Source organism: Phoca vitulina, unplaced genomic scaffold (genome assembly GCF_004348235.1).
Source record: "Phoca vitulina isolate PV1807 unplaced genomic scaffold, GSC_HSeal_1.0 scaffold2, whole genome shotgun sequence".
Classification (NCBI taxonomy): Eukaryota; Metazoa; Chordata; class Mammalia; order Carnivora; family Phocidae; genus Phoca; species Phoca vitulina.
Genome location: NW_022589705.1, coordinates 60,929,237 through 61,073,415, shown reverse-complemented (window position 1 = coordinate 61,073,415; position 144,179 = coordinate 60,929,237). Strand labels below are relative to the sequence as shown.

Below are 144,179 nucleotides of genomic sequence, written 5' to 3'. Positions count from 1 at the left end.
TTCAGACCGATATCCCTGATGAATATGGATTCCAAAATCCTCAACAAAATCCTAGCTAATAGGATCCAACAATACATTAAAAGGATCATCCACCACGACCAAGTGAGATTTATCCCCGGAATGCAAGGGTGGTTCAACATTCGCAAATCAATCAATGTGATAGAACACATTAATAAGAGGAGGGAGAAGAACCATATGGGTCCTCTCAATTGATGCAGAAAAAGCATTTGACAAAATACAACATCCTTTCCTGATTAAAACTCTTCAGAGTATAGGGATAGAGGGATCATTCCTCAAGTTCATAAAATCCATCTATGAAAAACCCACAGAGACTATCATCCTCGATGGGGAAAAGCTGAGAGCCTTTCCCTTAAGATCAGGAACACGTCAAGGATGCCCACTCTTGCCACTATTGTTCAACATAGTACTAGAAGTCCTAGCAACAGCAATCAGACAACAAAAAGAAATAATAGGTATTCAAATTGGCAAAGAAGAAGTCAAACTCTCTCTTTTCGCAGATGACATGATACTTTACGTGGAAATCCCAAAAGACTCCACCCCCAAATTACTAGAACTCATACAGCAGTTCAGTAATGTGGCAGGATACAAAATCAATGCACAGAAATCAGTTGCTTTCTTATACACTAACAATGCAACTGTAGAAAGAGAAATTAGCAAAATGATTCCATTTACAATAGCACCAAAAACCATAAGATACCTCGGAATAAACCTAAGCAAAGAGGTAAAGGATCTATACTCTAGGAACTACAGAACACTCATGAAAGAAATTGAAGAAGACACAAAAAGATGGAAAAGCATTCCATGCTCATGGATCGGAAGAATAAATATTGTTAAAATGTCTATGCTGCCCAGAGCAATCTATACCTTCAATGCCATCCCAATCAAAATTCCAATGACATTTTTCAAAGTGCTGGAACAAACAATCCTAAAATTTGTATGGAATCAGAAAAGACCCCAAATCACCAAGGAAATGTTGAAAAAGAAAAACAAAGCTGGGGGCATCATGTTGCCCGATTTCAAGCTATATTACAAAGCTGTGATCGCCAAGACAGCATGGTACTGGCACAAAAACAGACATAAAGACCAATGGAACAGAATAGAGAGCCCAGATATGGACCCTCAACTCGATGGTCAAATAATCTTTGACAAAGCAGGAAAAAACATGCAGTGGAAAAAAGACAGTCTCTTCAATAAATGGTGCTGGGAAAATTGGACAGCCACATGCAGAAGAATGAAACTCGACCATTCTCTAACACCATTCACAAAGATAAACTCAAAATGGATGAAATACCTCAATGTGAGACAGGAATCCATCAAAATCCTAGAGGAGAACATAGGCAGTAACCTCTTTGACATCGCCCACAGCAACTTCTTTCAAGATACATCTCCAAAAGCTAGTGAAACAAAAGCAAAAATGAACTTTTGGGACTTCGTCAAGATAAAAATCTTCTGCACAGCAAAGGAAACAGTCAACAAAACAAAGAGGCAACCCACAGAATGGGAGAAGATATTTGCAAATGACACTACAGATAAAGGACTGGTATCCAAGATCTATAAAGAACTTCTCAAACTCAACACCCAAAAAACAAATAATCAAGTCAAAAAGTGGGCAGAAGATATGAAAAGACACTTCTCTGAAGAAGACATACAAATGGCTAACAGACACATGAAAAAATGTTCATCATTAGCCATCAGGGAAATCCAAATCAAAACCACATTGAGATACCACCTTACACCAGTTAGAATGGCAAAAATTGACAAGGCAAGAAACAACAAATGTTGGAGAGGTTGTGGAGAAAGGGGAACCCTCTTACACTATTGGTGGGAATGCAAGTTGGTACAGCCACTTTGGAAAACAGTTTGGAGGTTCCTCAAAAATTTAAAAATAGAGCTACCCTATGACCCAGCAATTGCACTACTGGGTATTTACCCCAAAGACACAGATGTAGTCAAAAGAAGGGCCATATGCACCCCAATGTTCATAGCAGCAATGTCTGCAATAGCCAAACTGTGGAAAGAGCCGAGATGCCCTTCAACAGATGAATGGATAAAGAAGATGTGGTCCATATATACAATGGAATATTATTCAGCCATCAGAAAGGATGAATACCCAACTTTTACATCAATATGGATGGGACTGGAGGAGATTATGCTAAGTGAAATAAGTCAAGCAGAGAAAGTCAATTATCATATGGTTTCACTTATTTGTGGAACATAAGGAAGAGCATGGAGGACATTAGGAGAAGGAAGGGGAAAATGGGGTGGGGGGGAATTGGAGGGAGAGATGAACCATAAGAGACTATAGACTCTGAGAAACAAACAGGGTTTTAGAGGGGAATGGGGGAGGGGGGATTGGTTAGCCCGGTGATGGGTATTAAGGAGGGCACGTACTGCATGGAGCACTGGGTGTTATATGAAAACAATGGATCGTGATCACCACATCAAAAACCAATGATGTATTGTATGGTGACTAACATAATAAAATTAAAAAAAAAAAAAAGACACCTACTTTCAGTTTTTTGATATTTTTTTCAATTACTTTAATTTTCTGGATATAAATAACCAGGCTTTAGCACTCTCATAAAATTGGCTAAGGAATCCTATTTCTAACCTCAAGAACATCAGGATAATCTGTTTCTCTAGAAGGTTTCATAAAATTCACCTGATACATTTAAGTGAGTAGACTTTTAAAACTACTGATTCAATTTCTTTAATGGTTATAATACTATCCAGGTTTCCTATTTCTTCTTGAGTTAATTCTTATGACTTATACTTTTCTAAGAAATTTCCCATTTTCATGTAAGCTTTGATATTTACTGGCACAAAGTTATTTGTAGTTGCTCACTAACAATATTTTCATCTTTGCTATATACATAGTTTCTTCTCCTTTATTATTATTTATCTGTCCCTTTGCTTCCCCCCACACCCAAGCAATTTTACCAGCATTTATTTTATTACTTTTTTTCATAAAGCCAGCTTTCAGTTTGATGATACTTATAGGTGTTTTTTTTTTCCCATTTTATTAATGTATGTTCTTTGTTTGTTTTTTCTTTCTACTTTCTTTAGGGTTACTCTTTTCTTTCTCTAATTTTTAAATAGTTCTTTAGAACATTAATTTTCAATCTCTGTTTTATAATGTATTCATTTAAGATTATAGGTCATACAAATGATCTTCAACAAGGTGTCAAGACCACTCAAGGGGGAAAGAACAGTATCTTAGACAAATGTTGCCGGGAAAGCTGGATACTTAGATGCAAAAAAATGAAAAATGAAGTTGGATCCTTCCCTTACACCATATACAAAAGTTAAATAAAAATGGATGGAGACCCAAATACAAGACCTAAAACTATAAAACTCCTAGCAGAAAACATTGGGAGAAATCTTCATGACATTGGCTTTGACAATAATTTTTTTGGACATGATACCAAAAGGACAGGCGACAAAAGTAAGAATAAACAAATAGGACTACATAAAACTTAACATTTTCTTTGCATTAAAGGACACAATCAACAGAGGTAAAAGGCTACATACAGAATGGGAACAAATAGTTACAAATCATATATCTGATAAGAGATTAATATCAAGCCCATATAAAGAACTTCTACAACTCAACAACAACAAAACAAATAAGCCAACTTAAAAACGGACAAAGGAACTTGAATAGACATTTCTCCAAAGATGATATATAAATGACCAACAAGCATGAACTGATGCTCAACATCACTAATCATTAGAGAAATACAAATAAAACTACAATGAAATATCACTCCACACTCATTAGCATGGCTACTATAAAGAAACACACAGCAAATAACATGTTGGTTATATAGCATCTTAGTTATATATAAAAATAACATGTTGGTGAGGTTGTGGAGAAATTGGAACACTTGTGCACTGTTGGAGTGAAAAATGGTGCAGCTACTATGGAAAACAACATGGAGGTTCCTCAAAAAATCAGGTAGGCCTGTATTGCTCTAAACTTCCCTCTTAGAACTGCTTTTGCTGCATCCCAGAGATCTTGTACAGTTTTAGTTTTCATTTTTCTCCATGTAACTTTTGATTTCTTGGTTGAACCATTCATTGTTTAGTAACATGTTATTTAGCCTTTATGTATTTGTGCTCTTTCCAGATTTTTTTTTTGTGGTCGATTTCTAGATACATAGTATTGTGGTCAGAAAAGATTCGGTATGACTTTGATCTTTTTGAATTTGTTGAGACTTGTTTTATGTCTTAACATGTGATCTGTTCTGGAGAATGTTCCATATGCACTTGAAAAGAATGTGTATTCTCCTGCTTTAGGATGAAATGTTCTGAAAATAACTGTTAAATCCATCTGATCTAGTGTGTCAAAGTCACTGTTTCCTTGTTGATTTTCCATTTGGATGAATCTGTCCATTGATGTAAGTGGGGTGTTAAAGTCCCCTACTATTATATCAATTAGTTCCTTTATGCTTGTTATTAACTGTTTTTGTATTTGGGTGCTCCCATGTTGGGTGCGTAAGTATTTACAATTGTTATGTCTTCTTGTTGGATTGTCCCCTTTATTATTATATAGTGTCCTTCTTTGTCTCTTGTTACAGTCTTTGTCTTAAAGTCTATTTTGTCCAATATAAGTATTGCTATCCTGGCTTTCTTTTGACATCCATCTGCATGATAAATGTTTCTCCATCCCCTCACTTTCAGCCTGCATGTGTCTTTAGGTGTGAAATGAGTCTCTTGTAGGCAGCCTATAGATGGGTCTTGTTTTATTTTTTTTTAATCCTCTCTTTTACCCTATGTCATTTGATTGGAGCATTTAGTTCAAAAATATTTATATTCAAAGTAATTATTGATAAACATTTTATTGTCATTTTGTTACTTGTTTTGTGGTTGCTTTTTAGTTCTTCACTGATCCTTTCTTCTCTTGCTTTCTTTCACAGTTTACTGGTTTTCTTTCTTTTTTTTTTTTTTTTTAAATTCTTATTTATTTGACACAGAGAGAGAGAGAGACAGCGAGAGAGGGAACACAAGCAGGGGGAGTGGGAGAGGGAGAAGCAGGCTCCTGGCTGAGCAGAGAGCCCGATGTGGGGCTCAATCCCAGGACCCTGGGATCATGACCTGAGCCGAAGGCAGACACTTAATGACTGAGCCACCCAGGCACCCCAGTTTACTGGTTTTCTTTAGTGAAAAATTTGGATTCCTTTCTCTTTATTTTTTGCATATCTATTACTGGTTTTTGATTTCTGGTTGCCATTAGGTTTGTATATAACATCTTTTGCATATAGCAGTCTACATTAAGTTGATGGTCATGATCACTTAAGTTTGAGCCCATTCTTTACCCCTCTCCTCATCACATTTTAGGTATATGGGTCATACTTTACATACTTTTCTTTTGTGAGTCCCTTGACTGGTTTTTACAAATATATTTATTTTTACCACTTTTGTGTTTCCTACTTTTTTACTCTTCCTTATGGTCTTTCCTTTCCACTCAAAGAGTTCCCTTGAACATTTCTTGTGGGGCTGGTTTAGTGGTCACGAACTCCTTTAACTTTTGTTTGTCTGGGGAACTTTTTATCTCTCCTTCTATTCTGAATGACAGCCTTTCTGGATAGAGTATTCTAGGCTGCATATTTTTTTCCCCTTCAGCACTTAATATATCATGCCCCTCCCTTTTGGCCTGCAAAGTTTCTACTGAAAAATCTGCTGATAGCCATGTGGGGTTTCCCTCGTATGTAACTGTCTTCTTTTCTCTTGCTGCTCTCTTCATCACTACTTTCTGCCATTTTAATTACTATGGGTCTTGGTGTGGACCTCCTTGGGTTGATTTTGCTGGGGGCTCTCTGTGCCTCCTGGATCTGGTTATCTGTTTTCTTCCCCAGATTAGAGAAATTTTCAACTATTATTTCTTCAAATAAATTTTCTGCCCCCTTTTCTCTCGTCTTTCCTTCTGGGATTCCTGCAATACTAATGTTATTATGCTTGATGGAGTCACTGAGTTCCCCAGGTCTATTCTCATTTTGCATAATTTTTTTTTTCCCTCTCGTGCTCAGCTTGATTACTTTCCATTACTCTGTCCTCCAGGTCACTAATTCATTCTTCTGCTTTTTCTAGCCTGCTATTTTTTCCATATATTTTTAATTTCATTTATTCTGTTCTTCATCTCTGATTGTTTCTTTTTTATGTTTTTCTCTTTGTTAAGGGTCTCACTGATGTCTTCACTCTTTTTTCAAGTCCAATGAGTATCTTTATTTATTTTATTTTATTTTTTTAAGTAGGCTCCACACTGTGTGGAGCCCAATATGAGCCTTGAACTCAAGTCCAGTGAGTATCTTTATGACCATTACTTTAAATTCTTTATCAGGCATATTACTTACATCCATTTCACTTAGGTCTCTTGCTGTGGTTTGGTCCTCTTGTTTCATTTGGCACATACTCCTCTGTCTCCTCATTTTGTCTAACTCTCTGTGTCTATTTCTGTGTTTTAGGAAAGTCAGGTACATCTCTCACTGTTGAAAGTAATGGCCTTACGAAGAAGAGGTCCTGTAGTGCCCTGCAGTGCAGTGTCCCCTGTTCACCAGGACCTGGTTCTTCAGGTAATTCCTCTGTGTATTGCATTTGCCCTGCTGTTGAGTCCTGGCTACTTTTTCCTTCAGTCCAGTCATCTGTAGAGGCTGTTTTTGCTTAGTGGGGGCAGTGTTTGGTCCACAGGTAGGGTGGGGTGTGCCATTTTAACAAGGAGCACTCAGGTCTACTTTTGAAATGAGACTTGCTGCAGCCCCTGGGACCAGGGCTAGGAGGATGGGGCACACAATTTTAACAAGGTGGGCCTCAGTCTTCCCCAGGGCCGACTGACCTGGGAACTGCAGCCTTAGCAAGGTTTACTCTGGTCTTCTGAGGGAGGGGAACTGCAGCACCTGGACTGAAGCAAATGTGACTGGAAGGGATAGATCTGCTATAGCATGGGGTGCGGGGAGGTGTTGGGGAGGGGAGGAGTTTGCTGTAAGAAAGTTAGGTAGTGAATATTGGCACTTTGCTGGTCCCTGCAGGTGGTTGTGTGTTTATGCTGGGGGGTAGGGGAGGAAAATGGTGCCTGTTCCTGGGGAAATCCCTCTGGGAACCCTGCCCCTCAGGCTGAGCTCTGAAGTGTGTGAATAACTCTACATCCCCCCATGTGCCCCAGGTGGTTTTCAAACTGCTACTTCTATGCTGTATCTCTGAGGGCTGTTTGTCATACTATTTCTTTAAGGGCAGGGACTCAGCTTCCTATCACCCTCTGGGCTCTCCTGGAGATGAGCCCTCTGATTTTTAAAATTCCAGGCTTTAAATCTCCCTGTTGTAAGCACTCATGGAATTTGACCCCTCTAATATTCTTTTTCATTTTTTTATTTTTATTTTTATTTTTTTTTATTTTATTTATTTTTTTTTTTAAAGATTTTATTTATTTGACAGAGAAAGACAGAGCGAGAGAGGGAACACAAGCAGGGGGAGTGGGAGAGGGAGAAGCAGGCTTCCCGCAGAGCAGGGAGCCCAATGTGGGGCTCGATCCCAGGACCCTGGGACCATGACCTGAGCCGAAGGCAGACGCTTAACGACTGAGCCACCCAGGCGCCCCATTCTTTTTCATTTTTTTAAAGATTTATTTATTCTTCTGAGAGAGGGAGAGAGAGAGAGTAGCAGGAGGGACAGAGAGAGAGAATCTCAAGCAGAATCCCCACTGAGTGCAGAGCCCCATGTAGGGTTCGATCTCACAACCCATGAGATCATGACCTGAGCCAAAACCAAGAGTTGGACACTTAACCAACTGAGCCACCCAGGTGCCCCCACCCCTCTAATTTTCAAAGCCAAATGTTTTGGGGATTTGTCTTCCTCTCTTCTCAGTGTGATAATCTGTTTCTCTTCCTTCTCCACATTACAGCTACCTCCCACCTACGGGTCCATTTTGCTCCCCATCCATTTCACTCCCTACTGAGTCTTTGCCCTTCTTACCCTCTTTGATGTGGCTTCTTCACTACCTTTAGTTGTGGGGTTTGTTCTGTCAGTCTTTAGGTTATTTTCTGGGTTATTTACACTGATGTGAGTGTTATCCAGTTGTATCCAGGGGATGGGTGAGTTTAAGGTCCTCTTATTCAGCCATCTTGGCCCCCTCCTCTCTGATTTGACATTTTAAAGGGTAATTTTGAGTACCATCAACTTTTGGCGTTAAGCCTACATTTATTTACTTATTTTTGAAGAAGGTGAAGCAACAGTAATTTATTGAATGAAATTAAAATATTTTGTCACATTTCTGTGAAATTATTTAAGAAATTCAACGATAAGCCTACCTTTAAATACAACTTTCCCCTCTCCCCATCTGCCATTAAAATAGAATTCAATTGTATCTTTACCTCTTCCTTCCTAAAAAGTTTCATTTAATTTGTTAATTTTGGGACGCCTGGGTGGCTCAGTCGGTTAAGCGGCTGCCTTCGGCCTGGGTCATGATCCCAGCGTCCTGGGATCGAGTCCCGCATCGGGCTCCTTGCTCAGCGGGGAGCCTGCTTCTCTCTCTCTCTCCCTCTGCTTGTGCTCTCTCTGTCAAATAAATAGAATCTTAAAAAAAAAAAAAAAAATTTGTTAATTTTTTTTTTGGTGAAACATTTATTTCCTGAGACATTATTTTCTAAAGAGAAATCATAGTATTCATTTATTAAAGTAATAGTAGTATTGTTTAAAGTGCTTACCAGTTGGAACTGGAAATGTGTATTATTTTTTAGATGCTCATTGGGTTGACTTTTGGCGTGATTCTGGTGGGATGTAGATATTATCTTCACTCAGGTAAATATGAATAATAATGAACAAATGAATGTTTGTTAAAATAATAGTCATTTTAATTAATACACATCAAATAATACACATCAAAATGCTTCCAGATGAAAGAGTATGAGACATGATTGTAATACGTAGGAGACATAGAAATACTATTTATAATGATTATGCACAAGCAAATAAGTTCCTGCAAAAGAAAGCACTATTTTTTTGCTGTTGTCATTAAGGAGCCAAAGTACAGCACAACATTTTCTATTCTCCAGGATTATCCTTATACAAACACAGCATATAAAGACTTAAAGGGAATAGGAAGAAAAGGAAAATACTTTTTGAGTTAGGGTTTAGGGAATGTTTTTTTTTTAATAACATTTTAGAGTTTAATTAGAAGTAAACATTATTAAATTCTATTTATAAGACAAGTCAAAAATCAATCTTTATTTTGCCATATTAAAGAAAGGAAGACTTTAAGACTTTTAAGAATATTGAAAATAACAGAAAACAAAATCTTGGGGCACTTGGGTGGCTCAGTTGGTTAAGCATCTGCCTTCAGCTCAGGTCATGATCCCAAAGTCCTGGGATCCAGCCCCACATCAGGCTTCCTGCTCAGTGGGGAGCCTGCTTCTCCATTCCTGCAGCTTGTACTTTCTTTCTTGCTCTCTCTCTCAAATAAATAAATAAAATCTTTAAAAAAAACCCCCAAACCTTAAAAATATTCTTTAAAAAACACTTCAGAGTGCCTGGGTGGCTCAGCTGGTATAGTGTCTGCCTTCAGCTTAGGTCATGATCCTACGGTCCTGGGATCGAGTCCCACATTGGGCTCCCTGCTCAGCAGAGAGTCTGCTTCTCCCTCTCCCTCTGCCCCTCCCTCCTGTTTGTGCTCTCTCTCTCTCTCTCTCAAATAAATGAATAAAATATTTAAAAAATAAGAAAATAAAAAAAAACACTTCAAACTGTTATTTTAATCAAAGAAATTGTCAGTCTTCCTTAAGGGTGGGAAGAAAACAAGGGATTTAGATGAAAGTACTCTGATTTGTCCAAAAAGCATTTAGCTATTTAAAAATTCCATATGCTTTTATAGCCTTTTGATTTATTTAGTCTTATGTTTCTTGGCATCATTGAAACTTCCATAGCTAGTCTTTATAGGAAGGAACATGTGTCAGAGAACTGTCACATTAATTTTCTACTTTAAAAAAAACTATTTATTTATTTATTTTTAGAGAAAGAGTGCATGAGCATAGGGAAGGGCAGAGGGAGAGAGAGAGAATCCCAAGCAGACTCCCCACTGAGTGCAGAGCCCAACTTGGGGCCTGATCCTACAACCCTCAGATCATGATGCGAGTCAAAACCAAGAGTCAGATGGTTAACCAACTGAGTCACTCAAGCACCCCTTAATTTTCTATTTTGAATACTTTTCAAAAACACTAATAATCCTTTTTTCTTTATTCAACAACTTTTGAGAGAAATTTTGCAATTTTTCATTTTTCAGAAGGTTAAAATAGTGTCTTGGAACTGGGGAAGTTTGAATTATGTAACAATGTCAGGTTTTCAGAATCTTATGCAAAAACCTGATGCTGGGACCCAGGGAAGAAAGGGACAACAGTGACAACCTCAAACACAGAGAAGAATCAGCTACTGTTGAATCTCCTAAGATCTTTATTGACCCAGTAAGTCAGTCACTGTCCTCAGTCACAAAGACTGAAGGAGATGCCCCTTTCATTTTGGCATTCTCCTTTGCCTCAGTTGAGAACTTCCAGGACTATCCCTGCTGTGCATTTGGGGAGGTGAGGAGGGCAGAAGTTTGGCAGGGGTTGGGAGATGGAGACTTGGATTATACTGTTCTAGTTTCTCCTGGTATGATGCTGCAGTGAGGACCTGGAAAGGGAGGTAAAAAACTACCCTGCTCAAATGAGGAGGAATACAGATATAGTAAATGTGTTTCTCTGTGACTGCTGAGCCCTTTGCCCTTTGTTTGAAATCACTGTCCTCCAGCTTCAACCCTTGCTGTAGGGATTAGGTGACCATGACTATACTAGGTGACCCCACCCTCAGCATCTTTTGACTACAGCAGAATGGATCACACCTGGTCCAAGTTGAGTCAAATTCTTTTTCTCTTAGAAATTTCTAATGATGTACTATATGTTGGCTAACTGAACATAATAATAAAAGAAATAAACAAAGGTAATTCAAAAAAGGATCGCCAATGAGATTCCTTTAAATAAAACATTTTGCTGCTGCCCTTAAAAAAAAAAAAAAAGAAATTTCAAATCGGTATTCAAAGGTGATAGGATTCAACTGGGGAAGCCAGGAGTTGTCTGAATGTACTCCAGAATTGGAGATTCGCTGGGCTTTTTCAGGATGTTTGTATGAGGGTGAGGGCAGAGAAGGGCCATTTAAGGCCAGGCATTCTGAGTTTGAATTCCATCTCTGCCACTTACTTAATGTGTTACATTGAGCACATTAATCTTCCCCAAGGTTGTGTTTCCAAATAAGAAATATTCAGTTAAGAGTGCTTACATTGCAGTACTGATGTGAAGGTTAAAAGAGATAAATGATGTGAAATCAATACGGTTGGTTGTGGGCAATGTTTTTGTAATGAAATTAAATAAAATAGAAAATATCAGGCTATGATATGACACATAGGTGGGACACATAGTAAGGGTCAGTATTACTTTATGAAAGTTTTCTTTTAGATATATATGTATATAAATGTGTGTGTGAACTGGATCATGCTGTAAAAGGTATTTCTTACCATAGGTATGTGTTAATTTTTTTTATGTTTAAAACTAGTGTTGCTCAGCATATGGTCCAGAGACACCTACATTAGAATCATCTGAATACCTGTTAAAAATACAAATTCTTGAGTTCCACTGCCCAGAATCGGAATTTCTGAGGACAGAGTCCAAGAATCTTCATTTCAGCTACTTTCCCAGGTATGCCTTAGACACACTGAAATTTGAGAACCAGTGCTTTAAATCTACAGAAAGTATTCAAATGTTAGGGATTATGATATAGTCTCATTCCTTCATTCAAACACTATTTATGAAACACAACTGTTGCATCTGTTAACATAGGATTCTGGTATTTTGGTTGGTCAGACATATATTGTTGCATTTGACTTCTTGTTTACAAAAGACAACTAACTCAAAGGCAGGAACTCCCAACCACTACACCTCAGAAAGGTGAATTATGAGACATTTCCTATATTTCCCCAGTGTGTCATTTGGGGAAGCACTACCAAAGGCACAGTATGGTTGAAAAAGTTGTAATTGATAGTCAAACATGAATTAGAACTCATATACACTAAAGCCCACTACCCAAAATGTGGTCCAGGGACCAGAAGCACTGGCATCACCTGGAAGTTTGTTAGAAATGCAGAATCAGACCCAACCCAGACCTACATTAATATTTGAGAAGCACTGTTAAAGGAAACATGTAATCAGTTAGCTAATGTTTGTTAACAACTTCATGCAAAGGGAACAATTTCCTGAAAAATAATTATTTCAACGACACCCACTGCCACAAACATTGGTGTTTTGTAGGTATTGTTAACTGACTATAAAATCATATGATCAATGTAGAAATTTTTGAAAATTCAGAAAGTGGGAGAATTTATTAATAAAAAATGTATTCATAATTCCATCCTCTTTTCTTCAATAAAACATAAAAATATACACATTTTACAAAATTGGAATTATACCATATATACAAGATTTATATTCTACTTTTCATTTGATTTCTCATGAGTATTTTCAGCAGTACTTTTTAAAAAAATTTAAGGGGTGAAGGGGAGTGGGAGATATAGGCTTTCAGTTAAGGAATGAGTAAGTCAGAGGGATGAAAAGTGCAGTGTAGGGAATATAGTCAATGGTATTGTAATAGCATTGTATGGTGACAGAAGGTAGCTATGTTTGTGGAGAACATAGAATAACATATAGAGTTGTCAAATCACCATGTTGGTCACCTGAAACTAATGTAACATTGTGTATCAGCTGTACATCAATTAAAAAAATCTTTTTGGGGCACCTGGGTGGCACAGTTGTTGAGCTTCTGACTCTTGGTTTCAGCTCAGGTTGTGATCTCGGGGTCCTGAAACTGAGCTTTGTGAGGAATCTGTGCTTAATGTGAAGTCTGCTTGAGATTCTCTCTTCCTTTCCCTCTGCCCCTCCCACTCATGTTTTCACTTTCTCTCTAAAATAAATAAATTTTTAAAAAATGTTTTTAATTTAAAAAATTAGGGTGTTAATACAGTTAAAGTTCCCTTGGTATAGATAAGATAAAATGATGAATGTAGGCAGAATAAATGTAACATCCAATTCTAAAATATCAGAGTTTAAAAGGGGCTTAGGGGGCACCTGGGTGGCTCAGTCATTAAACATCTGCCTTCAGCTCAGGTCATGATCCCAGGGTCCTGGGATTGAGCCCCACATCGGGCTCCCTGCTTGGCGGGAAGCCTGCTTCTCCCTCTCCCACTCCCCCTGCTTGTGTTCCCTCTCTCGCTCTGTCTCTCTCTGTCAAATGAAATAAAGTCTTTAAAAAAAATTTTTTTTAAATTTAAAAAAGGGGCTTAGGTATTATTTTGTTTAAAATTTTTAGTTATAATTGGAGAAATTTAAACCCATGAAGCAAAATGAGTCACCAAAGATAATTTGCCTAGGAAAACAAATTTATTGATTGAACTATTATTATGTATCAGGATCTTTGGGAGGGTGGCCAACTATCTGGTTTGCCTGGAACTGTGGGGTTCCAGAGACATGGAACTTTTAGTGCTAACACTCCCAGGCAAACCTGGGTGGTTGGTCACCTGATTGCTAGGCATTAGAGACAGAACAATTTATGGGATCTGGCCTCTGCTCTCAAGTTGGAGAGACACGTTTTTTGAACATATCATTACAGAAGAGCATGCAGACTGTGAATGAAGCAAAACTTCTGGGATCCTGAAGCCTCTAGTACAAGAAAGGAGCTGACCAGATGAGGGTAGTAGGAATGGGGCAGTTTGGAAAGCATTCTACTCTGAAGGATTACGACAATAAAAGACACAGTAGTGAAAAGTAATACTAAGAACTTACTGACAATTTACTGTGCCAGGCACTATGCTATTGATTATCTCCTTTAACACCACTCCATAAGGTTGGATTTGTCATATGAGTGATGAAGATGCCACAGGAGGGTTTTAAACAGGAGAGTAATATAACTGTATACTTTAAAAATAAAGGATCACCCTGGCGGTATGTAAAATGATTTAAAAACAAGTCCCCTACGTGTATGCTATTTTGAAATACCTTTAACTTACCATCATCCCTCTTAAACTCAGTTTCGTGAGAGGGATTCCAGTTTCCCAGTACAGTTTAAAACCAAAATTGTCCAGTACCTTAACTGTTCTATTCTACTTCTTCCATTCCTTTCTATTTCTTCTATTGGCTTTCTAGCAATATACAAAATTCAGTAAGGAAATTACATAAGGTTTTGTAACATGGCCTCCCTCTGTTGACTGTGTAGCAATAAAGCAGCAACCATTTGACATCCAGCAGAAACAAACGCTTTGGATCTTTACAGTAGTTCTTTTTTGTTTTTAGGAAAACCAGAGGTCTTTGCCCCTAAGTTATAATAATTTATAAAATATTTAAGTGCATATGTGACCCGGCATTTGAGTTGTTTAAGTTTTAACCAAAGAAATATTTTTACACTTGCAGTCACCATTTTCATTGGTATGTTCCATTTCTTCATCAAAGAGCCACTTACATTCATTAAGCTGGACAGCTGTTTGAATTTCATAATACAATTATCCAGACTTTCATTTCCTATCATGCCCACAGTCATACAAAAGAACTTTATTATTATCACTTATCAGTAATAATCACTCATTAGGAATGTCATTTCTGTATGACTCCCAGATCACCTAAGTCCATGACAGGTTGGCTCCCATCCACTCCAAATGAATGCCTGGCAGAGCCTACTGTGAGAACTGCACCATGTGGTCTTGCCCTTTTAGGACTGTAGACAGAGTCATTCGCTCATTCAACGAATACGTAGTGGCACTTGTTCTGAACCAGGTTGGTGCTGGGGAGGCAGATTAGCAGCATAGACTGTGATCCCAAGAACCCTTTGGTCTAGTGAAGGAGACCTCTAAAGCAATACCTCTAACTTGAAGCAGATCATAATTTTATTTTATTTTTTTTTACAGGAGTGTCAAATTTATTTTATTTTATTTTAAAGGTTTTATTTATTTATTTGACAGAGAGACAGTGAGAGAGGGAACACAAGCAGGGGGAGTGGGAGAGGGAGAAGCAGGCTTCCTGCGGAGCAGGGAGCCCGATGCAGGGCTCGATCCCAGGATCCTGGGATCATGACCTGAGCCGAAGGCAGATGCTTAACGACTGAGCCACCCAGGCACCCCAAAGCAGATCATAATTTTAATTACAATGGTACAACATGCCATAAAGCAGAAGGATATATTAAATATGATTGAGAAAGGGGTGCCTAGGTGACTTAGTCGGTTAAGTGTCCGACTCTTGATTTCAGCTCAGGTCATGATGTCAGGGCCATGAGATCAAGCCCCACATGGGCTCCGCACTCAGTGTGGAGTCTGCTTGAGATTCACTCTCTCCCTCTCCCTCTGCCTCTCTCCCCCACTCTCTCTAAATAAATAAATAAAATCTTAAAAAATAATAAATATGATTGAGAGAATTCAGGCAGACATACTGGAGAGGATATTGTTTGGCCTGAAAAAGACCTAAGCTCCTTGATGGCAGGAATTTTTCCTGGTTTGTTCACTGCTATATCCTAAGTTCCTACAACTATGACTGGCACATAGTAAATGCTTAATAAATAGCTATTGAATACATCGGTAGATTCTGAACTCAATAAGAATTTTACTGAAAGAAAAAGGCAGAGAAAAAGAATTTCTTTTTTGAAAAGGCTTATCCTCAAAACCATGGAAATTGTTACCTTTTGTTTTTTTAGCCTGCCTAACTCCTCCCCCTGGCTCTCCATTATCTTTAAGATAAAATACTGTCCCCCGTCCACTTCTCCTAAGTTTTATCTATGTATCCCATCCCAAGCCATTAGAGTAGACAGATGTCTGGTGTGGAACCAGGCATTCTGTATGTCATCTATGTGTCCAAGAAATTAAAGATACAAAACATTATGTTATGTATGAATTGCTCATATATACCAGCTAATATAAAATATAATGTAGGTTACTAATGAACATACTGATCTTCTGTATATGTGTTTCAAATTGGGACCATTCAGTTTCAAGTAATAGAAAATCCAATTCAAATGGGCTTAACGAATGAAAGGATTTATTAGCAATTGTAACTGAAAATCAAGTAATTGGGCAGACTTCAGTGCAGTTCAGTCAGGGCTTCTCAATTGCTCTCCTCAGTTGTCTCATTTCTGACCTCCTATTTATGTAGCTTGTAATCCTTGGACTGGCATCCCCCATGGACACAAATCAGCATCTAGCAGAAAGATTATATGCTTTGTTGTTTACGTGCAGTGAGAGAGAGCATCGTTTCTCAAAACCAGTGAGTAAAAGTCCCAAACTAGACTACACTACCCTTGAACTATCTTCTGTAGCCACAGGACTGCCAAATTCGATTGATTTGTACCTCATTTACCAGAACAAATCACCATGTCAAGGGGCATAAGATTACTCTGCTTGGTTTCTGTCAGTCAGAGGCTACCTCTAGAACTGGGGTTGGAATCAATCACACAGGGAGGGAGGAGTAGCTCCCAAAGGAAAAAATGGATATGGGTAGGAAGGGAGAGAGGAAAGGTAAATGCTGGATAGGCAACCAATGAACCTCTGACATATGTGACTTTTTTGATTGGCAAATATATATCAAGTGTTAGTATTTTTGTTGAGGTCATCTAGAATTCCTAGCTAGCTGTAAAACTACTAAGTTTTGAGGGGTTTTTTTTGTTGTTGTTGTTTTTTAATGTTGCCCCATCACATATTCAGTTCTCTCTCCCCAGGAACCCCCTTTTGCCTTCCAAATTCTTATTGACCTTTAAGGACTACTCCCACCTGGGAAGGCTTCCCTGACTCTCAATCTAGGCACCTACACAAGGATCTCACCGCCCCCTGGTTTTCCAGCATGTGACATACTGAGATGTGTTTGTCTGTTTCCATCTTGGCTTTCCCACAGGCAAGGGGCTCCTCAAGGACAGGTTATCAGATGCTTTGGCTGTGAATATCAGAAACCTAATGCAAACTGACTTAAACAATAAGATAACTTATTATTTCTCAAAATAGAAATATTGCTCTATGAGTAGGGCAATCTCCAAGATTGGTTGATACAGTGGTTCAACAATGTCATCAATAGCCCATGCTCTGTCCATCTCTCTGACATCTTCAATGTTAACTTTATCCTTAGGGTGCTAAAAGAGTGGCTACATAAGTTTCAGGCATCACATAATCCAGAGGAAGAAGAGGAACCAGCCCATTCTTTGGAATAAGAAAACATTTTCCATAAGCTTCCCTGTAGACTTTCCCTTATCTACTTGGCCATCTCAAAATCAGTCAGTGGCAAGAGGAATAAATAATATTACCACAAAGAGTTTTAGGATAATCATCCCAGGTAGGGTAGAAATTGCTAATTGTTTATGTTAGTTACTACAATAAGGTTTTATTGTCCCTCCTCATCCTCTGGACTCTGATGTTCTGTGGCTTTGTGCATCTCTTTGGTTCTATGCATCTGTCTTTGTGACTCCATTTCTCACCCTACCCTGAAACTCACTACTGTGGTCATACCCTAGATCCTATCCTTACCCTGACCCCCTATATTTCCATCTCATTCACTGTCTTTAGTACTTCACTCCAACAATCCTTCAGTCCCACAGGGATCTATATTCCACTGATGATGCTACCACCTTTTTACTGTCCCTTTTCCCCCTTCATGTCCTTGCTTCCCTTCCTACCCAGCTTAAATGTTATGGTCAATCATTATAATCACTCCCTTGCTCATATTCAACTCCCTGGCCACCCTTCATTTCATGATATTCTTTGGTAAGAATGCAACCCTGCCTATATCCAACTCTGAGTTTATTCTGTGCACCAAGAGCCCTGAGTATGACTGGAAAAAAAAACACATAACAATGTTAATTAGTCTTACTCTACTCTTAATGGATCTTTACTTCTGAATAGTAAAGCTGCTCAGCAATTACAATACATTTCACTAGTCCAACTTGCCTTTCATTCTCCTAGATGATCTCCCATCAGATCTCCCAACTCCTAAAACCTCCAGCACCTCCTTTTGTGTGCTTGCTTTTGGCTGCTTACTCTGCTTCTTATTTTACTGAGAAAACAAAGGCAACTAGAAAAGAACTTCCTTAGGTTCCTACCATCACAACTAGCCACCTAGCTGCATCTGTGCCCATATCCTCAGTTTTCTCTGTTAATGTAGATTCACAGTCCATGAAACTAGCAGACCAATCCCTCTTCTTGGACAGTGGATCCCATCCCTTTTCACTAACTCAAGGATATTGCCTCAGAAATTCTCCCATTCTCTGTCCTGCATCACCAATATTTTTCTTTTCCACTAAATCAGTGGTTCTCAATCACAGGTGATTTTGCCAACTCCCCTCCCTCTACCTTCCAGGGAACATTTAGCAATATCTAGAGACCCTTATGGTTACCACAACTGAGGAGGTGAGGGGAGGGCACTGTCATCTACTATGCCTGGGATGTTTCTAAACATCTTACAATGCGAAGGACGGCCCTCCACAACAAAACATTATTTTGCCCAAAATATCAATAGTGCCAAAGTTGAGAAACACTGAACTAGATCATTCCTATCAGCACACACACAAATGCTAGTATTGCTCCCATCTTAAAAATTATCCTCTCCTGACTTCATATTCCCTTCCAACTTCAACCCTATTTCCTGCTCCCCTTTACTGCAAATGTTTCCAGAAACACTTCCTTCATTTGATTCCTAGAAACTATGTTCTTCTGGTTTTCTTTCTAATTTTAATAATTCCTTCTAGTCTCCTTTTCTAGTTTCTCATGTCCTGACCTCTAAATGTTGGGAATGCCCAGATCTCAGTCCTTGGACTTTTTTCTTTTGTATACTCACTTCCTTAGTTGCCTCATGTGGCTTCAAATATCTATATGTTGATGAATCCCAAATTTTTATCTCTAGCCTGGACCTCTCCCCTGAACTCCAGATTCATATATCCAATTATCTATTCATCATCTCCACCTGAATATTTAATATGTATATAAAGCTTGGCGTGTCTGAACTGAGCTCCAGATCTCTTCCCTAAAATCTGCTTCTTACTCAGTCTTATTCATCAAAATATACTAAAATTCCATTCTTCCATTTCCTTAGAGTAGAACCTTGGTGTCATCTTTGACTCCACTCTTTCACACTCCTACTTGATCCATCATCAAACTTACCAAGTATACCTTTAAAACATAGTATATCCAGAAGCAGACCACTTATTACCTCTACTGCTATCTTCCTGATCCTAGCCACCATCATCTCTCCTCTGGATTATTGCAATAACCTGGTGAAGTTGGTCTCCCTATTTCCACCCTTATCCTCTTTCAGTTTATTATCAACACTGCAACCACAATGAAAGTTTGAAATCAAAAAGTAGATCATTATCACTCCTTGGTTCAAAAACCCTCCAATGGCTAACCATCTTTCTCAGAATAAAAGTCAAAATTCTTATAATCCTTACTCTGCCCCAGTTACACTGGCCTCTTTGCTGTTCCTGGTCACATCAAGCAATATTCCAGCCTCACAGCCTTTGCACTTGCTCTACTCTCCACCTGGAATGCTCTCCTTTTTGTGAAAATGCAAGGTCTTTGCTCAAAATCATCTTCCTAGAGGGGCCTTTCCTGACTTCTCCATCTCACCGATACATCCTGTCCCCCTTCCCAGCTTTATTTTTCTTCCTGGCTCTTATCACCATCTAAAATATTATATATTTTACATATTTATTTGCTTGTCTCCCCCTAGTAGAATGTAAGCTCCAAAACAGAAGACATGTCTGTTTTGTTTACTGTTGTATCTTTAATGCCTAGAACAATGAACATAGTAGGTTCTCCATACTTAATTGTAGAAAGAATGAGCCAACCACAGTGACCAGCAATAGACTATGTCTGACTCTTATCTGAATCCTTGGTGCACAAAAGAGGCACAGAATATGAACTAGTAAAATAAATGAATTTTTATTGTTGTCTTGAATAGTTGTGACTGTCATGTGTCTCAGTGCTTTCTTGATTCGGATGGATAACAGTTTCTCCTCTTTCTTCATCCCTCAAGTTTTCCTGTGAGGAGACAATGATCTCCCTGGGCACTCTTCCTAAGTTACTTAGTACCTAGGATCTCTCTATTCCCTTTCTCCTTTTCCTGGAAATTTTACCCTGAGACCCTATACCCCAGCCAAGCCCTGGGGAAATATGACGCCATCACTCCTGTGGGCTCCATTTCTGAATGCCAGCACTTTCCAACTAATTTTAGGTGCCTGACACCCTTATCAGACTGATTTCTCCTTCAGGGCAAGGATCATATGTGACTTCCCTCTGTGTCTAGTACTTGGGATGGGACCCAGAACATTGTAGGCACTTTACAAATAGTAATTGGGCTAAACCTCTGCCTATCTATTTTCGGTCATTTTATAATCCTTATTCTCTCCATACTTCTACATAGCCACCATAATACCTTAGTAAATTTATTAGTAGACCTGTCTCTATGGTGTTGTGATTAAGAGCACAGGCTTTGGAATTTAATAGACTGAGTCCTGGCTCTGTATCTTACAAGTTATATAACTTTGGGCAAGATGCTTAATCTCTCTAGCTTCTCTTTCACTCTTGGTAAAATGAAAATAATAATGCTACAAAAGTTATGGTGAAGATTAAATTCAATAGTTTACACTAAGCCCTATCACTATGGCTCATAATAGCTCAATGATTAACACTAATATTCTCTAGTCAACAACAACAACAATAATAATAATACCACTATGACTGTCTTGAGAATCAGGGACTGTATTTCCAGCATCTAGAGAATATGAACCTTGTGAGGGAGGGAAATGATGAGAGGTGGGGCTGGTGATGCAGTTGGAGCCACATTAGGAAGGGTTAAGGAGGTTAGCCTTTATTCTTTAGAAAATGAAGAATAATCAAAGAGTCATGTAACACCTAAAACAAAGAGCAAGCTAATGATGATATTTATGAGTACCAAATGAGGAAGGCCAAAAGAGTTGCATGGGACTGTGTTAACAACTCATTGAACTTTATGGTGACTGACAGCAGTAATACACTCAGGCTATAGTTATGTGATGTCAGCTTTTCAGATGAAAATGGAAAACTTCAGTCAAACATCTGGTTGTTTAGTCTACCCAACATCAAAGACCTGGCGGTTCTGAAACTTTCAGATGTTTGGCTGAATGGTTTAGTTTTCCTCTTCATCTAAGGGGTCTGGTAGACACAATCACTATGATTTTTGTCAGCTTTAGGCTTGAGGTTGTTTTTTTTTAATTATAAAAACATTTTTATAACAACATAAAAGGAATTTTTTAAAAAGAAAAACAAAACCTCCCTAATTCTACCTCTCTAAAACAACTGGCTTTATTTTTGCATATTCTCTTTATAACATATAAAGTTTACATTGCTTACCCACAGTGAACATATGTTTGTGTCCTTTTCTTTGCACTTAGTGTTATAATATTTAAATTTTAACATAAGTCATATTTGAAAATAATTACTATATAATATTATCAACTGTGTGTTAGATGTGTAAGACATGTACTAAATTTTAGCATCCTAAGATTGTTGGAAATTTTTGTTGCCTCTAATTTTTCATTAAAATGAATAACATTTTGTTTATTGATTTTTCACCTCTAAATAATTTCAGTGGAGAGCCAGTTACAGGTCAAAGCATTTTATTGTTTCAATATAGATTCTATATTCTAAAGGAATTATATGAATTCATATTGATAACAATAAATGAGTTCCCTATTTCAACACAATCTTATCAACATTGATGTTATGATTTCAGTGTTTTTGTTTTGGTCAATTGAATCAGTTCTAGTATAATAACATATAATAATATATAACATGTTATATATATTATATGTAATATATGTTTTATACATAATATGTATATATTATAATCTGTATGTGTGCTTATCTTCCCTCTTCTCCAAAACTATCAATAAAATGAGAACAAATGTTTGTTTTAATGCTATCAACTCATGAGGAAAGAATGCAGAGAAAGTTGCCAATAGACAAATTTTTAGAAGACGGCAAAGTCAGTAGAGTTGAGAAAGCTGAAGTATATGCTGAGGGGAGATTCCAGTTGGAAGCTATAGACACGAATAAGGATAAGAATAATATTATATTACTATACATCTTAGTAGATATCAGGCATTATTCTAAGCATTTTTCATATATAAACTCATTTAATCTTCACAACATCCTTCAAGGTAGGTACTATTATTTTCACCATTTTACAACTGAGAAAACTGAAGCATGAGGTCAAATAATTTGTCCAAGGACACATAGCCAAATTTCAAGCCCAGGCTATCTGGGCTCAAGGTCCATTCTCTTAATGACTACGTTGTACTGCCATTTGAGAAAGGCTCAGTAATTTGAGGCACAGGTTATTGTGGAAGGCAGGGATGAGGTGTGGATATTGGTTGAATGTCTGTGTAGAGAGAACTTAGAGTTGCAGGTCCCTTCCCCCAGCTCATCCAACCAGGCTAGTGTATCTCCCTATCCTGGCAGAAGACCAGAGATTTGACCTATGGAAAAATTACACCCATGACGCCAAAGCCCAGAGAAATTAGGCACTTATAGGGGGAGAGAAGTGCCAACAGAAAACAGGGGAATTAAGTGAATATACACTCACTAAATGGTGAGACTTCTCGCCCCTAGTCCTACACAGTTTAGAGTACTTAGATAGCCAGGCAGCCATACCTGCCTCTACTACTCAAGGGGAGAATCTGGAGAAACTGACCAGCTTCAGAAAAAAGAACTACAGATACTGATATTTTGAGGTACCCAGCAAAATTATCAGGTAACCTCCCTATTACCCTACAGCGAAGCCACCAGTTGAAAATCCCATCTACTCACACGGAGCTTCCAACTGATGTTTTAGTACCTCACTACTAAATATAAAGGGCTGCAAAAATTCACCAAATATTTGAAGGAAGCCTCCAAAATGGGAGAAGCCAAAAGAAATCAAGAAATGGAACTCAAAAAAAAGCAGACAAACTAGGGAACAGAAGAAAAATTTTAGATGATCATCAATGTACTTAGAGAGTAAGAATAGATATTGCATTCATGAAACAAGAGTAGGATGCTTTCTTAAGAAAAAAAGGAATAAAAAGAAAACAAGAACTCATGAAAATTAAAAACATGAAAGCAGAAAACTTAAAAAATCAATAGAAGAGTTGGAAATTAAAATGGAAGAAATCTTCCCCCAAGAACAGAACAGGAAGACAAACAGCTCGACAAAGAAGACAGAAGAAAACTGGAAGATCAATTCAGGAGATCCACAATCCAGCTATGTACGTTTCAAAAAGAGAAAGTAAAGAGATAGAGAAAAAGAAATTATTAAAGAAAGAGCACAAGAAAAAATTTTCAGAATTTGAAGAACACATGTTTTCCATTTGAAAGATGTATTAAAAGCTGAGCACAATAAATTTTTTTTAAAAAGTGTCAGGGTACATCCTTAAGAAATTTCAGGATACTGGGAGATAAAGTATCCTTAAGCTACAAAGGGAAAATAATGGTATCCTACAAGGTATAGAGAGAGAACTCAAAGGACATGAAATGTCTCAAGAACAAAAAATAGAAACTAGAAAAGAAAGTAACAGTGCCTTAAAAGTTCTGTGTTGAAATTATTTCCAAGCTAGAATTCTATATGCAGAGAACTGCCAGTCAAGCTGGAAGGTAAAATTAAGGCATATTGAGACTTCCAAAGTCTCCAAAAAAAATTACTTCCCATACCTCTTTTTCAGGAAGCTACTGATAGCATATGTGCCACCAAAATGAGGGAGAAAAAGAGAGAGAAACATGGGCTTGGTAAAAAGGACATCTACCACAGGAGAGTGGCAAAGAAAATTCTCTGTTATGATGGTAAAGGAGAATGCTGGGGTGGCAACTGTTTAGCATGTTTGAAGATTGGAATAGGAGAATGGAGGGCTCCAGAATGTGTATCTTCAGGAAAATAAATGGAACAGATGAATTATCTGATATATTTGATAATGTAGAAAATAGTGACATAGAGAACAAAGCACAGGAAAAGAGAAAATGATTAATATCTCCAGTAAGAAAAATGTACAAGAAAGGAAATAGAATTATAGTACAGTGCTTAGCTTGGCAGTAAATAATACAATAATTCAAACAGTGAATTTTGATTTAGTAAAAAATTATATTTTATATATGTTAGAGAGAAGAAATAGGGGCCTAGAGTGATGGGAGAGGGCTGACCCCTCACTTTTCACAATAGGAATCAAAAGATAATATCTAAAGTTGATAAATCAAAAAGAATCAGTGTAAGCATGTTATCTTTTAATGGAGGTAAATATCAGAAGAAATAGCCAAAAGAGTTTGGGGAGGAGGCTTGAGGTTAAGGATGGGAGGAGCTGGAGATCACAGTTTTTCACCATAACTCTGATAGAATTTTTTGATTTTATAAACAACGTGAATGCATTATTTTGATTATTTTTTAAGTTTTAAAATAATTTTGACAGTATTTCATTTGCATTTGCATTTCTTTAACTGAAGATTTTTATCATATGTTTATGTGCTGACTGCCAGTTACTTAACAAGCATTTATGTGTTAGGTGTCTTGCCTGACACTGGAGATAAATAAATGAACAAAATTAAATCTGTACCCTTAAACAGTTCACAGTACAGGTGAAAGAGAAAGATAAGAAATCACATAGTTATTAAACAGATGACAAGTGCTATAATAGAGAAATATGGAGGGTGCTAGAGGAGCAGAGAGAAGTGCATATCTGGCTTTGCCTTGGGAGAGGTGGGTCTGAGCCCATCATAGAGGAGGATAATGGAAGTGAGGGCTTTCCAGGCAAATGGAATTGATATGAAAAGTGTTGGAGGTGTCAGCAAGTTTCCTTTGTCATGTTAAGGCAGGATGTGCAGAATGCAGGATTTGCCTCAGCCTTTGTTCAGTTTTATTTGGGTCGGGTAAAGTTTTGTGGCCTCGGTGGACATTTTAAAATCCAGGAATATGCCTGTTAAAATGCAGCTGGGGTCTTGTCTTTGAGGTAGAAATAATGCAAATAGCTGTAGATGGGAAGGCCAGGAAAACACCCAAGTATTCAAACTCTTCTTATATGTGTGTCCTTTAATGGCCTTAGTTTGATTTGCCAGCCCTGTGTGGACCACTGAATTGTAGGCAGAGTTCCTGACTTTTCAAATGAGGAAAAGAAGCTTTTTATCCAAGCCTCTCCAAGCAAAACAGGCTACATTTAATCAACTTTCAAAATTATGCCCAGTAGGAACTATTAGCTATGAAAACAAGCACTAGCCCACATATTGCTCATTTCCCTTTCCCCCATCCCCACTACCACCATCCTAGCTCAGGCCTCGATGGCAGACATTACAGCTGAGTCCTGACTACTTTCTGTATGCCTCCAGTCTCTTCTATTCCATCCATTTTCCCTTTCAACCAGATTGTTCTTTCTAAAATATAGACCTAATTGTGGTACTCCTTTGATTAAAAAATTAAAAAAATTTTTTTAAAAAGAAAAGGAAAGAAAGAAAAACTTCAACGCTTCCCCATAGCCTAGATGATCAAGTCCTTTGTCTAGCATCCCAGGCCTTCCATTACCTGGCCCCAGACTATATTTCTAGCACCCTCACCTACCGTTCTTCTCTCATTCTCCCTCCACTTCCTACTATACACACATATACACAATGTTCTTTCTCTAAATTTCAGCTTCCCTGAAATGTTATTCTTCGAACACAGGGAACTTTCATGCCAACAAACATTTGCATCAAGTATTTGCATTCACTTTTCTCTCTTAAATGCCCTTTGGCCCACAAATCTTCTCCCTATCTTAAAACCCAGTTTAAATGTTCCTGCTGATGATTAAAAGCATGATTCCAGTCCACCAGGATCCAATCCAGGCTTACAAAATGTGAGACTTGAGCAAGTTACCTAAATTCTCTTTGCTTTAAAAATAATAGTAGAAAGTAGTAGTACCTACTTCACAGGGTTGTGGTGAGACATAAATAAGATAATACATGGAAAACACTTAGAACAATGCCAGGCATATAGTTAGAGCTCAAATAATGTTAGCTCTGCTTTAAAGTAACAATAAATGATAAGTAAGTAACTAATAAATAAATAAATAAGAGACGCCTGGGTGGTTCAGTTGGTTAAGCGACCAACTCTTGATTTTGCCTCAGGTCATGATCTCACCAGCATGAGATGGAGCCCCGAGTTTGGCCTTGTGCTCAGCATGGGGCCTGCTTGAGATTCTTTCCCTCTGCACCCCCCCACTCTCTCTCTCTCTCAAAATAAATAAATAAAATCTTTAAAAAAAAAGGAAAATAAATAAATACATACATAAATACATAAATAAGATGTCCTCTTTTCTGAGAGGCTTTACTCATTTCTCCAAGGAAAATTAATCATTTCTTCTATTTCCCCCAAGGAAAATTAATCATAAGCAATTCAGATTGCTTATGACATTTACTTTCACATCTCTCCTACTTTATGCAATTTCAAAGAATATGTTCAATGTGATTTTTTAAAAAATAAAGTTATATTCCTTTCTGAAGTCTTTGAAAATGTAGTTTCAGAGCTATTAGACATGGATTCCAATCCTGGATCAGCCACCTACTAATTATGTAATCTTGGACAGGTAACAAAACCTTAGTTTCTATATCTATGAAAAGAGGGATAATACATTTATCTTGCTGAGGATTCAGTGATAATTTTCCTTTCAAGGTCTTCCAGGGTCTGCAGATAAAGCCTAAAATGCGTGGCCAGGCACATAAGTCTCTCTATAATCTGGTCCTGTCTATCTTTGCAGCTTCATCTCCCCTGTTCTCCCTTGTACTTGCTACTTCAACAATTCTGAAATGCTTGCAATTTCCTAAGCTGTCCAGGTTTTTGAGTTTTTGCACATGCTGTTCATTCTGTCTGGTGTCCTTCCTTCACTTCTACTTAGTTCTTTTTCATCCTTCAAAACTCATTAAAATACTTATTGAGTACATAATTATATGTAGTCTATATTCCTCTGATCATTTAACAAATGTCTAAATGCCATCTGGAATAATCCAACCACCTTTAACTGCTTTGGAACTGAAAATCAGAACCATTAAGGCCTTTTGAGTTCACCTAACTGAGCCCAACACTGAAGAAATAGTTCTAGAGAGAAAAGATTGACCCAAAGTCATGGAGATCTCAGTTATCTACTATTGTGTAACAAACTATCCCAAAGTTTGGTGGCTTATCTTTTTTTTTTTTTTAAAGATTTTATTTATTTGACAGAGAGAGCACAAGCAGAGGGAGAGAGAGGGAGAAGCAGGCTCCCTGCTGAGCAAGGAGCCCCATGTGGGACTCGATCCCAGGACCCTGGGATCAGACCTGGGCTGAAGGCAGCTGCTTAACCGACTGAGCCACCCAGGCAGCCCAGTTTGGTGGCTTAGATCAATAACCATTTCATCATTTCCTACAATTGTGAATCAGGAATCCAGTCAGGACTCGGTTAGTTGCTTGTTTTGCTCCATATGGAGTCAACTGAGGTCACTCAAAGGTATTCATTTGGCTTCACTTACATGCCTCAAGGCTTGACAGGAATGGCTAGAAAGCTGGCTTCATTTGGGCCCCTCTTACCCTACAGACAGTCTCAATGTGATCTCTCCAGCGGGGTACATGGTGGCTCATGGCTCAAAGAGACAATGTTCCCTAGAGACAGGAAGTGGAAGTTAACAGTCTGTTAAGACTTGGGCTTGGAAACTAGCACAGTGTCATTTCTAGTATTCTATTGCTCAAAACAATCTAAAGCCCACCTAGACTCTGGAGGAGGAGACATAAAACTTGACAACGGTAAAAGGATCAAAGAATTTACAGCCATCTTTAATCTGTCACCATCTGCCCTCTGACCACAAATTATTTATATTCTTCCCACATGCAAAATTCATTCACCTCCTCAAAGGACCCACCCCTCAAAACAGCCCATTATAGCATCAGACTCAGGATTAAGGTCCATGAGCACATTATCTGAATAAGTTCCCGGTGTGGATGAAGCGCCTCAGCTGTCATTCCTCAGCTGTAGCTTCTTGAGCATTGTTCCTTTCAACCTGAAGATCTCTGAACTAAAGAGATAAGTTATCTTCCCCTTACACACCCAACTATAATGGTGACAGGCATAAAATAACTGTAATGGATACTCCGGTTCAATGGTGGTGGTGGGTGGGGGAATGGGAGCACTACTGTATTCTGAAATCTAGCCAGGCACATGTTGCCAGTTCCTTCATTAAGGCCTGGTTCTGCTCCCTGGGAATAAGAGTGTCTGTGACTTTTGGTTTTGCCCTCTGAGTCATCCCTCTTTTTTCTATAACAACTAACCCATTTTTGTAGTTGAGTAGTTTTCTCAGCCTGCTCTCTGCCCACAGCTGACTGGGAGTCCAAAGACCTCTTTTCATTTTGTGTTGTCTCTGTCAGTTTCAAGCCAAGCTAATGTAATCCTTTTAAAATTCAGGGAGTTTCCTGTGTATCAAAGTATACTCTACCCCATTATGCAGAAAACACACCCACAAATCTCTTTCAGAGAGCCTTTCTTGACCTTGGGTGCTCTGTGAAGCTGCTGTGGAATGACACACTTAAGACTCTTAGAAAACCTGTTGTTTAACATTGAGGGGCAATGAGGCACAGCATTAAGATTCTTAGAAATAATTTTTTTTTTTAAAGATTTTATTTATTTGAGAGAGAGAATGAGATAGAGAGAGAGAACATGAGAGGGGGGAGGGTCAGAGGGAGAAGCAGACTCCCTGCTTAGCAGGGAGCCTGATGCAGGACTCAATCCCGGGACTCCAGGATCATGACCCGAGCCGAAGGCAGTAGCTTAACCAACTGAGCCACCCAGGTGCCCAGAAATAATTTTTTTTTACCCCTAAGAACAATTTATAAAGGATCTATAAGATAGAGCCTCAAATCTTTCTGAGGTCTTAAAAGATTTTACAGGGACCCGTGGATGGCTCAGTCAGTTAAAGTCTGCCTTCAGCTCAGGTCATGATCCCAGGGTCCTGGGATCAAGTGCTGCATCAGGGTCTCTGCTCAGTGGAGAGGCTGCTTCTCCCTCTCCCTCTGCCTCCTCCCGCCCAAGCTTGTGCTCTTTCTCTCTGTCAAATAAATAAATAAAATCTTTAAAAAAACAAAAAGATTTTACAGTTGCACCCTTGATTTGTTTTTACCCTGTGACCTTATTTTGCTGGCAGCACCTTGGATTTGACCTGTAACAAGAGGCCATTTATTCCTTTGAGATCCTTGTGCTGGAAATAGGCTAGAAATACTATCCTGGGCCCTTCTTTAGTTTACCTCTCTCTTCTCATATTTTATCATGGATAGCTAGAAAAAGCTAGTTAATGCTTTGTACTTTCTGCCTGGCAAATCCCCAGTCAGATCCTCAAGTTCATTAGGTATCTATTTTCCATGTTACCCTAAATGACCATTTGCCAAATCTTCCTCCAGCTTCCAAACACAATTTCTTGACTGTTCTGTAAGTCTTCACCAACAGTCTTCTCCATCCCATTCCAAATTTCATTAACAGATTCCTCAAGGCCCTTCAAGTCTCTACCCATTGCCTGGTCTCAAAGTCAATATCCAATGTCTTGGGTTTTGTGTTATAGAAGTACCCCATTTCCAGGTATCAGCTTCTGTTCTGGTTATCAGTTGTTGGACTTAATAGCTTTTAAAAAAAAATCATTATGTATCTTAATTTTGTGAGTTAATATTTGGCATAAGCTTGGATAACCAATTGATTCTTCTTCTCCACATGGAGTTAAATGGAGTCAGTGGATGTTATTCAGCTGGAAGTTTGGCTAGTCTGGAGGATCCTAGATAGCTTCACTCACATGACTGATGCATTGGCAGGGACAACTGGAAGACTGGGTTTAGCGAAGTCCATCTCCTTCACACAGAAGCTAGGCTCAGTCAGGCCCTTCTCTCTACATGTGGTCTCAAAGCCTGTCCATGAGGTCCCTCCAGAAGGATGTCAAACATCTTACCTGATACCCAAGAACTCCAAGGGGCAATGTTCCAAGGGATAGGAAATGAACACTTCCAGTTTTTTAAGTCCCAGGCTTTGAAACCGGCACTGTTATTTCTGCCATATTTCATTAGTTAAAACAGTACCAGAGTCTCTACTCAGATACAGGTAGAAAGGACATAGACACCATCTCTTAATAGGAGGAGCATCAAAGAATTTGCTGAGGAGAATTTGCTGAGGAGACAATGAAAGACTTTCTAGGCATGGGCCAAGGGGAGGCAGGGTGAGAGAGCACGGTATGTTTGGGAAACATTGAGTTCACATGGTTGTTGTAGAGGATGTGAGAAATACAAACCACTCAGAAATTATTTAATGTCTTTTCCTAAGGCAGTCAGAGAGATATAAGGAGAAAGTGATTGGAGACTTCAACTTAATGTTTTTCTGATTGATGAATCCAAGAGTTGTAATTCCAAAGCTTTTCTTTCTATGTTCCCATATGCAAGCCTTCCACCCCCATTTCTTCATTAAATCATGGCAGTAGGCTTAGAAGAAAGTAGGCCATTTAGTGTTCTATATTTACATCCAGCATATAAACTTATTTCAGCATGTGTGCAAGTCTGGGTAACAGACTGTATGTGATGAATACTAATCACATGCTTTTCATGGGTTATTTGAAAACTACACATTGAGCCTGACCCTACTACTTACTTAGAGTAGAGATTGATGTGGTACAACTAAGAGGTTATTTTACTTGGCATCAGACTCCAGCACACTAAGTCAGTGGCCCATTCCACTACCTATCTTCTGTGACGCCTTTGTGAAAATTAGAAAAAAGTACATCTTCTGGGCAGATACAGTCCTACACCAGGTTTCAGTGGCTCAGAAAGTAGAGTAAGGTCTGAATTTTAGTTGTCACTTGTTTCCTGGCTTGAGCATCTTTGTGACATGTATAAGATGTGAAACTCTATGTTCTGGCCTTGCCTGATTATTGGTGTTCCATTGTTAAGTTCAGAACAGAGCCTGTAGACACAGACCCAGAAGCTAGTTCTTATTTCCTTCTCCCCACATCCCTTGATTCTAATGTATCATGTGACTTACTATTCAAACACTAAGCAATCATCCTCCTTCTCGGTGCTTATTATCCTCTCTGAAAGCTCCAAGGACTATTCTTTCCCACTCTGGAATATATAGCTCCATTTGTCAGGAATAAGGGTGGCAAGTATAATATTCTATCCATACTTTTGCCTGCCTCAGGAAAAGAATTTTTAAAGTTTTTTTTTCATAGCACAAACCATTTTGAAACACTAATACTAGGAATAAAGGGAAAGAGAGAGAGGAAACATTGCCTACAACCTTGTCTCCTATCAGAATATCATTTCCATTTCTCCACATTACCTTGGTGACCATTGTCTCCAAGTTCCTAAATTCCAAACTCTGTCTTGTCATTTTTGTCATTTTTTCATTGTTTTAATGAGAGAAAACATTTCATTTTCTGTATTTTTTACTAAATCGTATTTCCCAAGAACTTTTCATGCTTCATTTATGCATATATTCAAAAAATATTTACATAGTTCCTATAATTTGCCAGGCTCTATTTTAGATGCTGAGGATTCAGTAGTGAAAATGACAAAGAGTTTACCCTATGGTCTTAATTCTAGTGACAGATACATAAAATGAACAATACATACATAGTAAAATACCAGGTGCTATAAAGAAAAACAAAGTAAGGCAAGGGACTAGAGAATAATGTTGTAGAGAATGACAATTTTAGAGAATACATCTTAAAGTGAGTATATGATTATTTAATCATTTTCCTATGATCAAATATTTAGATCATTGTTTCCAAGATTGTCTTCAGTTAATATATATATATTAGCTCCTGGTTTTTAATGTAAAGATATTGTAATCACCATAATTTATTTTTTAGAGGGCAAAATGTTACCAAGAGAGTATTCTGGAAAGGTGGCAAAGTAAGAAGTGCCAAGATTCTGTCTCCCCACCTAGACAACAACTGCAGAGCAGAATCTGCCTCATATAACTATGTATTTGGAACTCTAGAGTTTATTGATGCCTTGCTTATAACTTCTAGGGGAAGATTTGGAAGATAAATTGTGGTGAATTTCAGTCAATTTCAACTCAGCACAGTAGCAGCTGTCCATCCTCCACCCCCAGTGGCAGGCTGCTGTGCACAAGTTTCTGGAGCAGCTTGACCACAGCTTGTACAAGCCAGGGTGAGCAAAAGGACTCTGTCCTCCAAATATTGGGGATCTGTGCTCTGATTGCTGTTTGCTGCTTCTGATCACAGAGGTACAAAGAGGTGGGCAGCCATTATTGTTGCACCTTCCAGTTGTTGCAAGCCCCTCCCCCTCTAACTAGTGACTTCCAGGGAATTTAAAGTGTTGGTGCCCCTTTTTTGCCGCTCCTTCATTTTTCTCTTTTCCCCCTGACAGAATTGAAGGGAAAAATAGACAATTCTATATAGTTGAAGACTTCAATACCCTACTCACGATAATGACTAGGACTACCATTCCAGAAGATGATAAGGAAGGAAATAACAGACAGAAGATAAGTAAGAAAATAGAAGACTTAACACAATAAACCAACTCCATCTAACAAACATATACAGAACACTCTACTCAACAACAACAGCATACATATTCTTCTTAAGTGCATATGGGACATTTTTTAGGGTAGACCATATATTAGGCCACAAATTAAGTCTCAATAGATTTAAAAATATAAATATTATGCAAAGTATCTTCTATGGGATGAAATTAGAAATAAATAACAGAAGGAAAATTGGAAAGTTCACAAAATTGTGCTTATTAAACAACATACTTTTAAACAAACAATAGTTTAAAGAAGAAATCACAAAGGAAATTAGGAAATACTTTGAGATGAATGACAAACGAAAACATAATATACCAAGACTTATGGAACTCAGCAAAAGCAGTGTTAAGGGGGAAATTTATAGCTATAAACACATTAAAAAACAAGAAAGATCTCAAATCAACAAACTAACCTTGCAATTTAAGGAACTAGAAAAAGAAGAACAAACTAAGCCCAAAGCTAACAGAAAAAAGGAAATAATATAGATCACAGATAAATGAAATAGAGAATACAAAAACAATAAAAAAAAAGTCAATGAAACCAGAAGTTTCAATGAAACTAGAAGATCAACAAAATTGACAAAACTCTCATTAGATGACTAAGGAAAAAGAGAGAAGACTCAAATTACTAAAATCAGAAATGAAAGTGGCAACATAACTACTGATTCTACAGACATAACAAGGATTATGAGAGTTTTATTAGCAAGCGCATATCAACAAATTGAATAATCTAGATGAAATGGACAAATTACTAGAAAAAAAAAACCTACCAAGACTAAATTGTGAAGAAACAGAAAATCTGAATAGACCTATAACTAGTAAGGAGATTGAACTCACAATAAAAAATCTTCCTAAAAAGAAAGCCCTGGGCCTGCCTGATGGCTTCACTAGTGAATTCTACCAAACATTAAAGAACTAATGCCAATCCTTCTCAAAGTTTTACAAAAAATTGAAGAGGAGATAACAATTCCTAACTCATTTTGTAAGGCCAGCATTACCCTGATACCAAAGCCAGAAAAAGACATTACGAGAAAACTATAGACCAATGCCTTATGAACATTGATGCAAAAATCCTCTACAAAATACCAGCAAACCAAAGTCAGCAGCACATAAAAGGATTATGCACCACAATCAAGTGTAATTTATCCCTAGAATGTAAGGATTTTTCAATATGAAAAAGCAATCAATGTAATATGTCACATTAATGGAATGAAGGAAAAAAACCCACATGATCATCTCAACTGATACAGAAAAAGCATTTGACAAAATTCAACAAACTTTCATGATAAAAACATTCTGAAAACTAGGAATAGTAGGAAATGACCTCAACATAATAAAAGCCATGTATGAAAAACCCACAGCGAATATCATATTCCATGGTAAAAGACTGAAAGCTTTTCCTCGGAAAAGGTAAGGATGCCCACTTTTACCACTTCTATTCAGCATAGTACTGGAAGATCTAGCCAGAGCAAGTAGGCAGAAAAAAGAAAGACATCGGGAAATTGGAAAGGATGAAGTAGAATTATTTCTATTTGCAGATGATATAATCTTATACATAGAAAACCCTAAAGAACCCATGCACCAAAGAAAACATATTAGAACTAATTAATAAACTCAGCAAAGTAGCAGGAAACAAAGTCAACACAAAAATCAGTTGCATTTTTTATATACATTTGACCCTTGAACAACATGGGTTTGAACTGAATGGGTCCATTTATACATGGATTTTTTACAGTACAGTACTATCAGTATTTATTTTTTCTTCCTTATGCTTTTCTTAATAATATTTTGCTTTCTCTAGCTTACTTTATTGTAAAAATACAGTATAAAATACATATAACATACAAAAATATGTGTTGACTGTTTATTTTATTGGTAAGCCTTCTGGTCAGTAGGCTATTAGTAGTTAAATTTGGGGGGAGTCAAAGTTATATATGCATTTTCAACCGCATGGGTCAGCAGTCCTAACCCCTGTGCTCTTCAGGGGTCACCTGCATTAACAATGAACAATTTGAAAAGGAAATTACAAAAACAATTTTTTTGTAATAGCATCAAAAAGAATAAAATACTTAGGAATTAACCAGGGAGATGAAAGACTAGTACATGAACCTTACAAAACATTGCTAAGAGAAATTAAAGAAGACATAAATAAATGGAAACATATCATGGAATGGAATGGAAGATTTAGTATTGTTAAATGTCCATATTACCCAAAGCAATCTACAGAGTCAAAGCAAACCCTATCAAAATGCCAACTACAGTTCTATATAAAAATAGAAAAAAACATTTTAAAATTCATATGGAATCACAAGGGACCCCAAATAGCCAAAAAAATCTTGAAAAAGGAGGACTGGGGAACTCACACTTCCTGATTTCAAAACTTACAAAACAAAAATTAAAACAGTGTGGTACTGGCGTAAAGACAGACATATAGACCATGGAGTAGAATAGAGATCCCAGAAATAAAGCCTCACATAATATGATCAAATGATTTTTGAAAAGGGTGCCTAGACCATTCAATGGGGAAGGACAGTCTTTTCAAGAAATGATGTTGGGAAAAATGGTATACATAAGCAAAATAATGAATTTGGACCTTTAGCTAACACCATATTAAAAAAAAAGCTAACTCAAAATGGATCAGACCTAAATTTAAAAAATTCTTGAAAGAAAACATGTGCTAAAACTTCACAACATTGGACTCAGCAATGATATCTTAGCTATGACACTAATTACAGGTAACAAAAGAAAAAATAAACAAATTGGACTTCATGAAAATTAAAATTTTTTGCATCAGAAGACACTATCAACAGCATAAAAGGAAACCTACAGAATGGGAGAAAATATTTGCAAATCATATAGCTGATAAGGGATTAATAATCAGAATATATAGAGAACTCCTGAAAGTCAACAACAAAAACAAAACAATATGATTGAAAGTAGGCAAAAGACTTGAATACATTTCTCCAAAGAAAAGGAATGGCCATTAAGCACATGAAAAGATACTCAGCATCACTTATCACTCAGGAAATGCAAATCAAAGCTACAATGAGATATCACCTAACAGTTATTAGGATGGCTATTATCAGGAAAACAGAAAACGAGTGTTGGCAATGATAAGGAGAAACTGGAACCCTTGTGCACAGCAATAACTGGGGAGTTACAGTTTAATAGGTATAGAGTTTTGATTTTACAAGATGAAAAGAGTTATGGGGATGGATTGTGGTGATGGCTGCAAAACAATGTGAATGTATTTAATACCACTAAAGTGTACACTTAAAAATGGTTACGATGGTAAACTTTATGTTACATGTATTTTAACATAATTCTAAAAAGAATAGAAGCGTTATGGAGATGAATTGTGGTGATGATTGCACAGCATTATTAATGTATTTAATAACCACTGAACTGTATACTTAAAAATGATTAAGATGGTAAATTTTATGTGTATTTTACCACAATAAAAAAAATTGGAAAAAAAATTACAAAAATCTAGATATGTTCTATTTGCAGTTTTCCTATTTCTGTCCACTATGCCTTCATCTAAGCTCTCCCTTCTGCTTGAGTCCTTGTCTTCAGTCCTCCCCAGCTGCTCCTAGCCATCCTACAAAGCTCAAGTGTCAAGAAGACCTTTTAACCTTCCTGGGTCAAGTTTTCCTTAAACTTTAATGTGCATATAAATCTGAGGATTGTGGTAAAATGTACATTCTCATTTACTCAGTCTTAGGTAGGGTCTGAGACTTTGCATTTCTAATAAGCTCCTAGGTAAATCAGGTAGTGGTGATCTATGGATCACATTTGAGTGGGAAGGCTTTAGACTAGCAATTCTCAAACTTTTTGTTTTAGGACCCCTATATGCTCTTAAAAATTATTGAGGACTCCAATGAGCTTTGGTTTATATAAATTATATCTATCAGTATATATCATCTTAGGAAATAAAACTGAGGGGTGTCTGGGTGGCTTGGTGAGTAAAGCGTCTGCCTTTGGCTCAGGTCATGATCCTGGGGTCCTGGAATGGAGCCCTGTGTCAGATTCCCTGCTCAGCTTCTCCTCTCCCTCTGCCCCTCCCCACTGCTCATGCTCTCTCTTTCTCTTGCTCTCTCTTTCTCTCCAATAAATAAATAAAATCTTTAAAACAAAGAAAAGAAAACTGAGAAATATAAAAAAATATTTAATTCATTTAAAAATAACAATATCAAGCCCCTTATATGTTAGCATAAATAACATTTTATTTTTGCAATATCTCTTTATTTTTTCTTTTTCTTTTTTTTTTTTTTTAAGATTTTACTTATTTATTTGAAGAGAGAGACACAGCGAGAGAGGGAACACAAGCAGGGGGAGTGGCAGAGGGAGAAGCAGGCTTCCCGCCGAGCAGGGAGCCCGATGCGGGGCTCGATCCCAGGACCCTGGGATCACGACCTGAGCCGAAGGCAGACGCTTAACGACTGAGCCACCCAGGCGCCCCTCTTTATTTTTTCTTAAAGATTTTACCTATTTATTTGAAAGACAGAGAGAGAGCACGAGAGGGGGGAAGGTCAGAGGGAGAAGCTGAGCAGGGTGCCTGATGTGGGACTCGATCCTGGAACTCAATCTGGGACTTAATACCGGGACTCCAGGATCAACACCTGAGCTGAAGGCAGACCCTTAACTGACTGAGCCACCTAGGCACCCCTGCAATATCTCTTTAATATCTAGTTCCACTCTATCATAAATGGGCAAATCCAACAGGTTTAAAGTCTGTAAGGATATAATTGAACTCAATGGCAACATCGATCAACTGGGTATAATGGATATCTATAGACTACTTTATCCAAGAACACCAGAATATACATTCTTCTCAGGTCACATGAAACATTTAGCAAGATAGACCACATTCTGGGCTATAAAACATGCCTTACAAAATTTAAAAGAATAGAAATCATACAATGTCTGCTCTAGACCATAATAGAAGTAAACTAGAAATCAGTAATAGAAAGATAGCTAGAAAATCCCAAAATACTTAGTGATTAAACAACACACTTCTAACTAACACATGGGTCAAAAAAGAAATCTCAAGAGAAATTAAACAATATTTTGAACTAAATGAAAATGAAAAGAGAACTTAACAAAATTTGTAGGATGGAGCAAAAGCAGTGCTTAGAGGGAAATTTATAGCATTGAATGCCTATATTAGAAAAAAAGAGAAGAAAGATCTAAAATCAGTCACCTAAGCTTCCATTTTAGGAAACTAGAAAAAGAAGAGCAAATTAAATTCAAAGTAAATAGAAGAAAAGGGATAATAAAAATTAGAGCAGAAATTTATGAAATTGAAAACAGGAAATCAATAGAGAAAATCAAACCAAAAGCTGGTTCTTTGAAAAGATCAATAAAATCAACAAGCCTCTAGCCAGGCTAACTAAGTTAAAAAGGGAGAGGACACAAATTCCTAACATCAGAAATGAAAGAAAGGCCATCACTACAGGTCCCATGGACATTAACAGAATAGTAAAGTAATACCACGAACAATTCTATGCCCATGAATTTGATGGTATAGGTGAAATTGACCAATTCCTTGAAATACTCAATCTGCCAAAACTCACACTAGAAGAATTAAAAATATGAATAAACCTAATTAAAGAAATTGAATCAACAATTAATAATGTTCCAAAACAGAAAGCATCAGGCCCAGGTAGGTACACTGGTGCAATCTTTCAAACATTTAAGGAAGAAATTATGCCAATTCTCTACAATTTCTTTCAGAACATAGAGCAGAGAGAATACTTCCTAACCCATTTTATGAGGCAAGCATTACCCTAATACCAAAACCAGACAAAGAGATTATAAGAAAATAAAACTACTGACCAATATTTCTCATGAACATAGATGCAAAAAATCCTCAAAAGTTAGCAAAAAAAAATTTAGCAAATAGAATCTAACAATATGAAAAGAATTATATACCAAGTGAGATTTACCGCAGGTATGCAAGGCTGGTTCAACAACTGAGAATCAGTTAATGTAATTCAGCACATCAACAGGCTAATGAAGAAAAATCCCATGATCATATCAATAGGCACAGAAAAAGCATTTGACAAAATCCAACACTCATACATGATACTCTCAGTAAACTAGGAATAGAGGGGAATTTCCTCAGATTGATAAAAACTATCTACAAAAAAACCTACAGCTAGCATCATACTAAATGGTAAGAAATTCAAAGCTTTTCACTAAAATAAGGAATAAGGTAAGTACCCTCTCACCACTGCTTTTTAATATCATACTGGAAGTCCTAGATAATGCAATAAAACAAGAGAAGGAATCAAAGATATACAGACTGAGAAGGAAGAAATAAGTCTGACTTTGTTCATAGATGACATGATCATTTATGTAAAAAAATCCAAAAGAATGAACCAGAGAACTCTTGAAACTAATAAGTCATTATAGCAAGATGGCAGGATACAAGACTAACATACAAAAGTCAGTTGCTTTCCTGTATATACCAGCAATAAACAGGGGGAATTTGAAAGTCAAATTGAAATACCATTTACATTAGCCACTCCCCAAAATGAAATACTTATGTATAAAGTTAACAAAATATGTAGAACACCTATTTGAGGAAAACTACAAAATTCTGATGAATGAAATCAAATAAGAACTAAATAAATGGAAAGGGGCGCCTGGGTGGCTCAATCATTGAGTGTCTGCCTTTGGTTCAGGTCATGATCCCAGGGTCCTGGGATAGAGCCCCACATTGGGCTCCCTGTTCCGCGGGAAGCCTACTTCTCCCTCTTCCACTCCCCCTGCTTGTGTTCCCTCTCTCACGGTGTCTCTCTGCGTAATAAATAAATAAAATCTTAAAAAAAATTTTTTTAATAAATGGAGAGATAGTCTATGTACATGAATAGGAAGACTCAATATTGTTAAGATGTCAGTTCTTTCCAACTTGATCTATAGATTCAAGGCAATCTCAAACAAAATCCCAGCAAGTTATTTTATGGATATCAACACCCGATTCTCCATTTTTATGGAGAGGCAAAAGATTCAGAATAACCAACAGATTATTGAAGAAGAACAAAGTTGGAGGACTGATGCTACCCTACTTCAAGGCTTACTATAAGGCTATAGTAATCAAGACAGTATGGTGTTGGTAAAAGAATGGACAAATAGATCAGTAGAACAGCATAGACAGTCCAGATAGTCCCACACAAATACAGTCAATTGATCTTTAACAAAGGAGCAAAGGCAAGTAATACAATGGAGAAAAGATAGTCTTTTCAACAAATGTACTAGAATGGCTACACACCCATGTGCAAAAAAATGAATCTAGATGCAGACCTTACACCCTTCACAAAAATTAACTCAAAATGGATCACATCTAAATGTAAAATGCAAATATATAAAACCCCTAGAAGACAGCATAGAAGAAAATCTACATGACATTAGGTTTTGCAATGACTTTTTAGATATAAAGCATGGCACAATACATGAAAGAAAATAGATAAGCTGAGTTTAGTTAAATTTAAAAATTTCTGCTGTATGAAAGACAGGGTCAAAAGGACGAAAAGACAAGCCATAGACTTGAAGGAAATGTTATAAAAGACATATCTGATAAAGGACAGTTCTGTAAGATATATAAAGAACTCTTAAAACTCAACAACAATATAAACAACCCTCTTTAAAAAAAAAAACAGAAACCTCACCAATTAAAATATACAGATGACAAATAAGCATGTGAAAGGAAAATTTCAGATAAATGGAAATTAAATGAGTTTACCACTATACACCTGTTAGTATGGCCAAAACCCAGAATACTGACACCAAATTCTGGGGAAGATACGGAGAAACTGGAACTCTCATTCATTGCTGGAGGAGATGCAAAATGGTACGGCCACTTTGGAAGACAACTTGGTGGTTTCTTACAAAACTGAACATATTCTTGGCTCCTGGGTGGCTCAGTCAGTTAAACAAAACTGAACATATTCTTAACATACAATCCAGCAATTGTGCTCTTTGGTATTTGCCAGAATTAGTTGAAAACTTATGTCTACACAAAAACTTGCAGACACACTTCTGCGGGAATGTAAAATGGTACAGCTTCTGTGGAAAACAGTGTCGCAGTTCCTCAGAAAATTAAACAGAATTACCATGTGATCCAGCAGTTCCACTTCTGGGTATATGACTAAAGAATTGAAATCAGGGTCTCAAAGAGACATTTGTATGCCCATGTTCATAGCAGCATGATTCATAATAACTAAAACATAGAAGAAACCTGTGCCCATCAATGGATGAATGGATAAGCAAAGTGTGGTATATACATACAATGGAATATTATTCAGCCTTAAAGAGGGAGGAAATCCTGTAATATGATACAACATGGATGAACCTTGAGGCCAGCCACCAAAGGACAAATACTGTGAGATACTTAGTTAAAAATCATAGAGACAGAATGGTGGTTGCTAGTGGCTGGAGAGAGAGGAGAATGGGAGTTATTGTTTAATGGATAGTTTTGGTTTTACAAGATGAATAAAGATCTGGAGATGGATGGTGGTAATGGTTGCACAATATTATGAATGTATTTAATTCCACTGAACTGCACACTTGGAAATGGTTAAGGTGAAGAATGCCTGCCTGGTTTAGTCAGTTAGGCATCCGATCTTGATCTCAGCTCAGGTCTTGATCTCATGGTTGTGGGTTCAAGCCCACGTTGGGCTCCATGCTGGGTGTGGAGCCTACTTTTAAAAAAAATGGTTAAGGTGCTAAATTTTAGGTTAAGTGTTTTTTACCACAATAAAAAAATTGGAAAAGAAAACCCTGTACATGGATGTTTATAGCAGTTTTATTCATAACTGCCAAAACTTGGAAGTAAGTAAAATGTTCTTCAGTGTAAACTGTGGGACATTCAGGGAGTGGAATATTATTCAGTGCAAAAAAGAAATGAGTTATCAAGTCATGGACAGACAAGGAAGAACCTTAATGGTATATTACTAAGTGAAAGAAGACAATCTGAAAAGGCTCCATGCTGTATGGTTCCAACTATATGACATTTTGAAAAAGGTAAAACCATGGTGACAGTAAAGAATCAATGACTTTTAGGGGCAAGAGAGGGATGAATAGGTGGAGCACAGATTCTTAGGTCAGTGAAACTATTCTGTATATGCTATAATGGTGGATACACATCATTATAAATTTGTCCAAACCCATAGAATGTACAACAGCAAGAGTGAACCCTAACGTAAGCAAGGATTTTGTGTGTTAGTCATGGGTCATTGTAGGCTCATCAGTTGTAACAAATATACCACTCTGGTGCAGGATGTTGAAATGGGGGAGGCTATGCATGTATAGGGGCAGGCTGTATATGGTAAATCTTTGTACCTTCTGCTCAATATTGATATGAACCTAAAACTTGTCTACCAAATAAATCTATGGACTCTACTCTGAATACAAAAGGACAAGTGTGGATTTAAGGGCAAGGAACAGGGTGGGATCAGTGGATAGAAAATTACTAAGAGGAAACATCAGGGCTAAGAGGAATTCTGGCTAAACCTCCTTGATAGGATTTTTGCTGAAGGCTGGCTAAGGTTGTCAGATACAAGGGAGGGGTTAAACTGACTCAGATTTTTGCTAAAACTGGAATAAGTAGCCCTAGGACAGAACTCAAGTTTAGGGCCTTGAGGACTTTAGAGGAGCCGGACTAGAGTTAGGTCAAGGAGAGTCTTTGTCACTGCAGTAGTCCTGATTATTACTATTTTCGATTTTAAATTATGTTTTGTGATTAGGTCACACTCTGGTCTACAGGGCACTCTCCAAGAGCTCCTTTCTAAAGCTGAGTTAGGAAGAAAGATCATTGAATAGCTACTTCCTTACATGTGGATGCCAAAGGCATTTAAGATGTTTTCCCCATTCCCTTGTTTTTACGTACTGAGAAATACCAGGACGAAAAAAGTTGTAGTCCTTTTTCATACCTAACAATGGCAACTGGTACATGATTAAAATCCTGGCTTTAGCCCTGAATCCATGTGAATCCATGTTTCTATTCTTGCAAAACGGGAATACCAATATATACCTTTCTGGGCTCTTACATGTCTGGCTCAGGCTAATAAATGTCAGTTATGACTACATATTTAAAATTGTGTTAAAATATTCATATATTACACATAGTTATATATAATACAATAATAGATCCCATTTATTTTCTATTGTTACATATGTTCCAACAAAGTGAAATCGAGGACAGCTACATGAAGCAAGTAGTTTTTAAGGAGGGTCTTAAAAGATGGCTGGAATTCAACAGAAGGAAACAGCATGGCAAAAGGTCAAAGGTGGAAAAGCATAGTGAAAATTGAGTGCATAGCAAGTAGTGTGAAAATGGCTGGAGTGTAGGATGCCTGGTTGGAGTTGGAGTCATATGGGACATGAAGATGAGACCAAATGGTGCAAGGCCTTAATGCCATGCTAAATTTCTGAACCACAAGTCTATGAAAGCTCTCTGATTACATTTTTCATGGCAGTAGTGTGGAGAATGGGTTCATGGTATAGAAGCAAAGGCTTTATTAAGAAGCTGTTGTAAGAGTTCAGAGGAGACAAGGAAAATGGCAACGGCGGGGGGCGGGGAGAGCCAAATGCCTGAAATTTTTCTCCCAGGGAATCCAATGATTTTACTTTTCAAGCTAGAGAATTAAGTAATGATTCTTGAGGATGTATGAAAGATTCTGATACAAACATGGCATAAAGGATCCCATATTTAGGTGGGAGATATTAATGGGAAGGAAGCTAAGTCTTGAGGAAGAGAGAATGCAGCAAAAAGCTTATATTTAATATGGGATATGAGTCCATTTAAGTAAGTAATTTTGTAGAATAGGGACTCCACAGTTAGAGTACTCATGCCCATACCAGTTTAACAGAGTCCTACCTCCAAGAATCATTTCTGATCCTCACCCAAATGGTCTAATCACTCTCCTTAGGGCTCTCTAAAAACCTTTGGTTGGGGGGAGAAGAGGAACTCATCTGTTTACTTGTATTCCCAGCTGGACTCTGGGCTCCACCAGAGACAAGCCAGATCTGGTAAACCAGTTTCCCTAGTGCCTAGCATAGGGTCTTGTGAGGGGAGAAAAATAATCAGTAAATGGTGAATAAAAGAAAGGGAGTCAAGACCCACTTCTTGTCTTCTGAGAGCATTCTCATCTTTCTTGTTTCCTTCCTTCCCACACATTGCTTCTTGGGCTCTTTGTTCATTCAACCAAGAGATCCTACTCTACCTTAGGCAATGTGTCAGGCCATGCACAGAGGAGGGACAGATGATTCAGCTTGATTAGGTTGTGACAGAGAAAAGCTCAGGGACTAAGAGCACAGAGGTGACTAACCCAGACTAGAGGGTTAGGGGAAACAAAGATGAATGTAGAAAGGATAAGTGGGAATAATGGTTAGCCTGATGAGAGGTAGAAGGTCTGGAGTGAAGGAGAAGTGAGCTAGGGTCAGAAAAACAATATGCGTGGGTGGCCTGGGTTGCTCAGTTCGTCACCGTCTGCCTACAGCTCAGGTCATGATCCCAGGGTCCTGGGATCGAGCCCCGCATCTGGCTCCCTGCTCAGCAGGAAGCCTGCTTCTCCCTCTCCCTCTCCCCCTGCTTGTGTTCCCTCTCTCGCTGTGTCTCTCTCTGTCAAATAAATAAATAAAATCTTAAAAAAAAAGAAAAACAATATGCCTAAAGGCCTCAGCCAGTGGGAACAGTCTTCTAAGATAACCAAAAGTACTTTATTTAGACAGCCTGGAGTTTAGAATATTTGAGGAGACAATGTTGCTAATGAAGATTGGGGAAGTAGTCAGATTTGTAAAACACTTAAGAATACTTAGTCATAGCAGTCATAACAGTTTTAGGAAGCCATTGAAGGTTTTAAATGGGGGATCAGATGTACATTTTAAAAAGATTATTCAACTGTACAAATAGTGGATTGGTTCGCTAGTGAGCTTGGACTTTATTCTGAAAGGATAAAGGGGAAGAAGCCATTTAACATTTTAACCACGGGAGTGACACATTCAGATAAGGGTTTATAAATAGATCACTTGGCAGAAGGCGGTGAGAAGACTGTCAGAACAGTGCGCAGGTAAGAACAGAGACAGCTGCGATGGAGAAGTGGAAGTGGGGAGGCACGGGAGACTGGAGAGAGGTTTCTGAGTCAGGTACCGTGCCAACTGTCAAGGAGAGAAGCAGAAACTGACGCAGCCCCAGGAGCAGCTGCGGGAGGCGGAGAAGGGGGCGCGGCCGCGCAGCCCGAGCCGCCCACGGCTCCCGGCGCCGGGGGCGGGACCAGAGCACGCACGGCGGCGTGACGCAGGACCGCAGCTGGCCTCGTTCTGGCCGCCGCCGCCGCCGCCGCTTTGAGGCGGAGTAGGATGAGGCCCGCGGCCGCGGCTCCGGCGTCGGCAGGGGCAGCAGCAGCTGAGGCAGCAGCTGAGGCAGCCGCGACGGCCGCGCCCCCCCCTCCTGACCTGGATTAGGCCCAACAGCTCCGTGGCCGCCGCCGCCCCGCGGGGGGGCGGGGTGGGGAAGTGCTTCGTCTCCCCGCCCCCCCCCCCCATTGCCGCCTCGCAAGAGGCAACCGCCGCGACCCCAGCGGAGCCCGCGGCCCAGCCTTGAGCCCCCAAGTCCGGGGGCTGGCATGAGCGGCCCTTCGGCGGCGCCGGGGGGCGGGGGAGCCGCCGCCGCTTGAGCCCCGGCCTGCTGTCCGACCCCACCTCGCTGACCGAGGCTGACCGCGAGCGTGCGAACGACCCCGTCACTGCTTTCTTCCTCCCCCAGATCACACATCCTAGCCCCGGAAGATGGGGAACTGCCTCAAATCCCCCACTTCGGATGACATCTCCCTGCTTCACGAGTCTCAGTCCGACCGGGCTAGTTTTGGCGAGGGGACGGAGCCGGATCAGGAGCCGCCGCCGCCATATCAGGTAGGGGAGGATGTGTGTTGGGGAGGAGGGGGTGCGAGGAGTAGTGGCAGCTCCTGGCCGAGGTTGAGGGGGCTTCGGGGCTGTCACTGCCCCTGGCCTCGGCAGGGCCTGGCCGCGGGGGCGTCGACCCCCTTAGGGCAGGGACTGAGGGTGATTGCTCCCCACTCCTAGAATAGGGGGGATCCTTCACCTCCGCTCAAGAACGGTGTGGGGATGGTATTCTGTCCTTGAGTTCTGGGATTATATCCCCTTGAGTGTGTGATTCTATCCCCTTGGCCAGTGACTGGTGGTTCGCTTGTGGAATTTGGGAATGACATTTTTCTGCCTTTATGTCTAAATCGTGTAGTCTGAGCTGTGAGGTTTGGGGAATGGATTTCCTCATCGCGCCGCCAGCTGGATTATGGGTTCTGGATAGGTGGTTGGCCCCCACCCCATTTACATTGTCATGTATGATCATCCTCTCCCTGTACCCTGTGTGTTTATGTTAATTGGATCTGGTAGGTGTTCATTTCTTCTACATGAGAAAAGAGCTTCAAGTGGTGATTTTAGTCCAGCGACATCAAGAGTTAACTTGTTTATATATATCTGTGTATTAATTTTAACCCCTCCTCCTTTTGCTCCACCCCTATGACACACCTTTTAAACGCGCTGATTCAATAAAACTTGAGTATCTTGAACTTTGGAAACCTTTAAACCTGACTTAAATACCTTCTGTTACTCGTGGTTCTCCCTTTGTATCAAAGACTTGCTCCTAAACAGTTTCATTGCTTTTTGTACAGCAGTCATCAGTCCCATATATGTTTACACAATTAATAAAAAGCTAAGACCTCTTGAACTCAAAACAGATATGTAGATGTTATAATCCATAATATATATAAAAACCTTCCCTCTACTTTTCAGTTTTCAATGATACTGGCTAAAAACTTTTTTTCCACAGGGGCTTGGATAGTTAAGTGGCTTAATTTTTTTCCTGAATGGGGTTTAGTTTTCTAACTGGGCAGTCTTCCTTTGTTGTTTCATGTGGTGACATCATTATCTAGTGTTATTCTTTTCTCATTTCTTTGTAAACCAGTGTCTCATCACACCAGAAAAACCTGATCACATATGCTGGTTTTCTGAATAAAACCCTCAGGGTCCTTTCATATATACCAATAAAGTCCAGTCTTACTTGTGGCATATAGAAACCTCCATGATTTACATTCTGTATTCCAGGCCTGCCAGATAACACGAGTGTGTTCATATCTCTCTGCCTTTGCTCTAGTTGCTCCCTCTGCTAGGATTCCTTCCCCCAAGGTCGGCCAGGTGAACATCTAATCCTCTTTAAGGACTCAGCTCTCCTGTCACCTCTCCCAAGTCTCTATATTCTCCTCCCTCCCTCTGTGAATCCATCACTCAGTTGTTTGTGTACCACCCCCGCCCCCCACTTCTGTAAGCAGCACATATAACACTTGGATGTTATGTATGTTTTCATCATTAAGGCATTTCCCTCTTCCCCCAGTGTAAGCTGTTTGCGGTCACCTGTTATGCTGTTATATCCCCAGTATCTGGCTCATAGTAAATACTTGGTAACTTGTGGGATAAGTGAAGACTATAAGCCCTTGAGAACAAGGACTGTGTCCTCAGTGCTTCGTGAAATTACTGGTACTTAAGAGGCACTTAAATGTTGAATGAATTAATGAATTTGAATTCAGTACCATGTGTTGTAAGTTTACACACCTGTTTCTTCCAAAAATTGTCACAGGGAAGTCTTTTCATCTTTCTGAATCTTTGAAGCAAGAAAATTGTTTATATTTCACTCTTCGTTTCCTTCAAATACTATAGGACAGTATGCCTATTTCAGTTTCATGAGCAAATGTTTTTAGAGGTATGATTTTTATTTCAAAATCTCCTTCCATGCTCCCTAATCCCTTTCCAGGCAAATTGAATATCTTTTTTTTTTTAAGATTTTATTTATTTATTTGACAGAGAGAGACATAGCGAGAGCAGGAACACAAGCAGGGGGAGTGGGAGAGGGAGAAGCAGGCTTCCCACGGAGCAGGGAGCCCGATGTGGGACTCGATCCCAGGACCCTGGGATCATGACCTGAGCCGAAGGCAGACGCTTAACAACTGAGCTACCCAGGCGCCCCAAATTGAATATCTTAATTGCCCTTTTTCTCTTACCCTTATGATAGATAATACAGTGTTAAGGATAACTTCTATAGAATTTTTGGACTTGTATTTGCTTTTTCCAGGAGGACTAGATGATAATGAGAAGTTTTTTGGTATCATGAAGGGACATTTTTTTGAAACATGTTATTTGTGACAGTGGGAGTTTTTGTGGTTGCCCTTTCCTGAAGTGAATGACCCAGATACTGATATGCAAATTTGGTATCAATTGAAAGAAAACTTTAAAGATGGGAGCATAAAAAGAAAAAGCTTTGTCCCCTCCCAAAGGAAATAAGATTTTTTAGGAATGGTTAATTTAAGTGATCTGAGAAATACCAGTCCAAGGGAATGATTTATATTTTCAGTGGACAGAAGTAGCATTTTTTTCTTCAAAAATAGTATGTAACTAAAAGAGCTACAGGAATAATAGCTTATTTCTTTAAAGAATAGTCTAAGCTGCAGTAGGATTTTTAAAAATTTCATAAAGGGAATAGCTGATTATACAGGAACACACTTAGAATTTTTCTGTAGCGGGTAGCTAAAAGATGTCCTTTGTTTTTGTGTTGCATGATGTACATATATGCCAAGAGCTCTATATAATAAACTTCTAAGTTCCAGTTATTTCCTGTTAACAGGATCTGACAGATTATGCTTAAAAAGTAAACGCTGAGCCATTATGGCTAAAGTTTATAGGAAGTACCTGTGTTTCGTTAGTATCCTCCTAACTGGTCTCACTGTATTCACCCTTGCCTTCCGTATAGTCTGTTCTTTTTTTTTTTTTAAGATTTATTTATTTATTATTTGACAGAGAGAGACAGTGAGAGAAGGAACACAAGCAGGGGGGAGCGGGAGGGGGAGAAGCAGGCTTCCCGCTGAGCAGGGAGCCCGACGCAGGGCTCGATCCCAGGACCCCGGGATCATGACCTGAGCTGAAGGCAGACACCCAACCAACTGAGCCACCCAGGCGCCCCTCTATAGTCTGTTCTTAACCCAGCAGTCGTTCTGGTAAAACAGATCATGTCACTTGGCTCAACCTTCTATGGATCCTCATTTCATTCACAGTAAAAGCCAAATTCCTTAGTGTCCCATAAACCCTGCATAATCTATATACCCCCACACATACCTCTCCTGATGCGTCTCTTACTAACTTTTCTCCTTTCTAAAGGCATCCCTTTGGCCTCTCTGGCCGCCTTGTTCCTAGGATACTCCAGGACCTTTGCCCTGGTTGTTTTTATGCCTGGAGTACTTTCCCCAGGTATTACCGTGTCTGACTCCCTTACCTCCAAGTCTACTGAAATGACACCTTCATAAACCCTTTCTGAACACCCTATTTAAAATTACAACCTGCCCTAACACCCTGGAATTCTCCCTTACCCTGTTCTGTTTTTTTCCCCATAGCATTTATCACTTTCTAACACACTGTCTTATGTTTATTGCTTATTATCTGTCTTCTCCCATGAGGGCTAAGCTCCTTGAGGAAAGGAGTTTTTTTTAATTGTTGAACAGTACCTGGCACACATTAGACACTCAGTTATTGGTTGAATGAATGGATTTCTTTTGAATGAATTAATATATTTGAGGCCAATGCAATTATAATGTCTTGTAAGAGCTATGCATATTCCTAGTGCCTTCTTTCCTTTATTATGGATCATTTTTAAGGAATCCTAAAAATCAAATTTCAGTAATATAGGAATTGGTTTAAAATAATTATAAAATTTAGGGTTTTTTTTTTAACTCTGTATATATTCTATAACAAAATGTTTACTTCATGAGAAAGTACTTGAATCCTTGTCCTTAAAGAAATGGGAGAGAAGAGGTTAGAGCTTTTCTTGAATTATAAGGTTAAATACAAAGAAATTGGGCACACCCTCTACTCTGTCCTTCCTGAATGTTTAAAAAGAATACAAAGGAAATCTGCCCATCAAGGGCAGTCTTAGAAGGGTTGTGAGAGGGAAGATAAACCATGAAAGGCTGGAGGATGAGGGTCCATAAGAGGAAAGGCCAACTGGTAGCCCAGTGCTGAAAGAAATATGTGAACAGGTTGAAGTACCTCAGTGGGGTACTGTCACTCTTAAGACCCCCCCTCCCCCATTTGTCATGCTAATTCAATAGTAGCACTTTGTTAAAAAGAGCTTAATATTCATTGAACAACAACAAAAGCCACTTTACAGTATTTCTGTGTGCTGTGTATATATTTATATAAATGCAAAGATTGGTATCTCAGTTTTGCAGTCATTATATAGTTTGAGATTTACTGATCTCTTCCTCCTGTCCTGTCCTTTGACTGTGATTAATTCATCTGGGATTTTAAAATCAAGAAAATAAGTTAATACTGCAGTGAGTGCAAGTGTAGCTCTGGTTTTGGAGTCAGATGGATCTGAGTTCAAATCCTGTTTGTCACTTACATGAAAAATATGAAGAGAGTTATTAGATGATAGATGTGTTTTGAGGAACTTCTTTCATGAATAACAAAACATTTTGGATATTTCAAATTGTGACTGAATAAAGCTTCAAGATACTTTAAAAAAAAAGACTCATTTTCCTATAGAACTCATTAAAAGTAATCCTCCTTTAAGTCTAGAATATAATAAAATACTTATTTTTAACTATTTAAAGCTGTAATAATACCTTGTTTTTCTGATAGCAATATGAAAAATTGAAGATTTTTTTAATGTATTACATTTTATCTCCCTTTTTGTTGGAAATTACTTAAATTGTATTTTGCATATATTCATCTTTATTAAATTATTTAACTTAAAAGTTTCCTTTGTGTGAAATTTTATCCCTCCCCTCTTAAAGTTCTGTCTTTTCATTAAGGTGCAGATCAGGTCCAACCTCTTTAATAAAGCCTCCCCTGACCATTTTAATTTTTGTTTGTAATATTTATCTGGAAATCATGTATTGCATGATTAATTAGCTTTTAGTGCTTTAACAATGATTTTTCCAGATTACAATTTCTTTAAAAATGAGAATGATGTGGGGGCCCTGGGGTGGCTCAGTCACTTGAGCATCCAACTCTTGTTTTCTGCAGAGGTCATGATCTCAGGATCATGAGATCGAGCCCCACTACAGGCTATGTGCTTGGTGGGGAGTCTACTTGAGATTTTCCCCCACTCTTGTGTGTGTACTTTCTCATAAATAAATAAATGAATCTTTTTAAAAAATGAGAATGATGTGTTAAGATTTTAAAAATATCTCAGTTGAGTGTAATGGCATCCTACACATTGTAGATCCTAGTGCCTAACTTAGAACTGTGCCTTCTCCCTCCTGTACTGTTAGCACCATGATTGAGGTCCTCATTACTTCTCCGGGTAACCTAATTGATGTCGCCTCTCTTCCCCATTCATTTCATTCCTCAATGCTAGATAAATCTCTCCAGATCAGATCCCTTGCCTCTTAATGCTTAGTGATTCTTCATGACTTATTACTGAAGATCTCTGTATTAGCAATCAGTCATAATCTGACTCCTTATATACTTTTCCACCTTTTTGTAGTCTTTTTTTTTTTTTTTAAGATTTTATTTATTTGACAGAGAGAGACACAGCGAGAGAGGGAACACAAGCCCGGGAAGTGGGAGAGGGAGAAGCAGGCTTCCTGCAGAGCGGGGAGCCCGGTGTGGAGCTCAATCCCAGGACCCTGGGATCATGACCTGAGCCGAAGGCAGACGCTTAACGACTGAGCCACCCAGGCGCCCAGCTTTTTGTAGTCTTGTATACAACTTATACTCTAGTCAAATTGAACAGTTTGCTATATTCTATATATGCCTTCTGCTTTCCAGCCTCTGCCTTTGCTCTTCCGTTCCCATTGCCCAGAATTCTCTTCCCTTAATTGTTCCTGGTATAAGTTCAGAGTTTCAAGGGCCAACTTATATGCCATGAATCCATTTCTGATTTCCCCCAATTTGAATAACATCTTAATATGAACTCCTTTAGCACTTTGTTTACCGTTCTTAGGACACTTTACCCTTCCTTGATTTTAATTATTTATAACAATGTCATATCTCCTCTGCTAGACTCCAACTCTGATGATTCAGCTCAGTAGTTTGCTAGAACTATTCTTTTCACATAACAGGCACTCAAATACTCGAATAAATGTGAAAATCAGTTAATTGCATTTTTCTCTAAGAGTGTGAGATTTTATGGTTCTTGTTTCTATATAAATTGTTCCAGAATCCTGTGCTTTGGCCTGTGTACCATAAAGGATTCTGCTATTTTTCTCTCCCACATTATTTTCTGACTATTCATTTTTGTTCTGTTATTTATAAAGTATGTGAGCTTTTTCATTTGAGTTTGGTTTGTGTACTGTAGTTCAGCTTGCCTTTTTTTTTTTTTTTTTTTAAAGATATTTGCTTATTTGTCACCATTGTTGCAGGGGTTATTTATACCCGAAACCCATTCTGGATGTCCTTTAATTAAAGCTGATTCTTTGCCATTAAGAATGTATGTACCTTTAAGAGTAGGACAGTCTGTCAGTGTTTAATTCTAGGGCTAATTATAGGGTAACTTGAGAAGATAAGGGTAATAAGTTACTTGGTGCATAAGATCTGAGAAGTTGACTTCCTTAAAATATTTTTTAGTTAGTACTTTCTAGAAATCTCCATATTTTATAAAATTTCGATTAAAATCTTAATACTTTAGGTAGAATGAAATTCTTTTAAAGATCTTAATCTTATTTGGCTTCTAAATAGAAAAACTGTCACAGAATGACTAGGTTCTCCCTGACATTTTTCTTCAACTTGTGCCACTTTTTCTCTTTTGTCTTGTGTCTTTACTGTGCCTTAGCCAAGTTAAATTCTATAAATGAGGAGGGGAATGAAAGGAAGATAATTGTAAATACAATTAAAATTACAGGTTATATTTGTCATCTTGCCTGGAGCCATTTCTGAATATAATTTCTATGTATAACCTTCGTTCGAGCAAAGAGTTAGGGATGATGTACTTCTTCCTGTATTCAAATAGATTATTAAAAAATAGGCTGTAACAAATTTATAGAAGTTGATTCCTTACCAGTAACTTTTAATACTGAATATAATAAATATTTATGATAGTAATATGCTCAGAATTCAGGATTTTTGCAGTTGTGATATAAATGAAGTGGTGGAGATACCAAGGACTTTAAGAGTGGAAATGTGAGTGAAAGATAGAAGGAAAAGCTGGCTAATAGACAGCCAGAGTGTGTGTTTTTAATGGCAAAAGATTGCTGCATGGAATTGAAAAAGTAAAGTGATTAGGGAGAACTAAATATATTCGGCTCTTGGATAATCTGCCTGACCTTTTGATACTGATATTCAATTTGGCTTTATGGTATGTTTTTGAAGTCTTCGAAGAGTTCCTTATTTTAACTGATCAAGAATACTTTTGAGTTCAATTGAATATGAATGCACATATACCTATCTTTTAATTAAATAGCCAACCTGGAGTGTGTTCCCAAAGGCCAGTTGAGTAATTATCTTGTTACTTAATCCAGAGAGCATACAGTAAATTAACTAAGGGATTTGAAAGTATGGGAATGAAAAAAGTAGTCCTCCAGATATATTTGTTTCTTAATTTATTGAAAATTTTCTGAATTCTTATGAAACTGAATGGCTTTAAGAAGAGTAAGACTTTTATAACTGACACAACTAGTTAAAATTACATGTAATTTTGTATAACAGTGTAATTCTTATTTGTGGTGAAAAAAGCAGTTTATCATAAATTGAGTAAGTAAGACTTTAAGGATAGAAACCAGGATGCTCCATAACCAGTTTCTCCTATCAGTCAGCAAGTTTGTTAGGCGCCAAGGGGAAAGGAAAATGAGCCCTTTACCCCTAAAGAGCTACTATTTTAGTTAAGGGAATGAGATTAATGTATATACATGAAGTGTTTATTAGTTTGGTATGAAATGGTATATAATTATTAAATTGCTGTAGACTTTTGAAATTGGGGGATCAATTTGTGACAGGGCAGTGAATCAGATTTACTTTTTAGCTTCTGAAGACGTTAAGTGAAGTCTTACATGAACATCAGTGTAAGGAAGGAATAGAAGCAAAAGAGCTGCCCTGATTAAACTATGAGTGGGGGAGCTTAGAGCCAAAAGAGTAATCAGTAGGTGAACATGAATTAGAGAGTTGTATAATCCTGTACATTAAAGTGTAATAATGTGTGTGTGTGTGTGTTTGTAAATAAACCTTACTGATTATGTACAATGAAGAGTATATCTTTAACAGTATAACTAGCAGTCTCTTAACTATATAGCCCAGTGAACTTTTACATATTATAATCACCATCAAGATATGGCCTATTTCCAACCCCCAGAGTCTTCCCCATACATCCTCCAACAGTCAATACCCCTTCCCCAAAGATAACCACTATTCTGACCTTATCACCATATATTTGTTTTGCCTTGTTTTGAACTTAAATAGAATAGTTTGTTCAACATTGTGAAATTCATTTATGTTGTATTTATGTAGCAGTAGTTTTTCATTGCTATACAGTATTCAATTGTATAAATACATTTTTACATATTTTTTTCCAATCCATTCTACTATTGATGTATATTTGGGTTCTGTTAGCTTTTGGCCGTATAAATCTGCTGTGACCTTTTTATGTACATAATATACATACTAATTTTGGGTACATAGTTTTTCCTGTAACATTTTATTACAGAAATTTTCAAAAATAGAAGTTGACAGAATTGTTTGAACACCCATATTCCTGCGAATTAGATTCTATACATTTTGCTGTATTTGTTTTGACACCTTATCAGTCCATCTTATTTGTTGATGCATTTCAAAATTGATAAATAGTTTTACAAAGTGGTTCCATCAACTTATACTCCTATCAGCAGTGTATGAGAATTCTGTTTGCTCTACATCCATACAACACTTGGTGTTACAAGTCTGTTTTATTTTAGACATTTTGATAAGTGTGTAGAAGTCTTTCATTGTGGTTTTAACTTGCCTTTCCCCCATGAGGAATGCATACCAATGTGCATACTACTATGTGGTCTTTTGTGATTGGCCTCTTTCACTTAGCATAATGTTTTCAGGATTCATCTGTGGTGTAGCATGTATTAGGACTTCATTCCTTTTTCTTGTGAAATATTCCATTGTATGAATCTACCACATTTTGTTTAGCCATTGTTCAGTTAATGAACTTTTGGTTTCTGCTTTTTGGCTGTTAGAATGCTGCTATGAACATTTGTGTACAAGTTTTTATATGGATGTATTTTCATTTCTCTTTGTTATACACCTACCGGTGGAATTGCCATGTCATGTAATTCCATGTTTAACCTTTTGAGGAACTACCAAACCATTTCCAAAGCACTTTCACCATTTTACACTCCCACCAGCAGTGCATAAGAGTTGCAGTTTCTGCACATTGTTGCCAAAACTTATTGTCTTATTATAGCCATCTTAGTGACTATAACGTGGTATCTCATTATGGTTTTGATTGCATTTCCCTAAAGACTAATAATGTTGAGCATCTTTTCATGTGCTTGTTGGCCATTTGTATATCTTCTTTGGAGAGGTATCTATTCAAATCCTTTACCTATTTTTAATTGGGTTGTCTTCATTATTGAGTTGTAAGAGTTCTTTATATAATCTAGTCCCTTGTAAGATACGACTTGCAAAAGTTTTCGCCCCTTTTGTGGGTTTTTTCCACCGTTTCACTGGTATTATTTGAAGCACAAAAGTTATTTTATGAAGTCCAATTTTTTTCTTTTGTCATTTGAGTTTTTGATGTTGTGTCTAAAAGTTTTGCCTGACCCACAGTCACAAAGATTTACTCTTCTGTTTTATTTCTGGTTCTCACATTTTAGGTACAGATCCATTTTGAGTTAATTTTTATGTAAGGAAGGCCCAAATTTATTCTTTTGCAAGTGACTATGCTATTGTTACAGAACCATTTGTTGAAAAGAGTATTTTTCCTCCATTGTCTTGGCATTCCTGCCCCAAATCAGTCATCCATAAGTGCAAGGATTTATTTCTGGACTCTTCAGTTATGTTCCATTGATTTTTTTTTTTTTAAAGGTTTTATTCATTTTGTCAGAGACCGTGAGAGAGGGAACACAAGCAGGGGGAGTGGGAGAGGGAGAAGCAGGCTCCCCGCTGAGCAGGGAGCCCAATGCGGGGCTCTATCCCAGGACCCTGGGATCATGACCTGAGCAGAAGGCAGATGCTTAATGACTGAGCCACCCAGGCACCCCTGTTCCATTGATTTTTATGTCTCTCCTTAATGCTAGTACTACACTAATTCTGTAATAAGTTTTGAAATCAGAAGTGTGAATTTTCCAACTTTGTTCTTACTCAACATTGTTTTGGCTATTCATAGTCCCTTTTAATTCCACATGAATTTTAGGATCAGCTGTCAATTTCTGTAAATAAGCCAGCTGGGATTTTGATGTGACCACTTGAACCTTTTTTGTTTAAATGAACCTACATTGAAACATCATTATTATCCACAGTCCATAGTTTTTATTAGGGTTCACTCTTTGTGTACACTCCGAGTTTGAATAAAGGTATAATGAGATAGATCCACCATTAATAGCATTCAGAATAGTTTCCCTGGCCTAAAAATCCTCTGTGCTTTACCTGTTCATCCCTCACTCCTCCTAACCCCTGGCAACTACTGATCCTTTTACTGTCACCATAGGTTTGCCTTTTCCAGAATGTCATATGGTTGGGATCCTACAGCATGGGGCCTTTACAGATTGTCTTCTTTCATTTAGTAATATGCAATTAAGGTTCCTCCATGTCTACCCATGGTGTGATAGCTCATTTCTTTTTGGCACTGAATAGTAATCTATTGTCTTGATATACCGCAGTTTATCCTTTCACCTACTAAAGGACATCTTGGTTGCTTCCAAATTTGGGCACTTATGAATAAAGCTGCCCTAAACATCCATGTGTAGGTTTTTGGGTGGACATAAGTCTTCACCTCCTTTAGGTAAATACCATGGAACACTGGATCGTATGTTGTAAGAGTTTGTTTAGTTTTGTAGGAAACTGCCAAACTGTCTTATAGTGGCTGTGCCACATTATATTCCCACCAGCGATAAGATTTCCTGTTGTTCCACATTTGATGTTGTCAGTGTTTTGGATTTTCCCATTTTAATAGGTGTATAGTGGTATGTTTCATTGGTTTTAATTTGTAGTTCGCAGTGCTTCTCAGTGTCAACCCCCTCACCCTTAGTGGGACAGGATGGCAAGAGGGAAATGAAGTTGCATATTTCCCTTCCTCCATGTGGTAGGCTAAAGCCAGTTGGATTTGAGTATTTCCATTTGTTCAGATAGGTTAGGCTCTGATAAAACCTCTGCAGGTTGGCTCTGGCAAAGGTTTCTCCTGAGTGCAGGCCTCCTTTTCCCTACCCCTGTTAAAAGCATGAGGGGATTTTTCTCTTGATATTTACTATGAGGACCTGGTAGAGTTCTTGAAGATAGAGGTGGGGGCACTGCCCTAGAGTCTTAACTCAGAGACTTGTCCAAGCTGAACCTCCAGCAGTCTTATCAGTTACAGTTCAGGTTTTCCTACCCCAGCACTGGTTCTGCTCATGGGTTTCTGCTTTGGTAAGTTTTGATTTTCTGTATCCACTTGTCTGTTTCTCCCAATTTTTGGGTCAGCAGTTTCCCCTGTGACATCAGTTCTGTGACAGATAAAAAGAAGAGTTGTTCGTTTTTGTTTGTTCAATTTTTTTTTCGTTGTTGTTAGTGGAGTGGCAGTTTGTAAGCTCCTTACATGCCAGACCAGAAACTAGAAATTCTTAATTTTCATAATAATTCTATGGAAGTGAATATTATTCCATCTTCTAGATGAAGAAACAGCCTTAACAGCAGAGCCAGGCAGCTGTGAGATTTGAGTTTTAGACAGTAGAGGTAATTTGTACAGCATGGCAAAGGAATGGTGGAAGAATGAAACTGTAATAACACCAGATTTGGCTCAAAGGCAAATCATGGGAACATGGAGTCCATTTCTAGTAAAGTTAATCTGTCGGAAGAATGGGATATTGGAATGAAGTGGCTTTAACAGTGATAATTGAAGTAATGAGACTCCTTTATAATGAAGTGAGTCTTCTAAAAATATTTCGTAAATCATATAAAGGTAGGTTTCATATAGCACAACAGTGTTCTGCTAAATTGACAAAAATACCCCTGTGCTTAATATCTATTTTGTCATTAGAGGATAAGCAGCCCTGCCAACTCAGTGCAATATTGAAGGTAGCAAAGTGTGTTTGGTATCTACATGTCTTTTCTATCAACTGGTAATTCCCCTTCCTGTCTAACCTTTCTCAACCAAATCAATATAAGAAATGGCATATTCATCATCATTTGGTATTAAGGCACTAGCTCCTGTCTATTAATTGAGGCTAATTGCAGTAAAGTGTGGATGTGTTTTATTTAGTGTTATTTCCACTAGTCATTTGTATTCTGGTTTTTATTGTGGTGTTTTTTAAATGTGGAAGTAATAGAAGTAGATTTGGAGCAAAGTGGGCTCTGAAGCTGTGGGAACTAAGTAGTCCATTCAGGGTAATGGAGGAGCAAGGAGGTCCAGAAAACAGGTCTCTAAAATAAAGTAAAAAAAGAGATGGAGTAGTAAAATCACACAGGGGACTGTAATGGATCCAATGTAGAAAGTATAATTGCAGTTAGATTTAAGTAATACTGACCAGTTCAAACAGGGATTTATTTTGGATAAGTTTGGGGTAGAAAACTTTCTAAAATACATTATACATTTTTAGCATTTTTGTCAACATTTTTTTGTTCCAGTATACTTACCAAAGGTAGTAACAGTCTCTTACTGAGACTAACTCTCAACTGGTTCCTTTTTCATCAAACTTCACAACCCTCCCTTTGCATTGTCACTCCTTCCCCATAAATCACTGAAATATTGACTTCTGAGCAGACTTTCATCTCATTTTATTGATTCAGAATTATTAGATTAGTTTATTATACTCTGGAAATAATAGAGGGGTATCTCCAGAGTCTTGAATTATGTAGGACTATTTGTTATTGGGTGAAGCCTATTCTAATTTTAATTCTTGCACCTGCTTTTTATCATTTTCCCCCCTCATTTTCTTTTCCCACTGTCAGATGGTTCTTCATCTGCTGTTAATGCATCTGCCCTTGCTGTGCCTCTCGTTCTGCATATTGGAAAGCCAGATAATCAAGCTTGTCATATTTCCTAGCAGCTGCCAGTAGAAAGATCCCAAATGCAGTACCTCTGACTAAAGCAGCATTTTTATTTGTGAATAAAGTATTTTGGAATTTGTATACATGGTACCTTTTTTTTTTTTAAAAAATTATTAAAATTTCCTTGGTTCAAATTTGCTTAAGTCAGTTAATTTTAGCATGAATTCCACATGCATATGAGAGTAGAAAAACTGAAAAAAAGAAGAAACCTTAAAGATTGAGGTAAGCTTATCAGTGTTTCATTTTTCACATATGCCTCTCCCTCTCCTCCCCAACTGTCTTTCATTCATTATCTGGAATTTTCTCTCCCTAGATTGTATTTCTCAAAATGCTTTTTATTTATCCCTTAAAACATGCTTTAATTAGCTATGACTTTTTATAAGCTCTAAATTCTTAAGCTCAGTGTAATCTTTGATGAATACCCTTTGGTCCCACAGATCCCTATAAGGTCATGGATAGAACTAACTGCATTTTAAGATAACTGATTTCCTTGGTAATCTTATGTATGTATTCAAAAACATCATCTGAGAAGTAGTCCATAACTTTCACCAGATTGCCAAAGGTTTCTGTGCCACAAAGATGGTTAAGAATCCCTGAGAGGCAGTCTCTAGTTGCAGGTCATGAGCTCATATCACTGCTGCCAGAAACCACAAAGCCTTTGGGGTTTGAGCCACAGAGTTCTGATAGGTGTGTGGTACAGGAATTCGGTTAAATTTTCTTGTTGCAACACTATTAGGTAAATTGTCAGACCTCATTTATGAAATGATGCCATTTTAAAATGGCTGTAATTCTGAAATCTATTAAATTAACTTGAAGTATAATTTCTTAAGTCATAGATGAGAAATTTTCATATCACAAGGAAAATGGCAGCATTATAATTTCAAAAATTGCTAAGAATATAGGCTTTCAAACATTTCTTGGCGCCTCAATAAAAAGTACATTTTATACCATGTTTCTGTTTATAAAACCAGAAACAAATTTCATAAAACAGTGTTGCCCTTGCATGTATTCTGTATATTTTATTTCATTTTCTAAAAGTCTTTTGATCTTTAAAACTGATTTTATAACTCACAGTAGATTATGTCTGTTTAGAAAACATTCCAAGATGTAAAGCCAAAAAGATAATATTGTGAAATACATTAAAATATTTTGTATGTCCAGCATCTCAAACAAGATCGCTTAGGAATTCAAACATGGTCTGTAAAGCAGCATTTTAGAGAAGTGGGTACATGTTTGCACCCTGGGTGTGGTCATTAAGCTGACTGGTTCCGGGTCCTTTACATTTATTATCTTAAGGATTTTGGACTTTATCCTAAAGCAGTGGAACGCTAGCCACTAAAGGATTTTAAATGGAGTTATGGGTGAGATGATTATGTAAATTAGACTTGCATTTGAAAGATCTCTGAGAGCAAATAGGAAGGGGATAGTAGACAAGGGAAGACTAGTCAGGAAGCCCCTGTATTAGCTGATATTGTTGGGTAGGGTGTTGGCAATAGAGATGAAGAGTTATGAATGAATAGTGTTGATATTGAAGAAAAGCAATTTAGTAATGGATTATATGAAAAGAATGTATCCAGGATATTAGGATATAAAAAGAGCAAGAACAGGATGTATTGGGAGAAGACTGGTTGGGATATAGAAATAGGGCAATAATGGAATGTGGAATTGAAGGTGGATGAGTTTGTTTTAGTGAGAAGGAATTGATCATATTTATAAGCTGATGGGAAGGATCTAGTGAAAAAAGGTTGAATAGGGAAAGCAGCAAAAACCCACAGTGTAAGTTTTTTGAGAAGATGGAAGCAGATAGAATCCACATAAAGATAGAAGAATTGGCCTACATAAAAGAAAACAATTATGATTTTATGATTAAAATATATGATTATAGGGCGCCTGGGTGACTCAGTCGTTAAGCGTCTGCCTTCAGCTCAGGTCATGATCCCAGGGTCCTGGGATAGAGCCCCGCATCGGGCTCCCTGCTCCGCGGGAAGCCTGCTTCTCCCTCTCCTCCCCCTGCTTGTATTCCCTCTCTCGCTGTGTCTCTCTCTGTCAAATAAATAAATAAAATCTTTAAAAAAAAAATTAAAAAATATATGATTATAACTAAAATTATGTTTAAATAATTAAGTGGTCCATTCATGTAGTCAAATTCTGTTAGAGTACAGATGAAAACATCTTATTTCTGTTTTGTAGCCACTCAGTTCTATATCCCATAGGCAACTATTGTTTTTTGTGGATCCAAGAGATTTTATACACATGCAAGCAAATACAGAAAGGGGTCCTTCCTGACCCCTTTACACAAAAAGCCCACTACACATACAATTCTGCACCTTGCTTTTTTTCATCTGTCAGTATATGAAAAGTTTTATTCTTCCCTAGGGCTGAATTAATTTTATGTAATATATTTAACCAGTTCCCTATTTGGTGGACATTTAGGTGGTTCTTTTACTTTTGATAGCACCTCTATTTTAATAAGATGGAAAGATTAACTGGAGATAGGTACACACGTGGGCAGGGGTGTAAGTTTGACTCTGGGACATCTAAGGGGCCTGAATTGATTTGAGTGCAGAATGAGGTGCTCTGTTTTGGGACCAGCAAATAGAAATGGAATATTTAGGGTTAAAGAGCTGATGTGTGGAGATTTGTATTTGGTCAAATGAGCAGGAATTCATTGAGGGAAATCTGATCCGGTCATGGAGGTGAAGAGTCACTGGACTAGAGTTGGAGACAACAGCCAGGAAAATTCCTGAAACTACATGTTTTGTCAGTTGAAAAGTCACTTTCAGAAGTTACCTTTTAATAGAGAATTAGGACTACTTTTGGTGGCTTCAAATGGGACCTCTCCATTCACCGTTAAATGGATCTAGCCCATCTAGAGGGCAAGAACTGTTTTGGGTTTAGAAACTGTAAGATATGACTGCGTAATTTGCAAAGCATTTCAGTTTTCTGTTTTTCAGTTCTAGACTTGTAATTTTAATCTAAAATAGAAACCTTGATTAAGCCTAAGTTGTTTGCAAAGTGACTGAAGACACCTTCAAAGTGGTTATAATTTTTTCAGCAACTTCAGGGTATCTGTGATGTCACTCACACTGGATACCAAGTATAAGATAAAAACATGAAACAGGAGACACCTGGGTGGCTCAGTTGGTTGGGCGTCTGCCTTTGGCTCAGGTCATGATCTCAGCATCCTGGGATAGAGTCCTGCGTTGGGCTCCCTGCTCAGGGAGGAGCCTGCTTTGCCCTCTGCCTGCCGCTCCCCCTGCTTGTGAGCTCTCTCTCTCTCTCTCTCTCTCACAAATAAATAAAATCTTAAAAAAAAAAAATTAAACAGTATAAAGTCATAGGTATGGTGCCAGAGGAGGGTTGAAGGGGGGAGGGAACTTGGTTAGTTGTTTGAGAGGGCTTCCTGAGTGTTCAGTTCTCAAATCAAGACTTCCCTTAACCCCATTATTTGAATTTTTCCCTCATATTCCTTCAGATGGTTTTTTCTCTTTCTATGGCAACCATCTTAAGTCCGTGTGTTTCTTAATCCTTTCTTTAATAACTCTTGAGAAACTGTAAGCTACAAATCCTCTGTAGAAAGATGCACAGAATTTTGCATGCACTTTCAAGGAATGTATTTGCTCCCTTAAGCCCTGGACCTCAGATGAACAACCTCTGGTCTGTTATGTCTTAACTTCTGTTCTACCTTCTTTCATTGCCGCCTTCAATATATCTTGTCTACCACTGTCAAAATATAGCCTTTAGGTTCTACATCTTGCTCGATTCCTCAGTGTCCGCAATTTAATATAAAGGCCAAATATTTAAGAACATTTGTCCTCTACTTTTGGAGATTTGAATGGATGCGACAAGATCACACAGCTCTTTTCTAACACCAGACTGAACCAAATTTTCCTGACTTATGACACACAGCATATGTATGTACCTATCTCTCAGTTAATCTTTTGTTAAAATAGAGGTGCTATCAAAAGTACAAGTCATTGGGGCACCTGGGTGGCTCAGTCGGTTAAGCGGCTGCCTTCGGCTCGGGTCATGATCCCAGGGTCCTGGGATCGAGCCCTGCATCGGGCTCCCTGCTCGGCGGGAAGCCTGCTTCTCCCTCTCCCACTCCCCCTGCTTGTGTTCCCTCTCTCGCGTGTCTCTCTGTCAAATAAATAAATAAAATCTTTAAAAAAAAAAAAGTACAAGTCATTGGATTTCATTACATAATTCTAAATCAAGAGTGGTTTGTGAACTTTAAAAATATTTTGAAGTTTGTTAACAATCCTTCTTGTTTTGTAGTTTTATACTTTAAGTGTAAAAAACAAAGTTAATTTCCACTGATTCGTATACCTTTGCATCCCAAGATGCATTGTTGAAACCAAATGTTGTTTAGGTAATATTCATATCTTACATGCAGGGAACTCTCAAATATATATATTTGACTGATTCACTATATCTTAATATAATGGAGTTAATACATGCTACAACACAGATGAACCTTGAATACATTATGCTAAGTGAAAGAAGCCAGACACAAAAAGGTCATATATTCTGTGATTCCATTTATAAGGTATATACAGAATAGTCAAGTCCATAGAAGCAGATGGTGGCCCTATGGTTGGAGAAGGGGGAATGGGTAGTACTACCTAATGGGTACAGAGTTTTATTTGGAGTGATTACAGTATTTTTGAAGTAGAGAGAGGTAGTGGATGCACAAGTGTTAATGTACTAAAGGTCACAGAATTGTTCTCTTTTTTTTTTTTTAAGATTTTATTTATTTATTTGACAGAGACACAGTGAGAGAGGGAACATAAGCAGGGAGAGTGGGACAGGGAAGCAGGCTTCCCACGGAGCAGGGAGCCCGATGCGGGGCTTGATCCCAGGACCCTGGGATCATGACCTGAGCCGAAGGCAGACGCTTAACGACTGAGCCACCTAGGCACCCCGAATTGTTCTCTTTAAATTGGTTAATTTTATGTTACGTGAATTCACCTCCATTTTTAAAAAGTGGAATTAGACTCCACTGTGTACAAGTCATATTCTTAGCAGAATTAAATATACATTGCGAGCTGTCTCTTTTTTTTTAGCTTAAAAATTGGGTTTTTATAATTTTTTTAAAAAATTTATTTAAATAATCCCTACACCCAATGCGGGGCTTGAACTCATGACTCTGAGATCGAGTTGCATGCTCCCCTGACTGAACCAGCCAGGCGCCTCTGTATTTTTTTTATTATTTATTTAAATTTAAATTCAGTTAATTAACATATAATGTATTATTGGTTTCAGAGGTACAGGTCTGTGATTCATCAGTCTTACACAATTCACAGTGCTCACCATAGCACATACCCTCCCTAATGTCCATCACCCAGCCACCCCATCCCTCCCACCCCCCTCCACTCCAGCAACCCTCAGTTTGTTTCCTGAGATTAAGAGTTTCTTATGGTTTGTCTCCCTCTCTGGTTTCGTCTTGTTTCATTTTTCCCTCCCTTCCCCTATGATCCTCTGTCTTGTTTCTCAAATTCCTCATATCGGTGAGATCATATGATACATGTCTTTCTCTGACTTATTTCGCTTAGCATAGTACCATCTAGATCTATCCACGTCATTGCAAATGGCAAGATTTCATTTTTTTGATGGCTGCATAATCCATTGTACATATATACCACATCTTTATCCATTCATCAGTCGATGGACATCTGGGCTCTTTCCATGGTTTGGCTATTGTGGATATTGCTGCTATAAACATTGGGGTGCACGTGCCCCTTCAGATCACTACATTTGTATCTTTGGGGTAAATACCCAGTAGTGCAATTGCTGGGTCGTAGGGTAGTTCTATTTTTAACTTTTTGAGGAACCTGCATACTGTTTTCCAGAGTGGCTGCACCAGCTTGCATTCCCACCAACAGTGTAAGAGGGTTCCCCTTTCTCTGCATTGCCAACATCTGGTTTCCTGAGTTGTTAATTTTAGCCATTCTGACTGGTGTGAGGTGGTATCTCATTGTGGTTTTGATTTGTATTGATTTGTATTTCCCTGATGCTGAGCGATGTTGAGCATTTTTTCATGTGTCTGTTGGCCATTTGGATGTCTTTGGAGAAATGTCTGTTCATATCTTCTACCCATTTCTCGATGGGATTATTTGTTCTTTGGGTGTTGAGTTTGATAAATTCTTCATAGATGTTGGATGCTAGCCCTTTATCTGATAAGTCATTTGCAAATATCTTCTCCCATGACTGTCCATTGTCTTTTGGTTTTATCGACTGTTTCCTTTACTGTGCAAAAGCTTTTTATCTTGATGAAGTACCAATAGTTCATTTTTGCCTTTGTTTCCCTTGCGTTTTGAGAGTGTGTCATGAAAGAAGTTGCTATGGCTGATGTCGAAGAGGTTACTTCCTCTGTTCTCCTCTAGGATTTTGATGGATTCCTTTCTCACATGTAGGTCTTTCATCCATTCTGAGTCTATTTTTTTGTGTGGTGTAAGGAAATGGTCCAGTTTTATTCTTCTGCATGTGGCTGTCCAATTTTCCCAACAATAAATACACATTGAAATGTTAACTATGGTTGCATTAGAGTACTGAAAATATGAGTTAATTTTTATTTCTATGTAATCATATGTTTAAGAGACTGTCTTTTTTCCATTGGACATTCTTTCTTGCTTTGTCGAAGATCAGTTGACCGTAGAGTTGAGGATCCATTTCTGGGTTCTCTTCTGTTCCCTTGATCTATGTCTGGTTTTGTGCCAGTACCATACTGTCTTGATGATTACAGCTCTGTAATAGAGCTTCAAGTCCGGAATTGTGATGCCACCAGCTTTGGTTTTCGTTTTCAAAATTCTTCTGGCTCTTCAGGGTCTTTTCTGGTTCCATACAAATTTTAGGATTACTTGTTCCAGCTCTGTGGAAAAAGTTGATGGTATTTTGATAGGGATTGCATTAAATGTGTAGATTGCTCTAGGTAGCATAGACATCGTCACAATATTTGTTCTTCCAGTCCATGAGCATGGAACGTTTTTCCATTTCTTTGTGTCTTCCTCAATTTCATGAGTGTTCTATGGTTTTCTGAGTACAGATCCTTTGCCTCTTTGGTTAGGTTTATTCCTAGGTATGTTATGGTTTTGGGTGCAGTTGTAAATGGAATCGACTCCTTAATTTCTTCTGTTTCATTGTTAGTGTATAGAAATGCAACTGATTTCTGTGCATTGATTTATATCCTGCCAGGCACCCCTATAAATTAGACTTTGTAGCAGTAACTTTTAAAATTAGCTATTAGTGATACCAACTTTATAAAGTTTTCTTTTTATAATTGCAAATTAAACATGATAACATAGAAATAAAAATTAACTCATTTTCAGTACTTTATTGCAACCATGGTTAACATTTCAGTGTGTATTTATGATTCTTTCAAATGCAGATTTTTTAATGTATGCATAATGCATACATTATTCATACAAATGCATAATGTATGCATAATAACACACTAATATTTTTGCATCCTTTTACTTTTTAATATCACTTTATAAGCATTTTCTCATGTTGCCGCAGTCTTTAGAGCTCTAGTTTTTAAAAGCCATTAAATATTAAGTTTATATTATTCACCTGTATATTTGGGTTCTTGATTTTACAAGGTGAATTTCTTGATTCCTGGTGGTGGTAAAGGTAGGGGAGATGGTTGGATGTGTTTCTCATGTAGAAATTATGGGAAAAGTAGTGTGCTGTCAGTTTTAGTTTGAAAATAACGTGTAGGGGCGCTTGGGTGGCTCAGTTGTTAAGTGTCTGCCTTCGGCTCAGGTCATGATCCCGGGGTCCTGGGATCGAGGCCTGCATCGGGCTCCCTGCTCCGCGGGAAGCCTGCTTCTCCCTCTCCCACTCCCCCTGCTTGTGTTCCCTCTCTCGCTGTGTCTCTCTCTGTCAAAAAAAAAAAAAAAAAAACCTTTAATAAAAAAAAAGAAAATACTTGTAAATACCTGGCCATCTCTGTTTACATCACTGGATAACCTTGCTAGAACAATTTCACATTTGGTTTCTAAGATCAGTAATCTCTAGTAATCCTAACCTGTTTTATATTTCTACTGTTGAGGTCAGGTTAGGAATCTTTTTTTTTGGGGGGGGGGGTGCATTACCAAGAGGACTTAAGCACTCTGTATTCCATGTTCTGCTAATCTCCATTTCTCTTACTAGTTAAAACAGTTTCCTGATGACCTGATTGTGGAATTGAACTTGAAAAATCCAAAGATTAAACCTGATTTTCCACTTTCAGATTTTTAGGTGCTGACACTTGGTATTTCATATAGTCTCAACATTGAGATCCAGGGCATTCTCTGTATCTGTTTCTAAAGAGGATCATTATAAGACAGCTATAATTTTTGTTTCCTTTGTTAGGATATATTACATGAAACACATATGAACAATTAGAAGGCAAGTGTTAGGGATATGGTATTGAATAATGCATTAGAAAGTAGGAACTACCTATGTAGAAGCTGCAGCAACTGATAGGACTAGAGGATGTAGAAAATCTGTTTGGTCAGACTAATTTTAGGCATCCTCAAGACACCCTGGTTCCTTCAGATAAGCAGTCTTGTAAGATTCTTACTCCTTTCACCTGCACCCCAAAATATTTCACTAGGCTTCTAGGAAAAATCTCACATTAAAATGTAGGCCTTTTCAACTTTGAACACATGGTCCTGGGACACCTGCATGTCCACACAGAATGTAGTTGGACCCCCTTCTCACACCGTATACAAATATTGACTCAATTGTTCATGTACCTAAATGTAAGCTAAATCTGCACAGCTTTTAGAAAATATTGGAGTAAGTCTTCATGACCTTGGTTTTAAGTAAAGCCTTCTTAGATGTACCAAGAAGCAACAGTGACCCAAAAACATATAAGATGAACATCAGCAGAATTTAAAACTTGTGCTTTAGAGGATACCATCAGGAAAATGAAAAGACAACCCATAAAATGCAAGAAAATATTTGCAAATCATTTATCTGATAAGGGACTGTGTCCAGGATCTATAAAGAACTCCAAAGACAAAACCCAGTTTCAAAAAGGCCAAGGGATCTGAATAGACATTTCTCCTAAGAAGAAATACAAATGAAAACCACTAGGGCGGCTATAATAATAATTAAAAAACAAAACAAGATTTGGTAATGATGTGGGAAAATTGGAACTCATACATACACTGCTGGTGGGAATGTAAAATGGTACAAGTACTTTTTTGTTGTTGTTTTTAACTTTTTTAATTTGGATTCCAGTATAAGTACAAGTACTTTGGAAAAGAATTTGGCAGTTCCTCAAAAGATTGAACGTAGTTGTCATGTGACCCACAGTACTCCTAGGTGTATACCCAAGAAACATGAAAATACATCCACACAGAAAGTTGTACACAAATGCTCATAGCAGCGTATTCATAATAGCTAAAAAGTGGAAACAACCAAGATGCCGATAAATGGCTAAACACATACAGCTGGTGGTGTGTAAATGCAATGAAATATTACTCAGTAATAAAAAGGAATGAAGATCTGATACATGGTACAACATGGGTAAATTTTGAAAACATGCTAAGTTTTAGGCCTCCAAAGACCACATTAGTATGATTTCATTTATATGAAACGCCCAGAGTAGTCAAATCAGTAGAAACAGAAAGCAGGTTAGTGGTTGCCTAGGGCTGGGGAATTTGGGAAAATGATGAATAACAGCTGATAGATAGCGTTCCGTTTGAGGATGATGAAAATGTTCTGAAATTGTGATGGTCACATAACTCTGAACATACTAAAACCAGTGAATTGTATACTTTAAATGAGTTAATTCTGTTGTGTGAATTATAGTTCAGTAAGTGTTATATTAAATGTAGGTCTTTATAGTGGTACTGTATTTCCTTAATGCTGGGATGTACTTTTAAAAACTTCTGTTTTTTGGGGAGCCTGGCTGGTTTAATTAGAGGAGCATGTGGCTCTTGATCTTGGGATTGTAGTTTAAGCCCTATGTTAGGTGTAGAGATTACTTAAATAAACTTAAAAAAAAATTTTAAAAAAACTTTTCAATGCTTTTTGAAATCAGAATGTGTATTTTAATGTGTACATTTAACGGACTGTCTTCCTTATAGCCTCAGAAACTTTGAATCCAAGAAATAAACACTTTAAAGAATTCTGCAACATTCTTACAACTGAAGTTTAGCAATCTTTGGAGGAAATTAATTTTTATTGGTGATGTTACCCCTGGTCCTTCAAAAAATAACCTTAAAAAAAAGAAGGGTGAGGGTATCTGTTAGAGAACTTAGTGCAGTAAATGCAATACCAGACTTCCTGAGCTCCAAAGCCAACTTTGGCTGCTACAGACTTACTCTTTTTGGAATTAATACCATTTTTTTAAGCTCTCATTTATTAACTCCTTCAAGGCTATGCATATTCTGCCTCTGGTTGGTTTTGCAAAGAATTCTTGGGCATATTACTCTTACCTTCCAGCTAGGAGTCTTATATTTGCATCTGCCATTTAAGAAAGAAGGACAGTTATTGAAATGTGTATTATTCATTGAACTGATAAGATTCAAAGATAGAATGCTTAAATGAGAAATTATAGTATTTTTTGTAGCACAGCAGTTGTACAACAATAACTCATGCACTAAGTCAGAGGAATAGCTCTTGGCCTACAACTATGCTGGAGATCTGCCCCACTGGTAAAAAAATTCTTTGTCAGTACTTGGGTGCCATTTCCCCTCTGGAAACCAGTTTGCTTGAGAAGAAAAAGGTAGCCCTAATTTAGGAAAGAAAATGGTGGTGGTGCTTATGAGACTCTTATTTTAGACAAAATTAACTTAGAGGAAAGATGCTGTATTTTAATGATACACATGGATTAGAAGCAGAAAGCTGTCAAGGAACCAAAGCAGCCACTCTCCTATTTCTTTTACTCAGGGGTTTCAGTGTTTTTTATTTGTGGGCTCTACTAATGTCTGCTTCACTCAGCATTTTTTTTTTTTTTAATTTTTATTTATTTGAGAGCGCGCAATCACAAGGGACAGAGGGACAAGCAGACTCCCCACTGAGCTGGGAGCCTGACGTGGGACTTGATCCCAGGACCCTGGGATCATGACCTGAGCTGAAGGCAGATGCTTAACCGACTGAACCACCCAGGTTCCCCTCACTCAACATTTCTAACCTCATATGTCTCCTCATAACCCCAGTTTTTACATGCCTCTTATTTGCTGCTCGATGACCTTTCAGGTCAGTTGATTTGAGTTTTCCAATTCTAAGAGAAGAAAGAATCTGATTGGTTCACCCTCTTTTCACCAACCAGGAGGTGTAAGTCATCAAATGTTGGCTAGCCTATGGGGCCTTTGGAATGTATGCCTGTCCCAGAAGTTGCCAGGTCATGGGCAATTGAGAGATAGTATGGAGCTGTGGGTGAGATAGCTATCTTCACTTGTTTACTATCTCTGGATTCCCCTACTATACGGGATTTAGGTTTCAGGACAGACCTTACCTGGTTACTAAATCTCCTTCACCTGAAACAGCATCTGAAATGTGGGTGGTTGGGTGTTCAAGAAATACTTTAATTCATGCTTGGGCTCAAAATGTGGCCTTGATTTCAGTTGTCTTGAGCTTTAGAAGAATGAATGAGCTTATCTAATGACTTGCTAATACAGAGTACCTGTGGTGATAATGCCTACCAACCCTCCCCCAATTAGGATATTGTAAATAACCCTGTGTAGTAAGTCCTCAGTGAATATTTATGTAGTGAAAAGAAGTCAAACTTTTCATTTAAAAAAAAAAAAGCAAATATGGGGCACCTAGGTGGCTCAGTCAGTTGAATGTCCGATTCTTGATTTCAGCTCAGGTCATGATCCTCACGGTTGTGGGATTGAGCCCTGCTTCAGGCTCCGTGCTCAGCAGGGAGTCTGCTTGAGATTTTCTCCCTCTCTCAAATAAGGGGCGCCTGGGTGGCTCAGTGGGTTAAGCATCTGACTTCAGCTCAGGTCATGATCTCAGGTCCTGGCATCAAGCCTCGAGTGGGGCTCTGTGCTTAGCGGGGAGTCTGCTTCTCGCTCTCCTTTCCCCTCTCAAAATCGTTTTTAAAAATATATCTTTAAAAAAATAAGCAAATGCCAAACCACCTCCATGGAATCAGTGTTTTTCTTCCATGCAGATCACTCTAGTTTGTATACTTTCTTAACAAAAATGACATATCATTTGTCAGTATCATAGATGGAATGCTGTCTCTTATCTCCTCTATATGTAAAATTGTTACCTCTTATGATTTAGGAATTGCATTAATGCTAATCTTTGAGGACTTTGTTTGGCTGGTTGGTTGTTTAGTTTGGATTTTTTTGGGTCATGATTCACTGAATATCAGAGTTAGAATATGCATTCAGACTGTCCATTCCAAATCCTCCATTTTATGGCCTTAAATTTCAGTCTGGCAAATTCAGAGAAAACATTCCCAGTAGGAGACTGCAGCTGGGGAGGGGGTGGTGCCAGCAGCAGCTTGTGAGGCTGTAAGGAGAAAATCAGAAGAGCTGACTCTTACTTCCTACTGGAGGAAAGGATACGGCTTTTGGTGACAAGCTGCATTCTTTAGCAGTGACTTTATTTTTCCTTTACCACAAACCAGACTTGTACTATTTCCAGCCTCAGCACATTATTTAGGCACTTACCCACTGCATTGTTTTAGTTTCTGAAAATTGTATCATATTCCCTAAATTGGGTCCAACTTTTAATGCATGGCCTTTCAAATAGACATGTTTACACTTTGATATGTTTCTGTCTTTCTTGGCTTGTATACTCCCTAAGATTAGGGCCCATTATATTTTTCACAGCATTCATCATTTTATAGATGCTTCGTAACAAACAACATATATTAAATAATTAAACATTATATATTAACAAACAACTGCTTCAGAGAGTTTTCTCATCAGATCAGACGTTGCTTTTTTGTGACTGACCCTGTCTTCTCTTTGCTCTGCCTCAGCGTATTTTGTAATCCTTTGTTCCTTTTCTGTTCTCCTCCCTCCTGTGATGCTGCATTTCTTATCCTAACACACTTTAATTTTAATTCTTTTTCTTTATTGCAAATGCTTTTTTTTTGGCTTCTCTCTTTTTTTTTTTTTGCACGAAGATGTGGAGAATTAAAGCATTAAGGAGAAAGATAATGTTTAAATTGATATTTGCTTCTTTTATGAAATCCCCCTTTCACAAAATTTAAATTCACAGGGCAAGTATGTGTCTCCTATCAACATTGAGGAAATGGTAGTTAAGATAATACATTAAAGTCGATGATGGAGATAAGTGGAAGGAGGGCAAGTCAGAGGAATCAGGAAGGATGGTGGTGCCATTTTAGGAAGGCCTAAATATTGAGTCCCTGTGTTAGTAGGTACTTCACTTATATTTCCTTAGTTATTCCTTACAACACTCTTAAGATAGGTATTCTGTTTTTCTGAAGTGGAACTTTAGGCCTGGAGGTACTAAGTAACTTGCCTAGGGTTGCATACCTGGTAAGTGCCAGAGCTGAGATTACATGAGATGTCTGTGTTCTTTCTACTGTACTTCTCTATCATAAACCTATAGGCATATAAATTCTGAGTTTGAGAAGGACTGTGGAAGTAAAGAGATAGTTTGGTTTTGAATGTATTGAAGTTCCTATGAGATAGGTAGGTAGAAATTTAAGAGGTAAGAAACCAGGTATTTTCACTTGGAGAAGGAATATTGGTTATAGTTTACATTGAGTTTTCTTTTTGGTTTTATTTAATCCAAATCATTAGCAGTTTTTTCATAGCATGTTTACAAAATCCTGGTATGAATATATGACATGGATTACAGGAACATGAGTGCTTTGATATAAATCATTCAGTTATCCAGTAATGTTTATCAAATCCCTGTGAGGTACCAGATACTGTGTTTAGTAAATAGTATACATTGGTAAGCAAAATAGACATAGTCCCTGCCCTTATCAGACTTATAGTCCAGTGATGAGGAAATATAATCAAATAATCATGCAGATAATAACACCTTTTTAGCATAAGCACAAAATACCTCATGAATTATATCATAGAGGTGAGGGCAGCCAAGTGAATCACCCTTGAAGGTACTAGCATTTATGTTAATTAGCAGTTTAGTGATTTAGATTTTCATAAACTGATTCATAGTATTTTTGTAAGCGTCCTTGTACATTGGAAATGAATAATTGGTAAACATTTTCAATAGGTATTCAAAATCTTATTTAGAGTTCACATTTGGGGGAGTGGTGAAAGTAGGTACTATTATCAGTCATTCTTTATAGAATATACTTAGCAAGACAAAAACAACTGTATAATCCCAATATTATGGCATGTACACTAACTTTATTAAGTATTTAACAATTGGCTAGGGGTTCCAGGAAATGTAAAGAAACACGAATGAAAAAAAACCCTAAGTGAATTAATGGGTGATTGTTTTTAGCTGTTAGTAGGTAAGATTTTTAATTGACCTTTTATTCATCTGCTTTATTCAGGCAAAATGAATTCTTATTGTGGATCTCAGTCTGGTGGGGAAGACAAACATGCAAATTATAACTAAATGTAAAATTACAACTATGACAAATGCTGTGAAGAAAAGTTACTTGGTGTATAAAAGCCTGTTATAGAGGAGAATGGTTAGTTAGGAAAGGTTTCTGAGATGGTAGAAGTTGAACTGAGCTCTGAAGGAAGAAAAGGCATTATTTAAGCAGAGTAGTGATGGAGGAGAGTGTTTGATGTAGAGTACAGCAGGTACTGTGACTTCCTATAGGAGAGATCATGGCTCTAAAAAAGGAGCTGAAGGAAAACCAGTGGGGCTAGAAAGCAGTGAATTGTTAGATCAGGAAGGAGGGCAGGTAGGTAACCAGACTATTCAGGGCTTTGGAAGTCTTATTAAGGACTTTGGCCTCCATCCTAAGAGCAGTGGGAAGCTATTGAATGAAGGGGTTTTAAGTATGTGTGAGGAGGGCATAGGATAGAGTTGAGCCTGTTTTGAAAGGACTGCTCTAACTTCTGGATAGAGAACAAATTGAGATTTTGCTGGCTAATATTATACACCAGGGACGAAATGGGAACTTAAGAGTATTGGCAATAACTACGAAAATAAACAGATTCTGTCAGTTTTTCAGTAGAAAATTAACTCACTGGAACTTGGTGATATATTACATATGGAAGAGTAAGAGGGAGGGAAGTGCCAAGGATGTCTGTCTTACAGAACTAGAAAGATGGTCCTGTCATTCACTGAGATAAGGAAGCCTAAAAGAGGACCAGCTTTTGGAGGAGGTTCGTTCATTTTTGGACATGTTGAGTTAGAGGCACTTTAAGGACATCTGAGTTGGAACTGTCAAGTAGAGCCTGGAATTTAAAAAGGAGATTTAGACTGGAATATAAATTTTTGAATCATTTATATTGAAGTGGTAATTTTTGTTGTCAGCATGGACATAGTTATTAGGTGAAGGGTATAGGACAGGAGAAGGGGCCAGGACAAAATCTGTTACATTAGTGATTCCAAATGCAATCACATTCTGAGATACTGGGGATTAGGACTTCAACATAGGAATTTTAGGGGACACCGTTCAGCCCAAAACAACATCTCTGTCTTAAAAGTACAGAAAAAGTATGCTAAGTCATGTTCAAAATAATAGTTCCTTCAGGGATCTTTTAAATTTTACTTTGAGAAAAGGAATAAATCACAAGTACTGTGTAACCACCATTGTCAAAACATACCTTTTTCACAAAGGAGAATTTTTTCCACTAAGAATTTCTAATGAACATGACCAAATAAACTGAAAACAAAGAAGTCAATGTGGGAACTATCCATCACTCTGAACGTTATCTAGATTGTTCTTCGATTTCATAGGAGGAGTCACAGCACTTAGCATATAGTTGTAATCACAGCTCTGATTTATTATGGCAAAAGAATACAAATCAAAATCAGCAAAGGAAAAAGGAGCACGAGTCCATAGGAAACAGACCCAAGCTTCCAAGAATCTTCTCATAGTGGAGTCACACAGGATACACTTAATTTCCCCAGCATTGAATTGTACCAGTATGTGTGAAGGGTTGTCTACTAGGGGAACCCAAAATACTGAGTAGGCACCCACTGCCCAGGACATACCAAAATTACAGACTCCCAGGAGGGAAGCAGGTGTTCAGCATAAATCATATTGTTTACGCAGTGTTTAGGTACAGTGAGCCATCAAGTAGGAAATGGTGAGAACTGTCCCAGAATCTTTTAAAAATTGCTGTTTTTTATTCATGTCTTATATCGTCCATTCAGTGTCTTCTAGCTGGCATTAGAAGTAAGATTCCATTTTGCCACAAATACCATTGGATCTCTAGTCTGTAAACAATAACTCACACAACAAGCCATTTTAACAAGTATGATGGAAATTCAAATTAGGTGTATGTGTTAAACCGAATGGTGAGGCCATATCCATCTTTAAAATATTAGCAGTTCTTAGTCATTTCCTTCCCTCTATGGCTTTCAGAAAAGTTGTATGTAAATTGAAATTAGAATGTTGAGTCATTTTAAATATCTCGATGGTGCTTAGAGGGTTCCTTTGGTTTAACAAAAAATACCAAAGAAAATACATCCATAATATGCGTAATTAAAAGATAGGGTTTTTATTTTTAATATGTATTAATATGTTTCTTAAAGTAGGGCTTTCCTTTTCTGTTCTTTCTTCTCTGTACACATGAGCTGGAAGACCAAGGAAATGTAGCCTCTTAAAGTACATGCTTAGAGATTATTACCTTTAAAACAATTTAAAACAATTCTTTGTTTGTAGTAGGTATGTTCAAGGATTTTGGAGACCCTTATTACCAATAGTCTTATACCCGTTTTTCCAGTGTGACTTCATATGTGTGTCATCCTGTGCCATGCTAGTCAGCTGGACTGGGACTGAGAATCAGGAGGGTAGCCTAGCCTGGAAGTGGTAATCCAAGGGTTGAAAAACACTGACCTGGCAGAGGTCATAACAGAGGTCAAAGAAATCATATTCAGGGACAAGCCAGAGATCCAGGGACAATAGCTGTTAGCTTAAAGTCTGCAAACCAGAGTCACTGATGATGGGGAGAAAACAAATGGCTAGAATAACTTGGAAATGTTGACATTTATAAAGCTCTTTATTGTTATCTTATGATTGCATCATCACCCTCTAAAGTGGTGCTTTTTTTTTTTTAATTTTTTTTTTTTTTAATTTATTTATTTGAGAGAGAGAATGAAGAGAAAGAGAGCATGGGGGTGGGGGTGAGAGGGAGAAGCAGACTCCCTGCTGAGCAGGGAGCCTGATGCGGGACTCGATCCCGGGACTCCAGGATCATGACCTGAGCCGAAGGCAGTTGCTTAACCAACTGAGCCACCCAGGTGCCCCTAAAGTGGTGCTTTTATCTTTATTCAGCGATATTAAGAGACTGCTAAATATCTTTAACAGTGACCATAGTAAGTAACAGACTCCAGTCTTAATAATTTTTTAGATTTAAAAATCCCATGTTCTTGGATAGCAGTGTTTTAAAAACTGTGTTGCATTGATTTCTGTGATTCTGCAAACATGCCCCTGCTAGGGGGGTGGAATGGGGATCCTCATCCCTCCTAGGTCACATTCCATTCCAGCCCCATTCCACTATTGTAGCTCAGTTTTAAATATTGTAATTATAAATGAGATAGTTCTGATGCTCAAAAAACCCATTGGATTAGTAGGCCATGTTACCTTTTTACACTGGGTAAAGAAAGTGATACCAGAGAACAGAAGTCCCCAAGTGAGCATAAGGAGAAACTGTCCTCTAGTAGTAGCAGAATTTGACCTCTCAACCTTAGTAAGAACTACCTGATATAACCTACCTCAGGAGTTTCATTCAGAGGACAGACAGGAAGTTATGATAAGACTTTGGAGTTTATTTTTCTATCAGTTATAGAATCTATTTTACAGGGGCAATTTAGGATGGATTTGATATTCTTTGAAATTCTTAAATTGTAGAAGTTACGGAAATTATAAAACCTTTATCACAGATGATAAACCCTTATAGAACCATTTATGAAATATGCCTTATTTTGTGGTTTTCTTAAAATGTCATTTCAGTGTACTATTCTTCAAAGTAATGTAAATGGACACAAGCCAGATCATTTAACTTGCAGAGTCTCCTTGCTATCTGGCAACCAGGAATGCTATAGTAGAAATTACTGATTTAAAAAAGGGAGACCAAGGGGCGCCTGGGTGGCTGGGGTCATTAAGTGTCTGCCTTCGACTCAGGTCATGATCCCAGGGTCCTGGGATCGAGCCCCGCATCGGGCTCCCTGCTCAGCAGGAAGCCTGCTTCTCCCTCTTCCTCTCCCGCTCCCTCTCCCACTCCCCCTGCTTGCATTCCCTCTCTCACTGTCTCTCTCTGTCAAATAAATAAAATCTTTAAAAAATAAATAAATAAATAAATAAAAGGGAGACCAAAATTCTGATTGTAATATTGTCAGTAATTACATGACTGTAGGCAGGTTTAGGCCTATAAAATGAGAGAGTTGGTCTTGGATGAATTCTAAGATTCATTTTTGAAAACTTTCACATACCTCTGCATAGTCCAATCCATTTCTTTTTCAAAACTAAATTTTGTTTCAGTTTCAGCTTTGAGGTATAATTGACATGTAAAATTATAAATCAAATCCATTTCTTAAATATTGGGATGCTGTTCCATAGTCATATAATAGTAGAGCTGCAATAATAGCTAACATTTAATGAACTTTTTTAAGATTTATTTGAGAGAGTATGATGAGGGGTGGGGGAGCAGAGGGAGAGGGACAAGCAGACTTCCACGACTCTGAACCAAAATCAAGAGTCGGACACTTAACTGACTGAGCCACCCAGGCGCCCCTTAATGAGCTTTTTTTATGTGTACTTGTACTGTACCAGGGACAACACTTGCACTTCCCATTTTATTCTTACAGTCGTCCTAGTACTTTACACATGAAGAAACTGAGTCTCAGAGAGGTTAAAAAAACATGGTGAGGGGGGTCTTTTTTAATATTTATTTAGAGTAGGTTCAACATGGAGCTCGAACTCACCAGCCCAAGATCAAGAGCCATATGCTCTACCAGCTGAGCCAGCCAGGTGCCATTTGTACAGGGTCTTATAGCTAGTAAGTTGCAGAGTTTTTTGACTCAACCATGAAACTTCTACATTGAAAGTTTGCCTATAGTTAAAACCTTGAAGAGGTATTTAAACCAAAGATGGCAACAGTCATATATAATCATGAATGACTAAGGGGTAATATAACTTTTATATGCACTGTAAAGCCTGCTCAACAGTTATTTTTCTAGTGCATAAACAAGGGTTTTAATATACATGTTGCATGTAACAGATTCTGAATTTGAGCTACAAACTGAAAATTTTTGTATGTACAAAGCTCCTTTAAAAGGAAATATGCATTTAAAAAATGTTTATAAAGCAAAAATTGCCTGTGCTCATAGTGCTATAGATACACAGGGCTGAAAGAAGGCTTCCAAGCTGTACTAGAGAAATACAGTCAGTTTGGTACTTAACTTTTCTGGAAAAGCTAGAATTGACCGTCTTTTTTTCATTTGACTGCACAGGTTAACTGAACTTTCACTGTATTCTGTATAATATTCCTATTTCTCGTATAGGTAGACAACACCTACGTAGTTAAGCTGAGGCTAGAGACTGTCAGTATTGGGTGGTAAGGAGGAGGATTGGGGAAGGCTTCATTTCATGTCAACAACCTGCTGGACAAGGTATAATTTGGACCGGGGACTGCAGGGAAAGGTAGGAGGAATAGCAAGAGCAAAGGCAGTAAGATGGAAAAGCGTGGAACTTAGAGGAAATAGCTAGTTTGCCTGCAACAATAGATAATAGCTCTTTGAATGCAATGTTAATAGTTGTAATACCTATACTCATTTAACTTCTTGCCACTTCAAGGTTGACTGTTCCTCATTTGAGCCTTACAGCAACCCTATAAGGTAGAATCTAATCCAGATGGGTTAAATAGCTTAAACAAGGTTACTCTGTTAAGTGGTAGAGAAGTGACCTGAGCCAAGGTTATCTGGATCCAAGAGCCACGGTGTCATCTTTCTATGTAATGTGCACTAAATGAATATTTATTTAGATACAACATAGAGTAATGATAAGCATTCACATGATGAGGTAGAAGTATGAAAGTACTTAAGTAACCATTAATGATTTGATGTTGGAAATTCAGAAGACATGAGACTTTTAACTACTGGCATTTTATTTGTACCAGAGGATATACTCTTATTTGATAAAGGATTTACTGGGTTTTGAGATTTTTAATTAAACATTTGTTCTAAATCTCAGAAAAGGGGGCGCCTGGGTGGCTCAGTCATTAAGCGTCTGCCTTCAGCTCAGGTCATGATCCCAGGGTCCTGGGATCAAGCCCCGCATCGGGCTCCCTGCTCAGCGGGAAGCCTCCTTCTCCCTCTCCCACTCCCCCTGCTTGTGTTCCTGCTCTCGCTGTCTCTCTCTCTGTCAAATAAATAAATAAAATCTTAAAAAAAAAAAAAATCTCAGAAAAGGAATATTTAAAGTACTTTCTTGAGGATATTTATTTATTGTGTTTAAATTCAGTTAATTAACATAGTGTATTAGTTTCAGGGGTAGAGATCAGTGATTCATCAGTCTTACATAATACCAAGTGCTCATTACATCACATGCCCTCCTTAACGTCCATCACCTACTTTCCCCCCTCCCCACCAGCAACATGGTGTTTGTTTCCTATGATTAAGAATCTCTTATGGTTTGTCTCCCTCTCTGATTTTGTCTGTTTTTCTTCCCTCCCTTCCTCTATGATCCTGTTTTGTTTTTTTTATTTCAGAATTTTTTAATTTATTATGTTCAGTTAGCCAACATACAGTACATCATTAGTTTTTGATGTAGTGTTCAGCGATTCATTAGTTGCATATAACACCCAGTGCTCATCACTCTGTTTTCTTAAATTCCACATATGAGTGAGATCATATAATTGTCTTTCTCTGATTGTCTTATTTCACTTAGCATAATACTCTCTAGTTTCATCCATGTTGTTGCAAATGGCAAGATTTCGGTTTTTTGATGGCTGAGCAGTATTCCATTGTGTATATATAGGAATCTTTAAAGTCTAATGTTCTGCCTTTAATAAACTCTACTGTCAGAAAAGGAGTGTTTACAAATAAGGCTAGTTTAAAGGGACATAGTGGCATGTTAGGAGACATTGTGGAAAAGTCTCATTTTCCTTGAATTAAATATTCAGTATCTGAGCCTAATTTATATATATCTGAGACTTTCCCCTAAAGCTTCTCTTTGGAAAAGATACTTACCCTTGGAGCCCTTATAAAGTTTCTTATTATGGGTGCTCTCAATTATTTTCGACTACAAAAGCCATTAGTTCAAAGCAGCTTCAGTTGATGTTCTGGATGATTATGGAGGTTATTTACATCCCCTAAAAACTTATGTTTTCCATTTGGGAGGAAGGGTGGCCTCCTCTGGCTCAGTTGTCATATCCAAATATGTATCCAAAAGCTTAAAAGGAATTTTACAAAAAGTTTATTGCAATAATACCCAGCCTTTCTAAATAAATTTTAAGGTTGTCTGTATGGGGAAAAAAGTTTACAAATAAGAGTCTATAGTGATCAGTTTTAATGTAAATAATGGTATACTGAGACTATAAAGCTCCATTGAATACAGAATACAGCCTACAGAGAATATTGAATACAGTCCATTTTATTAATTATTATGTATTGTTCCTGATATATAAATAGGTGAATTACTGTATTTGTATATCAGGAACAATATATTCATGTGGAAATACTTCAAACAACATTCCTTGCGAGTTTTTCAGTGAAGATTGTGTTTTTATCCTTTTTTTTTTTAAGATTTTTATTTATTTGAGAGAGAGAGCAAGCATGAGTTGGGGGGGGGGCAGAGGGAAAGGGGGAAGCAGTCTCCTCGCTGAGCAGGGAACCCTATGCAGGGCTTGATCCCAGGATCCTGGGATCATGACCTGAGCTGAAGGCAGACGCTTAACCCACTGAGCCACCCAGACGCCCCTGTTTTTATATTTTAAAACTTGGTCAGGTATGCTAAAGTTAAGGCAGAGTAAAACAATCTCATACTACTGCACACTAGCCCAGCCTACCTCTCCAAGGTCCCCTCACCCACTAAGCAAAAAAAAAAAAGAAGAGACAAGGAAAACATTACCCCCAGAAAGCAGATGTTTAAAAAATAATCATTTTCTCTTTTTTAAAATTTAGGAACAAGTTCCAGTTCCGGTCTATCATCCAACACCTAGCCAGACTCGCCTAGCAACTCAGCTGACTGAAGAGGAACAAATTAGGATAGCTCAAAGAATAGGCCTTATACAACATCTGCCTAAAGGAGTTTATGACCCTGGAAGGGATGGATCAGAAAAAAAGATCCGGGAGTAAGTTTTAATAAATGTATGCATGTTTCAAAGGTCTATCTCCAGAGATTTGCTTTTGAAAAATATTCTCCTGCATTTTAGAAGTTGGATATTTAATATAATCAGTTCATGCAACAGAACATATCTGAGCAATTAAGAATTTTCATTAAAAAAAAAAAAAGTTAAGAAATCATGTGAATTCTGACCATTTTATATGTTGTCTGTGTCCATTTGGATGACAATTGATGTCAGTTAAAAATATTCACCTGCATGAGTGTGCTGGTGGCCCTGTCAGCTGGGAAAGCAATTTGGCAATAGACCTTCTCAGGTCTATATCCTTTGAGACAGAGATCTATCCTAAAATGTGTATCTCACTCCAACTCCTGACACTTTATACACAAAAATATTCACCTTGGTTTTATTTAGAGGAGAACTATAGTTAAGTAGATAGTGGCATAGGAATACTCTGGTAGATTATGCAGCCATTAAAATAAAGGAGTTTTAGTGATAATGAGGAAAATCTTATACCTATTTTTAATTTGAGGTATAATTTTATTAAGACTGAGTTGAGTATCAAATTTTACTTCTGGGAAGTTTTTGTCCTAAGAGCTCATTGTCTGAGAATCCCTAATGAGGACATTCTCCTTTTAGGTTGAGAATGGTCTTGCCAACAAAGACATAATCTAATTTACTATGTTGATGCTTGGCTGTTTGAGCCATAGCACCATTTAGTGCTAGTACTTAGGATAATAAGTTGTCCTGAATACTAACTTCTGAAATACTACAGCATTGGGTTGCTTCTTAAACCTGTAGAATTCAGTGAACTTGAAACTAGGGTTAATAAAGAGATCTTTAGCTACAGCAGCCCAGTAAGTAAACTGAAATTAGTGGTGGTTTTTACATAACATTTTCTCTTTTTTAAGAGAAATATATATAGTTATTATATTACTATAAACATATGTAGTTATTACATATAGTTATTAAAATGAAAACTATTTTACTCCTGGGCTTACACTAAAAACTGAGTTCACATAAAGTTAATCTGATGGCTTCCAACCTGAAGCATCACATTCTTCGGGTGTCTTCTATAATAGGTAGATGTTTTGTATGCACAGTTCTAGGAATGGACTTGATCCCCATGTGGTCCATTTCTCTTTGTTCTGTTAATAGCTCTCAAACTCACGCAAATTTCCAGGGGATCGAAATAAGAGATTGTCGGTGGATTAATGCTCATTAGGAAAAAAATCAGTTTGCATGCTTTGGTGGTAGGATGACAGGCAAGCCATTTTCATCTGTTTAGATTAACATAGCCTTTGGAATGGGATTTTAAAGAGTATTCTAGATATATCACTTCTCTAAAACTGCTTTCTGATTTCTCTCCCTCACCCCCAACAGGTGTGTTATCTGTATGATGGACTTTGTTTATGGGGACCCGATTCGATTTCTGCCGTGCATGCACATCTATCACCTGGACTGTATAGATGACTGGTTGATGAGATCCTTCACGTGCCCCTCTTGCATGGAGCCAGTTGATGCAGCACTGCTTTCGTCCTACGAGACTAATTGAGCCAGGGTCTCTGGTCTGACTTCAAGTGAACCATCATTTTTGGTGGTTTTGATCTTTTGTCACTGAGCCCAAAGAGCCAGGGATTAGGAATTAAGATCATGCACAAAAGTTTCCTAAAAATTCCTGAATGGCTGCAGATGTTGGGGGAAAAAATACGTGATATTTTAGAAACTTAGGGGGAAAAGTAGGATGGTATTTTTATGTAAAGCCTTGACCCAGTGTTTAAAAATATAATTGTATTTAGATCTTGTTATGCTCCAGTACATAGGAATTGTGTAAAGTGTTACAGCAGCTGTATATGTTTAAATTGTGTGTGTTGAAGATTAGGAAAAAGATAGTGGTTGTTTTTCCTAAATGAAATAACTCTCTTTTTCCCCCCACCCAAATTCTTTTCTGAAGTTGCTGGCATTTGGGTCAAGGTTTTATTAAAAGCTACATTTTATAACACTGGCACAAAAAAAGTAGTTTTAAGCTTGTTTGCACAGTTCTTTTTTTCCATTGGAAATGGAATTCATTGCCTTAGGTCTTTTTAAATAGTGTATTATCGTTGGGGCTGGCTCTATGCTTGAAAACCAGTTTATTTATAACCTGTTATAAGTGCTATATCTGTTTGCAGTTAGGAAATGCAGAATTCAAAGTGATCTCCTAGCTTGTAAGCAAACTGAGATGCACTATCCCTTTTCTATAAAAACTGAGTTAATGTCAAAAAAACAACTCTAGTAAAGTGGGGTTTACTATTACCCTTTCCCATGTGTTTTATCTCATTATTTTGGTTGTTAATATGGTAATAATTAAAAGTCAAGGTAAATTTTAAATACTAAGATTTCTGATTTATTGAGCTTGAATTATGCCACCATGCTTATGTAAAATGAAAGTGGCACCATGGTGAAACTGAGAAAAGTTGCTCAGTTGTAATAGCTTTGATTTATTCTTGTGACCTCCTTCCCTTATTGTCTTGAACCATAGCAAAAGGATACTGCATCTCTTATTATTGTAGTGCTGAGGTTATTGAAGTTATATAAAACACATCTCAGTCTCTGTTTCTTGGAAAGTCCTGCTGGCTGACAAGTCTAAGCAGGGAGAATTAAGATAAACGTATTTCATGTTTTGCACACAAATGCAGAATTTGTATAACCACATGACTTCATAGTTGTGATCTCAAAGAGGGAATTTCTCCTTTATCTTTTTCAGTGTAAGAGCACTCTGAATCTCTAAGCTTCTGAAGTGTTAGAGGTAGAGATGGTCTAGTAAAGATGTAGTTTGTAATGTTTTATCCATTTAGCATGTGTTTATTTTTCCTTATGTACTCAAAGGTGACTTATTTGTTCAGCTCAGTGATATTACAGCTAAGAATCATTCATTAGCAAAAGAGAAGCAATCTCAATCTAACATCAGAAATGTTTCTTATTTTATATTGAGTTGAATATTTGACTCTAACACTTTTCTACATACAAAACACGAGTATCTTGAGGGTTCTTCATAATTGCATTGTAGAGGAATTCAGTATGTCATAAATACTTCTAAAGATTTGACATTAGACTGTGGTATCCATATGTTGGTTAATTTTCTTATGAGCCCCATGATGGAAAGACTTAAAGATGAATTTGAGAAAAATTGAAAATTAGATTATCAGGTTCTGTTAAATTGTTACATGTATCTTGCTTAAGTTTTCGTTCATTAATTTATATCCACCCAATTACATAAAGCAAATTTGGAGGAAAACCTGAAGTTGTGCAATATTTTCAGTGATATTACTTTTTTTTATCCTTGTGTTTTCTACTTAATACATGATGTCTGTGTCATCAAGTATTATAGTCAGACTTTCCTTTTTTCTAGATTGTTAAAATAGGTAAGTGAATTTTTTTTAAAAAAATCATCTAATGTTGCTGTTAGTCTTTATTGCAAGGCTATTTCACAGAAGTTTGGTAGTAATATTGAAGGAACTAGTATTGAGCTGAAAAAAATTTTTAAGGTACTTTGTATTCTTTAATTTTGATTTCCATACACCATGTTAAGAACTATCAATTTTGGCTTTTACTACTTTAAATAAAGTTATAATACAGTTGTAAAGGGCTACAGTTAGAGTTGATTACATAAGAATATTCCCCAAATTATCTAATCCTTTCTTTAAAGTGGTATATAAATTTAAAATGTATAAATTTAATCTCTAGGTCTATAAACTTTTTGGGAAGGTTTTTTTCTGGTGTGGTATTTAATACCATCTAATCATAAATTTAGAAGCTTGATAGCTTCAAATTTTCTGAAGCCAAATAATAGGTGCAACTTTTAGATTTGGGCAAGATGTGTTCAAAGGTGGCTGTAGGATTTGAAATACCTGAAAAGCCTGACCAGGAAAAAGTAAAAGAATCTTTTAAGTGTAAACCCAACAAGTTGAAATACTTCTCACAAAAACCCTTTCAATTCTCTGAGTTTTTGGTTTTTTTTTTTTTAAGATTTTTTATTTATTTATTTGACAGAGAGACACAGCGAGAGAGGGAACACAAGCAGGGGGAGTGGGGGAGGGAGAAGCAGGCTTCCCGCGGAGCAGGGAGCCCGATGAGGGGCTTGATCCCAGGATCCTGGGATCATGACCTGAGCCAAAGGCAGGCGCTTAACGACTGAGCCACCCAGGCGCCCCCTCTGAGTGTTCTTTATAGGGAATTTCTTAAACCAGGAGAAGATTGCCCCTACTGTTAGTGTCCCCTGCGTAATATAAGCCAATATGATTTTATAGAATACAGTGAGCATTGTGTTAAAACATTCTTCGCATACAAAGCTTCGTCATAAGTAAAGATGCATTTTTAAAAAAGCAGACCTGCCTGTGTACTTCTGAGACTGAAATGGTAAACAGTAATGAAGGTAAGTTTCTTTGGCATGATTCAGAAAGGTAGGCAGTTTGGTGGTTACCTCTGCTTAAAGGCATTGCCTAGCAGTTTCTCAGAGCCAACTGAGGTTACACTTGCAGCCACTGTAGTAACCTCAAGTAATTTTGTAAGCCTTTAATTTTGAAACTGTGGACATAAAAGTTGGATTGGTTAGTAGTATCTCCTCAAGTACTTTTAAATTTACTCACTGAAAGTAAAGATCAGCTACTCTTTTCCTGGATGGGAGAAAGTCAGAGAAGATAGTTTATAATCCCTCCTTCTGTACCCTCTATGTAGCTCCCCTGCGCTAATCTTACACTCAACGACACTTCCCTAAGACACAGGCCGTTCTGGATGTCTCCATCATGGGAAGTATGGGCATAAGAGCCATCAGTGTCCTGAGCTGTCTCTTCCTATGTTATATTAACCCTTTGGGGACTTAGTTGAATTCCTTCTAATTTCTTCCCTCTAAGTCTCAGTTCCTAAATATTTGGCCATTGAGGTCTCGTTTCCATCAATTTCATGCCTCTTCTATTCATGAAGGCTATGTTCCTGCTCCCTTCAGAAATGAATCCATAAGTATAGGCTAGTCTGCCCGTTTAAAGATTGGATCTACCCATTCATCTCTTTAAATACATTTTTTCCTTAAAGGTGTACACAAAACCTAGGTGCTTATTAATAAATGCTTGTTAAAGTATAGAGTAAAAATGTCCAACTATTAAATTTTCATTGTTGCATTGAATGTAATTACTGATTGACCTACTATTAAATGAGATTTTCCTGAGAGCCATTAAAAATGGTCTCTGAAAAAATTTTTTTCTCAGTTCTGTAGGTGAAAACATGTATTTGCCTATGGTTAGTCCATGGTTTAATGCTCACAATTCAGATTTATGGCTTTCATGTGTGGTAATTCAAGTGAAACAAGGATTTAATGGAGTAACTGTAAATGTTTGATTGTATAATATAAATATCTTAAAATAGTACTTTTTCTAAGTGGTTTGAAAGATACAGTAAGTTAATTTTATGTATTTAGGGAAAGTTAACTGGGCTGTTTATTAGCTCAGCACATTAAGTATTTTTACTAGAGAAAAAGAACCTCTTTTTTTAAGCTCCTGGGAGTTACATTACAACACATTAAGGTTTATATTAAAATGACATACAGATGTTAATAAATGGGCGAGGCACATGTATTTTGGCAATATTAACTTAAATATATTTTGTAATTTGTTTTCTGAGAGCCTGTGGGTCTCAAAAAACATCCCACAAAAAATGATTAGCCCACTTAATTCTACCCAGTCCTTTTATAAATTATATAGTGGTAGTTTAAAAAATAACAGCACAACTGGGTGCTCATTGATTATTCAGAGGTTGATTGTCCAGATACGAATATCCAGACTTTGCTTTTCCATTTTACCTTTTGCTATTTCCTTGCTTTTTAGCATGGAAACAAAATCCACAAGTCCCTTTACAACCCATTTCCTGATCCATAAAATTTTTGTTAGGGGCTTCAGCAAAACTGTACAAAAGGGATTTGGATTTATCTGCATGTTTTAATTGTCCACATTGTTCTTGTTTGCTTTATCACTCTGAGCAATAGGCATTAGCTCAGGACAACGGCTGGATCCATCTGATAAATGTTGCTGACAGACTAAAACCATTTACTGTTTTCATAAAGTTTTCAAGGCAACTTTAGGAGAGATAACTAACTGTCCTTTACATTTTTTTTTCTTAAGTTTCTGTCCACTGGAAGATTTAGTCATCTTTGGATGCCTCCACAGAAAGTTTGTTTTTCTCTGCGTATGAATGAAGCAGCATTATCAATAAGGTATAGACTTTAAGCATCTAAAATTAATTGTGATCAAAGGAGGAGCAACACCTGTATGGTTCGGATCCCTGTATAACATCAGTGCTTGTAGGCTTCAAATTTCTTGTCCCTGAGAAAAAGAAGTTGAAAAAGGTAACTGAGGGTTTGCCTCAAGAGTCTGGTCCTAGTGGTGAATGCTGAATGCTTATAAGATTTGGTTGGCTTTGCAAAAGTTAATGAGCCCAGCTTTTCTCGGGGAGGCCTCATAAGAGTTCACCCTGTCATTTAGGATCTAAAAGCAAGTCTTAGACATTGTGTGAATTGGGAAGCCTGGATTATGCTATCAAAAAGACATTGAGATTCGCCTCCAGCACTGTCTATTCTAGAGGTGTGGAAATAGACTACATTCTGCCAATTCCAGAACCATGCCACACAGACAAAAATGCTCCATGTATTCCAAGCCAAGGATTTCTGGTGTTTGAGCTATTAGCCAGTACCTTTTCCATCCTTAATAGTGAGTGGCCCAGAGGTCAATATAAGTCAGATCCAACTTTAACCTGATAATTTTATGGTTTGACCAGCAGTTTAGCAAAGGATGGGCTTTAGAATTCAGCTGCCTGGCTTTAAATCTTTCTGCTGCATAATAGCTGTGTGATCTTAGGCAAGTTATTTAACCTGTGTCTCAGTTTTCTCATCTGTAATAGTCCCTACTTCATAGGATGGTTATGAGAATTACATACATGTAAAATGCTTAGACTAGCAAGAGGTAAATAGTGAGCACTTAATATTAGCTATTATTTTTCCACCCAAAGCATATGGTATGTGGTGTTCTGAACGATTTGCTAATGATGTGTCGGAAAAACCCAATCCAGTTATTTGTGAGGTGTTAGCTGTGATGTGTCTGATTAAACTTGAATGTCAGCTTTTAGAAGTCCAAAGGAACGTTTAGTAATTGTCTTCCCAAAAGAAGGGCTCTGTTATATTTTGTCACTTAACAGTTGGTTTTATATACTAGAAACAATTCATACATTCCTCATTTAGAAATGGATTTTTCAAGCCCCGAAATGAGGTTCCTTGTTTATGGACTTAACCTGTTGGGCAGTGATGAACTTTGCACTAGATTTCAAAAGAGCTAATGCTAACCAAAGCAAAAAGGCATTTTCCAGCCTTGGAAAACTGTATCTGAGGTGTGTATGAGAAGTTCCCATTTTGCTTGGTTTTCAGAATCTAAGCACCTCTCGTTTATTAGTGAATTCGTATGATGGTGCTGGAGACATAAGGAAACAGTTGTTGAAAGGCTCACTGTTAGGCTTTAAATTTGAAGCAAAGAAAAAATCCTCATCATCTTAGAAGAAAAACTTGGGAGTAACTCCAGAGAAAAGTCTCCCTGGATTTGTTTTTCTTCATGATTCTAGCACTCAGCAGGCTGAGGCTTTCTGAAAACCACCTGGTGTCGTTCTTCAGTTGCTGGAACTCTTTCACCTGGGCCTCAGCCAAGTCTTGTGTTGGCATTGGCCTCTTAGGGTCCTGCTTTAGCTGTCAGCTTATGACTTTTTGCTGTCAATGACGAAAGCTGTCTTGGAAATACTCCCATTCTGACTTGAGAGATAAGGAGTAGGGAATCCTGCCAACACATGGGAGAGCTGATAGGGACCAGCATACTGCTGGCAGCCACCCTGTGAGTCCAAGGGCCTGTGACCAGTGAGAGGCAGAGGTAGACTTTCCATTGCTGAGGGCCTGTTTAGATCATGGTACACAGTTGCTACTTCCTAATGGTGGAGTTCCTCTGTGTAACAGGATTTAGACTTTCCCCAAATGAAGATTATTTGCTCTCCAAGTGTGCTAGGCTACTATAGAGGCCTTTGATTGAGAAAGCCTATCATTTCTGGTTGAGTGGATATAAGGCTTTGGCAAAAGGTAGGGAGGTATATATCTCTTGTCTCACTTTGGATATGAAAATCCAAAAATATACTTGACCAGAGTTAGAACCATTGACAGCAGGAAAGAGCCTTAATCTAGTGCAAATTACTAATTTTTTGAGGGTCCATGGCTTTCCCAAGGTCACTCTGAAAATTAGTAACAAAGCAGGGACTAGATTTCAGGTCTCCTTACTTCTAGGCCAGAATTGTCCACCTGATAGTTCCCTCTCCAGGGCATAAGAGCTGGAAAGCTCTGCACTATTAGAGAATTAACAACCAGAAATGGCTGAAAGAAGATAGAACAAGAAGCCCAGGAGAGAATTTTCACCTTCAAAGCTTCCACACAAGGATATGGTGTTAGATACCTGACATTTTCACCCAACTTCACAAACATGTTTTTAATATAAGACTATCTCATAAGCTGCAGGTGGGATAAAGGAGACAAAACCCCACTGATTTCTCTTACCAGCCAGACTGTAGCCATGGCAGCAGACAGAGGTAAGGTGACATTGGTTAATTAATGAAGCCCAACAGGAAATCAGTAATAACATTGACAAGGAAACCATCCTAGCATAAATTTTTAAAAATAAAAGTGCCTAAAATGAATGTTTAAAGAAAAGTTTTTTGTTAACTGCAGTTTTGCAAGTTGTGCTTGGTATCCTGTGATCAGTGCGCTGTTTTTTTTTATACAGCAGTAGGTATTAGTGTTCCAATATGTGAAGGAACCACAAAAGGCCACCCTCATTCAGCAGCCTGGTTCTAGTCATTCCTCTCACCCTGCCCTGCCCTGCCCAACAACCTAGAAACAGGCTGGTCTCCGAGAATCCAGGCTTTGGAGAGCAAGCTTGCAGAGGGCTTGCTCTTGGTGGAGAGCATTCTTGTGTCTAGTTCTAACAAAATGAGAAATTTTTTTTTTTTTCATAGCATTTCTGCTCTGACAGTACTAAGTGCAAAAGAGGATCCTGACTGAGGGTTTTCTGCTTTGTTTTCCTAATGAGAATTTGCTTTACTTAAAACCTATGACTTCATTATTAGTCACAGAAGGCTGGTTGACTATGTTAATAATCTACCCAGCCCCTGGCAAATGTTCAGAAGTGTTTGCTAAAAATCCAGCAATGCTGGAAGATTGGAGAAATTGTCTGTGGTTCTTCCCTTACAGAAATTGCATTCATGTATCTGAGGAGTCACATTTCACTCGTGTACATGATTTTTTTCCACCAGGGAAATGGTTAAGTTGAAGTATGCTGTCATTAGCTTATGAATGGTAAAGCTTGGTGTCTAGTCACTGAACTTGAGTTCTCGCTGTAACAGTCCCAGAGTTTGCAAATTCAGATGCTTTTCAGGGACAGAAGGGTAATATAAGTGTGGAGAGCAGCCTCTACTCCGCTCCAACTTGATTGTTGCCTTGTTGTCTTATAGGGATGAGCCCAATGTTGCCAGACTGGATTCTCTTTTTTAAATAAGAGGCCAGAAACCAGATTTGTGAAATATCCCCATTTTTAAATGTTATTTTAAAAACATTTAAGGCATTGTGTTGTCTAAATAAAACATACCTGGGCCATATGGCTTCTGATCCAGACTTTTCTGCCTTGCCCAAGAATTCAAGCAACACATATTTTACTGAAATAGATGTTGCATGATCTCTTAAGTGTATGTTTTATTAAATATCTCTTTTCTCTTAACTGAAAAATCTAAAACATACACAACGGGCCAGGAATAACCATTCTAAGACAAATGCTGTCAGTAAATGAATGTACCTCATAGTGAAGTACAGAAGATTTTTGTTTTGTAAATTATTCCCAGCTGTTTGGCCTACAGTGAGGATGCAGATTGGTGTCTGAGAACCTCCCCCCACCAACTTCTTGGCTTTGGCACAGAAAGGGCCACACAGCTCCCCTTCTGTCAGGCCTCAGCAACTCCCATTCCTTACTGGTAAAGATTTTTTTTCCTACAGATGGATTCACATGTCTTTTTAGTGAAATAATTTTCATTTGATTTTTTAAATTGGAAAGTTACTAAGGGAGTGAAAATGAAGTGTAAGAAGTAAGGTAGTGGGTGTCAGTGTGCAGCATCCGTGCCCAGCCTTCAGAAGCCTTAATGGTCCTTCTGGCCCTGGAAGCTGAGACATTGCTGAATTTTGAAAAGCATCATATACAGATTTACCTCCAGATTAGTATGGGTTAAAACAAAGATTTACAGGTGGTGGGTTTTTTTGGTTTTTTGTTTTTTTAAAGCCAACTGTGATCCCATTAATATTTCTAAAGAAAATGTAAACTGTTCATACATTCTCTTAAACATCACAGTGAAAAACAAGTACCCGTATGTGTGATAGGGCAGGCAGAGGACTCCACCTGCTCCGTCCTTGGTAAAGGCCCTTGGCCACACTGGTGAAAATGCCGGCTTCCCTTCTGCATGGATACCTATGTCATGCTATCCCACTGGAGCACCGGTGGACCCCAAAGGCAGGGCAGGGGGAGGGGATCTTTTTGAAATGTTTCCAGGAGCTCTGTCCAGCTGTTTCTGTCTTCCAGCCTGGAGTGCTGCATAAAACTACAAGGACACTGATGAGACCATGGATCTGTTGCCATTCTCTAGGGAAGACTTGGCTTGGAGTATGGCTGCCTGGATTCTAAAATGTGTCCTTGACTCCATGGAGTAATTCTTGTAGTTTTGCCTGGAAAAGACCAGAGAATCAGGCATATAAGGCTGCTCTAAGAAGTGCTTTTCCTTCAGTCTGAACTGTAGGGGACTAGCAGGCCAAGGAAGATTTTCAGACACTTAATCCCTGTCTCTGTCCAAAGAAAGAGTTGGGCCTTGTCCAGTAGAGAAAAACAGAAAGGATGTGTAACCCCTTACCCTGGTATTGTACCCTCTGGAACCACTCTTACTCCTGTTGAGTAACTTGAGGGAATGAATTTAAGAAATAAATCCATGGGGCTAGAAGGCAGGAGACCTGGGTCTTCCTACCAGCCCAGCAGTTGGCTTGTGGTGTGACCCTGGGTAATTCACTCCCTGCTTCTGGGATTCCAATTCTCACTGGCAAATTGAAGAAGCCTCCCTATACCAGGTGAAAATTGGGTTCCCAGGGACACAGGCCCAGCCTCTGGCCTGCCGTAACGCCCTTACCAGCACCCTTCCTCCCTGCTGTCTGTGCTCTACTGCCCCAGCCCGAGTGAAGCTCCTGAGCTCCGGGGGAACAAAGGACAGACCGACGCTAACCACGCCTTACTTGGCAGTTTCCAAGAGTTTGACAGCCTCTTCATTTCTGCCTTGCTCCATAAACAGTAGGGCCAGCTCCAGCAGGGCGTTTGGTATCAAGTAGTGATCATATTTAATCTTCTTTTCACTGTGGGACAGAGGAGGACATGGCTTATAGGCTCTGCCCTTGAGATATCCTTCACAGTCTTCCTGAGCCTTCCCCAAGTGGGAGGATCTAATCCATGCCTTCACGTGGGGTTTCCTGATAACGAATCCTAGTTGTTGGGGAAGGTTCCCACCACATAGCCGTAGAAAGGCTTATGATCCACAGGAAAGCCTTCCAGTCCTCTGCACCTAGGGCCTCAGTTCCCTGATAACTTATGGCTCATGCCATGTCCTTAGCTCATGCCCACTGTCCCCAACCCCCTTTGTCCAAGTTAAATGGTTTACTAAATTAGGAAGTCTGCTGTCTCCAGGCTGGCCCTTCTGACCCACTCTCCATGCTGCGTCAGATACTCTTTTAAAACCCAAACCTGCCCTGCTCAGTATCCTTCCTGATCTTTTCTGTCTGCAGGATAAAGAGTAGCCTTGTAAGCAAAACATCCAGGCCCTTCTCAGTCTAGTGCCCCTTATTTCATCTATAACCTTTTCCCTCTATAACTTCACCCAAGCAGGGAAGGACCTAATCACTGTCACCCCAACCTTGGGTGTTTATCCTGTGTCCAGGCATTTGCACATGCTGTACCTACTCCCACTTAAAACTCCTGCTTTCCTTTCTCTGCCTGATAAACTTCCCAGTTAAAATGGCATCCCTGGAAAGCCTTTCTTGGTATCTTGCATTGTGTTTAGGTCCCTCCTCAGGGCACCTACTGTCCTCCCTGCTTTCCTCTTAACACAGCCTTGATCATACCAGACTTGAGTTGCCTACAGCTGTCTATCTGTAACATTTGTGCTCCTCAAGGGCAGACTTGAATTACAAACTCTAGGAGGCACCATTCACCTAAAACTTCAGTGTGGATGGACTCCTGTAGGTGGGCAATCTGGTGGCCCCGGGGAATGAGGTCTAATGATCTGTGCCCAGCAAGGATCCTGGCATAGAACAGACACTAGTACAAGTGTAGTGAATTGGGGGTAGGCTAGAGTCAAGCATTGGAGTGCATGTGAGGAAGGAGAGACCCTGCATATTCTACCCAGGAGACATGGGCCCCAGCAGTAGGCATCCTGGAGTGGGAGCAGCCACAGAGGCACTTACTTGAAAGAGATGCTCCTGAAATTCTCCTCAGCTTCCTGGACACGGCCTAGGTATTTCAGACAGAGGCCTTTCAGCAACTTCACCAAACACTCATCATCCACTGAGTACTCATTCTCTAAGAATAGGGGAGTGAGGGAAGAAGACAGGCTTGTTTATTTCTGCAACAGTTACTCATGGATCCCCTACTCTGCTGGGCCCTGGGGACAGAGAGGTAACTCACACATGGTCACTGTACTCAGGAAGCTCACATCTGGGGAGGAAAGACAGATACTGAGACAGTGACAATGTAGTGAGATCAGGATTGACTGAAGGAAGCCCAGGGGCTGTGGGAGCCCAGAGGAGGCCTTGACCCTACCTGGGGGACAATGGACAGCTTGGAGAAGCTACCATTGAAGCTCAGTCTTAGAAAGGGAAAGGACCACACTAACCAGGGTAGAGAAGTAAGGAAGGACATTTTTAGTAGAGGGAAACTTTAACTGTAAAGACCTGTGATCTGACTCAACCTGGCAGTTTCAAGGGCCGGGGTTAGTCACCTGGGCCCTTTTTCAGCATCTCTTCAGCCTTGGTGATAATCCCAAGTATCCCGTCTGTGAGTTCCGGCTGCTTCCCAATCACAGCATAGCCATTCCAAATGTACATCATTTCCTGAGGGCAGGGGAGCAAGTCAGTCCAAAGGTTTCCTCCCCAGTGGGGCCTTAGTTTCCCCAGCTGTAAATGGGCAGCTCAGATCAAGAGGATCACTAAAGGCCCTTCTAGCTCTAATCTTTTATGACAGATCTCAGCCCAGCCTATGAAGGGCTCAAAGGGGCCATGGCAGGGAGCCTCATCACTGATATTGGGATCTCACCTTACACCAATGCAGATCATAGTTTTTTGTTTTTTTTTTAAAGATTTTATTTATTCATTTACTTGAGAGAGAGAGCGAGCGAGCACATGAGAAGGGGGAGGGTCAGAGGGAGAAGCAGACTCCCCGTGGAGCAGGGAGCCCGATGTGGGACTCGATCCCGGGACTCCAGGATTATGACCTGAGCCGAAGGCAGTCGCTTAACCACTGAGCCACCCAGGTGCCCTGCACATAGTTTTTAACTACTCTTCTGCTCGTGGCTTCCCTGGGTGGTTATCATGCTCTCTCCCAACCTCTCTGTGTCCAAACTCTTCCCCTATACTTTGAGGACCAGGCTATGACCCACATTCTCCAGGAAGTCCTCCTCCCTGCTCATCTGGCAGGACCTCCCATATTGGAGGAACTGTATTTACTTAAGCACTTTAGGATTTCCAATAGCTCTTAAGACTGTCACCCTGTCTCTCTTCTCCCAAGGCAGTGGGCTTGAGTTACCATCATGAAAACTATGCAGGACATCCGGATTCCTTTCTTTCCTCCACTGCCAGGAATCTCAGAATTCTAAATTAAATGTTCATTTATAGTAATTCCATTAGCATTTCCTAAACTATGAAACCAGGTAATAGATGTGAAAGTGATTTGTATACAAAAAGTTCTAAAAAGATGTTATTGTTTTGGTTCTTTTTATGTTCTAGGGAGGGAATTTAAGTTTAGAACCAGTATTCCTCAAATGGTGTATATGGTCCCAAATTAGCAAATGTTCCTTTAAAGAAAGAGGTCTGTGGCCAAATAAGTTAGGGGAAAAAAAATCATCTTCAAGCTTATTCTTGGAGACTTACCATACATATTATATAAAGGCTCCAAAAGGTCCACAGTGTATAAACTTTGTTTAGGCCAGTCTTTCCCAAATATATTTAATCACAGAAACTATTTTAGGCATAAATAGCATTTTGCAGATTGTAGTTTGAGAAATTCTCCTAAATTCCTGGTATAGTCACTTCTTGCCCTTTCCATCACCCCCCATATGATAATAGTTTTATTGTACAATTTAAACTATAAACAGCTTCAAAATGTGTTTAGAAATAATCTAGGATACATAATAAGCTCTATATTGATATTCAGTTTTTGATTCATAAAATATTTAACAGTTTATCAGCTAATTCTCATTACTGCTCTATGAAATGGGCAAGATGTATATCATTCCTAATCTTATATTAAGGGAAGGGGAACCCTATCCAAGGGCACATTGTTAGTGAATAGTGGAGCTGGGACCAGAAAAAAAAGCAGTGCCCTTTCCACTTTTTTGGCTACCTTAGTATTTGAATAACAAAACTCTTAACGAGCTGGGAACTTCTCTGATGCCTGCTCAAATCATGCATGGAATTAGCATCATAACAGCGGTTCAGAATCTGGGCTCTAGAACCATTCTAGGTTTAAATTCTAACTCTTCAACTCACTAGCTGTGTGACCTGGACAAGTTATTTTATCTTTCTACTTATATCTTACCTATTTATTAGATATTTTATCTCTCTACTTACCTATTAGGCCTTATCCCCATCTGTAAAATGGGGATACCACCAGCATCTGATACTCAGGGTTGTTGTGAGGATCAAATGAGGCAATGGGTGTAAAGAACACAGTCAGTGCCCTATAACATGGTCCTAGGCCTCAGAAAAAACTTGGTCCAGTGAGGGGGACAGTGTAAACAGTTATAATCATGTGACAAGACTGAAACAGATGGGTGGGAACACAAACAGCTGAGTGATGTCCTTGCCTAAGCACAGGGGTGCGGGCCTGCTCTCTCACCTTGAGGCGCCTGGAGCCTGCTCACCTGTCTCCCTGCCCCCACCAGACCAGTACTTTCTCAGGCAGGGGCTGGCTCTGGCCTATTTGTGTGCTTCCCTCACAGTCCCAGGTAAATTGTGAAATCCTTTTCAGGGCCCTGAGGCATGAAGGTCTTTCTCCCCCATCCACTTCCCCCTGGCCGTAGCAGTATCTCTGGCTTTCAGTTAATCCCCACAATCCAAACAAGTACAGGGACAGTCTAGACCCTCCTACCCACCAGAGCAGGGATTGGCAACGAGATCGGTTTGGGGGAGAGGTAGCGTCTGGACTTCCGGATAGCAAACTTCTCTGTAGGTAGAGATTTCCCCGCAATCTTGAGCTTTAGGCCAGGCACTGCTCTGTGAAAGAGATGAGGGGAAGAAAAAAGCTAGAGAGGACTGAGATCTCCAGCCTGCCCAGCCTCTGCTTGGCTCCTCTCTGGGCCTCAGTTTCCCCAGTTTATATGAGGGACTGTGTCGGACTCAACAGCCTGTGGCTATGGCCTTATATCACAGGCCCTGCCTCCAAACCCGACCACTTCCCGAGGCTAGGTAAGAGGCCTCCTCACACCAGCTGGCAGAGGTGAGAATGTCAGCAAACACCCCAGGCCTGCTTTGCTAGTTGTGACCTTGTGAGGTCTGAGGCCAAATAAGTTAGGGGAAAGTTCCACTTTCAGGCCCAGAAGGCCCAGCAGAAGTCTGACCCCAGTTCCACAGGGGAGATTAACACCCAGAGAAAGGGAAGGACCTGCCCACAACTGCATGGCTCAAACCTTTAATTAATCTGCCACGCGAGTTGTGGCCTCCTTAGCTGTTTCCAAGGGCAGAGTAACATGCGTGCAGCTAGGCAAGCCTCCACATCTGGGGCCTCACCCACCCAGCTCCATTCCCACCCTCCGATTTCTGCCACAGTCACTGGGTGTGGCTGTGACCCTCAGGCCTGAGCCATCCAGCTGGATCTAGTTGTGAGGTTCCCTGCCAAACACCTCCCCTGCTTATTCAGTGTGGAACCTCTCTGGGCCCCCGTTTTCTCATCTCTGAATTGGAGATAGTGATATGAAGGGGAGCAGAATTTGTCATCCTGAAATATGCCTCTTTGGCATAAGGATTATTAGGCTGGTTAAGGAACAGCAGATACAGGAAAAGCTCTGAAAACCTAGTAGCAGCTGCCCTTTTGTAAGAGACAATTACACTTATAAGTGAGATCTCCCAATAATAAGGGCTTTTCTCCTCTGTACCTGGAAGAGGATGACAAGCCCTAGAAACTCTTAAAGGAGAAAGCAGAGCCTTAAATCTGCAGGACCACCTTACCCTCCTTTACTGTGCTTTGCCTGAAAACCTCTCAGAACTGGCTCTCCACCCCCCAACATGTTCTGTTATCTTTAGCTGGGGATGATATTTAAGGTGATGGCTTGGGCCATTTCAGTGACTCAGTTTTCCTGGGTCTCGCCCATGTATACAGGAGGTATACATGTTATTAAACTCTGGCCTATTTTTCTCCTGTTAATCTTTTATTATTAGGGGTGGGGGGAGTATCTCAACCAGTCTCTAGCCAAGAACCTAGAAATGTAGAGGGAAAATGATCCTTCCTCCCCCACAGATACTTACTGTCCCAGGCTTTCTGGAAGAGCTATGAGATGGCGAAGTGGAGGCACTTGGTAAATGATAAAACACCCTACGACTATGACAGCAGTTAGTGGGAAGATCAGGTTACCACCACTCCCAGGTCTGCAAGCTGGGGTCAGCCCTCACCCAGGACTGGAAGAAGGCCCGAGGTTCCATCCTCAGCCTGCTGAGGCTTGAGCCCTGCTCTAAACCCTTCGCACAAGGCAATCAGCAGCACAGATAAGAATAAAAACAGCTGCTATTCAGTGGCTCCAGGCCCTACACCAGGCTCTTCAATATAGTCTCTATTTGATTCACAAAACAACCCTGCAAGGCAGAAGTGGTTATTCTCATTTTATAGCTGCTGAAATTGTTCACAGTGACACAGCTAAGAAACGGCAGAGGCTGGATTTGATCCTGTTTGATTCCCACATTTTGGTTCTCTACTGTGCTTCTCTGAGTAGAGCGGGCTAACTCAGCAGAAGGGACCTCAGATCTCTGAACCTCAGGGTCCACACATCTATCCCACTGACCAGAAGAAAGAGGCTCAGTGGAAAGGATGTTGACAAAACCCCTTTCTTGAGGCCGGGGCGGGGGAGCCCTCTGAACAGATTCAAAGGGCTGGAACAAGCAGCAGTAGGAAGTGGTGGTGATGAGACACATGGGGCCATCCTGGGGGAGGGTCAGGGAGCTCAGAAGCCCGCCACCTCCCTCCCTGGTGCCCACAGCTCAGGGTGGCTGTGGGCAGATGTGGCTGAGGCCCCGGACCCACCTGAACAACTCCACTTCATCATCCCCAAACGGCTTGTAATCCTCTTTTCCAAACATGCTGAGGTAGGCGGCCTTCATGTATATATAGGTGGCCTGGGCAAGGCAGAGTAAGAGTCAGATGTAAGCAGCCCGCCCTCCACACACCTCATTCAGACCTCACAAGGCCAGCCCGGTAGCCAAGCCCCAGGGGAGAAAGTGAGGGTGAGGAAGCTGAAGCACCTTGAGGACGAGCTGGGAGCTAAGTCCTGGAGAGGCCCACATCAAAGCTGCTTCCCTCTCTCCTCTGATGCAGCGGAGGGAAGGACTCGGGCAACGAGTGGGTGTGCGGGGCAGTGCTGAGGCGAGGATGGACACACAAAGGGCAGTAAGGGCTTCTGGGAAGCAATTCCTTCAGACTGGACTCTTGAGAGCCAATGGGATGATTCACAGAGACCTGAGAAAGGACCTTCCAGACGAGGGGAACAGCCTGAGCAAAGCCAGGGAGGGGCCGAGATGTGTGGTAAGAAGGCAACAAATAGGTAGCGGCAAGTATGGAATGCCTAAAAACAGAGGTGGGAGGCCAGAAGAGTCAGGGTCCCTGCGTAGAACTGCCTTCCTGTGTGCCAGGCACCGTACACACCTCACCTCACTTGATCCCAAAGACAATGCCAGAAAGGAATCTGTACCTTGCCTCTGCTTCCTGGCTGGGACTGCAGAGCTTCTGGGGGCAGAGCTGGAAGTGACCCCAGGTTTGTGTGCTTCCAGGGCCTTGCCCACTGGATCCACAGCCAGGCCTGACAGGGAAGGTGCAGCTGTGCAGAGACCCCCATCCCCACCCCAGGGTACATCCCTGAAAGCTGCTCCCCTTCCCCAGGAGTCCAGCCCTCCAGAAACCTGGCTATGTCCTGCCCCCCAGTGGCCGAGCCTTGAACCTCAGCTCCTGCCACCAGGGGCTGTGGAGGAAGAACCTGGCAGTGGCTCACAAAGAAGTACAGGGGGGTGGAGAAGGAAAAGGAGCAGGACATCGTGGAGTCGAGTCTCAGGAGAAGGCAGAAAGCAGCCTCCACCTGGGGGCCCCTCTCAGGCTGAAGCTCAGGGCTACTCCTAGTTCCACTCTGCCCTCCATACTTCCATCTACCCTTCACAAAATGAGGAAAAGCTGGTCTTTGCAGGGGTGGTGGGAAGATCTCTCCCCCTCTGAAACCTGTTGCTCATCCCATCTTTAACCTCCTGGTGTCATCCTTACCTTCTCCCTCTCTGCCTGGCACTGAGTAAGCAAGTCCTCATGATCTGACCTCCTCTATAGCTCTTGAATCCCACTGGCCTCGCCCGCACTCACTGCACCAGCCTCCATCCCACATCCCCGCTCCAGGCCACCAGGGATGTCTTTCTACTGCCCTTGTCCATATGGTTTCCTAACCCATCTCCTTGCTCCCATCCCTGTCCCTGCAGGCCATTTCCACACCACCGCCAGTCTGTTCTTTATTTAATGATTTTATTTAACAGAGAGAAAGAGCACGAGTGGGGAAGGGGCAGAGGGAGAAGGACAAGCAGAATCCATGCTGAGAGTGGAGTCTGACATGGGGCTTTATCCCATGACCTGAGCCAAAATCAGAGTCGGATGTTTAACCAACTGAGCCACCCAGGCAACCCCACTCTGATCTTTTTAAGTCAGGTCATGTCAGTTCCTCTTTGAAATCTTGGTAGCCCAGAATGCTTAGGATAAAATCCAGACTCCCTGTAATGGACTGTAAGCCCCTACCCTGTTTCCTCCCCCAGTTTCCTCTCCAACTTCATGTTGTTTCCCTCTCACTCACTCTAGCCACACTAGCCTCTGGGCTGTTCCCAGAACACCTGAGATGCACTCACCTTCCCCACCCCTGCATCTTCAGTGTCCTTTGCCTGGAACGCTCTTCATTAAGAAATCCATATGGCTTGCTCCCACACTTCATTCTGGTGTCTTCTCAGACAGGCCTTGCCTGATTTTTCTTTACTGCATATACCAGCCTGATGACATACTGTACACCTATTTGTGTGTTTCTTATCCCTCTTCCCACTAGAATATGAGCCTTGAGATGGAGGGGTCTTTGCTTTGTTTACTGTTGGATGTCCTCAGGACCTGGCCCATGGGGTGCCCAACAACTGCAGGAGGGATTTCTTAGGGCACAGATCTAAGCCACAAACATCAGGGACTCCCCCACTCTCAGACTAAAGCCCAAACAGCCACTCAAGGCCCTTTGTGACCTGATTTTCTGATTCCTCTTCTGCCATTTCTCCCCCATCAGTCCTTAAACTCCCAGGCCTTCACCTGTGCCATCCCTCTGCCTGGGATGCCGTTGTCCCTCCTTACCAGGCCCATCCGCTGGCCTCCTCTAAGAGCCTTCTGCCACCCCTCCCCCAACCCAAACAACTTACCCTCATTGAGTCACCAGAAGTTAGAATGGATGCAGTGACCTAGAGTTCTGAGACCCACAGGCACCCAAGTTATCAAGGGATGCTACGGGGCCACTCTGATGGAAAACAGCCACCTCCCTGGGTGGGAGTCCTGTCTCCCCAGGCTTATCTGATTGCCCAATGATTCCACACATTTATTTTGCTGGATTACTCTACCAGGCTCTGTGTAGACAGTCGTTGTCCTCAAGAAGCTTACAGCTAGTGACTTAGGGGGAAAGTCCCTCCGCAGTACCCCTGCACTCCCACCCACAAAGCCCTTCACCTGGTGACACAGAACCTCTTGGCAGCACCCTAGCTCCTGAGCCTCGGTCCTTGCTGCTCTCCTCGCTTGGAGTACCATTCCACTTCCTCCACTCTGCCACCCTAAATTCTCCTCTTCTGTCCTCCTGGCTGGCCTGCCCAGGGGTGCCTCTGAGCTCCCCTTAGATTCCCTCACTACGGCACTCAGCACACCACTGTCTCCACTATGCGTGTGGCCATCTCAGGCTGCATGCACTGGGGGAAATGCGAAGGCCCCACACGGATGACTTGGCACAGTCCAGTCAAAGAGGGATGCCAAGCAGAGAGGCTGAGTAGTGGCCGTACGCTAAGTTCCTAGAGCTGGAAGTTGGTGGATTCAGGTGGCCAAGTGCCGCAGATTAGGAATGAACAAGGCCCCAGAATTCGAAGTACTACAACCCCCACTTTCACAGGAAGCACTTCTGAGGAAAGCATTGCGGGTGGGGGGTGGGGGGGCTGGCCACCTCAAAGCCACACAGTGAGCTGGCGATGGAGCTGACTCACAGCCAGACTTCCTGACACCTGGGAGGCCGGGCCCCGCCTCAGCTCCTCCCAGCAGCTGCGAGGGCACCCCGGGCCCCCTCTTCCCTGTGTATGTGAGCCCAGCTGCCTGCCTCCCTCCACAGGAAGGCTTCTAGGTCACTTTAGTTCAACAAGGTTCCCTGAGGTGGTGTTCCCATTGGGGGTGGGAGGGGATGAGGAATGAATCTCAGGCCCAAAGGCGCTGGGTCTGAGGGAACACCTTCAGCAGCATGGTGGTCTCAGGGCAAGAAGGGCCTCCTCGGTGGGACTTAAGGAACAAGGGAAAAGCAAAGGCCTTGAAGTCACACAGAACTGTCTTCAAATCCAGTGTCTGTCACCGGCACCTGTGTGGGCCAGGAAAGTCACATACCCTCTCTTGGCTTCCATGTCCCTGTGTGCCCAATGGAGGTAACTTCTACCCCATCGGGTGTATGTGGAAGAAACAGCAAGTGCTGGGCACACAGTAAGCTCAGTGAAAGCCTGCCCCCTCCTCTGGCCCCGCCTGCCCCAGACCCAAAGAATTCCCTTTCAGCTTTGTCCCTGGACAGGGGTACTGAAAAGGTGGGGGAGGGATGAGAAATCAGGATTTAAGGTCATTGAGACCCATGTTCTCTATATTTGCCAATACCAAATTGGATGCTCTCTGATGATCTCCATGATTCTAAGAGTCTTAATTGAGCATTCTGTGCTATCATTACTGCGATGATAATGGCTAACACTTACTTTACCACTTACCATAATGTTACAAGTTTTCACCTATTGTGGGCATCTGCTGTGCTTTATTTTGCCTTCATAGGATCTCTTTAATGCCTCTTCCCACCAACCAACACTTTTTCTGGGGACATCCCCTCATTTTTTTCTGGAGAACCACCCCTCTCCTACTCTTGATCCACAAGGAGTCTTCCCACCCCTGTTCCCAAGCACTGACATGTGACCTAGCCAGACCAGTGAACCTTGATTGTGGGACTATGGTTGAAACCAAAGGGAAGATGTGAGTTAGGGGCAGGCGGTCCGTGGCCACCCTGCCTGTCACATGGAGAAAACCCGCCTGCACAGCAAAGATGTCATAGAGCAGAGCACAGCCACAGATGGAAAAATGTCAACCCAGATGACATAATTTGAATTCCTGGATCCAGCCCTACCTGAAATCAGTTGTGCCTAGAATTTTCAGTTCTGTGAACTAAAGAGCCTTTGGTGTTTTCAACCTGCATAGTCCATATACAGTGGCCATTAACCCCATGTGACTTTTTAAATTTAAATTTGCATTAAATAAAATTGAAAGCAGCCAGGTTCCCAGTCACACCAGCACACTGCAGGTTCTCAACATGCCCTGTACCTGGGGGCTACCTCCACCATAACAGAATGTTCTATCGGACAGCATTCACCTAGACAGCTGAGCCATGCTTCCGTCCCTTGTGACTAAAAATCTTGACTGACACTGTAGTTCTAAACTTTATCTGCTCCTCACGGTCTTTAGTTCCTACCAACCCTGAGTCCTCTTAGAACTTATGGTTCGGTTTAAGTTCCAGCTGAGACATCTGTTTTCAGTTAAGGGTTTGGCCCTGGGTCTGGGGGCTTGTGGCCAGGCTGGCTTGGCCTGGCCCCCCAGCGGCCCCAGCACCTGGTGTCAGCCCACCTTGGACCAGGAGTTCTCCTTGCTGAGCAGGTCGGCATAGAAGTAGGCCATCTTCCACTGGCCCTTGTACGTGAAGCACCACATCAGCTCCCAGTAGCACATGTGGTGGAACTGCTTCCAGTGCTGCTGGGCCTCACAGCACTCCTCGAACCGCTGGATGGCCTGCGGGCAGCTGCTGGTCAGCGTTGTGGCCCCACCGCCCTGCCCCGCTCCGCGGCAGGCCCAGCCTCCTCCAGCGCTCGGCGGCCCAGCCCTGTGCCAGGCTCGGGGCGGGGGGGGGGAGCAGCGCTGGGGGGGTGGGGTGGGGGGTCCGGGCTCCAGGCCTGGTTCTACCCACTAAGTCTTACTGATAGGACAACCCCGGGCCCAGTTACTGCCCCTTCCTGGGACTCTAGTCTTTGGGCACAAAATGAAAGGATGGGAAAGAGCTCTAATGGAAGGACAGGAGGCAGTGGAAAGTATTAATATGAAAGCGATACAATGTCTGTGCCTCAGAACAAACTCCGGAAGCTTCCAGTAGCTCCCATGAAAGGACCTGGACTGGGGGCATCTGTCTTGCCGCTTGAGGAACCACAGCCACGGCCAGCTGGAGACCCAGAACTCTACATTGTGCAGTCCCTCCTGGGGATTCTGCCAGACCCGTGTCCCTCCCCTCTCGAGCCCCTTCGATGGCTCCCTCCCATCTACGGAGCTTAGACTCCTTAGCCAGGTCATCAAGGTGCCCACCTCACACCCTGACACCGCTGCTCCATTCAGTGCCTGTCACCAGGCCCTGAACAAGCGGGGCCTCCACCCCTCTGTCTCACCGAAGGGCCCCCCTGTGCAGGAATGCGGCAGTCCTGCATCTCCCTGTCAGATCTTACTCACCGCGAATGCCACCTCCTCCCTCATCTCCCCAGACTGTCCCGTTCTGAACTGCTTCTCCCCCCGCTGCCCTCTCGTTGGTTCTCTCTTGGAGCCCTCCTCCCAGTCTCTGCCCGCTGGTCTGGGAGACCACAAGGGGTCACCAGCCCTGGCTCAGACCCCCGTTACTCACTGTGTCAACATTGCCCTTAATGGCTTCAATCCGCCCCGCGAAGAACAGGAAGATGGCACCCTGCAGTGACACGCACGTGGGTCTGTGTGGGTGCGCAGGGCACACGTGGGCCGGAGGGGGGGGGGTTCCGGGGCGGGGCGGAGGGGAGACTCACCTTAGGATATCGCTTCAGGTAGGGCTTCAAGAGCTTCTCTGCTTCCTCGATGTTGACGTTCCCGGTACCTGAAGGAGGCAAGGGGACAGCACATATCACCACCACTGGCTCTTGGAATCCCCCCAGCAATCGACCAGGGACTTATCGGGGCCTCCTCTTCCCTCTCTGGGAAATGGGTATAATAATTCTCCCACCTCCAGGGTGATGTGAGGATTAAATAAGACGGTGCCAGTATCGCCCCAGCACACCACAAGGCTCAATACCCAAGAGCCCATGCCCACCAGGGTGGTACCCAGAACCCCAAGGGCCTGCCTACAGTGTCCTCACACCCTCTACAAGGTGGGCATGACCATCCCCATTTCCCAGAGGACAAAACGGAGGCTGGAACCTGGGCATACTGTGAGGAAGTGAGTGGTCCACAGGCCAGGCCCCAAGACAGCTGATGGTGCTCTGCTGATTCTGGTCCCAGCGCCCCACCCCCAGTCCCGGGGGCCCCCGGCAGGGTCCGCAGCTCCTTGTCCTTAGAGCCAGCCCAGCCCCAGGCACCCCGGCTGTCGCTGTCACCCAGGGGGCGCTCCTACCGAGCACGAAGGTGAGGAAGGTGTGGTAGCAGAGCAGCAGCATGACACAGAGCACAGCGCGGAAGCTGTGCCCTGAGGCGCCCTCCTCCAGCTGCAGCAGCCCGTAGTCCTGGCGGAGAGAGACCCACAGGCTGAGGCCAGACCCAGGGTGAGGTGGGGGCCGGGGGGCCCACCGGACAGCTGGGAGGGCCGTGCTGCTGGGGCAGGGGCACGAGAGCGCTGGATTCCGCGTCTGGAAGCCCGCTGGCCAGGTCAGCCGCCCGCACCCCCGCACCCGGGCTGGGCCACCCTGAGCCAGGCTGCCCCTCTCGCTGCCTCAGCCACCTTCCTGGGGTGCCAAGGCCAGGGCGGAGGCTTGGGTCCAGGTGTCCCCTACTTCCTCAACAGCCCCTTCCCCATTCCTGCCTTTATTCACCTGCTGGCCCCCATGGTGAGCACTGAGGCCCGGAGCAGCCCCGGGTCTGGTCAGAGAGGAAGAGAGGCCAGACTCCACTTGAGGCAGATAATCCTAACCAGAGGCTCAGAGCACAGATGGGACCATGAGGACTGCAGTCTGGGAAGCTTCCTGGAGGAGAAGGCTCTAGAGCCTGGCTGGGGAGGAGGAGAGGCCAGACTCCACTTGTATCCCTGCCTGCAGTCTCTGCCCCCATCTGTCCTCCAGGGTAATCTGACCTACCTCACCCCTGCCTCAAACCCTCCATAGCTTCCTTGCCTTCAGGGTAAAGATGAAGCCAGAGCCAGTGTCTGAGGTCTCTCCCACTTTGGTCTCGTCACCCTCTCCTCCTAGCCAGGCAGGCCACACCGTCCTACCTCTTGGCCTTTCTCATGCTCTTCCCTCCTGTCATCATCCCGAAATCCTTCTCAGGACTCAAGGGCCTTCTTAAAACAAAACTAAAAGAGACCTTTGGAGCCTCTAGCTGGTGTTTCCCAGGACCAGGGCCATGGACCATGGACAGGTCTCCAGACAGACATGAGGCTCAGAGTCCCAAGTGAGGGTCTTCCCTTCCCAGTTCTCTATGTGTCCTGATGGTATGCAGGAGAAAGCCTCAGTCCCGTGCTGGTGTGTGTTCAACACCTCTTCCCACAGGAAAACGGCGTCGGTAGATCCTACAGCCTGCTCTCACAAGATTGCTTATGGTTATGATTATGTTCTTATCATGCCAAATAACATGGGTTTTCTATGCAGTAGTGTTTCCTTTAGATAAACTTAAGTAAAAAATATGAGCCATTTTTGGGAAAAATAATACATAAATAATATCGAGGTCTACAGTCGTGGCAAAAATCAGGAAAGGCAAGAGGAAGTTCAAGTTTGAGAAACACTGATCAGTCTAAAACAAAAATGCCCCTTGTTTTACCCAAAAAGACCCAGAGGAGGAGGAGGAGATGAGGCTGGACTGACCCAGGACTCCTGACTCCCAGGCCACAGTTCCTTCTACAATGAGGGGCCTCCTCTACCAGGGAGCTCTCCCTGATTTGCTACCTAGTACTCAGACTCCTGCCTTTAGCAAAGTCTCTGGGTGCTTGCGTCCTCTGGTTTCTGCCCTCAAGGCCTGATGCATGGTAGTGCTTCTCTTCGGCATCTCTCAGACAACAAAATGATCTCAAGGGAAAGAACTTGCTCAAAGTCTTCCAAAGGGAGGAGGACTAGGTTCCTGACACCTGTAAGGCTCAGAGAACATGACTCCAGGCCACTGCACGAAGCTGCCCTTCACACCCATCCTTACCCTACAGCCTCTTCACCCTGTGTGGGGCTGGGCAGGGATCACTGGCCACATTTCATTGGAGAGGAGATGGAGGCTGAGAGAGGCCTGGGCTTTGTCCAGGGCCACAACTGAGGGGGGCTGTGCCAGGACCGACACACAGGGCCTGCGGCCCCTCAGCCCCACCCTGTCCAGCTGAGCCAGTCAGGAGTCCCAGAAGACAGGTGGTTACCTTGTTTCCTGAAAATCCCACAAACTCCAACAGCCGCAGGATCCTGTTAGGAAGCATGGACAGCGTCTGCAGGAACAGAGGCAGGTGGGCATGTGGAGGGGTGGGAGCTGTCCCTCCGACTCCCCAAACTCCAGAGTCCCGTGGTAATCCTGGGGGAGCACCTATCTCCAGAATGCCCACAAGGAGGCCCGAGGTTTCCCAGAAAGCCAACTTCCCCGGATGGAGAAGCACCTGTGTGACAACTAGGAACAAACTGTGTCTAAATCCTAATCTCACCGCACCCACTGGGTCACCCTGGGCAAGCTACATAGCCTTTCTGTGCCTCAGTTTCCTCATCTGGGAATAATAATAGCCCCTTCCTCCTAGGGGTACCATGAAGATGGATCAAACTAAGGTTTGTAAAGCACATGAAAGCTGGTGTTTCACACTGAATCCCTGCTCTGCACCAGGGGCTCTGTCATTGCATTTGATCCTCAGAACAGTCCTGCCAAGAAAGATCACTGTCCCTTTTGATAGATAGAAAAACAGAGGCAGAGATAAGTGACAGGACATGCCTAGGGCCCCACAGCTCATCAGAGGGGGGCCAGTTCTCAAACCCAGGACAGCCTGGCTATAACCTGTTAAAGCATCTGATGAACTCTGCAGTTTGAACTTCTCAGCACTTGGGCCACTTTATATACAAGGAAACTGGAACCCAGTTTCCCACTTCACATACAAGGAAACTGGAACCCAGAGTGGGGCAGGGACCCCCGCCCCAAGGCCTGCTCTTGGAACAGGCTTTGCCAAGAGGGGAGAGAGCCACACCCTGCCTCATATGCACTTCCGGACAGGTCTCTGGACACCTGGGGCCAAGAGTCTAAACTGTTGATGAGCATCTCCTCCTCCCAATAATAAGCTTCAGAGCCTCCCTGCCTCGCTTAGCTCACACTGTTCCTTCTGCCTTGAGTGCCCTTCCATCTACAGATCCTTCAAGATCCAGCTCAGATATTCCCCACTCCATGGAACCTTCCCCAACCTCCCCCAGGAAGGGGTCTTGGCTTTCTGTTCCTGTGGGTTGCCCACTGCTTCCAGGCCTTTCTCCTGCTACTGGTCAATATTTAACCACCAGCTCTCCAGGGTAGAAAAGGCCCTGATTTATTGTGTTTGTCTTTTTCTGGTCCTATAAATACTGCCGCCATGTGCATTTCAAGCTTTCAACTTGACTTGGGAAGAAACGCACAGACGGACTTCTGAAGCCAGCGCCAGCACCCACTCCCACCCCACCCCGGCTCTGAGCGGCCGAGGCTGGCAACAGGTCTGCTTTCTTGCTGGGTCCCCGCGCCAGCATGGGGCCCAGCACCACAGGCCAGCAGAGAGCAGGTGTAGGGGCACTCCCACTCACCAGGTTGAAGGCTCCCACACCAAGCTTCACACCTCCTTCAAAGTGTCTGTGGTTCTCTCCCTTGCAGTAATGTGAGGACTGCACAAGGCTGTCCAGCTCCCTGTGGAGAGAGGCACAGTCTTGTTTCAGCCACATAGTGGGGGCGAGGTCCCATTCCAGCTGGGGACTAAGCTTGCCCCCCACTCCCAGCTGTTCTCAGAACTCCCTGGTGGTAGACTGATAACAGTTCTGGCAATCCAGAGAGCTGATACTCGAGGAATTTCTAACCCCATCTCCATAATAACATACTCCTTGCCCCTGAATGTCAGCCTTATCAGCCCTAGCACACCTGCCTCGTCCAACGTCTAGGTATTTGCACATGCTCTGCATTCTCTCTAGAACAGTTTCTTAACTTTGGCACTACTGACATTTTAGGCTGGATAAAGTCTTCGTTCAGGTGGAGGTGGGGGGCTGTCTGTACTATCATAGGATGTTTAGCAGCATCCCTGGCCTCCACCCACTAGATGCCAGGAGCAACCTCCCCCAAGGTTGTCACAACCAGCATGTCTCCAAATATTGCCAAATGCCCCAGTAAAGAGCCACTAGGCTAACTCCAACACTCCATCCTTCAAGAAGTCTACCTGGGGCCTCTTGGTTGAAATCCAGCCCTCTCTTTCCTGGTCATCAGTCACACAGAGTCCATATCCCAGCCTGCCTGGGGTAGGACAGAGGCTTTAAAGATGTGCCTGCCTCCTTCCTGGGCCATGAGCATCTTGAGGACTTTCAGTCAGCAAACACTGACTGAGGTCTCTTTGTGCCAGGCACTGGAGGGCATCTGGAAGCAAAGCCACCAAGCTGCTGTCCTCACAACTCTCCCACTCTAGGAGACGGACCCCCATCAAGTCCCTGTGAGGGTGAGGAGCTCCTCAAAGGAGAAGACTCCTGGGGCCTGACCTAGTCTGGGGTTCAGGGAAGGTCTCCCTGAGAAGCTGACACTTGAGCTGAAACCCTAGGGATGGGGAGGGTTAGCCTGGCACAGAAAGAGTGTTCCTAGCAAAGAGACAGCATGTCCAAAAGCCCTGAAGTAGAATGAGCTTGGCATGTTTGAAGAAGTGAGGGAAGGCCCAAATGTCTGAGGCAGAATGAGGTGGACGATATTGCTCGGAGGGCGGGAGGAGCTCCCAGGAATGACTCAGCAATGACCTGGGACTTTATTCTAAGAGCAAGGGGGGTGTCGGGAGTTGGTAAGGGGGTGACTTAACAAGGTCTGTACTTTGGAAACATCACTCTGGGAGCTGGTGAAGAGACTGGCGGGGGCAGAGCACGACTCCAGCACAGACCCACCAGGTAATGCAACGCCCATATACTACATGCTGTCTTATATCCCAGCAGTACCTTGAAATCAGACTCACAATATCTCTGTAGGGAAACAGTCACTTTAGATGGGGAAAATAAGATGATACATAGTCTCAAGTCAATTCAAGTCAACTTTTAATGGAAAATGAGTTTTAATGCCAAACTTGAAGGAAGAAACTGGGCTTTCGAAGTTTTTTTGATTTTAGAATTGTAGATAAGAATTGTGGTGCCATGTTAAGTAGAAGTGTTCGGACTGAGGCTTATTTCTTTTATCCATTAAACAAGGCCTATGGCTGGCCCAGTGCTAAGATGGTATGGAAATGATCTGGCCCTCAGGAGGGTGTGAGTGTGTACTGGAGGGGTCCAAAGAAGGCTTCATGTGGAAAGTGGCATTTGGACTGGGCCTTAACAGATGTGTAGGGGTCCTGTTGCTGTTCTCAAAATGACAGTCCCTGTGCCTTCCTCCAAGCCCCTACCACACCACACTGTCCACAATCTGTCTGATTTTCCCCTGCTCGGGGTAAGGCATAGACTCAGGGGAACCAAATGAACAGATATACCCAGAAAACCAGGGGAATAATATTCTGGAAAACTGAGGTCCTGGGGGTGCAGAGATCTTGCCTGAGGTCACATGGCATTCTAGGCTTCCTGCCACCAGCAAGTTGCTCTCTACCTCCCACAAAGCAGCCTGAGGGGCACAGGGTCATAGACGCTGTGGACCCAGACGCCCCCAGACCAGCCCCACTCACTTGTAGGTCTGGTAGCTGTTTCGAACTTTGATGCCGCCCTTGATGAAGCTCACCATGTTCTCATCCTGCAGGAGGGAGAGATGCTAAGAGCCAGGCCTGGGTGGGGAGCCACAGGCTTGAGAGGCATCGTACAAGGCTCCGGGCCCAGCCTGCCCCACCTTGGGCCCAGCTCTCTAAGGAGTCCTGGTGAGGATGGGGTCAGGGGTTGGCCAAACCAGGCCTCCCTAAGCCCTGGAACTTGAGATGAGGATTTCCTTGCCAAACAAGACCTCCAAAATGCCCAGGGCTCAACCACAGCCTCACAGTTACATATGCTAAGTGCCTGGCAAGGGGCCTGGAGGAGGCACTCCCAGTGGGTAACAGGCCTCCTCCAGGTGGAGGAACTGTGGGAAAGCGAGAGGGATGCTCACTGTTTTTTTTTTTTTTTTTTTTTTTTTTTTTACAACAAGCAGCTATTTATCACATTTGTAATTTAAAGCACCAATACCTACAGCCCATCTGTAGTTCCATTCCTGGGGGGTATGCCCAAGAGAAATGATGAACATGGGCTGCAGAAGTCACCTTCAAGAATGTTCACAGCACCAGTGTTGATAGCAGCCAGGAACCAGAAACAACCCAAATGCCCTTCAGCAGGAGAATGGATAAACAGACTGCTATATTCGTAGAAGGGAATATTATACAACCACATAAGGTCGAGTAAAGAAAGCAAGTCCCACACAGCTTGAGGGCTTAAGAACCTTGAAGCCAACTAAAACATAACAATATGCTGCTCAGACATGAATAGGAAGCTGAGAAAACTATTTTTAAAAAATAAGGTGGGGGATGATAAATAAAACTCTAGGCAGTGGTTTCCCCATGAAGGGAGGCAGGGAACAGGGTGGGGTTGGAGCCCAGAGTCCTCGCGGACTTGCTAGCTGTGTTCTGTTCTCTGGTTGGGTGGGGGAACTCATGGGTGTTTATTATGTGTAATAGAATACACAAATAAAAGGCCACTCACAATGCAATTATTAACAGTGATCCTAATGACGAATTAGGATTAATCTAATTCTAATTACCTGAGGTACAAAAAGAACAATAGCTAACAAAAAAAAAAATAGTACCCTAATAATAAAATTCCTATGTGCCTCTCTACCCCAATACCCACATTCACATGATTACATGTCACAACCCAGGCTTTCTGGTGAAATCATGAGGTGGTGGCACTCATAACTACCACTGTGTGGTGGGGAGCACAGGCTCCAGGCTGACCAGACCTGCATTCAAATCCCAGCTCTGCCAGGTGCTAATCAGATGACCCTGTGGAAGGGGCTCCTCCCCTCTAGTCCTCCCCTTTGCAGGCCTGTGAGGTGACGATTTAATAATATATGCACATTTATGTAAAAACGACCATGCAGGGCGCCTGGGTGGCTCAGTCGTTAAGCGTCTGCCTTCGGCTCAGGTCATGGTCCCAGGGTCCTGGGATCGAGCCCCGCATCGGGCTCCCTGCTGGGCGGGAAGCCTGCTTCTCCGTCTCCCACTCCCCCTGCTTGTGTTCCCTCTCTCGCTGTCTCTCTCTCTCTGTTGAAAAATAAAATCTTTAAAAAAACAAAAAAAACCCGACCATGCATTCGGTGTAAGGTAGGTAAAACCACATAGCTGTAATGTGCACACAAAGCCTGGTACGTCGCAGAGTCAAGTTGGATCCATTCAAACTTGCGTGTTGAATGGATCAAGTGTAAAGCAGGCTCTGTGCCAGTGCCCGTCACCCCACACGGCGGCAGCGCACCCTCGCAGTGGGTGGGACACGTGTGCTCAGTGTGGGGGGTAAAGCCCATCACCGCGGCCAGTGAGCCTGGCCAGGGCTGCTAGTGCTAGGGTCACCGAGCCTCAGTCCTCCGGAACCGCAAGGAGGCCGGCTGGGGCTGCTATAGCTACTTCCGGCTTCGAGATGGTGACGGATGGAAACCCCCAGGCCCTCTGTACACGGAGAGGGCTCCTACCTGCAGGAAGGTCAGAGCTGCTCTCTGTAGCAGGCACTCCGCATAGCAGACCTCAGCGTGGATTTCCTCTGCAAGGAGAGAACCAAAGCCCTGAGGCCTCCTGGGACTTTGGGCAGGCGGCAGGGGCCAAATCCTCCACGCCCTACTTCCCAGAAGGCAGAGGGAGCCTGAGTCAGCACCCTCCCCCTCCCCCACCATGGGGGGAGGGGTCCGGCTCCTTCACAGCTTTCACCATTGTCCAAAATTAGCTCACATTCCCCCCACCTGCCTTCCACCTGGTTCCCCCCAGCCCATCACCCCGAGTGGCAGTGCAGGGCCCTGGGCTTCCTTCTCTTGTTCTCCGAGCACCCCTGTAGGTGCTGTGCGCCAAGCCCCCGCAGTGCCAGGCAGGGAGAAGGTGCTGGGTTGAATGGATAAACAAAGAAGATCCTGATCCAGGGAAGCCCACAGGCTGTAGGAGTAAGGGAAGGAAAACTAACACAGTCCAGGGGGTCAGGGGAGACTTCCAGAAGAAAGGACATTCGGGTCGGGCCATCTGACTTGAAAAGGAATGGAAGGAAGAGGCAGGAAGAGCTTTCAAGGCAGAGGCCTGGGAGAACCAAAAACTCTGATGTCTGGGGACAGCCAAGCACAGAAGGCTGAAACAGGGTGAGGTAGGGAGAGACTTAGGGGACAGGTAAAGATGAGGGGCAGCGGTCTGGTTGCAAAGGGCTTGAATGCTGGTGGGGGGCTGCACATTTGGCCTGTGGGCATCGGGGAGCTCTGGAAGGCATGAAGGAGGGAGGGGCACTGTCATATTCATTATTTTGTGCTGGAAACTTCAAGGGCTCTTGAGGGTGGGGAAGGCCATTTGCCCCCTCATGGAAGAGCCCCCCCCCCGCCCCCCACGGCTGGCCGCTGCTACCGCCAGGCCGGCCACAGGCGCTCACGGCACACAGGTGGCCTAGACCATCCCTCACACTGCTTTCAGCTGTCTCATCCCAGTGGGCCAGCCTCCAAAACCACATTCCCCTCTGGGGCACAGGAGATCATCAGGATCATCAGGCCAGTAAACCTAACTGCACACACAGTTCGAAGCCCACCCTAGCCTGAGGAGCAAAGCGCATGGACCTCGTGACAGCGTTTTCTTTCCCCAGCTTCTGGGTCCTCAGCAGGTAATGCCATCAGGTAAGTGAGCACCCCCGACCCCCACCACTCACCTGAGAGCAACTTGTCCAAAGGCCCCAGGTCTGACCCATCTGTGTCCCAGCACCTAGGCCAGGGCCCGGCCCCTTCGGTGAAACTGGGAGGTTAAGTGCCCCTCCCCACCCCTCCCTGGGCCAGGAACAGGGAGGCCTGGGGTCAGCGGGGGTGAGAGGACATTCAGATGCCACACCTTCTGTGAACTGGTCCATTGTGGGGCGGTGAACCAGGTTGCTAAAGGAATCTGTTACAGAGGACTTCTTCCGGTGCCTGAAGACGAAAGAGGGGCCTCAAGTCATTCAGTGAGGGTGAGCAGGGGCCCGGGTGGGCTCAGACGCACCTGCCACCCTTCCCATGGGACTCCACACACACTCAACTGAGTCCAGGCTTTCTCACGCCCCTGCTTCTGCTGTTACCCCTACTTGGAGCCCCACCCCTCCCTCCTCAGCCCCAGCCAGTTCCTCATCACCCTCTAGGACCCAGCTCCAGCATCGCCTCCTCCAGGAAACCTTTCCTACTCCTCTGGTAAGACCCCCACAGCCCCTGGAACTTCCCTGCATGAGGCTGGGAGGTCACTGGCTGCACCTTCTCCCAGACCAGCCAGCTCCGGTGTCAGAGGGGCCAGGTCTGATGCTTCCCTGGGTAGCCAGTGCCCGGCACGGCGGCCGGTCTAGGGCCAGCATGCGTGTGTGCCCAGTGAAAGACAATACTACCTGTGCACCAACACTGAGGATCCGTCCATTCATTCATTCATTCAAGCAGTTTATGTGTACTGAATGCCAATTATGCACCAGGTCCTGTGACCAGTGACTTCATTCAGTCCCCACAAAGGCCCTATCTTAATACCTATTTTCCATATGAAGAAAGTTGAGTCCAGAGAGAGACTTGCCCAAGATCAAAGAGTTATTACGTGACAGAGCCAGAATTCATCTCCATGAAATTAGGCCTGGGCCCTGGCAGTTGCTTAGAGACTGGCTCAGACAACAAGGCTCCTGAAGCAGAGCTGACAGGGACAGCTCTTAGCACTTGGGGACACATCTTCTTAGCCAAGAGGAGCATCATTAATAGTGGCATTTTAGGCATAGGGATAGGCGAAGGTAACAGAAGGATGGCCCTCACAACCCCTCATCCCTGCCCGCCCCCTGGCCCTGACCTCTGACACAGCGTCTGTGCCTCCTTCATCATGTTGCCAGCCAGAAGGATGTCCTGAGGGTCAAAAGTCATCATGGCCTGCATCTCCAGGATGGTGGCATACGTCAGCGAGTGATACATGCTCTCCTTGGTTCTGCCAGAGAGAAGGAACATGACAGCACCAACTCCTAGAACTCCAGAGGTAGCTGGCATGTGTTGATCACCATAACCTCCCTGACCCCGCATGGTGGGGAAAGGGGGAAACAGGGAGGGGAAGAGACTCTCCCAAGGTCTGACTCTTCCATTGCTGCTCAAAAGGCCTCAGACCCCAGCTCCTCTCCTTCTGGGGAGTCAAATGTTTGTAAAGGAAACCAAAGGCTGGTCCACCCCTCACCGGCCCTGGAGCTGTCAGGATACCTCCCAGGTCTTTGCTAGAAATGCTTAATCTGAGGGCAGTGGCTTGTGGAAAGGAGGCCACAGCCTGAAGTGGGGACAGAACTCAGGCTACCGAGTCCCTGAAACACCGGTTGAAATCTTGGCTTTGCCAGTGACCAGCTGTGTGATCCTGGTGAATCTTAAACCTCTCTGAGCCTCAAGTTTCTCCTCTGTAAAATGGATACAATAATCCTTCTCACCCAGGACTCCGGGTGGCTTAAATAGCACACCCAGGCCAGGGCCACATCGCTGATGCTCAATAAATGTGAGTCCTTCTGTGTCTGCCAGGGTCAAGGGTCACTGCCCCGGACAGAAACTCTCTCCTTCAGGAGATGTTTCCCTGGCAGTACCCAGACCCACCCCCGCCCCCCAGATAATCCCCTCCCACTCCAGGCCTCCAGTTCACAAGCAACGCCCCCCACACCAGTGAGACAGGAGACTCAGCCCCACCCACCCAGTCTGGTGCTGGGCCCAGGAGAGACAGACAGCCCCGCCTGGGCCCCTAGCAGGCAAAGTGGAATTTCTAGTTTGAGGCCCAAGGCCAGAACACACACCTGTGGCTGGGAATCCTGGCTCCTCCCCAGCCCACCCCTGCAGCCCCTCAGCTGCGCTCTGGACTGAGACTCGTGGTACAGGCATACATGGGAGATATTGCAGGTTTGGTTCCTGACCATTGCAATAAAGTCAAGATTGCAATGAAGCAAGTGAAATCAATTTTTGGTTTCCCTGTGCACACAGAAGCTTAATTAAGTCTGCAATAGCATTATGTCCAGGGTGTGTAAAGCACTATGTCTAAAAAAATACATACCTTAATTAAAAACTACTTTATTGCTACAAAACGCTAACCAGCATCTGACATTTCAGTGAGCTGTAATATTTTTGCTGGTGAAGGATCTTGCCTTCCGACTGATGAGGGTGGTGGTTGCAGAAGGATGGGTAAGCTGTGGCAATTTCTTAACGTAAGACAACAGTGAAGTTTGCTGCACTGATGGACTCTTGCTTTCACAATTTCTCTGTAGCACTCGATGCTGTTTGACAGCATTTTACCCACAGCAAAACTTCTTTCAAAATTGGAGTCAGTCCTCTCAGACCCTGCTGCTGCTTTATCAGCTAAGTTTATGTGATATTGCAAGTCCTTTGTTGTCATTTCAACCACCTTCATGGCATCTTCACCGGGAGTGGATTCCATCTCAAGAAACCACCTTATTTGGGGCGCTGGGTGGCTCAGTTGGCTAAGCATCTGCCTTCAGCTCAGGTCATGATCCCAGGGTCCTGGGATTGAGTCCCGCATCAGGCTCCCTGCTCAGCAGGAAGCCTGCTTCTCCCTCTCCCTCTGCTGTTCCCCCTGCTCATGCTCTCTCTCTCATGCTCTCTTGTATGCTCTCTCTCTCAAATCAATAAACGAAATCTTTAAAAAAAGAAAAGGAATCACCTTCTTTGTTCATCCGTAAGAAGCAACTCCTTACCCACTCAAGTTTTATCCTGAGAGGGCGGCCACGCAGTCCCCCCTGCAGGCTCCACTTCTAGATCTCTTGCTCCTGCCACCCCTGCCACCCCAGCTGCAGTCACTTCCTCCCCTGAAGTCTGGAACCCCTCCAAGTCATCCATGATGGTTGGAATCAATTTCTCCCAAACTCCTGCTCATGTTGATACTTTGACCTCTTCCCTTCCCATGAATCACAAAGTTCTTACTGGCATCTAGCATGGTGAATTCTTTCTAGAGTTTTTCAATTTACTTTACCCAGATCCATCAGAGGAATCACTCCCTATGGCAGCTATAGCCTTATGAAATAGATTTCTTAAGTGATACAACTTGAAAGTCGAAATGACTCGTTGAACCATGGATGTTCAGAACGGATGTTGTGTTAGCGGGCATGAAAACAACATTCATCTCATTGCCCATTCAGCTCCATTAGAGCTCTTGGGTGACCAGGTGCATTGTCAGTGAACAGTAGTATTTTAAAGGAATCTTTTTTTCTGAGCAGTGGGTCTCAACACTCGGCTTAAAATATTCAGTAAACCATCTTGTAAATAGACATGCTTTGTTGTTCAACTTAAAGAGTATAGGAAGATAGAGTTAGCGTAATTCTTTTTTTTTTTTTTTTTTAAAGATTTTATTTATTTGACAGAGAGAGACACAGCGAGAGAGGGAACACAAGCAGGGGAAGTGGGAGAGGGAGAAGCAGGCTTCCCGCTGAGCAGGGAGCCCTGATGCGGGGCTTGATCCCAGGACCCTGGGATCATGACCTGAGCTGAAGGCAGACGCTTAACGACTGAGCCACCCACGTATCCCAGAGTTAGTGTAATTCTTAAGAGCCCCAGAATTTTCAGGATGCTAAAGGAGCATGAGCTTCAACTTGTAAGTCACAGCTGCATTAGCCCCTCACAAGAGAGTCAGCCTGTCCTTTGAAGCTTTGAAGCCCAGGCACTGACTTCTCCTCTCTAGCTATGGAAGTCCTAGATGGCATCTTCTTTCAATAGAAGGCTGTTCCGTCTACACTGAAAATCTGTTGTTTAGTGTAGCCACTGTCATGAGTGATCTGAGCCAGAGCTTCCGGATCACCTGCTGCAGCGTCTACACCCAGATGGCTGCTTCACCTTGGTACTTCCACGTTATGGAGGCGGCTTCTTTCCCTAAACCTCATGAACCCACCTCTGCTGCTTCCAACTTTCCTTCTGCAGCCTCCTCACCTCTCTCAGCCTTCACAGAGGAGAGGAGAGCGAGGACATTGCTCTGGGTCAGGCTTTGGCTTAAGAGGATGTGGTGGCTGGTTTGCTCTTCTATCCAGACCACTCACACTTTCTCCACCTCAGCAGTAAGGCTGGCTGACTTTCTTATCATTCATGTGTTCACTGGAGTAGCACTTTCAATTTCCTCCAAGAACTCTTCCTTTGCTTTCACAACTTGGTTGTTTGGTGCAAGAGGCCTAGCTTTCAGTCCGTCTTGGCTTTTGACATGCCTTCCTCACTAAGCTTAGTCATTTCCAGCTTTTAATTTAAAGGGAGAGACGTGCAACTCTTCCTCTCACCTGAACGCTCAGGGGCCACGGCAGGCCCTGAAGTTAACTGGTCTAATTTCAATATTGTTGTGTCTCAGGGAATAGGGAGTCCCAAGGAGAAGGAAAGAGAGGGGGGAATGGCTGGTCAGTGGACCAGTCAGAACACAAACAACATTTATTGATTAAGTTCATTGTCTTACATGGTGGTGGCCCAAAACAATTACAATAGTAACATCAAAGATCACTGATCACAGATCACCACAGCAAATATAGTAATAATGGGAAAGTGTGAAATATTGCAAGGATTACCAGATATAACACAGAGACACAAAGTGAGTAAATGCTGTTGGAAAAATGGCGCGGACAGACTTGCTTGAGGCAGGCTTGCCACAAACCTTCGATCTGTAACAAATGCAGTATCTGTGAAGCAGATACGGGGTAGGACAACTCTCCAAACCTCAGGCACCCCAAGTTAGTTTACAATCCACAGGTTCTTGTTTGCTTATAGAATCCTGACCCCTGAGAGTAAGAGCCCCCTCACCTCTGAGCGAAACCCAGCTCTGGGACATGATGCTCACTGGGGTCCTACCTTCTAGGCCCAGACCAGCTGTCAAGTTGGGGAGGGCACTGGAAGAGCCGTCAGAAGAGCAGGGTGTTGGGACCTGGGACTCCTCGGCCATGTGGAGGTCAGCTAAGCCTGGTGGCCTCCACCCCTTCCCTCCTCTACCAGCAAGCAGCAAAATAAAATAAACTAGAAGCTACTCATAGAAGTGACAAACACACAAAACAGATGCCCAGGCTGGGGCATGAGGCTTGGAGCTTGATGAGTCCATTATCCCTGAGGACCTTGCACAATGAGGAACAGTGAATGAAACTGGACCCCAGCATCTTTTGAAACTTCGATGGCTAAAAATGAAGAGGGGAGGCCATTTTTAGCAAGAATTATTTCCCCTAGACCAGTGCTTCTTAATAAAGATGGGGAGATATTTTTCCTGTCTCCCCCTGACTCCCTAGCATCTGGCAATTTCTTGAAACATTTTTTGGTTGTCAAAATGGGGATGTGGGTTGGGAGTGTGCTAACAACATCTACTGTTCAGAGAGAACGCTCTTAAACTGAAAAAGAAAGGAAAGATTCTTTTCTGGAATGGGGCAGGGGCTAAGGGGCAGCTTCACTGCCTTAAGTATGACATTAAAAGGTAGCCTCATGGAAAGGCTGGTCTCTCCGTAGTGTCTCCTTCGTTCAGGGCAAGGATTTCCTCTCCGGGGCCTGAGTTGTCAGGCCTGAGTTGTAGGACTTGTGGTAGAGTGCCCTCTTGAGGTGAGGGAGGGTGAGGCAGCCCCTCCACACAAGGGGGCTGTGGGGAGAGGGTGTGAAAGGTGTGGGGGGAGGTGGTAGGGAGGAGCCTGCTTAGGGACAGGTAATGACCAGAAGGAAAGTGGAGCTGGGGAGTCTTTCAAAAATACTGGGAGGGAGGGGCGCCTGGGTGGCTCAGTCAGTTAAGCGTCTGCCTTCGGCTCAGGTCATGATCCCAGGGTCCTGGGATCCAGCCCCAAATCGGCTCCTTGCTCAGTAGGGAGCCTGCTTCTCCCTCCCTGTCTGCCACTCCCCCTTCTTGTGCTCTCCCTCTCTGACAAATAAATAAATAAATAAAATCTTAAAAAAGAATACTGGGAAGGGAACGTAGATGTTCAGGGATGCAGCAAGATGGAGCCTGGCCAACCTCAGATGGTGGCGACACTGTTGCTGCAGACCTGCCCCTGCCCCATCTCAAGCCCAGATCCCCTCAAAGGGTGGGGATAAGGTGTGGGGACTGCTGGGTCATCCAAAAGCCAATCCCACCAATTACAAGGACAAGAACTAGCTCTTAAATACGACCAGACAACCAGGGGCCATCAGGCATTTGAGAAAAGCCCGCACCAGAAGATTCCCCCATTACACAGAAAAAGGGAATCTGGAGAAAGCCAAGATTATACAGGAAAAAAATTAAAATATTTGAGAGACAATATTCTGTGATAATAACAACAAATATTTACTAGAGTGCTTACTATATGCCAGACCCTATCCTAAGGACTCTCATATTTCAAAAAATATACACAAAGAACAGAGTACATCTATAAACCAAGGATAAAATGTTTTAGGGAAAAAAAGAACATTCAGACAACAATGAGTACAAGGAAATTAATCATATGATCACAGAAAAAAAGAAAATAGAAGGATCTCTTCTAACTCAATAGAAGGATTTAATGATAAGGTTGAGGAAATCTCCCCCAAATAAGAGGAAAAAAAAGAGAAAGAAATGCAAAATTAGAGGGAAAACAGGAGGCTTAGAAGAGGACGGGTCCAGGAGGTCCAGTGTTTGACTTAAAGAAAGCCTGAGAAAGGGAGACAGAACATGGAGTGGTCATGCTAGAGAAGGTCCCAGAACTGAAAGGCTCCAAATAAAAGACCTATGTTTCAGCACATCATTGTGAAATTTCAGATTTGCAAGAATAAAAGAGAAGATTCTAAACATTTCTGGGGAAGAAAAAATGATCACATGCAAAGTTTGAAGAAATTAGGGTTCCCATGGTTACAGTAGATGCTAGAAAACAGGGATGCAATGCCTTCAAAATTCTGAGGGGGGAGAAATTATATTCATGCAACTCCTTCCTAGGAAGTTTCTGGAGGACACACTGTGGTAAAATGAGGGAGGATCCCAGAGAAAAAGCCAGGTCAAGGAAACGGGAGAGGAGCAAAGGGATTTCTAGGAGATAGCTGGGAGGTGGCCGATAGACACATCTGTCTTCCAGGGGACAGGTTTGAGGGAAAAGGCTAGAAAGAGTTCAGGATAAATGTATATAGCAAATTAGGCAAATGAAAAGACAAGACAATTATTAACTCCAGAAAGGAAATGTAATCTTACAATGTATAACTTGTCTCTGCAATGAGCATTAGTTACCAAATTATAATAATGTAAACATTATTGATTTAGCCAGATACTGTGATATAATGATGAGAGGAGGATGAGGGAAGGGAGGTAGGGCAGGGGTATAAGAAAGCCAAATTCATCAGTTGCATTTCTTTCTTTTTTTTTTTTTTTTTTTTAAAGATTTTATTTATTTATTTGAGAGAGAGAGAATGAGAGACAGAGAGCACGAGAGGGAAGAGGGCAGAGGGAGAAGCAGACTCCCCGCTGAGCAGGGAGCCCGATGTGGGACTCGATCCCGGGACTCCAGGATCATGACCTGAGCCGAAGGCAGTCGCTTAACCAACTGAGCCACCCAGGCGCCCTCATCAGTTGCATTTCTATACAACAAGACAGAAGAAAGAGAAATTAAGGAGTCGATCCCATTTACAATTGTACCCCAAACCATAACATACCTAGGAATAAATCTAACCAAAGAGGCAAAGGATCTGTACTCAGAAAACTATAAAATACTCATGAAAGAAATTGAGGAAGACACAAAGAAATGGAAAAACGTTCCCTGCTCATGGATTGGAAGAACAAATATTGTGAATAAGTCTATGCTAACTACAGCAATCTACACATTCAATGCAATCCCCATCAAAATACCATCCACTTTTTTCAAAGAAATGGAACAAATAATCCTAAAATCTGTATGGAACCAGAAAAGACCCCGAATAGCCAGAGGAATGTTGAAAAAGAAAAGCAAAGCTGGCGGCATCACAATTCTGGACTTCAAGCTCTATCACAAAGCTGTCATCATCAAGACAGTATGGTACTGGCACAAAAACAGACACATAGATCAATGGAACAGAATAGAGAGCCCAGAAATGGACCCTCAACTCTATGGTCAACTCATCTTCGACAAAGAAGGAAAGAATGTCCAATGGAAAAAAGACAGTCTCTTCAACAAATGGTATTGGGAAAATTGGACAGCCACATGCAGAAGGATGAAACTGGACCATTTCCTTACACAACACACAAAAATAGACTCAAAATGGATGAAAGACCTAAATGTGAGACAGGAATCCATCAAAATCCTTGAGGAGAACACAGGCAGCAACCTCTTCAACCTCAGCCACAGCAATTTCATCCTAGAAACATCGCCAAAGGCAAGGGAAGCAAGGGCAAAAATGAACTATTGGGACTTCATCAAGATAAAAAGCTTCTGTAGCAAAGGAAACAGTCAACAAAACCAAAAGACAACTGACAGAATGGGAGAAGATATTTGCAAATGACATATCAGATAAAGGGCTGGTATCCAAAATCTATAAAGAACTTATCAAACTCAACACCCAAAGAACAAATAATCCAATCAAGAAATGGGCACAAGATATGAACAGACATTTCTCCAAAGAAGACATCCAAATGGCCAAAAGACACATGAAAAAGTGCTCAACATCACTCGGCATCAGGGAAATCCAAATCAAAACCTGAGACACCACCTCACACCAGTCAGAATGGCTACAATTAATAAGTCAGGAAACAACAGATGTTGGCGAGGATGCGGAGAAAGGGGAACCCTCCTACACTGTTGGTGGGAATGCAAGCTGGTGCAGCCACTCTGGAAAACAGTATGGAGGTTCCTCAAAAAGTTGAAAATAGAGCTACCCTACGACCCAGCAATTGCACTACTGGGTATTTACCCCAAAGATACAAATGTAGGGATCTGAAGGGGCACATGCACCCCAATGTTTATAGCAGCAATGTCCACAATAGCCAAACTATGGAAAGAGCCAGATGTCCATCAACAGATGAATGGATAAAGAAGATGTGGTATAAATATATAATGGAATATTATACAGCATCAAAAAGATGAAATCTTGCAAATGGATCTAGAGGGTACTATGCTAAGCGCAATAAGTCAATCAGAGGAAGACAAGTATCATATGATCTCACTGATATGAGGAATTTGAGAAACAAGACAGAGGATCATAGGGGAAGGGAGGGAAAAAAAACAAGATGAAACCAGAGAGGGCGACAAACCATAAGAGACTCTTAATCTCAGGAAACAAACTGAGGGTTGTTGGAGTGGAGGGGGGTGGGGGGGATGGGGTGGCTGGGTGATGGACATTAGGGAGGGTATGTGCTATGGTGAGCGCTGTGAATTGTGTAAGACTGATAAATCACAGACCTGTACCCCTGAAACAAATAATACATTATTTGTTAATTAAAAAAAAGACATGACCAACTTTAAAAAAATGAACTATTATATTACAAAAAAAGTAAGAAAGCTAAATTCTTGTTTACCAATAGATGTTTAAAAGTAAAAGGTAAAAAACATAATTTTATGGTGTATGAATTCTATCTCAATTTGTCTTTAAAAAGTTGAAAAAAGGGGACACTTGGGTTGTTCAGTGGGTTAAGCATTTGCCTTTGGCTCAGGTCATGATCCCGGGGTCCTAGGATTGGGACCACATCCCATTCCTTGCTCAGCGGGAAGCCTGCTTCTCCCTCTGCCTGCCGCTCCCCCTGCTTGTGCTCAAGCATGCGCACACTCACTCTCTCTCTCTCTGACAAATAAATAAAATCTTTTTAAAAAACTGAAAAAAGTGATAAAGGAAGAGTAGTATAAGCATATTATTTAGCAAGAAGGCAGTAAACACTGGAAGAAATGGCTAAATGATTAACCGACATTATTACCCTAAAGGGCTTGAGTAACAGCAACTCAAATCTTTAGTGCTCTGGGGAAAAATGAGGAAAAGCAGCTGTGTTAGAGCTGACAGGGGAGAAACCCCGAGTGGATTCAGTGGGAACAAGAAATCAAAGTGGAAGAGGCCATGAGAACCTAAAAGGAAGGAAGTCACAATGACCTTGGGGAGGGCCTGGCTGTTCAGGGCTGTAGAATGGGGAGCCTGAGCCCCTACTTTTATGGGACTCTCAGAGGGTCATGGTGACCCAGAAGGCTGAAGGCACTCAGTTACACGGGGTTCCTCTTACATAAGACTTCTAGTTCTGCATGACCAGACAACTCCCCCCATCCCTCCACTACACGTGGAGTCCCGAGTGTACCCAGGTGTGTGCACGCGTGCACACATACACCCCGGGGCCCCCACCCCCAACCTAGGCTTAAGCCTCACCTGGGCTTGAGGTAGCTGAGTGCTTCTGAGAACTGGTTGGTGAGGAAGAGGTCCAGGGCGATCATGCACTGGTCCAGGGCCTCATGGAGGCTGCTCACAGAAGTCCTGCTGGGAGAGACACTCAAGTGACCAGGAGACCTCAACCCCACTCCAAGCTGGAACTGAGCCCCACAGAGCCCATGCAACCTCCCTGTGGGCCTTGGGTGCCTGTCACAAGCTCTTCCAGGTTGCCCACTCTGTACTGGGACACAAAGACAACTTGGACCCACCTCTAAGTGTTCCTAAAGATGGGAGGAGAGCAGAATGGGGGTGTCATCTGAGATCTGGTGGAGGGGATTGGGGAGGAGCAGAGGATGGAGGGCAAGGAAGCCTCAGGAACAAATTTATCTTACCCCTCACAAGGGTAAAGGGAGTCTTTATGGCCCTTCTGACCCATCAGGCTTTTCTGCCCCCCCCAGGGGGGCACAGCCCACCCACTGAATCCCACTTCAGTCCTTTTCCCTCCTCCTTCTCCAGGACTTCTCCTGCCCTCCTCGGGCCTGCACTCTAGAACCCCAGAAGCTCTGTCACAATGGGCTGTAGTGTGCAGCAGACTGTAAGGCCTGTCCAGGGCCCTTTATCCTCAAGGGTCACCTTCCCAACGGCATTTCAGTGGACCAGACCATCTTCTAGTCCTTATACTTCTCTATGGCTTTCATCACCCTCACACACACACACTTTTATTTTTATTTATTATTTATTTTTACTTATTTTGTGCTTATTGTCTGTCTCCCTCCACTAAAAATAAGCTTCCCAAGGGCAAGAATCCTTGTTTTGTTCACTGCTGTATCCCCGGCATCTAGTATCTGGTACAAAGTGGGCTTTTGATAAGTATCTGTTAAATGAATGGAAAAAAAAATGACTGAACGAGAAGAACAAATCCTTGACCCTTCTGGGTCTCAGCTTCCCCATCTGAAAAATAAGAGATTAAACTAGGAGATCCCAAAAGTCCTATCTTGAGGATGGTCTTGAGGACATCTCTTCTCAAGGAGTCTCTTTTGAGAGAAGATTTCAAAAGGGGCCTCGATGACTTCACTAAAAGGAGATCCTTCCCCAAAAGTTAGTTGAGAGAGAGCCCCTTTCTACCAGATAAAAGTCTACACATGCCTTAGGGTCCAGCTCGAATATCTCCTCCTCCATGATGCAGCAGCGGATCGTCCCGGCAAATCAAAACATGTATCTTGTTCAAAACTGAACTCTTGTTCATTCTCCCAAAGCTGTTCTCCCCTAGTCTTTGCCATCTTAATAAATGACACTCCTCTACCCAGTTTCTCAAGCCAGAAATCTGAGAGTCAGCCCTAATACACCCCTCTCCTTGAGCTCTGTCAGTTCTGCCTCCTGACCATCTCTCAACCCAGCCCCTTCTGAGCCCAGTGAGCTCCAGGGCACCACCATCACCCCCACCTGGGTCTGATGGAAGACTGCCCCTTCCGCTCTCGCCCCTCCTACCCCTTCTCTCTGTTGGACTGTTTTGCTCAATATTTCAAGTCTCTTAACGCTCTTCTTGCCATCTCTTTGACTCCGTGAGATTCTCAGTAATTTTTTCAGATCTTCCATTTCACTAATTCTCTTGAGGTGTGTCTGATCTGCTACTTTTCCTGAGTTTTTAATTTCAATGATTATCTTTCACATTTCCAGAAATTCCACTTGTTTCCTTTTCAAATCTCCTTGGTCATTTGGGGCAGTGTTTTGTTCCCTGCTTATTGTTTCAAGTCCATCTTTGATTTCTTTACATGTTTATTAAAATATTTATATTCTAGATCTTAATTCTAGCATCTTAGACTCCCAGGGAAACAAATTCTGTTGTTTCTTGATTTGGGTGTCTACTGCTCACAATGACTTGTTTCCTTGTGTTTTGTAATTTTACCATGAGCTCCTATTTATTTGGCTGATCCCAAAGGGATCTTAGGAGAAGAATCTATTCCTCCAGAGAGGATTTTCACTTACTTTGGCCAGATTCCCTGGGGTGCTACCATCCGATGATACTTAAGTTACTTTTTTGGGTTAGTATCTCCAGGACCACAAAGGGAGTATGTCTTCAAACACAAAATTTGTGTGAGGGCAGATTCGTATTTATAAATTTCTCCACCAGACCTGTCGTCCCACATTTTGTGGGAAGGTGGCTATTTCTTTCTGGTCTATTTGCTGAGGGGGTAGCCCTCTGAAGGTTCCAGATGCATGTGATGGTGGTAGGAGGGCTAGGTTTCAACTCCTCACACTGTCACTGGGTCGGCCCAACTCCTTACTTATCATCTCTTGAGTGGTCATTAAAACTCAAGGTTCTGGATTTCTGGAATTTGTCAACACCCTCATGTTGCTGAGACTTCATCTCATTTATCAGCCCGATTTCAGCATCCTTTTTATTCTTGGCTTGAGAGGATTTCTGTTACTTCTGTGTGAGCTCAGGAATGTATTTTAAAGGATGGCTGAAGTAACCCACGTAGCCTCTAGGGAGTTTTTATAAGGGAGAATGATGGAAGCATTATTCCCTCTAACCCATCCTTCTCACAATAGCCAAAGTTATCTGTTTAAAACCCAAATCTGACCATGTCACTTCTGAACTTGAAATCCTTCACTGGCTTCCTATTACTCTTAGGATAAAGACCAACTTTCTTTCTATGGCAGAAAAGGCCCCACCAGAAGCAGCCCCTGTCCCTTTCTTCATGAGATAGGCACAGTGTCTTCCTTTGTGCCCAGGGCTTAGCCTAGTGACTGGTGTTCAGTCTGCCCATTCTGTTGGATGAACGGGTGAAGAGGCAGTGAGCACCTACCGCCCTGAGCGTTTAACTGGGCTTCTCTCCTTGAGCCCTCACAAAGCCTGTGAAGTAGGATTATTATCCCCACTATAGATGAGGCACAGAGGAGAGGTGACCAGGCCACGATCACATGCCCAAGCATGGGTTCTAACCAAATTTCTGCCTAAGCCAGTGTCCACCCACCAGCTCAGCTCCAAGAAGTCAAGTCCATTGTCCTGGCTTATGACCATCTCTAAAGAACTCCAGAGCCAAGAGCCTACCTCCCATTTCTGCATACACCCTACTGCCACCACCACCTCTGCCTCCCATCAAGACGTTCTGCCTGTTCGCTCTATGTGGAGAGAAAGACAGGTGGACCCATAGCACAGAGGGGCATTCCCTCCCTTGGCAGCCCCAGTACCTCTTCTGCTTAACTGCAGTAAGGTGGGTCTGACGTGACCTCTCCAGACTGGGAGCTGCTTTGGGGTGGCCCTGGGGCTGATTTCCTCCTTCCTTTGCTCCCACAGATACCCACTAATCTCTGGTTCTGGCCCAGACCCGGCCCTGCTCTTGAAGAGTTCACAGTCTACAGAAGTGACAGATGCAGGCAGAGGCAATGACAGCCAGAACCATCAAGGCTGCAATCATGGGGATCACTGATGGCCCAGAAGTGGAGACAGGGCACTCGACGAAGCTTTCTGGAAAAGATGGCACTGATCTGAGGACAAAATGGGAAAAGAAGTCCAAGAAGGGGAAAAAGGCAAGCAAAGAGCTAGAGTCATGACACCATAGTGATAAAGAGGCACGAGCCATACAGGCGAGGTGGCAAGACAGGCTCTGGAAGGCCTGCTAAGTGGTGTGAGGTGGGGATGTCCTGGCTGGCTGGGGAGCTCAGGAAGGCTGGGGACACTGGTCCCATTTGACTTAATGATGGCATTAATAACCACCCCTTCACCATGAGATTCTCACTTCAGGTTCTAAACTGATGACTGCCTTGTTTCAATTCTCCCACCAGCCCAGAGGCAGGCGTGCTTATCTGCATTTGACAGATAAGGAGACAAAGACAATGAAGATAAGGAACCTAGGGAGAAGACAGAAATGCTTTCCAAAAAAAGCAAGCTTGCCAAACCTTTCTCCTCCCCTGGCTGTGACTGAGGTCCCCACTTCTCTGCAGGCTGTCCTGTGTCTTCAAGGCCTTTCTGCTCCAAGCCACCTTGCCAGCCCAGGTTAATACATTACTGAGCTCCTGAGGGGTTGATGGTGGCCTTTCCACTGTGCCTTGGAGAACCCGAGACACTGGGGTGCCGCTGAGCTGGATGGAGCATGGAGCAGGGCTGGTGACCAATGCCAGGAGCTTTGGCATCGTAGGGGAGGGAGGCTTGAGGCTGGAGTGAGAAGGGAGCTGTCAGGCGGCCTGGAGTCACCCCACTCTCCTCTTCCCTCCCCCTTCCTGGCTTTCGTCTGTCTGGAAGCTGCTACCCTGACACCTGATGCACAGGATGGATGGAGCAGGGGGACCTCTCCATCCCCACTGGGGCAGCAGACGCAGTGCAAGGAAGTCACTCAGGAAGCAGACTGGAGCCAGAGGTGGCTTTTCCTCCCTGCTTCACCATTTAGGAGGAACTCTGTCCGGGGTGTGGGGCTGGGAGGGGATCTGTCCACGGGGACCCATCCCAAAGTGACCTCTCTCAATTGCACATGATTGTGACTCTCCTTCCAAGAATCCCCCTTAGCTGTGAATGAAGTGAGTATGATGTGGCATGGAGTGATGTGACAGGGCGTCACGCAGTGTGGCCTTCAAGAGTTCTGAAAGCAGAAAACCCTGGCCGCAAACTGCAGCTCAGCAATTACTCATTAGAGAAACTTGGGAAGGTTCTTTAACCTCTATGAGCCTCAGTGTCCTCATCAAGAAAACGAGAATGGCAGTTCCTACTTCCTAGGGTTGTTGAGAAGAATGACTGAGACAATGTAAAGCAAAGTAAAGTAAAAGTACTCAAGAAATGTTAGCCATTGTTACTTTTTTTCTACGAGAATGTGTTTCCCGTTTGTACGAATATGTGTTTCCATTATGTCTGAAGAAACATTGCTTTTATAAGAAAACTAAATAACTTTAAAACATGGAGTGTACATATCCTATAACCCAGCAATTCCACTCCTGTGGGGCAACGGAAAAGAAAACTCACATATGCGCAAAGGACGACCTTTGAGAGTATTTACTGTTTGAATAGCAAGACTCTGGGAACCACCTCAATGTCCATCAAGAAGGCCGATAAACAAATAAATGCGGGACCCTACATTGGGTGGTATATCATACATCAGGGAAAGTGGGGACCAGAGCTGCAAGGATCAAGAAGGCTACATCTCAGAAACCTGAAGCTCAGTGAGAAAAAGCAAGCTGCAGAATGATTCATGCTGGATGACTCCATTTATATAAAAATTTTGAAGTCAGAACAAGCTTCATTTTCTTAGACTTATACATACTCAGCGAAAGAATAAAAACAGAATGACAAAACCAATGATATTGTAATAGTGTTGTAGGATGACGGATGGCAGCTACACTTGTGGTGAGCACAGGGTAATACAGAGAAGTTGAATTACTATGCTTGTACACCTGAAGCTAATGTAACATTGTGCGTCAGCTATACTCAAATAGAAAAAATTAAAAAGATAAAAATGCAAATGCCAAAATCAAAATTCAGGACGGCAATTATCTCTGGAGAGGGCAGAGGAGAGGGTCCACAGAGGCTTCAAAAGTCTCTGCTATAATTTATTTCTTAACAAGAAGAATATGAAATAAGTGGGCATAATGTTGACATCTGAAAAAGCTGGTGGCAAGGGCATGGAGTTTATTTTATTATTTGCTATATTTTTCTGAAGGCTTAAAATATTTCATAATTTTTAAAGTGGTGGAGATGTAAAGTTTGGTTTGTTTACCACTGACCCTCATATACTGGGCTGGGCCCCGAGCAGGCCTTGGGAGTGTTTGTTGAGTGACTGAGTACCTATTGTGAAGGTGGAACTGCTTTGCCTCTGTTCTGCTCAGACCCCACCGGGATGGCACTGACCAGAGATAGGGGCAGATGGACCTGTGTGGCCTCAAAGAAGAGAGGGACCTGGAGGGCATGCAGTGGGGGGCAGGTATGGTTCAGTATGAGGAAGATCCACCAGTGCTGGAAGACTGAGCTTGCTGCCCTAAAGGCCCAGGGAGCGGCCAGAGGGGCCTGCAGTTGGAGAGTGGACTCAGGCAGGGATATGAGTGTGCAAGGAAGAGGGATGGATGTGGCTTCTAGCCTGGGAGTTCAGTATTCTTTGATAGGTGCCCTGTTCCATGCCTGCCTTCTCTCCTGGCAGCTTCTTTTCTGGGCACACTAGGGTGGTGCTTAGTCAGGGCTGGGCACAGGGACCTAACCAGGCTCCAGATGTACAGACTTCAGCTCAGAGCAGGAAGGGAGCAGCCAGGCCTGGCCTCCCTATATTTTCCAAAGGAGAGACCAGAAGTCCAGGGAGGATAAAGGATGTGGCCCAAATCCTACAACAAACATGGTCAGGGAAAAACTCACCAGGCAACCGTCCCGGGGGCCAGAGTGTCCCTCAGTCACCCAACTTCTAAGCCCTCAGCCGGGATGCACACACAGGCGTTGTGGAGGCCTCCAGCTGCGGCTGGCACCAGCCCCCCTCACCTCCCTGTTCACGTTAGCTCTGAGGCCCTTGGCAAATATTGTCCCTGGTGGTGAGGCTCCAGGTAGGGCGGGCACACCTCCCAGCTCACCTGAGCCGGATCTCCACCCGGCAACTGCCCAGCTGGGCCCTCAGGAGCCGCCCCCTACTCACGGGCGCCCAGGAAAGGGCCAGCGGCTCCTGGTCTCCCAGCTGCTAGCAGCGATCACTGCTACAGGGGCGGTGCAGGGATTCCACCGGGTTCCTCAGTGGGGTGGGGAAGAGCAGGAGAGCCATACTGGAAGTGACAACACCCACCTTTACTACCCCAGTTCCTGCTGCGCCCGATGGGCACAGCTGATTCATATCTTAGCCTTTTAACTCCTTCAGATATCCCGAAGATGAGGCAGTATGGCACGCGGGTGGGGGCTCTGGCATCGGAGAGAGCTGGGTTCAAATCCCAGGCCCACCGCTCACCTCCTGGGTAACGGAAGGCAAGCCACTTAAGAGCTATGCCTCAGTTTCCGCAACTGTAACGGAGGTGAAAACAACAGAGCCCACCACAGGTGTAAACGCCACAAGGGGAGGAAGGCGGCTCTGACGTGGCCGTTACTACAGCTCCGTGAGAAAGTTGGGACCCAGAGGGGAGTGCCCGCCCCAGGATCCCCGGAGCCTCTACTCCCCTGGCGCGAGCGTCCGCAGCCCCCTCCCCGCTCCCCGGCGGCGGCGGCGGTTCCCGGAGGCCGGGCGGAGCGCCAGGCCGGGGGCTGGGGTGGGGTGGGGGGCTGGGAGCCGCAGTGCGGGCCGGAGGCGCGGGGGAGGCCGGGCCCCGCGCCCGTCCCCCTCCCCACGGGGCCGCCCCCGCCGCGCACTTACCCCGCGGGCAGGGAGTCCGCGGCGTCCGCCGAGCTCATCGCGGAGGGGGGCGGGCAGGGTGCCCCCGCCGGACGCCAGCCGCGGCCCAGGTGCTGCCGCCGGAACCCCGAGCCGGGCGCTGTGCGGCCGAGCCGCAGACGCCGCGGCCGGGGAGGGGCGCGCCGGGGGCGGGGAAGGCGGCGGGGCCGGGCCGGGCCTCGGTCCGCTTGCCCGCGCAGTGGGGCCGCGGCCGCCGCCCGTCTGCGGCCGACTGGAGGCTGAGGCTGGGCGGGGGGCGGCCGCGGGATGCGCCCCCACCCTCAGCTCTCACAGGTGAGAGGCCCGGGCGCCCAAGGTCCCCCGGGCCCATGCCGAGCGCCGCCGCTGCGCAGCCCCCAGGGGCCGGAGCTCGCTCCTTCCTCACACAGCCCCACCTATTTGTGGCCAGAAAGTTCTCTTAAACCTGAGGTCCACCTCCCTGTCACTCTCCCCTCCCCCCCAGCTCCCGCTCGCAGCGGCCCCCACCTGAGCCCTTCGTCATCCTACTGCATTGGTGGGGGGGCATTCATGCTGAGAAAGACACAGCCTCCAGAGTCAGGCTTGGGTTTTAATATTCCCTTTTGCCCCCTGACTGACTGCGTGCAGCACACAAGAAGGCAGAAAATAACGCAGTTTAGCACTCACTGTGCTCACACAGTTCACACTCGCCTTCTCAAATCATCCCCCTAGCTGCCATTTTACAGAGACGAGGCAGAGTTTGTGACTTGCTCAAGTTAACTCACCTAATAAATGGCAAGTTGTGATTGGAACTGGCCCTCCTGACTCCAGGGTGGACACTCTTGTCTCTCTTTCCCCCTTGCTCCTCTCCCCTCTGAGTCCCCAACCCCTATATGAAGTCACCCATAACACTCCTCAAATGCTCACTGTGTGCACACCCTAAGGTATCTGTCTAGGACCAGGGTTGAAGCCCACCTGGCCTTCTGGCACAATGAGCCACTGGTCCAGGAAGCGTTAACCAGCCACCACTTCCAGGCCCCAGATACTCTTAACCATGACTCATCAGAGCACGTTGCTGCCATTAGAACTCTCCCTTTACAAAGGCAGGGGACAGGAGGAGGAGGGACTCCAGCGCCCCTGGAGCAACCCTTAGCTCCAGGATGTCAGAAGAGGAAGCAGGAGGAGCCTGTAGAGGCAGGCCTGGTAGGAAGAAGGCTGCGGACTAGGTCCCGGGAAAGCCAGGTAGATTGGGCCTGGTGGCAGAGGGGAGAGGTTTAGAAGATCACTGTTTAAATCTCACAGGTGGTCTGGAAAGGTGGTGAGTTCTTATCCTGCCCATATGTGAACAGAGGCTAGATGTTCACTTGCAAGGATCATCCTATGTCTGGCATTCTCAGACATGGGCACAGAAAAGGTAATTAACTACAAGGAGCAGGCTGTGATGACATACACCATCATCTGGAGGAATCCAGATCAGGAGTGCAACATAGACTGGAGGGGTGGGGCGAGAGCTTCCTGGAGAAGGTGGGCACAGAGTTGAGCCTTGAAGTTTATAATGTTTATACACAATAAAGTCGTGGAGAGGGTGTACCAGATGGGAGAACAGCATGGGTGAAAGCAGAATGGGGGTGGGCAGAGGCACACCCATGTCAGCTGGTGTTTGTGAGGCTGGTGAGAAGACCAGCCATGTGTATGAAGAGGAGCCTCAGTAATGAGGCTGGGGCACCCTATCGCATGCCATGCCCATCTCTGGGCATTTGTACATGCTCATCCCTCCACCTGGGACACACCTTCCTCCCTTGTCACTTATTATTCATTCATTTAATCAGGGTTTGATCCAGAAGCTTACAATTGGAAGCCTTCTTTTTCAAAAAAAGAATACAAATTTACCAATATAAAACTGCCAGAGTCCTCCCAGAGCCCCAGTAAGGGCCAGGTGAGTGAACGGTTTTGAAGCTTTACGCTGTTAGTTACAGGTAAATCTTTATTGCATTTGACCAACATTTATTAAGAGCCTGACATATGCCCAAACTCCTACTCGCCCTGCAGGTTTCAGTTCAGACAGCACATCTTCCAGAAAGCCCTCCCTCCCTGGCTGGGTAAGGGGCTTCCTGGGTACACACTGCCCTAACCCCCTATGACCTAACCTCATCACCGGGGGCTGACACCACACCATCTGTGTGTGATGGTGGTGGAGTGAGGTGTGTATGTGATTGTCTCTGCCATTAGACTGGGAGCTTTTGGAGGGTCCGGTCTGGTCAGACATCTCTGTTTCTGATGAATCACAGAATAAACATTTGGCCTAGCACTTTACCATTTCCCTCTGAGGTAATGATTATAATAATGACTGATGTTCACCGAAGGCTTATTACACACAACACATGTTAAGTGTAGAACACGGGCTATCTCATTTAATGCTCGCTTTTAACCACCTCTCTTGGGGTTTTTTTTTCTCTTTTTAACCACCTCCTCATCAGTAAAACGGAAATACTGCCTGCTTCAAAGGGTGGTTGTGAGGATTAAGAATTCCTGTATCTAAAATGCCCAGCAGGGGCACTGGGTGGCTCAGTCGGTTAAGCGGCTGCCTTCAGCTCAGGTCATGATCCCGGGGTCCTGGGATAGAGCCCCACGTCGGGCTCCCTGCTCAGCGGAGAGCCTGCTTCTCCCTCTCCCTCTGCCTGCCTCTCTGCCTACTTGTGCTCTCTATCTCTCTGTCAAATAAATAAATAAAATCTTTAAAAATAAATAAAATGCCCAGCATAGTACCTGGCAGGTGATACAGTGCTGTGCGGTGCTCTGGTGGTGGTGGCCGTGAGGCAGATGCTATTATTCTCCCCTTTTGTAGATGAAAACTGAAGCTAAGCAAGATAAGCAGCCAAGCTGCCTTTGGAGCTGGAACTCTCCCCACATAGCAGTGGCAAAGATGCTGGAGCCACCCACCTGATGAGTCAGGGCAGCAGAGTGGTCCACCCTTCAGAAGGGCTCCACCCAGGCAGCTCCCAGCCCCCAGGAGCTCTGGCTCAGCCCCAACCCTGGGGAGCCTGGGAGTCACCATTATTTCTGCCTCCCAACCCAGGTGACTCTGCCCATTTCCACCTCAAAGCAATAGCCAAGCTCTGGGGACCAGGAGAGATGAGTCCCAGGTTCCTTCCTCCCCTGCTGGGGGAGTTTCCTGGTGCTTTGTGCCTGAAGTTGCCAGGCCTGCTTCCTCTTGCATGTTCTCCCAAATCACTGGGCTCACCACACCTGATGGCAAGAACAAATCGCTGGGCTCACCACACCTGATGGCCCTGAGAAACTCCATGGACTACTTTTACCTATACCATCTATCAGCTTAAGAAGGCCCTCAATAAATATCTGTTTAGTGAAAGCTCAGGATGCTCCAAAAAGCTCCATAGTGGCTTTATCTCCCATCCCACAGTGGCTTGGACCAAGTGTGACTTGGACTCAGGTCTTAACTCCTTATCCTATAGGAGAAGTGTGTGGAAAGGGGGGTGGGCCACAGAAATGGGGGTGTGAGCATGTGAAAAGTGAGGCCATTGTTGTAGAAACAGCTTAAGTTGTGAAGTCTGCTCTGTGTCTACCCCTCTGGCCCTGTCTTCCCATCTGTAAATCTGGGATAACAGTGCCAGCCTCGCAGGGATGCTGTGAGGCTTTACTGAGCATTACTCAGGTGATGCCTCGGCCCCTTCCCCCTTCCCCCTTCTCCCTCTTCCCTCTTCTCAGTCCCTTTCTCCAGGCCTTTCCCTGGCATGAAGCAACCCCGGACTAGCTCTCTCTACCAGCCCAGAACTAGCCAGTTGGACTCCAGAGACCTCCCACCAACCCAGCTGGGCTGGTGACTATACAGCAGGTTTTCTTAGAGTGAGTGAGCCCCACCCAGCAGATTGCAGGCTTGGGCAGGTTAATAATTCACAATCAACAGACCCATCAACAAAGGGCCCTTGAACAGGGCTGTGACAGTCACAGTTCTGAAATATCCCTTGGCAGGGGCTCTTAGGGAAGACCTAGGCCTACTTGTTGGGCCAGCCTCCTCCCTCCTCATGAACTCTGACCCCCACTAGCTGTGTAACCTTGGGGAAGTTACTGCCCCACTCTGGCTGTTAGGTTCCTCTTTTCCCCATATAGAGGGGAGAGAAGGGTGGGCCAGGAGCTCAAGGCCCTTCCTTGCTCTGATGTTCTTGGTTCTGGGATCTGAGCTCTTGTACCAAAGTCTGGTCTCCCAGAGCTGCTGAAAGTGGATCTAAGGAAGGAGCCCCAGTCAAGGCACAAGGGACCAGGAACAGTTTTGATTGGAAAAAAAGAGGCAGAGCTCTAATGAGGTGTTTCAGGCATTGAGTGGCATCCTGTCAGGGGTTAGAACTTGGGCTGCAGAGCCAGGAAGGTCTGGCTGGACTCCTGGCCCCACCACAACCTAGCTGTGCAGCCCCAAGCAAATCACTCTACGAGCTTGAGGCAGGGCAGGGAGTGGTTCAGAGAGCAAGTTAGCACCCCAGCTCTGACACCCTGGATCAGTGACTTCAACTCTGAGATGGGGATGATGATGGCACCAACCTCATTAGGCTGTTGCAAGGATTAAATGAGGTAACATACATAAAGCACTTGGAACAGGGCCTTACCATTAATCTTTGAGCTTTAGTTTCTTCACCTATAAAGCAGGGATAACAGGATTCTTGTGAACATTAAAGGAGCAAATGGACCCAAAAGAGCTTTGGAACCGTGCAAGGCTGTCCAGAGAAGAGGGAAGTCTCCTAAGATATGCATGCAGACCTGGCCAGGGCCACAAGGACATCCACTGGACACCTGCCACATATCTTTATGGCAAATGTGCTACCTCCCACACTGCCACGGGGAGTAGAAAGCAGCACCATCTTTCAGAAGGGGAACTGGAATTTTGGACTGGAAACCTTAGAAAGGTGACCCAATACACCTAGGCAACAAATATGTCTGAAGAAATAGTCACAAACATAAAGATTGCTGGTACAAAGATGTTCATCACAGTGTTTTCTATAATAAGGACACAGCTAGTAATAACCTAAATGTCCATCAATAAAGAATTATTTCAGTGAATTATAGTGAATTTATAGGGTCAAATATTCTGCAGATATTTAAATTTTATAGAGAATTTCTTTGCCCAGATTACTACATTGTTTCCCAAGTAGTTTCTCTGCTCCAACCCCTGTCCCCTTATTGTCTTCTCCACACAGAACCAGACCCATTTGATCTGATCATGTCACTCGTCTGTTCAAAACCCCACACTAGCTCCCCATGTTGTTCAGTGCAAAAGCTAAAGTCTCCACATGGCCTCGAGGCCCTGAATGACCTGTACCCCCATCTCTCCCTCTGACATCATCTCCCTTTACTCTCTCTCTCTCATATTCAGCCCCTCTGGCCTCCTTGCTTTTTTCCGAATATGTCAGGCACACTCCCACCGCAGGGCCTTTGCACTTGCTATTCCTTCTGCCTGGAATGCTCTTCCTGCAGATATTCACATGATTACTCCTCCACCAAAGGGCTTCAGATCTCAGCTCAAATGTCACCTTCTCCGTGAGGCCTTCCCTGACCATTCTCTTTAAAATGGAACCTTTGCCTTCATCCTCCCTATTCCTTCATCCTGCAGTATTTTTTCCATAGCACTTGCTATCTTACCTCCTGAATATTTTGCTTATTCATTTATTTTCTGTCTACCTATTAAATTCTACACTCCACAGGGGTGGGATTTTTTTTTTTTCAGTTTTGTTCTCTAATATATTTGCAGTGCCCGGAACAGTGCCTGGCATGCAGTAAGCACTCAGTAATTGTTGCATGACTGAGTTTTCTGGAAGGTGGGAAAATATTTAAAAAGCAGAATACAAAGGTAGTACTAAAAAGAAAACCCCAATGTGTATGCATTTGAGAAAGCACAAGGAGGCTCCATCTCCTCATCTATTAGAATTGGAGACAAGAAGACCTCCCCCATCAGAGCTGAGGTGGGTGGAAGGTGGTGAGGCATGTCAAATCAGGGCTCGGCCAAGGGTGGGTCTCGCTGTTATCAGATCACTGAGGCAACAGGGTGGCAGGCAGTAGGGCTGTTGTAAAGGCCGGGGCCTAGTTCAGAGGGTCCAGTGGAGAGAAACCTGGGCTGGAAGGAGCAGTGGCAAGTGAAGGAGAAGGGGGACGATTTGAGTGCAGCGCTGTGCACTGAGCCTGTGGAGAGGTCATCCCTCTTTGACTGGCTTGTCCTGCGCTCAGGGACAGCGCTTGGGTGTGCCCTTCAGTCACACAGGTGTAGAGGAAGTACCCATTCACCCATTTTCTTGGAAAGACAGCAGAGTTACCTTCAATCTGAGACTTAGATGCTCTCTCTGGGGGAGGGTGTTTCTTACCTAGGGATGAATTCTTGCAGGGGGAGGGTCTTGCCATGGCAGACTCTGGAAGGGAGGGAGAGGGACACCTGAGGCTGTGGGAGGGAACAAGCAGGGACAAACTTCCTTCCATGGGGAAAAAGGGACTCACAAGGTATGGAGCATCTGGCTCAGGGTTACCTGGATAGGGCACCTGATGTCCCACTCACTGTCATAAGTCCTAATATAATTGTCCTCCTGGGGTACATGGGACAAATCCAGCCACTGGGTAGGAAGGATTTTACCTAAATACAATAGATTTCTGAACTGCCGTTTTCATATGAAGTGGGAAGGAAGGAAGATGTGGGAAGACATCCACCGGGCCCTCCAGATGTGGAAGTTTTGCAGTTAGGCTCCTTCCAGGATGGCTGAGGGGCTTGGAAGGGGCCGTAGAATCCTAAAAATCTTCTGTTACTCATTCCTTGCTTCCTAAGATGTTTTAAAAAGTTACAGATTGGTTTTAGGTCAAGGTAGAGAGGAATTACGAGAAGGGTCTGTCCCACCGTTGGTCTGGGGTGATAAAGTGAAGAGCTTCAGGGACCTTTGCCCTGTAAGCCCCGCCCCCCCAGGTGGTGGTAGTCAGGCTGAGAATGGGGCTGGGACCAGCAGTCACAATTGCAAGAGAGTCCCACAAGGGACTAGTTCCCAGCTCCCAGGGTGGCAACAACAACTGGAAGACCCTCAGAGGAGGGTCCAAGCAAATCATATTTTGGGTACTTCATGAAGCTATGACTTTTATGTTAAGGCCCTCCTTATTGGCCACAGTTAATTACAATATCGCGCCCCACCCCCACAACTTGTTGTTAGGGGTACTGCTTCTCCTTCCCTCCTCCCCAGCCCCACTGGCAGAATGGTAGGTGCCTCTTATTTGACTCTATCTCTCTGGGTACAGTGACTGGTTGAAGGGAGGGTCAACTGGAATATTTCCCTGAGCTTTTTCAAACAAGACTGGTGGAGGAGCCCTTTCCTCTTCTGGCCTGAGGGACTAATGACAATAATCAGTAACACTCCTGGGTCACACTGACTATGTGTTAGGCACTGTTTTCAGTGCTTTACATAAACGAATTCATATAATCCTCACAACAACCCTGTGAGGCAAGTCCTAACATTAACCGCGTTTTACAGATGAGGAGAGTGAAGTATGGATAAGTTAAATAACCTGTCCAAAGTCATACTGCCAGAAAGTCCCAGAGTCAGGACCCAAAATCCGCCTCTGTGGCTCAGGGTACTACTGTCCCAGGACTTGAGCTTGGAAGCTGCTAGCAGCCATGCCTGCACGGAATGGAGAAGAAGTAGGTGAGCATTAGGAGAGAATGGAGCTGACCGCAGAGAGAAGCTGAACTGAGCAGCAGGAATATTCAGGGGAAGGACAAGCAACTCAAATCACAGATTTGGAGATAAATCAGGAACTGGCATGCTGGCAGAGCTAACACTGCAACCTACATAATCTATTTCCAACTGACCTCAAGACAGGACCAAAAATGTCCCAAGTCGGAATCCCTCTGTAACTGATAACAAGGGACAAAGGTGACCTGTGGGTTTCCCACGGCATCCTCCCGAGAGATGGAGGGTTTGAAGACTGCAGTGTGCCTCCCACACCCGAGCCCTCTCATACCCCAAGCAGCTGCTCTGGACAGCAGAAGGTAGATCAGAACCCTGGGATCAGAAACCTCAATATCGTAGAGCACGGCAATTTTAAATCCTGAAGTCTCATGATTCACAAATGCCTTAATTCACAGAATCTGAAACTCACAGAGGTGAACACTCAGCCCTGGCCTCCAGTCCGGATCCTGTCCCAAGGAAGGAACCCCAAAGCCACTCCAGGATTCCAGTCACCAAATTCGAAACTGCCTACCTAGAGGCATCTGAGAGCTCCTGAAACTGGGGCAGTTGACCACAGCCCCAGGACCCTGGCCTCTTTGGCTGGGCCCCTCCATTCTCAGAGAGGCCCCTCCCCCCACAGCAGCTCTGCCACTTAGTTACTCTCCCAAAAGCCATCTGCCCATCTACATTTCCCCCTTTGCTCCTAGTGCTGCCTCCTACAGGAGCAGCCATGGGTGGGGTGTGCGGGGGTGAGGGGGGTGGGGGTGTGGGGGTGGCTACTGGTTTGGCTAGGAAGGGGCCCTGTTTGTAGCATGAATAGGTGGCAGTCCCCTTTGTAAGATGTGTGGGCATCATTACTTTCTCCTAACACTTCCTGCTATACCCATCTTGGTGCCCGGAATCCCACCCTTGACTCCCAAACCTTTCAGAATCCCCTCTGTTCAATGGGAATACCTTAGTTACCTCATACCACTGCCAAGAAGGAAGTGAACTCACACCAAATATGCCCCAGTGGCTGTCTGTGAGGTCCTTTCCAATGTGACTTCACTAGGTCTTCCTACCACTCAGTGAGTAGCTATAATTTTATAGCTGAGTAAACTTAAGTTCACACAGACCAAGTAATTGAATCAAGGCCATAGAGCCAGTAAGTAAGTGGCAGACCAGGGGCTGGGCAAGCTCTTCACCCTTTGGCCATGCTATTGGAGACCAGGCAGTGTGGTGGGTGAGGGGTAAGGGTGAAGTCACAGGTCCTGAGCTGGGAGAATGGAGACCTGGGTTTGTGCCTCAGATATGAGACTTTGTGGGGACACATGGGAGTATTCTCTGGGTTTTTGTGTCCAGCAAGTTCCACCTGAAGTATAAAGGCACATGTGTTCAGGCCCTCCCATATACTCCCTCATCCAGGCCCATAGAGGATACAGGGGCCTCTACTTGGCTAGAGTCTTCTTTCTCCCTCTCCTCTTCACTGTCTCTCATCTCCCTTCCATGATTAGTGATTTTGAGTCTCACCTCTCAGCCTGTCTATTCACCACTTAGCAGTTCTTCCTCCTTAGCCTCCCCCTCCACCCCCCACCCCCCCACCCCCACTACTCTGGTGTTCTCCTAATCCACACCCCAACATCCATCCTGGATCATCACGCCAGCCTCCCCTCTGGTCTCCCTACCTCCCTCCACACTGTGACATCAGCAACATATACACATTTGAAACTCAGAAGGTGCCTGGTGCCTACAGGACAGAGCATAACCAGGTTCTCGTAGGCAGGGCAGGCCTCAGGCAAGAAATTCATCTGGACATAACCCTTCTTTTCTACCCCAGCCAGGGTATCTCACCTTCCTCAGAAATTGTCCCTTCATGTCCTCATCAAAGCCAAAGCACTCTCTAAGCCCCTGTCCCCTCTGCATGTGTAGTGGGGAGACAGAAAAAGGTGACCCCGATTCAGTGTTGAAATGGTCCATCCCCCAGCAAAATCCTTTCTTCCTGGGGTACCAGGGTCATCTTTAAATATGTAAATCCTCTCCCTGACGCCCTCTAGTGGCTTCCCGACACACAGTGAAATCCAAACTCCTTGCCCTGTTGGGGCCGCCTGCCTCCTGGATCCCATCAGACACTGATTCACCTCAAGGACCTCCTTTCTGCTCCTCAGACACAAATCACCCTTTGACATGAGCTACCCTCACTTCTGGGAATGCTCTGGGAATGGTCTATTTTTATTGTCTATCACATGGCCCTCTTTTAAGCTTCACACAGCATTGTTTGCCTATTTGTGTAGTCTGTCTTTTCCACTCGAACATGGTCTCCTGTGAGCAGGGAGTTGTGTCTCTGAAGTAAGGCCATATCCACAGCACCTAGTACGGTGCCTGGAGCACGGTATGTGCTCAACAATGTTTGCTAAAAGACTGAATGGGAACCACGAGAAGTAAGCAAAGATGCCGAAAGCCCCTGAGTCTGACTCAAGGGTGGGGTCAGAAAGGCTCTCGAAAAGAGGTCACCTGAAGTTGAGTCTTACCGATGTGAATGTCAGGAGTGGAGGATGGCACTCCAGACAGAGGCAACCCTGAGCAGCCTGGCACAGTTGTGAGAGCACTATAAAGTGGTCGGTGTTGCTGGACCAGAGTGAGCGCTGGGAAGCTATGGGAAACGGGCCTAGGTGGGTCACAACCTCTCTCCTCAAGAACCGTGAACTTTAACCTCTAGGTGATAGAGAGCCATGGAAGTTTTATTTATTTATTTTTTTAAAGATTTTATTTATTTATTTGATAGAGAGAGACACAGTGAGAGAGGGAACACAAGCAGGGGGAGTGGGAGAGGGAGAAGCAGACTCCCTGCTGAGCAGGGAGCCCGATGTGGGGCTTCATTCCAGGACCCTGGGATCATGACCTGAGCCAAAGGCAGACGCTTAACGACTGAGCCACCCAGGCGCCCGGAGTCATGGAAGTTTTAAAACAGAAAACTGACATAGTCTGGCTTGTGCTTTAGAAAAGATTAGTCTGAAGGATGCATGGAAAGGAGAAGACTGGAGGAACTGGGAAAGTTAGGGGCTACTGCAATAGTCCAAAGGGGAATGAAGAGCTTTGAGAGACACCAAAGAGAAAATCAGCAGGACTCGGAGACTGGGGTGGAGATAAGGGAGGGAGGTGAAAGGCATGACTCCCAGATTCTGGGCTTGAGCAACAGGGTGGATGACTATGCCATTCACTGAGATGGGAACACAGGGAGAGGAACAGGTTTAGGGGTGAAGATATGAAGTGTGATTTGGGGCTTGCAGAGCTTGAGGTGCTCACAGGGAAGTCAGATGGAAGCGCTGGGAGGGCAATTGGACTGCTCTTCTTCAGGGAGAATGGAGGGTGAATAAGTATGTGAAGGAAAGGAACTGGGTATCTAAGCTCAGAAGAGAGGTCAGGACTGCCCCCTCTCCTCTTTCTCAAGGGAACACATCTGGAGACACCAACTCATCCAGGAGGTGGGGACAGCTGGGGAGGAGGAGACAACACAAAGGAGACAATGACAGCCCTGATGGGTTGACCTTGGAGGAGCTGTGGGGCACATAATTCCTCCCTGGACCAGCACTGACACCCAAGATTTCCCCCCACAGTGCTGCCCCCAGATGTGGACAACCCAGGGTTGGGGGGCGGATGGTGTGCCTGCTCTCACCTGTCCCGGCACAAAGGGTGCCCATGGCTCCGTTCATGCAGCGCTCTGGAGGACCAGGGGCGTGACAAGCACCCCTGAGGGCTGACTCGGCTGCCCAAACCTGACTCCCAGCCCGCCCGAGGGCCAGCTCACCTGGGTACCCTCGCAGGTAGCGCGCAGATGACGGCACCGGAAGCGGGGCTCGGGGGCGACCGGGGAGCGGGGGTCCGCAACCCTCGTCCCCAGGCCCAGCCCCGCCGGCGGCCGCAACACGCGAGCAGCGGGCACGTGGGGGTTGAGACGCACTGGGCTGCACCTCCCCCCGCCGGCCCTCCGGCCGTTAGCCCGCGCACTGCGGTCTCCAGCTGTACCCCCACAGCTGTCCCTCCCGTCGGCTGCCGGCAGCCGCCCCTCCCTCCCACGCGCGCCTCCCGCCGAGTCCCCGTCCCCGCCCAGTACCTGCGGTCGCTCTTCCCGGAGGCCGCCCCCTTCCAGGCGGTCAGAAACGCCATGGACGCGGGCCGGACTTGGACGGGGGCGCGGGCGGCCCCTCGTGGCGGCGTGGGCTGTAGCGGCGGCTCCAGCGGCAGCACCTGGACCCGGCGGGCGGGCGGGGCGGGGCGGGGCGGGGCGGGCCCGGCGGCTCCTCCCCGCCGCGGCCGGGCACCTCCCTGCCTGCCAGGGACGTCGGTGTCCCCGGAGCGGCAAGCCCATTTCCGTCCAGAGCCGTCGAGACCCATCACTAGTCACGAGGAGAAGCTGAGGCCCAGGACGCCCAGGGATTTGTCCCAAGACCACACGGAAGGCCAGTGGCAGCACCAGGACCTGCCCCGAGCCTCTCCAGATCCAGTCTGGTCCAGTGAGCCGAGGGGCGATGGTGTCAGCAACGCCTTTCTCTTCTGCTTAAGTACACAACCC

General features: G+C 42.7%; 2 protein-coding genes across 7 annotated transcripts; one reads left to right on the top strand and one right to left on the bottom strand.

Moving 5' to 3' along the window:
* The first annotated feature begins 44,908 nt into the window (after positions 1–44,908).
* On the top strand, positions 44,909–84,499 carry RNF11 (ring finger protein 11). The gene is made up of 3 exons (XM_032429320.1): positions 44,909–45,533; positions 81,060–81,229; positions 82,604–84,499. Exons 1-3 carry the CDS (start codon positions 45,411–45,413, stop codon positions 82,773–82,775), a joined length of 465 nt encoding a protein of 154 aa, XP_032285211.1. The 5' UTR covers positions 44,909–45,410; the 3' UTR covers positions 82,776–84,499.
* A 2,858-nt stretch (positions 84,500–87,357) lies between these two features.
* On the bottom strand, positions 87,358–143,839 carry TTC39A (tetratricopeptide repeat domain 39A). Of its 6 annotated transcripts, none has more exons than XM_032429273.1 (18): positions 143,721–143,839; positions 124,642–124,749; positions 115,205–115,336; positions 114,245–114,321; positions 112,870–112,937; positions 110,891–110,955; positions 108,807–108,906; positions 107,426–107,491; positions 105,494–105,602; positions 104,913–104,980; positions 104,759–104,818; positions 103,723–103,884; positions 98,854–98,945; positions 96,716–96,836; positions 94,346–94,457; positions 93,813–93,927; positions 92,592–92,708; positions 87,358–92,036 (listed from the first exon to the last, which is right to left on the bottom strand). In XM_032429273.1, the coding sequence occupies exons 1-18, from the start codon at positions 143,771–143,773 to the stop codon at positions 91,913–91,915; spliced, it is 1,749 nt and encodes a 582-aa protein (XP_032285164.1). In that variant the 5' UTR covers positions 143,774–143,839; the 3' UTR covers positions 87,358–91,912. The 6 variants fall into 6 exon arrangements, with proteins under 6 accessions (XP_032285164.1, XP_032285173.1, XP_032285183.1 ...); XM_032429282.1 differs by having other exon boundaries at positions 124,642–124,746; XM_032429292.1 differs by lacking the exon at positions 143,721–143,839 and adding an exon at positions 131,949–132,067 and having other exon boundaries at positions 124,642–124,746.
* Positions 143,840–144,179: the final 340 nt, after the last annotated feature.

What these genes read in the sequence shown, in the direction of transcription:
- RNF11 (XM_032429320.1), top strand. Translation starts at nt 45,411, where the DNA reads ATGGGGAACTGCCTCAAATCCCCCACTTCGGATGACATCTCCCTGCTT. An exon ending in AGCCGCCGCCGCCATATCAG is followed by an intron (nt 45,534 to 81,059) that starts GTAGGGGAGGAT and finishes TTTAAAATTTAG; the next exon opens with GAACAAGTTCCAGTTCCGGT. An exon ending in TCAGAAAAAAAGATCCGGGA is followed by an intron (nt 81,230 to 82,603) that starts GTAAGTTTTAAT and finishes CACCCCCAACAG; the next exon opens with GTGTGTTATCTGTATGATGG.
- TTC39A (XM_032429273.1), bottom strand. Translation starts at nt 143,773, where the DNA reads ATGGCGTTTCTGACCGCCTGGAAGGGGGCGGCCTCCGGGAAGAGCGAC. An exon ending in CTCAGCTACCTCAAGCCCAG is followed by an intron (nt 115,337 to 124,641) that starts GTGAGGCTTAAG and finishes TCTCTCTGGCAG; the next exon opens with AACCAAGGAGAGCATGTATC. An exon ending in CGTTGCCAATCCCTGCTCTG is followed by an intron (nt 94,458 to 96,715) that starts GTGGGTAGGAGG and finishes CCCTGCCCTCAG; the next exon opens with GAAATGATGTACATTTGGAA.